The 142088-nt window shown below is 48.6% G+C and overlaps 4 protein-coding genes and 1 long non-coding RNA gene across 9 annotated transcripts; 2 read left to right on the top strand and 3 right to left on the bottom strand.

Annotated features, from left to right (window-relative positions):
* Positions 1 to 17734: 17734 nt before the first annotated feature.
* Positions 17735 to 50565, top strand: HIF3A (hypoxia inducible factor 3 subunit alpha). Of its 5 annotated transcripts, none has more exons than XM_033127547.1 (15): positions 17735 to 17817; positions 25807 to 25997; positions 27094 to 27239; positions 29030 to 29114; positions 29787 to 29899; positions 30397 to 30605; positions 32153 to 32259; positions 32445 to 32592; positions 35599 to 35717; positions 36748 to 36938; positions 37880 to 37984; positions 42064 to 42335; positions 43322 to 43439; positions 44982 to 45063; positions 47248 to 50565. In XM_033127547.1, the coding sequence occupies exons 2-15, from the start codon at positions 25949 to 25951 to the stop codon at positions 47343 to 47345; spliced, it is 1842 nt and encodes a 613-aa protein (XP_032983438.1). In that variant the 5' UTR covers positions 17735 to 17817; positions 25807 to 25948; the 3' UTR covers positions 47346 to 50565. The 5 variants fall into 5 exon arrangements, with proteins under 5 accessions (XP_032983438.1, XP_032983436.1, XP_032983437.1 ...); XM_033127545.1 differs by lacking the exon at positions 17735 to 17817 and adding an exon at positions 20310 to 20370 and having other exon boundaries at positions 47248 to 47629; XM_033127546.1 differs by lacking the exon at positions 17735 to 17817 and adding an exon at positions 21660 to 21774.
* LOC117034524 (uncharacterized) lies at positions 40783 to 52029 on the bottom strand. Its single transcript, XR_004425103.1, has 3 exons — positions 51825 to 52029; positions 45729 to 45823; positions 40783 to 41721 (listed from the first exon to the last, which is right to left on the bottom strand). It is a non-coding gene; the product is annotated as an uncharacterized LOC117034524 (long non-coding RNA).
* An 89-nt stretch (positions 52030 to 52118) lies between these two features.
* Positions 52119 to 74816, top strand: PPP5C (protein phosphatase 5 catalytic subunit). The gene is made up of 13 exons (XM_033127549.1): positions 52119 to 52320; positions 58225 to 58466; positions 65755 to 65902; positions 66639 to 66760; positions 68820 to 68885; positions 69206 to 69304; positions 70161 to 70266; positions 71543 to 71685; positions 71822 to 71909; positions 72816 to 72856; positions 72940 to 73118; positions 74059 to 74140; positions 74312 to 74816. The coding sequence occupies exons 1-13, from the start codon at positions 52200 to 52202 to the stop codon at positions 74372 to 74374; spliced, it is 1500 nt and encodes a 499-aa protein (XP_032983440.1). The 5' UTR covers positions 52119 to 52199; the 3' UTR covers positions 74375 to 74816.
* A 17559-nt stretch (positions 74817 to 92375) lies between these two features.
* CCDC8 (coiled-coil domain containing 8) lies at positions 92376 to 94882 on the bottom strand. Its single transcript, XM_033127108.1, has one exon. It carries the CDS (start codon positions 94064 to 94066, stop codon positions 92825 to 92827), a length of 1242 nt encoding a protein of 413 aa, XP_032982999.1. The 5' UTR covers positions 94067 to 94882; the 3' UTR covers positions 92376 to 92824.
* A 26285-nt stretch (positions 94883 to 121167) lies between these two features.
* On the bottom strand, positions 121168 to 128732 carry PNMA8A (PNMA family member 8A). The gene is made up of 3 exons (XM_033129090.1): positions 128458 to 128732; positions 126967 to 128333; positions 121168 to 126440 (listed from the first exon to the last, which is right to left on the bottom strand). The coding sequence occupies exons 2-3, from the start codon at positions 128243 to 128245 to the stop codon at positions 126424 to 126426; spliced, it is 1296 nt and encodes a 431-aa protein (XP_032984981.1). The 5' UTR covers positions 128246 to 128333; positions 128458 to 128732; the 3' UTR covers positions 121168 to 126423.
* Positions 128733 to 142088: the final 13356 nt, after the last annotated feature.

Genomic DNA, 142088 nt, shown 5'->3' on the forward strand with positions numbered 1-142088 from the left:
CGGCCGTGTTTCCACAACCGAAGGTGCGGACTGCGTCCCTGCAGCCGCAGATGCGGGCAGAGTCTCCCCGCGTCTCCCCTCCGCTCCCTTCCCTCTTCCCCTGCTCGCCCAATTTGCCCGCCTGCAAGTAAACCTTGTACGAGTCACTTAGCTGTTCTGAGTGATGAGCCCAAAGTCCTTTGATGGGTTATATGTCCCCTTTGTGATAAGATCTGGAGGAGAACTCAAAAAGTGCGCCCTGCTGCCGCCATTCCTATGACATCACTTACCTGGACATTTTTGATCTCTATAGTTCCAAGTATTTCCTGAACGCACACTTAGAACCCTACATATAATCTGAATTAAAAATTAAAACACAAAACCTCAGTCCGATGATCCCTAAATGCTACTCAAAACCTGCCTCATCCCAAGTCCAGGCCCGCCCTCTGCGTCAGCCAATCCGTGTCCACCCCCCGTCCCACTAAGGCCTTGTCACCCGCCTACATGTCGCCTAATTTAGGACGTTTCCACTGTCCACTTTCACCCCAAACCAGTGGAAATTTCTTTCTGAGGTCCTGGAGTCTCCCAACTACAACACACTGGAAGAGAACCACGGTCATAGGTGGCAACTTGGAAGTTGGCTCTGTGACAACTTCCGAAAGAGGGACCCGGGTTCGGAGAAGACAGTCTAGAGGTCCAGGACACGCCGCGTGGATTACACGGGCCTGGAGGGTAAGACGCCCCAGAGGCCACGACGAACCAGAGCCCCCCAGCCAGGATGGAGGATTGGGCTGTGGGCGGGACGAGGGGACGTCCAGGACCCTGGACAGAGGCCCTCAGTGACCCAAAGTCTTCCGGTCGCAAAGTCCCGCCAACTTTTGGCTTCGCTGAAGAAGCCTGAACGCGCCTCCCAGAATTCGCGCATGCGCGCAGCAAGGTGGGGGGGGGCCTTCCCCTCTACCCACTCCATTCTCAGACCAGAATAGGGTCCTCCAGGAGGAGGCGGGAAGAGTCCCCACGTCTCCGCCCTGTCCCCAACCTCGTGCATGCGCCCAGTACTTCCAGACAAGTCCCTGCCCGTCTAAAACCAACAATCTGCAGCAGCACTTCGTCCTGAAAGGATCTGGAGTCCTTGGACCATGGGCTCATTTTGCCTCCATCTCCCACGCATAGAGTTGTGAGAACGATTTCCTCTGGGACAAGCATCCGGAAGACACACAGAGCCTGTACCAACATGGGGCCACCTCACACCTCAATCTGGAACACACCCCAGCTTCTTACCTCTGGCTTCCAGACCAAACATGAGCGCAGGCTCTCACACAAGGCCCCGGGGGCATCCAGGCAGAGGAAGGAACCCCGCCCTTTATGGAATCACTGGTTCTGCTTGATTTACTATGAAACCAATCTGGAAAGGCAGACAGAACTTTGAGAGTCTGCCAAATTGAATAAAATGTTCAACCTTGTTATTGTCTGGTGGAGGCCAGCAGGAGTCTGTCTGAACCCCTGTAAGGATGAGGGACACTTGCTGAGGTGACCCTGCCCCAGTAGGGCCCGAATCCTTACCTGACTCAGCTCTGAGTGAAGAGGTGGAAGCTGAAGCACAGGCCCTTCATGCATTTACTGTCACCACTAACTCCCGGTTCCCAGACCCAGACCCCAGCCAGGCCCGTGGGTCTCCTGGGAATTCTCCCTGGGAATATCCCTGTCTCCTCCACAAAGCTGTCCTGAGGAAGAAGAGGCTCCTAGTTTGGCTTTACAAAATGGGGCCCCACCTGGTCACACAAACATGATGGATTTAGGATGACCCTAATATTTTATGATCAAGCACATATTTCTAAACAATAAAATGACAATGACCAGAACAATAGAATTAATTCTAACATTTGTAGCATTGTTTGGTTTGCTGGTTTCTTAACAGATCATAAAATTCCTAGTAAACAAAATGTCTTTCAGAATTTTACATTTTTCAGTTCTTTGATTTCCACTTGGGCCCTGGGTTATAAGAAAATATCTGATTTGGGCATTTTCAGAAAATGAAGGCAGATCCAGAGAAAACAAGGAAGTCACAATGTCCTTTGTCCTCGCCAATCAACCTTCAGAAGAACGGACGTCACGAGAGCACTGTCACTGTTGGCACATACTTTCTATACTAATTCCTGTCTTCAGGCTACAGGATTATTATACAAGCAACCTACTGCAATTATTGCTAGTGATGTAACTACTTCAGTAGCTAAAAGGAAGACTATTTTAAACTTGCTCAAATCTTGAATCTTGGGTAAAGTTCCATCTTGAGGATATGTTCCGGAAAAGGGTGCCCAGGGTTTCACTGCCCTGGACCCAAAGAGTCAATATAGGACATTGAGTCTTCGGGACCCCTTCCCTTTGTCTGTTGAGAGGGGCTATCTCTTTCATGTCTCCCCAGGCAGTGTGGTGACCTAAGGGAAGGGGTCCCGAAGTAGTTGACAGCATAGGAAGGATTACTGATGTGCCCAATGAACTCAAACTTTAAAATTGAAGAGTAATTATAGCAAGAATACAATGGACTAATAATTTTAAACCGTCAAACAGAATTTTACCTTCCCCCTCCTCTTCTATAGTCATTCCATGAATATGGTGATAACTTGCTTCAGTCAGTACCCAGACAATAGAGATTTTAACCCTCAAGAATTTTATCTCTGAGCCACAATTTTCATATGGGGTGAGATGAGGAGAGGGAGAGACAGAAGGGAAGACAGCTAATGCTGAAAAGGTAGGGAGCATAGAACAGAAAGGTGGGTGAGGAGTCAACGCTCTGGGGGAGACAGAGGCAATCTGGGCTGGAGCTCAGCACAGCAGGTAGGAATGGTGCTCAGATAGAGTGGACAAGCTAAAGGTTGGTAGTGAGTGTGGACAAAAACCAGGGACAGAAACCAAAGGGCTGGTAGCAGAAGATGTGGAGTTAGTAAGGGGTCTGAGTAGGCAGGGCTGGGAGCAATAGCACAAAGGGAAAAGACCCTGTTGGGTTTAAATAGATGGGACAATTGTCTCACAAGGGGGACAAAGCCAATAGAAATGGAAGCTGGCTGCAGAGATGAAAAGTCAAGGTAGGATGGGATAAAAGCAAAGACAGGTGGATGGAGGACCAGGGTGAATACGTATTAGAAAGAAAAAGGACATAAAGATCCTTACCGGTTGGGGAAGAATCAGGGTCATGGGGTCACGGGGTGGAAGAAGGGAACAAGACAGTGAGTCTAATGGAAGCAGTAAGGGGTGGGACTCAGAGAATAGGGCTACAGAAGAATTGGGAAGCTAAAAGACATGGGGTGTGGAGAGGGTGAGTGATAAATGGGGAAAAGGATTAAAGATGGAGGGGGGACAAAAGGGGACCTTGAAAGGTTGACGAGGGAGACGGTGGGAAGAGAGCATAGAGACGATGAAAAAGAAAAAGACGGTAGAAAGTGAGAAAAGAGAAGACAAGGATATAAAAGTAAAACTGAAAAAAAGGGAATCAGAGAGAGATTCACAGAGACCATATGTTCACTGAGAGAGTGGAATCAACGGGAGAATGGGGGAGGAGATGCAGACACAGGGAAAGAGGGAGAAACAGGAAGGACAGAGAGAGATGCACGGAGGACTCAGGCCTTCCCCTAACCTGGAATAGAGAGAAAAAGCCCGGCCTCAGGCAAAGCCAGAGGCAATGATGGATGACATCAGAGAGAGAGGCAAGGCAGGGGAGGGCGGAGCACAGAAGGGGCATTGCCCAGAGAGCAGGAAACCAAAGGAGGAGAGCAACGGTTTGAAATGGTGAGACACAGGCAGGCTGAGAGGAGGGACCAGGGTGATGCAAATAATCACCTTGCTTTCTCTCAGAAGGTCATATATAAGCTAGGTGATCCCTCCAGCAGTTGTGAAGATACACTGGGGAGACATGGGGTCACGGTCGTCTGCAGTGTCCCCCACAAGGACACTGGCATGGTCATTGGCAACAGGGTCGTCGGCAGCCAGGAGGGTCATGCTGCAGAGCTGAGGGGTGACAATGTCCAAGGTGGTGAAGTCGGCCAGTAGAAGTGTCTCTTCTACGAGCAAGTGTGTGACAATAGCAAGTAGGAGGGCAAGGATGTGCATGAGGACGGGATACAGGAGGGTCTCCTTTGCAGGTGGATGTGTGACCATGACCAGAGAGGTGGAGAAATGAACAAGACGCTGGTTTATGTTGGTCCCTACCTTGGCCCATACATGTTGCAGTAAAAGGACGATAATAGAGAGTGGCTGTAAGGCCCTGGGTGTATCCAAGTGTAAAACAAGATGTGTATGGGAACACTGGAGGATGTCCGGGAGGCACTGCAGTGTGGTGTAAACAGGAGAATAAACCCCTGAGGTGTGAGAACTGATGAGCGTTTCCTGTAGGTGATGGTCTGACTCACACAGAAATCTGGCGATGGAGGAGAGTAGCTGAGTGGTATGGGAGATTCTCTAACGCCTGGGGGTGAAGTTCCAGACGATGACAGTACAAACGTACGGTATATTGTTTCTCAGCAGGGTGAATCTGAAGAATGCCAGGGAGATGTGGGGGTAGAGCTATGTGACTCTGATGACAGTCTGGTCTGAAATGGAGAGAGAAATGGGAAGCTGTGCTGGAGGTGACAATGGAGATGAAGCTGGGGTCACCCTGGGAGAGGATGGAAAATATCCTGGGGTCCGTGGTGAGATGCTGCTTGGGTCTGAGTTCGTTGGAGAGGAGAGTGAGAAGCTGGTTGAGGTTGGCCTGGAGTTTGGGGAGTCAGGGCTGGGGCCCCTTCATGGGAGGAGCCAGACAGGACCTCACTCTCCTCAAGTGCAGACATGGTTGAGAAACCTGCCGCTCCCAGGACACCCTGCCTCATCTTCTGACTACAGCAATGGAACATAGTCGTGTGTGTGTGTGTGTGTGTGTGTGTGTGTGTGTGTGTGTGTGTGTGTAGTGGGAGTTTGTCTTCCAAACAAACGTGGAAATCAACAAAGCAGAGAGACAGACAGACGTTCACTTACCAAGTGTTCTTTCTGTCCTCGGAATTCGCTTCCAGGTCACGGGAAGTTGTAAGCAATAGGCGCAGGTGGCTCAGAGGGAGACTTCAGGACGCTGTCCTCTTCTGAGAGAAAATGAGCCCACACAGACTGGAGTTTGCTTAAAAACCAGTGGGCGGGGCCTGAGAGGCGAAGGGGTGGATCATGGGAGGGAAGAGGTAAGAAATGTGAGCGAAAGGGGGAGACATGCGAGTGAAGGGGCAGAGTTTTACACCTCCCTACCCCCACATTATTCCAGCTTTGTCAGGTCGACTCCTTTCAACATAAAATTGCCCTCTTGACTTGATGCATATTAAAAATATATTAAAAATGTCAAATAATGTAAATCAAGAACTTAGACTTTTGGAACATTACAATCGAAATAGTCATTAATTTCCCATTTCAAAAGCTAAAATGGAATTATTGACTCAGTCTTGGTGGTTGGCAAGATAATTTTCTGTGTTTTTTTTAATTGAATATTTTGACTTATAACATTGTGTAAATTTAAGATGTACACGTGTTACTTTGATACAATTATATCTTGTAATATGATTGCTTTTGTATCACTTTATATAATCAAAATTTTCTTTTTGTGATACAATTATATCTTGTAATATGATTGCTGTTGTATCACATTATATAATCAAAATTTTCTTTTTGTTTTTAATTTGCACTTGTACAATTTACATTCCTTTTCCTAGACAAAATGTCCCTTTCCCCTCTTCCCTTTTTATTATCAAAATTGATGGAAAGTCTTTTTCCATACAGTGTGTTATAATGCAGCACTGTACATTTTTGGGGGTCCTCCAGTTCTTCCAAATTGGTATACAAGGATACTATTTGTGCTGGCCTTTTTGTCTTCTCAAAATGTCATTTCTTTTTGAGAACATCTTCACTTTCTGTATCAATAATATATGCCAGACTCATTTGGTCCTTTTACTTACCTAGACCTGGAGTTAGCGATTTCTCCAAGGTGCCTGGGACCTTCGGGTGGGAAATGGTCTTTAAAAACCAGTAGAGCTGACATGCTGACATCTGCAGTTCCCATCCACTGCCCCAGAGTTCTTTCCTCAAAGATCCATATTTCTGACTTCATTCTCCCACAAAGAAAACCATGGTACATCGCAACACGTCAATATACATTATTCATTTGCTTGCTCCTACACCCAAAATATGAAGATTTTAGTTTGAATAGAATCTGAGTCATAAACTTTTCTCACATATGCCTTTATAAGGCTTTTTTTAAAAAAAAAAAACCAACCTGCTTAAGATTATTTCCCTGTATTTTCTTCTAATAATTTTGTTGCTTTTTTGGTTTGTTTAATATTTATCATTCTACCCCAAATTACTGTATGATTTTTTTTATGAATGCTGTGAAGTGACATCTACCTATTTTTCTTCAAATTGATAGCCATGTTTCAGATGCTATTTTAAAATATTCCATATATTCCCATTGATTTGAAATTTTATCTTCACCACACAATAAATGCTCAAATACAAATTGACCAGCTTTTCATTTCGCTTTGGCTCAGGTGCTAGGCATCTGTGTACCTGTCAGATCACCACACTGCTTTTAATTAACATAGGTGTACACTGTGCTTTGATTTACTACTAGCATTGTGAGTAATTCTTGTCTGTTTCCCCAATCTTACATTTTCTGCCTGTCTTTGAGAATTTTTTTTTTCCAGGAAATTCACAATCTGATTTTCAAATTCTATGAACTGGTTGGAATGACACTATATTTGTTTTTATATATTGCAGTGTTTTTAAAAATAAGTTCTTCAAGTCCAGGAATATGACATATTTTACAATATTTGGTAAGACGTTCCTCAGGGGAGTATTATGTGGTATTTTACAAGAAATGTTAGGTAACAATTGTCTCTGCTTACTTTTGGGTTTACATAGAGGACTTTTTAATAAAAAACTTAATTTGCATACACATTCCACACCAACATAGGAAAGTGAGGAATGAGTGCAGAAAACAAGGTGAGGCCAGTATAACTAAGCTGATTTCAAATGGAGTCAGGTAAGCTGACAAAACTGGTTCAAACCAAATGGGCTGAAGCATGAGGAATAGATTTTATTTTACTTTAAACTTCTCAGTTGTGCATGCCTGGAGGTGTATAAATTCCTATAACTAACCATCTGGAGAACTTAGGAAAGAATGAAGAACTGAGGAAAGAATGTTCACATATCCAGACCACCTGATATCGTTACTCAGATCACTGGAAATCTGGAAAATTACCATCTCAGACCAATCCAGAGGATAAGAATGCAGGACTGATTGATTCTTCTCAAGAATGTACATTTAAATACAAGAACTCTCAACTGTTTTCTTTGGAACACTCTGGCTGTTACCTGCTAGTGTTTAAGATTTGCAAATCCTAGGACCCTTGAGTAAAATTTTGCCATTTTTTATTTCAGCAAAGCCTCCTGATTCATTTATGGTCAGTCAACAAAAGTAGTAATTTTATTATGAAGTCAAGCAAGATGTATCAAGAGGCTCAAAACTGGGCCGGCCGGGTGGCTCAGGCGGTTAGAGCTCCATGCTCCTAACTCCGAAGGTTGCAGGTTCGATTCCCACGTGGGCCAGTGGGCTCAACCACAAGGTTGCCAGATCAACTCCTCGAGTCCTGCAAGGGATGGTGGGCAGCGCCCCCTACAACTAAGATTGAACACGGCACCGACTCCCCAAGGGATGGTGGGCTGCACCCCCTGCAACTAGAAATGGCAACTGGACCTGGAGCTGAGCTGCGCTCTCCACAACTAAGACTGAAAGGACAACTACTTAAGGCTGAATGGCACCCTCCACAACTAAGATGAAAGGACAACAACTTGACTTGGAAAAAAGTCCTGGAAGTACACACTGTACCCCAATAAAGTCCTGTTCCCCTTCCCCAATAAAATCTTAAAAAAAAAAAAATTATATAACACAGTAAATGAAACAAAAGAGATCCAATGAAATAGAAAACTCTATTTAAAAAAAAAAAAGGGCTGGCCCGGTGGCTCAGGCGGTTGGAGCTCCATGCTCCTAACTCCGAAGGCTGCCAGTTCGATTCCCACATGGGCCAGTGGGCTCTCAACCACAAGTTGCTGGTCTACTCCCGCAAGGAATGGTGGGCTGCGTCCCCCAGCAACTAACAACAGCAACTGGACCTGGAGCTGAGCTGCGCCCTCCACAACTAAGATTGAAATGACAGCAAATTGACTTGGAAAAAAATCCTGGAAGTACACACTGTTCCCCAATAAAGTCCTGTTCCCCTTCCCCAATAAAAAAAAAAAAAAGGCTCAAAACTATTTGAATCGTGGGGATTGGGATTGAGAATTGAGAACCAGTATAGATATAGTCTCTCCTTTGTCATCTCCACCATGATCACCTCCCTCCCTGGTAAATGGACTCATCTCCCCAGCCCAGGAGCTTATCATTGTACAACTTCCCTGAGACTGTCTCTGCTGTGTCTTGTACAAGGCTTTTGGAACCCAGAAAAGCGCTAGCCAAAGATACTTCAAACCTCTGCACAGAGTCTATAACTAACGGACACAAGAAGACCTGGGACAGTTGCATCTAAGACGCCCTGGTGGGGGCTGTGGGAAGAAAGGTCCCACTCCATCTTGCAAATGAAAGGGGTCGGCTCTACTCACCAGAGCCCATGTTCATAGGGCCTCCTCCACCAAAACTCTCCAGGACCGTGCACCATCCCTACCCCCAAATCAGGGCTCCTGCCCAGCGTCTGCATTAGCTAATGGAAATGAGGCCATAGATGCCCCCTGATGATGTGACTTTGTAGTTGATGGAGACTCTGAATTTCTCTTGTCAGTTCAACAGTGAACCCAGATGAATGAAGTTGTTCTATTAAAGCTTAATGAACATCACTGTCTCCCTCGTCATGTCCATTCCCACGTTCCAGTAGGAAAATCCAGTAGGCAGATAGGAGACAGGACAGACCTGCCATTTTTACTGCTTCCAGTATCCACTTGTTGCTCACAGTTCCTATGGGGTTTATTAGAATGTGTCTGGAGGATTTACAGAAACTTTATCTGCAGGATTTCAAGGCTTAAATGACCATGTAGATGAGGGGATATAAGTCCATTTTAAGAAAACACAGATGATCTGGGCTAAGGGAAAGTGTGATGTTTATTTTTATATGTCAACTTGACTGGTATGACGGGTACCCGTATACCTGGCGAACACTTCTGGGTGTGGCTATGAGGGTGTTTCCGGAAGAGGTTTATTAGCATTTGAATCAATACGCTAAGTAAAGAGAGCTGCCCTCGGCTACGTAGGTGGACATTCTGCAATCTGGTGAGTGCTGGAGTAGAACAAAAACGAAGAAGAAGGATGAATTCCCTTTTTCTCTTCTTGAGCTGGGATGTCCATCTTCTCCTGTGCTGGGACATCGAAGCTCTTGATCCTCAGACTTTCAAACTTAAACTGAATTATACCACTGGCTTTCCTGGTTCTCCAGCTTTCAGAGGGGAGATTAAGGACTATTATCCAAAAATATATGAAGCACTCAAAACTGATCAATAATGAAACCGACAGTCAACAGTAAACTTGTTTAGGTATTAAGTCCTAGAGTCTAGAGATACAAGCATAGGATTTAACTAAATGTTTCAATTGCTTTGGTTGTCAGGTAGTTTATAGTTAAATATCAAGAAACTATGTTAGTCGCTTGTAGTCAAAGGTTATTAAATATGGTAGTCATGTCCTGAAGGCCTGCCTATAAAGCACGTTCCAGAAAAAATGTTTAAAAGTACATTTTGCTGGAGATAATAGAAACATGTAGCTGGTTAAGCATAAAAACAGTAATAGCTTAAACAATAACAAAGGTCACAAGATGTTTAATTTCTTTTTTGTTTGTTTGTTTTAAAGACGACATCACTGACACACCATTGTGAGATATTTTGCAGAATCTGGGTTCTTCGGTCCAATTATATCACCTGACCACAGTGACGAAGGCGCCAGACAAGATGACGTCAGGAATTGAATTCATCAGACTAAGGGAAACCACTGAGGCTTACACAAGAACTAACAAATCAACTTTGCCCGTGACCCCTAACCCTCAACATTTGCCTTTAAAAACCCTTGATCAAAAACCATCAGGGAGTTTGGTTTTTGAGCACTACCTCACCATTCTCCTGGCTTGGCACCCGCCAATAAATGGCTTTAATTTCTCCACTGCAAAACTCAGTGTTCAGTGTTTAGCATTGTTGTGCATGGAGTGGGCAGACCCTCTGGGGTTCCCTAACAATAAGAAAACAAACAACCTAGGAGGTTGAAAGTGGGGGCGGTTGTACATGTGTGGGGGCAAGAGATCTACATGAACTCTGTACTTCCTGCCTAATTCTGCTGTGAACATAAAAGTCTATTTAAAAAAGGACACAGGAACCAGCTGTAGGGGCTCCCACTCACCCACTCTTGGACAATTAGAGGATCAACAAAATGATATTAATAGATTATACCCAATGAATAAAATAGAAAACTGGAAGTCCATAATGATGTATGTGCAAACAGAGCCAGGAGTGCAGTTTCCAGGCTCTTGCCCTCATGTGGAAAGGTGCTCACTAGGGTAGTAAATGGCCATCAACTGTGATTAGATGGCCATCAGCTGTGGCTAGTTGGCCATCACCTGTAACCAGTGAGTCATTGGCCACTAATATAACTGCCGTGGCTACACTAGCAGTGAAAATGGGGGGCCTAGCAAGAAGATGGTGGCTGAGCTAGCAAGAGCGATTGCAGTTAGCAAGAGAGGTTGGTTGGCAGAGTGAAGTGGAGGGCAGGTTGCGGATCGTGTGGCTCCTGCTTCCTGTGTCTTCAACCCAGCCTCCAGCGAGGATATAGTGGTATGACTCCCTGTCATGCAGGAGACCCTGCTCGCTGCGCCATGTGTCATGCGAGATGGCCTGCGGGGTCTCAGCTCCCGCTCCCCACATAAAAACGCAGGACATGGTGAGGCCAAAAAGGAACACCCACGGAGCCATAGGTAGGGGAGCCATACTACTACACTCTCGCTGGCAGCTGGGTTGGAGACACAGGAAGCAGGAGCCACACTATCTGCAACCTGCTGTCCACTTCTCTCAGCCAACCAACCTCACTTGCTAGCTGCAATCCGCTCTTGCTAGCTCAGCCACCATCTTCTTGCTAGCCCCCATTCTCTGCTAGTGTAGCCACGGCAGTTATATTAGTGGCCATTGGCTCACTGGTTACAGCTGACGGCCAACTAGCCACAGCTGACGGCCATCCAATCACAGCCGATGGCTGTTTACTACCTGAGCCAGAACCTTTCCACGAGAGGCCGAGAGCCTGGAAACTGCACTCCTGGCTCTGTCCCCACACTCCCCCTATCTATGGCTCCGTGGGTGTTCCTTTTTGGCCTCACCATGTCCTGTGTTCTTATGTGGGGAGCGGGACCAGAGACCCCGCATGACACCCTGCATGACAATGTACATAATGAATTAAAACATAAATGAAAAGAGGAATATTTTTCTCACAGTGGAATGACAACTAAGAAATGTAGAAGAAAAGACAGATTTAGAAAATTGTCATTTGTCAACTTTCATAGTAATAATTAATTCAGCCAAGAAACATCAATGGACACTATTAATAGGGGTGAAATTTTGATGAGGAGAGATATTTACATACTGTCAAAGTTTCTCCCCACTAGATACTTATTAATTACAAAGGGAAAAGGTGTCTCTTTACAGAAGAGAAACCTGGTTGGCACCACCTTAACCAAATGATCAAAGTGAATTTCATGGTTAATGAGACAAATCCTAATCAGTATCACCTGAAAGGATTCAATGAGAACACTGAATCTTTCTGTGATATTCCTACCAGAGATGCACATCCTGAAGCTAATCATGAGAAAACATCAGACAAACCTAAATTGAGAGATGTTCTAGAAAACAACTGGCTGGTAATCTTTAAAAGTGTGAAGACCATGAAAGTTAAAGTAAAACATGACAATTAAATGTAATGGTGGTTCTGATTTGAGCCCTTTTTTTTATAAATGAAGCTTTGGGGACAATTGGTGAAACCTGACTGCGGTCTGAGGATTAGATGGTAGTGATGTATCGTGTTATTAATAATTTCCTGATCTTGGATTTGGTCATGTAGGGGAGCTGCCCTTATTGCAGCAATTACACACCAAAATATTCAAAGATGAAGTGATGAGCCATTATGCTGCCCACTTAACCTCAAGTGGTTCAGGAAACAAAAGTGAGATAATAATATTTATCTCATAGGATGTGAGGATTAAGTTATATGATGGGACATAATCTTTCAATGAACTGAAGATGTTCTTATTATGTACAATCAAGACATTAAAATATTTATCCAATGTGACCTTTATCTGTATGTTGCTGTTTCTTCACAAGGAAATACACACACACACTTCTGGTGAGTATGGCTGTATATCATCACATCCATTCTAATTTCTACCACGAGAGGGCGCCTCAGGCTTAGGTTAGGGTTGACTGGTTTTTAGTTTAGACAGACCAGTGGTTCTCACATGTTTTGGTATCAGAACTCCTTCCTACTCTTAAAAATTATTGAGGATCCCCAAAGAGTTTTTGTTTATGTGAGTTATATGGTATACTGGTAAACCAGCTCTCTGAAGGAAAAATAACCCCATACTATAGTGTTTCTGTGCTGTAAATATTCCCACCATGGCCCATTTCAGAAAGCTACCAAAGGTTTAACAACTGGCTCACATATCTGAAAATGTAATAACTGGGTCTCTGTGGCCAGTAGGGTCTGGCACCAGCGCACCCCTGGATAGCTATTCATATTCACCTTATATAAATTCAAACTGAGAAAAAATTTAAAGATTTATCTATTCATATAAAAATATCAATAATAAAACTATTACATGTTAATATCAGAACAATGACATCATCGCATATCACGTGGCCTCTGGAAAACTTCACCTTACACTGAAAAGGAGAGTAAGGCACATAACTTCTTAGCACTATTATGAGAATAGTTTTGACCCGTGGACCTCATGAAAGGATCTCAGAGACCCCCTAGGGGTCCACAGACCATACATTGGGAACCCCTGGCTTAGACTTTCTGTTCTCAGCGCTATTCAATCCAGTACTCCACATTTTACAAAATAATAAATGTTTCACAATATCCCTTTTATTATCATGAAATAAAATTCATACATAGCATGACTTACCTGTATATAATCTCTAAAAGTCATCGCAATACATTATCTGTAATATAGAGAAGGAACAAAAGAAAAATCCAGTCTACCGTCCTTTACCAGACATATCTGCAAGCATCAAGGAGGTGTTTGGATTATGGGAAGGTAGCACGTGTACATGGCATATATGATATAACAGGCCAGCTGGATTCAGGGGGGCTCCTGGAATCAAACACATTAATATTTCTGCAGTGAAAAGCTGGCTATTCACACCAAAGTGGGATAAATACTGATTACCAAAATAGCCTATGTCAGGTCAGGTTTTGCCATCAAGTAAGTTAGACCACAATCTCTCCTTTGCAGTGATTTGGATCTTGGACTTGAGGATGAATGATGGCGAGCCTGCTTGCTACAATAAACAAGTGATGTCCCATTAGGTCGATGCTCACAGACATAACAGAGCCAGGTGTTCCTGCTTTTCACAAATTATAAGTTTAGATTTAAGGTGAAGAAGACAATATTCAGTCAAATGTCTGTTTTTCTTTGTAGTTGACAATTTGAAATGAGGGCTAGATGGTGACACGATTCTCTGAACTCATGAACACCCTCAATACCAACTTCTGCCCAAAGCAGGGTGTGATCTCTTGATTTACACACAGTTGCTTTCCTGGAAAATCCAGAGTGTATTAAGATAGTGCAAAACTCTTGCTGTTTTTATGTAAAATGGGAGCAGCTCTAGCCTCCGATGAATTTTTTCCTGCACAGTGCCGACTGGGGCAGGACCCAGAAAACCCCTCCTTGTCAGGATTGAGCAGGTTCATCTCAAGAAGCCACCAAATGCTGGAAGCCCACAGATTTACCTACATCTCTCAGAGACAGCCTCAGCTACTGAGCTCTGTGGGACGTAAGCGCAGGAAGGTGCGGGGCTCAGGGCCCTGGGAGATTCTCCTGCAGGGGGCGCCAGGGCGCTGAGGACGCGAGCAGGGGACAGGCCATCACACCGCTCGCTGTCTGGGGCGGTTTTCTACACCGACACTAACATACATCAGCAACCACACAGAGAACCGTGACATGCAGGAGAATTTTACATGCGTGTGACCATAGACATGACAGGTTTCCCATGTTTTATTGATGAGAGGTGCCCCTATTTACAGAATGCAGATAGGCACCTGTGTCACTTCGGTATGTGCACTAACATGCATCCGCGTGCCTACGTCAACAGCATGATATCAAGGCGGCGTGCCCAGGCTAAGACATAGATCTTGACACCACGGTCTGCACTGACACGTGTACCGTCAAAATCCACATGGGTTGGTACTGACTTGTATGCTAGTGACAGCCTGTTACATGACACCTATGTGTGGGTCATTGATACACACGTGGACATGTATGCATGTGGACATATAGGTAGTGAAAGTGCCTGTCGGAGCCATGTCTGTCCGCTCTCTAAGCTGGAGCTCCTTGGCCCTCAGAGGCAGTTCTTCTGATGAAGTTCTGTGTCCCTACCATCCGGCAGAGAACAGATGCATCATAAATGCTTCAATGAATGAGCAAATGAATGAATGACTGAATGATAATCAACATTTTGAAATCACCAGGTGCTATGTGCTGTGCTAAGCACTCCCATACCTGATCTAATTAAATCCATACCGTGGTCTCTATGATGTAGGGACTATTATGATACCCATTGTACAGATGAGGAAAACTGAGTAATCAAGATACTATGTAACTTTCCCGAAGTCATACTACATGTAAATGGCAGAGTCTGGATTTGACTCAGGTCTCCCAAACTCCGAAAAGAGTGTCCTTAACCACTGGCCTGTCCTAATTGTGATGGAACAATCCCCATTCGCAGATTCCTGCGACACACCACCATTCTTCCAGGGCAGGCACTCAGCAAGCTAGAAGAACGGAAGGCAGTGTCTTATCATTAATTTAAAGAGGAGAAAAGAAATAGAGACTCTTTAATCCCAATGAGGCTGAGAAGTTCTGTGTGAGATGGTAACTCCTGGCCCTGTGAAGTGAGGTGGGGGAGGGAGGAGGTGGTCGTGTGGACACTTAACTCTACGGAAGAAGCGTGTGGGAGGAGTCCTTCTCCAGCCCCCATCATCATGGATCCATAGCCCTCCGGTTAGTGAGGATGTGGAAATATCGGAACCATCGTTCATTGCTGGTGGGAATATAAAATGGCACAGCCTCTGTGGAAGCAGTTTGGCAGTTCCTCCAAAATTAAACAGATTACCATACAATCCGGCAATTCCACTCCTAGGCATATATACACCAAAGAATTGAAAACAGGTACACACGCACGAATGTTCGCAGCAGCATCATTCACAATCACCAAAAGGTGGAAACAATCCAAATGTCCATCAACTAATGAATGGATCAACAAAATGCACTCGATTCATACAATGAAATAATATTCAGGCACACAAAGAAATGGAGTTCTGATCCCTGCTACAAAGTGGGTTATTACCTGAATGTTACAAACATTATGCTGAGTGTAAGCCAAACTCAAAAGGCCACATATCGTGATACCATTTATATGAAATGTCTAAAAGAGGTAAATCCATAGAGTCAAAAAGTAGATTGGTGGTCGCCAAGGGCTGGAGGGGATGGGAATGGGGAGTGACTGGGGTTTTCTTTTGGGGTGATGAAAATGTTTTGGAACTAGATACAGGCGGTGGTTACACAACGCCATGAATGTACTAAGTGCCACTGGGTTACACACTTTAAAATGGTTAATTTTAAGTTATGTGAGTTTCACCTCAACAAAGAAAGAAAAAGAGCCAGCTAACTCCCCCGCCAAAAAATTAAAAATTCAGGTTTTTCATCACGCTCAGCACATTTCAAGTGCTCAAAAGCCACAGGTGGCCAGTGGCTACCATACTGAACAGGACAGATATAGAACATTTCAACCATCACAGAATGTTCTATTGGACAACGCTGGTCTAGAGTTTCCCACAATCTGTGTCTGGCTGATTGTTTCTTCATAGTGTTATTTAACCTGTTCCTCTGTTCACTATCTTTCTTGTAAACTACCATGTTTCCCCGAAAATAAGACCTAGCCAGATCACCAGCTCTAATGTGTCTTTTGGAGCAAAAATTAATATAAGACCCGGTCTTATTTTAATATAAGACGGGGTATAGTATAATATAATATAATACCGGGTCTTATATTTTTTCTTTCAAAAGACACATTAGAGTTCATGGTCCAGCTAGGTCTTATTTTTGGGGAAACATGGTAGTAGTTACATCTGGAAGCTTAATCAGATTCAGGTTCAGTCATTTTGGTGAAAGTAGTTCATAGGTGCTGTGTCCTTTTCTCAGGGGGTACATCAAGTTTGGTTGTCTTTTTTGTGAGTATGAGATAACAACAGCATCTTTTCCATCTCATTGGCCAAATTAAGTCACATGACCAAACCTAAGCTCAGTAGGGTGGGGAATGTATTTGACTTACTCAGGGGGGCCTCTAAAGTCACATGGGCAATTCGTGGATGTATGGTTCTATACCACAGAGGGAGGGGAGATCTGGAAACAACAATTCAACATCCCACAGGGGATATTATTTTTTATCAAGTGCATTTTTCAGAAATGATTCTTTGAGTCACAGAGAGGTTAAGTAACTCGCCCAAGGTCACACACTGGCAAGTGATGAAGCCAAGATTTGAACCCAGGCAGGCTGGCTCCAGAGCCTTGGGTCAAAACTGCTACACTACAGGAAAATAATGGAGTTCACCCAATGGGGCTGTCATGATGTTCCAATAAGAGCAGGAATGCAAAGAGCTTAGTACAGCACTTGGCACAGGCCCCGTTCGTACTGCTTAGGACTCTCGCTGTTTATTTCCATCACCTGATGCCAGGTTGACCTTGGCTTGAGTTTGGAGGGATTTTCTGCTCCTGGCAGTGTTCCAGGAATGCCAGCTAGCCTTTATAAACCCATATTATGTGGAGTCAGCATCAGGGGAAGGGAGAGTGGAGATAAAATCAGATCACAAGAGGTAGGTAGCTATAGAGAGGTTTAGAGCGACTCCCCCCAGCCTTGGTCAATAGAGAGGGTGAATCATACAGAGGTGAACATCAGCAAGTAAAACATCTGAGCAGATGTATTAGGAGACAGTAACCAGAGACAATGAGTTATCAGAATTGGGTATAAGGGCAGTTCTGGGTTTTTGTTGCTGAACCCTATTTCCTTGTTGACAAGACAAGCATTTCTTTTCCAGTATCCCAAGGCCTAAGACTCCATCTCCACAGTGCTGCTCACAGGCTGAGCTCCAAGACACTGTCCTATTAAGAGTATGGTAGATATTTCTCCAAAATTGCCACAGTACTATTTCCGGTCTTACATGCTTTTCCTGGGGAAGCTTGCCTCTCTCCATCAAGAAATGGAATCTGTTACCTACCCCCACCCCCCTTGAAGTGGGGCAGGACTTTGTGATTCCCTTTATGAAAAGAATGAGCTGGAAGTGATACTGCATAATTTCCAAGGCTACGTCACAAAGGAGACACAGCTTCTGTCTGTATCCTTCTTCCCTCTCCCTCTCCCTTGGGACCCAGCTGCCATGATGTGAGGAAGTGCAAACAGCCACATGGAAAGGACACATGTAGAGCTCCAGCCACAGTCTCCAGGTGAGGTCCCAGCTGACAGGCAGGATTAACTGCGAGGCAGGTAAGTGAGGAAGCTTGAGACGGTTCCAGCCCACAGCCTTTAAGCTGCTCCAGGTGACGCCAACCGGAATAGAGATGTACTGTCCTCACTGAGCCCTGCCTAGATTGCAGGTTCATGAACAAGATAAATCTTCTCATTGGGGTGGTTTGTTTTGTAAACTAGAGAGGTTCCTGTTCGTTCCCACCTGAGAGAACAAAGGACCTCATTCAAAGCTAACTCAAATGTCACTTCCCTGCTCAGAAGACTCCCCTGTACCCATCTCAGAGTGAAGTTTAAAGCTAACCCCGATCATAGATGTCTGGTGCATTCGTATATATGTTTTTTGTTGTTTTTTTTTTAATTTTTATTGGGGAAGAGTGTGTTTTTACAGGATCCATCAGTTCCATGCAAGTCGTTGTTTTCAATCTAGTTGTGGAGGGCGCAGCTCACTGGCCCATGTGGGAATCGAACCAGTGACCCTGGTGTTATGAGCACTGCACTCTAACCAGAGAGCCAACCGGCTGCCCCTATATATATGTTTTAATTCTGTTTGTTGTTTCTTTAAATTCTGTTTTAATGCTTGTTTAAGTACCAATTTTCCTTAGGCACTGTAAAGCCTTCAGACTGGCTACCTGCCACGGCTCAAATAGCCCCTGCTTCCCTGAATAGCACACTGCTTCCCCTGCAGCCCTTTCTAATTTGGGCCTTTCATTTTCTCACACTCCACATGCCTCCACACTGAGCCTTGGGAGACATTTTCTATTTATCAAGATTCTTTCGGGTGCAAGCAGCTGAAATCAACTCAAACTAATCTAAGCACAAAGTAAATAAATGAAGCACTATTTAAAAGCAGCAGCAACCAAAAAAACTATAAAGGTTCCAAGAATTAAATTGAATTTCAGGTATGACTAGATCCAGGCACCCAAGTGCTGGTGTCAAGACTGTCCTTCACAAACTTTCATTTCTGCTTTCCTCTGTATTGACTTTCATCTCAGAAGGCCTCCTCTCCTTTCTTGGTGGCAGGGTGAGACCTAGCAACTCTGGCTCACTTCCCACCAGCTTGGCAACTCCCGCAGAAATAGAAAACCTCTTTTTTGATACCCCATTTCCCCAAAAACAAGACCTAGCCAGACAATCAGCTCTAATGCATCTTTTGGAGAAAAATTAATATAACACCCAGTCTTATTTTACTATAAGACCAGGTATAATGTAATATAATATAATATAATATATTATAATATAATATAAATAATATAATATAGTACCGGGTCTTATATTAATTTTTGCTCCAAAAGACCCATTAGAACTGATTGTCTGGCTAGGTCTTATTTTCGGGGAAGCACGGTAGTTGCAGCCAGTGTCTCAGGGTTGGTTCTCATTGAGCTAGGTTAGGTCACTTGCCTTCCCTGAACCAATCACTGTGCCCAGGAAAACAGAATAAACTGATTGGCTGGGTCTGGATCCTATGTTCCTGGAGCTGGTGGGAATTATGGCCAGCCCTATACAAATTAAATAGACTGAGAGAGGAGACAAGTGATTCGTTCCCCAGAAGAAAACTGAGTGGGATACTGGGTGGGCAAAACCCACAAACTTATGCTCTAGTGTCCTCTTCCCTGCCCAAAGCTGCATCCAAAATATTGGTGGGTTGTGGATTAGCCCCCTGGCCACCAAAACACACACACATACCCTGTTCCTTATCTAATTATAATGCTTTCACCACTCGTTGGTGACCTTGTACCGCTCCCTCTTTAGGTCACTTGTAGAAAGATACCATTTCTCTGCTCTTTTTAAAAGTGGGTGTGATTGAGTTTTACATATTTACTTGACATAAACTTAATTATTCAACAGTGGGAACCTGAAGAGGGAATCAGAGAGCAAGGAGGTAGGGCTGGAGCTACAGAGGGTGCCAGACTGGAGGAGTGGGGACGGGAAGGAGGGATGAGGACAAAAGGGGGCTGCTGGGCACTGAGAGGAAGTGGTGGGTACAGTGGGGGAGGGATTGTAAAACTGGGGTGGGGTTGGGAGTTGGGGGTGGCGGGGAGAAGGGGGGGACTCGGTAGGTAAGGAAGAGGAGATAGAGGAGGCAGAGCTAGGCGACTGGACAGGGTGGGACTGGAGGTCGGAGGGGTCCAAGCAGGGGCAGGAAAAGGAGGGGTGAGCCGGGGTAGGGGTTAGAGGGTCGGGGCTCAGGTGTAAAGAACAGAGCTAACTGGGTGGGTCAGAAGAGTATTGGTGTCGGAATGACTCGAGAGAGAGGCTGGGCCAGAAGGCGCGGCCCGAGGTGCCTGCTGGCAACACCGCTGAGAAAATAGGCGGCAAGAGGCGTGGCTGGGAGGGCGTGCGTGTGCCGCAGTCCTCCTGGCCTTCCAAATCTTCCTCTCTAGTACCGCCTCTTTCTAGGAAGTGACAGGCTGTTCCGCCAATCAGTGTCGAGGGCTGGGCGCATACTAGCCAATAATGAGGCGGGGGAGGAGTTGGGGAGGGGGCTCGTCGGGTAGGGGAGGGGGCTGGGGGCCTGCTAGGGCTCCCGAGCCGCGACGCGCGAGCCATGGCGCTGGGGCTGCAGCGCGCAAGGTACTGGGGTTCGGGGGCAGGAATTATGAGAATTGGGGGGCTCTCCTTCCGGGGACCCCCAGCCGGGTGGGGGATGCGTGGGTGCAAGCCAAAGACTCCCTGGGACTGGCGGTTGGAGGCACGTCCCTGTCGCAACCTCCATCCTAGGGGGTGGAAGGGGTGAGCGGTTTCCCCAAGTCCCCAGCTGCCCCGCCCCTCTAGCCAGGAGCCACTTCAGAGTCGTGATCCCCGATTTCTTGCTGCTCCGAGTTCGCCTCCCTGCCTGGTTGGGGGTGAAACAGGGACCCCACGGAATTGGGGGTGTTGCATTTGAGCAGTGCCTGGGCTTCTGGGGAGGCATTCTCCCTCCACATATTGACCCTTCAGGCCTCTGAACCTCCAGAATTGAGGTTGTTCTTTGCCACCAGACCCCTGAAATCCTCAGGGATATGGGATACCCCTAAATTGAGCCTTCCCAGATATAGGAAATCCCTTGGAATAGGGAGTCAGCTCCTGAGTTCAAGAGAAGAGCGATTCCCTTTCATTAGACTCTCCCTGAAACAGTCTCCCAAACTTGGGTTCCCTAGAAATAGGCAGAGGGAGTCCTCTTTCAGAAGCTACCTGGGGCCTTCTCAGGGGCCTTTTTGCATCCTTTTGAAATATAGGGTCACCCCCTTTAATAAAAGGGAACCTGCCTCACTTGCCAAAGTCTAGTGCCTATGTCACTCTTCCACCCCACGCAGTCCCTGTGACCATGGGGACAGAGGCTCCCAAGCCTTATTTTAGGGAGACCCCATGGAGAGTGCTGTGCTTGATTCAGTGCAAGCCATGATGGTAGCACCCCTGCTGCAGTGTCCAGCTGGGTCATCCTGGGCAGAGGGTGCGTTTCTGTGTTCAGCTCCCAGCAGGTGCAGATCTGCTGGGTGCAGTGAGGAACCTGTACTCTGGGTCCACTGCCAAGGGTACTATCTGGCCATGTTTTCATAGGGACCCCGGAAAATGTCCCAGTCTCCTGGTTTTCCTTGTCCAATCTGAGGCGTCCAGGAAGCCTCACCCCCTTCCCTCCTCCCTGACTTTGCAGGTCTGATTGGATCCGTCACACCCCCATGTTTTTCACTCCCCCCAAGGCATGCCCCCCCCCAATTCTATTCTAGTCTCTGGCTCTGAGCCGGCCAGGGAACTCCATCCCATCCCTTCTGGGCCAGCCCCAGTCCACCCCTCCCAGCGCCCCCTCCTGGCTGGGTGGGGGCCCTTCTCCGCTGAGCTGGAGTGCTCCCCACTCCCCACCCAAGGCCAGCCCTTTCTTGTGGTGTCATCCTAGCACTGCACACCACCCACTCATAACTCGCACCCGGATCCCGGCCATGCTCCATCCCCTTCTGCACCCCTAGGATGTCACATGGGCCAAAGGGGGCCTGGGCGATGGTGAGTGAGCCCCCCATACTCCCTCACTCCCTTCCTTTCTTCCGGCTTGGGCTTTCTCCTATCCTACACCAGTCAGGGATATTCTTAGGAAGTTCCTGATGGGCACACTGCCCCAAGTGACCCCCAGGTTAGAGGATTCCAGAAGAATGTAGGACTTTTGGTATGGGCACCCCACTGGATTACCATGTCCTTTGGAATGAACGAGTCGGGGAGCAGAGAGACAGCCCCCAACCCCCACTTCCAAATCCCTTCTCAAATCCAAACCCTGCCTCTGGCTTCTCAGGCCACCTTGGGCACTGCCCAGATACTGTATCTAAACCCCCCCAAAATCTTCTACACTTTTTGCAAGACCCTCAATACCCAGCTGAGTGTCAGAAGAGAGGCCCAGAGTAGCCCTGAACGTGGGCTAGGGTCTCCCCACTCTCTCCAGGCCTTCGCTCACGGGTAGCCAATTGTTCAGGACAGGGAAGAAGTGGGCTTCTCCCTCTCCTGGTTGGGGGTGCACTAGACTCCAGTTCCCATTTTCAGGCCTCACCCTGGGGCCTCCAGGCCCTGGCCCCACCCCCTGTTCTCTGCTGGAACACAGAGGAAGGGTGGCAGGGTTCCAGCTGCACGTCCCGAGCTGGGCAGAGTGCCAGGGGGCTGGACCAGGGTTGGGCATGGGGCCAGCTGGGGAGACTGTCCAGCTGGGGAAATCCGGAGGCAGTAGGGCTGGGACAAGGGGAAGGGACTGAGGCCACCGGGCAAAGGAGGGGCAGGGTAGGGGCTCCTTGGGTAGGTACATCAGCCAAGGCATGGCATTCAAGAACGCAGGCCCCTAAAGTCAGGGTTCAAATCCTAGCTCACCCGCTTCCTGCCTGAGTGGCCAGATGCCAGTGACTGCCTCTCTGAGCCTCGGTTTCATATCCTGGAAAAATAGGGGTCATGCCTCCCCTCCCCCACACCACTTCAAGATGAGCAGTGAGGGAACAAATCTTTGGGCAGGACACCCCACTGGTATGTAATAAACTGTGTTCAAGTCAGACAGAGTTCTGGGCAGAAGTAGAGAGACCTGGTTTTTAACTTGAGCTGTTGCTAAAAGCTGTGTGGCCTCAGGCAAGTTCCATCACCTCCCTGGGCCTGCTTCCTTGTCAGGAAAACGGGGAAAACACTGGTAGGTACTCGGTCAGACTAACAGACGTCGTCGTGAGCATAGTTGGGCTTTGGTGGAGGTCCTGGGATTAGCAGCTGGGTTCCGGCCCGCTGTGACGGGGTCACTTTGGCTGCTTCTCAGGGTTGTTGAAAGGATTTAATGGGGTCTGTATCTCCATGAATGTTCAGTACACCAAGGCTATTATTACTATCACTAGTATTTAGTCTTCTTCCCAAGGTGCTTGTGTAAAAGTCACAAATGTAATTGCATTCTCACCACACACGGGGTTACCACCAAAGCCCCCAGTTTCTTCAGTGCCCAAGAGGCTCCTAAGCCTTCCATCCCTAATGTAGACAAAGGGCGAATAGTAAAAAGAAAAAAAGAAGAAGAAAAGAAAAATGTAACCTTTATGCCAGGCCCTCTTCTAAGCCCTTGACATATATATTAACTCATTTAATCTTCAAAACAATTCTGTAAGGTTGGTGTTGCTATGCTCAGATAGGCTGTGCAACTTGTCCAAAGTCACACAGCTAATTAGTAATTGAGTTGAGATTGGAACCCTGAACCAGAAGAACTAGCCACCACTCTGTTTAATGGGAAAGGCCAGAGACCCAGGCATTTGTGAAGCCAGTGAGAGGCCCATACTTCCTGTCAGAGAACAGGCTGGGAGCTGGAAGGAGGGTCCGCTGCAGCCATGAGCTGGCTCCTTCTATGGACGGAGAAGTCTGCCACAGAGAAGATTACAGAGCTCAGCTGCCTGGGAGGTGGGGACCAGCCCCACCCCCGTTCCTGTTCCCACTCCCAGTTCCCTCTGCCTGGGCCCCTAGCTCAGTGAGGCCCACCCACCCCCACCCTCTGGGCAGGAAGACAAACAGGGCTGGAACAGAACCAGAACAGGACAGGACGGAATGTCCTCTGGGCAGAGCAGGACTGGAGGCCCCTGCCCCCCCATCAGCCACAAGGGAGGGGATGGGGTGATCACTGGCTCCCTCCACCCCTCCGCCCAGCCTGCCCCTTTCTGCGCCTCCCAGTTGCACTGAGTTTTTCCCTCCGCAGGCCAGACAGGGCAGTACCCTCCCCTCTCCTCATCGTGCCTGTGGGTGGGGCTACAGGTCTCCTGCTTGGGAGTTAGGCTGATGCCACCCCCAGAAGTGGCCTTTGATTTCTAGGAAGGGACAGCCTCCCTTCCAAGAGTCCTGCTTCCCTAGGGCTGGTCACAAGGAAGGAATTAGAGTTTACTGACTTTGTGACTTCTTGAGCAAAGGACTTCACTTTTTAGAGCCTCAGTTTCCCCTTTGTGAAATGGAGGTTTAAACTGCCTCCTACCTAGAGCTATCCTGGGATTGAATAAGTACACATAGGCAGACTACTTAGTACAGTGCTTAGCAAATTATCTACTTATTTTTTTTTTTTTTATTGGGGAAGGGGAACAGGACTTTATTGGGGAACAGTGTGTGCTTCCAGGGCTTTCTTCCAAGTTGTTGTCCTTTCAATCTTAGTTGTGGAGGGCGCAGCTCAGCTCCAGGTCCAGTTGCCGTTAGTAGTTGCAGGGGGCGCAGCCCACCATCCCTTGCCGGAGTCGAACCGGGAACTTTGTGGTTGAGAGGACGGGCTCCAACCAACTGAGCCATTCAACCAACTGAGCCATTCCAGAGCTCAGCGGCAGCTCAGCTCAAGGTGCCCTATTCAATCTTAGTTGCAGGGGGCACTGCCCACCATCCCTTGCAGAGACCCGAGGAATTGAACTGGCAACCTTGTGGTTGAGAGTCCACTGGCCCATGTAGGAATCGAACCGGCAGCCTTCGGAGTTAGGAGCATGGAGCTCTAACCGCCTGAGCCACCAGGCCGGCCCTATAGCTACTTATTTTTAATGGTTTTATCAATATTATAGATGAGATTATATATGCTATATGTTATATACTCTATAATTTTTAAAAAAAAGACTACAGAGTTTGGACTCAGACAGATCTGGATCTTGACTTTTAAGAAAATGGAAGAAACGGAGAGAAACACTAAAGCCTGGATATAAACCCAGAGCCAAAGAGACAGGGAAAATTGAAGTGTTCAAACTCTGGCTTCACTTCTTAGGGGCAAGCACTGCACCTCTCTGTGCCTCGGTTTCCTCATTTGTTCATTGGGATAATTACCTTCCTTCTAGGGTCATCTAAACTTTAAATGGGTTAATGTAAGTTACATACATGGCACAGGGACTTTCACATGTCACAGTAAAAACTGGATAAGTGGCAGATATTTCTGAAAAGACGATAGTCATCCTTCTACCCTCAACTCGACTTGTAGAATTTAGGCATTTGGAGTAGATTAAAGGACAGGGGTGAGTGGTTGGTTAGCTGTTGGCTGGACAGAACCCTGGGGTTGGTTTGCTGTGTCACCCTGGTGGGGCCCCTGTTGGTGGGTCGTTGGACTTTGAGATCTGTGCTCCAAGATTCTGAGGACTCAGCTGAGCTGAGGGGGAAGGTCAGGAAAGGGGGTTTGGGGGGGCTGTAGGGCAGGGGGCCTGGGAGGCTGCTGGCATCTTCTTCATGATCCTTCCCTTCCCTGGCTCCAGGCCAGCTCGGCCAGCCCCCTCCCAGCAGGAGGCCTCCCTGTCCCCCAGGCGTCCCAAGCCAGGGAATAAACAGCAGATAAGTCAGGGAGGGGACACAGCGGCCCTGCGAGGCACAGCAGGGCAGCATGGGCTGACTCGGGGACAGATAAAACCAGAGGCTAGGAGCGAGCGGCTCCAGAGTATAATCCTTCCAGGCCCAGAGTGCTCCGGGGACTCGCCTGGGCCACACAGCGAGCCCGGGCCCCATGTGGCAGCGCCCCACCTGCTTGTCCCGTCCACCTCTACCTCTTTCCCTTCCTGAGGCGCCACCAGTGAATGCTGCCCACGCCCGCAGGTCGAGCACCGAGCTGCGCAAGGAGAAGTCCCGGGATGCGGCCCGCAGCCGGCGCAGCCAAGAGACCGAGGTGCTGTATCAGTTGGCGCACACGCTGCCCTTCGCGCGCGGTGTCAGCGCCCACCTGGACAAAGCCTCCATCATGCGCCTGACCATCAGCTACCTGCGCATGCACCGCCTCTGTGCCGCAGGTGAGTCCGTCCCCGGGAATTCCCACTTTGGTGAGGGTCCGCCCTCGGAAAGCTACATCCTAGGGAGGCCCCTCCTCTGGGAATCCTGGTCCCGACAAGGCCCCGCCCTCTGATGTCTTGCCAGCCGAGCCCCGCACCCCTGGAATCCACTTTCCCGGTGAGGCCCCGCCCCCTCAAGGTCTGGGCTAGTCGGAGCCCAATGCCCTAAGAAGTCCCGCCCCGTAGACATCTATCACTTGTGAGGCCCCGCCCCTTAGAATGCACCCTTGGGAAGTTCCGCCTCCTTAGAACTCAGTGGAATTGGAGGCCCGCTAACTCCCTAAAGCACGTCAACCCTTAGGATTTGGAGACCTTCCCGGCTAGGCTTCGTGCCCTTATAATAAATATCCCAGCGAGGCTTCGCTGCCCAGTTTTTAATTACTTGAGAGAGTCCCCCTTCTCCTCCTCAAGTCCCTAGTTCTGTTTCTTGTCCCCTTAGTAGCCATGGCTTTGAATTCCCAGCCAATTAGAATTCCACTCTGAGGAGGCTTTCACACACACACACACATCCCTACCTTAAAATCCCAGGACCCTGAAAAGATTGGATTATGGGGCAAGTGGAGTCATCCTCCGTCGGCTCTGTCCACGAAACTTCCCTGCCCCATAGAATTTGACTTCTCTGGGAGGCACTGCCCCCTTAGAATTCTGTCGCCTGGGAATCCCTGTTTCTTTAGCGTTCTGCCCATCTGTCCGGCCCCAAGAATTTGGAACCTCTGCAAGGCTCGGTCCCCTTAGAATTCTGACTCTTGCTAATCCTTAACCCCTTAGAATTTTATGCTCTGAGAATTCCACCTCCTTAGAATTCTGTCCTAATAGTTCTAGTCCCTTGAGAGATCCCTACCTCCTTAGAATTCTGTCTCCCTGGGAGGCCCTGCTCCCTGAGAATTCCAATCCTTGGTGGCCCTGCCGTTTCTTGGGCCTCCAAGCCACTGGATGTGTCCCTCTCACCTGGGGGATACCTATGCGTTCCTCTGAGTGAGGGAAGGCAAAGGGAAGGCTATTTAGGGGGGCCCACAGCTGACCAGAGATGCCCCATCCACCCTGGCCCTGTCACCAGGGGACTGGAGCCAGGTGGGAGCCGGGGGTGAACCACTGGATGCCTGTTACCTGAAGGCCCTGGAGGGCTTCGTCATGGTGCTTACCGCCGAAGGAGATATGGCTTACCTGTCGGAGAATGTCAGCAAACACCTGGGGCTCAGTCAGGTGAGAGGAGCTGCCTGCTTTCTGCCTGGTCCACGCAGGTGATGTTGGCATACAGAGGTGACCATTACTGCCTTAGCCCTGCCTTTACAGGCCTTACAGTACAGAGGGAGGCAGATATGTCACCAGACAGGAAGACTCAGATGGTCAGGGCTGGTGTGGGGCAGTCTCGGGGGCTGTGCAAGCCAGAGGAGGGTGGGTACCTGACCCAGCCTGGGGGCAATGAGGGCTTCCAGGGGGTAAAAAAAATCTAAGCTAAAACAGAAGAATTTAGCTAGTCAAAGAGTATGGGAAATGGATGGGACCAGCGAAAACCAGGAATGTAGATGGCTGATGGAATAGAATATGCAAAGACCTAGAGGTGAGATAAAACAGCATTTTGGGGGAAATAAAGACATTTATCCTGTCTAGGTGCAGAGTACAATGGCAGAAGGGGAGACCAAAAAAGGCTCGAGAAGCCAACAGGGGCTAGATAATTTAGGGCCAAATTAGAAGGTTTTTTTCCAGGGCACTGGGGACCTATGAAAGGATTTTAAGCAGGAGAGAGGTTGTGTCAGAGAAGTAGAATCAAATTTACATTTTAGAAAGATCCCTCTCAGTGCTGAGCAGAGATAGAATTGAATGGACTTATACTAGAGGCTGGGAGATGCTCAAGGACCTTGGGTGAGAGAAGAAGAGTAGGAACATGGGCCTGAAGATGGGAAGACAAACAAGAGACACTTAGGAAGTAGAACGAATTTCAGCTAATCCTTACAGCAAGGCCCGTGAGAGTTACCTCCTTTATCCTAGGTCACATAAATGGGCTCCAAGTTGGCATCTGTTCCTTTTCCCTACCTTGTTACCCCACTCCGGGTACCAATTTCTCCTTCAGCTTGAGCTCTTGGGCTCAGAGAAATGAATGTCCCAAGGTCTCCAAGCTAGGAAGTGGCAGAGCTAGGATTCAAATCCAGCAACAGGAGGTACTGTTAGAGGAAGAAGGGAGCTCTTGCTCTTCCCCTTTTCACCGTCACCACTGGACTGTGAGCACTATGTGGGTCCCCTTTCATCTATGTCCCCTCCTGCCAGCACCAAACTCATTGCCTGAACTGAAACAAGGCATTGAGTCTTTAGCTTGCCAAACAGGCAGGATTTGAATGGGGTCTCACCTCGGGGCCTTTGCACTTGCTGTTCCCGCTTTCCAGAACTCTACTCCAGAGAACCACAGGACTACCTACCAGTTTCCTCAAAGAAATTGTTCCTAACTAGTGCCTCTAAAATAGCATCCCACCATTTCATCAGCTTACCCTGCTTTAGTTTTCTTCACATTATTTATTATATTGTTTTATATATAGGTGTGTGTTGTTTTGTTTTTGTTTGTTTATTGGCTGTCTCCCCCCTCCACTAGCCAGTAAGCTCTGAGAGGCAGGGGTTTTGTTTTTGTAGTCACTACGGTGTCTGTACCATCTACAAGATGGCCTGGCAAATAGTGTGGTGGAGAAGGGAAGGAAGGAAGGAAGGAAGGAAGGAAGGAAGGAAGGAAGGAAGGAAGGAAGGAAGGAAGGAAGGAAGGAAGAAAGGATGGAAGGAAGGAAGGAAGGAAGGAAAGAAGGGAGGGAGGGAGGGAGGAAGGAAGGAAGGAAAGAAGGAAGGAAGGAAAGAAGGAAGGAGTGAATGAATGAATAATAAGACTGGTGACAGAAACCAGGCTCACGAATCAGGGCTGTGATTGTGGGGCTGGAAAGGAGGAGATGAGTCAGAGACCCTGGTAAAATGCTTTTCCTCCAAGGCACCCATTCCATTTCCCTCCCTCGCAGCTTGAGCTCATTGGACACAGTATCTTTGATTTCATCCATCCCTCTGATCAAGAGGAGCTTCAGGATGCCCTGACCCCCCAGCAGAGTGAGTTCCCTGCAGGCCTCTCCCCAAATTACAGAAACTGAGGCTCCACCCTGCCCTCAGTATATCCTTTCTTCCTCTGGAATACTGGATTGAAAAAAACGGGAACAGCAGGATGTGGCACTGCCCTGGGAATCTGAGGGGACACGACCCTGCCTGGGGGTCTGTGGGGACAAGGACCCTGCCCTGGGAATCTGAGGGGACACGGCCCTGCCTGGGGGTCTGTGGGGACAAGGGCCCTGACCTGAGAATCTGAGGGGACACGGCCCTGCCTGGGGGTGTGTGGGGACAAGGACCCTGCCCTGGGAATCTGAGGGGACACGGCCCTGCCTGGGGGTCTGTGGGGACAAGGGCCCTGACCTGAGAATCTGAGGGGACACGGCCCTGCCCTGAGGGTCTGAGGGGACAAGGACCCTGCCCTGGGAATGTGAGGGGACACGGCCCTGCCTGGGGGTCTGTGGGGACAAGGGCCCTGCCCTGGGAATCTGAGGGGACACAACCCTGCCCTGAGCTTGTCTGAAGAAGCATACCCTACCCCTGGGGACCTCTGGTTCCAGGTCTCAATTTTGGGGCTGGGGCTGGGGGGACTTTAGCAATCAGGGTGCTGAGGAAACTGGGTCCTGTCCTAAGCTGCCGGGTGACCTGCCCCTCCCCTGCCCCCATGGTCCTCCCCAGGCCTGTCCAAAAGGAAGCCGGAGGCCGCCACTGAGCGGTGCTTCTCCTTGCGCATGAAGAGTACCCTCACCAGCCGCGGGCGCACCCTCAACCTCAAGGCGGCCACCTGGAAGGTGGGGAGGGCCTGGCCTGGAGGAGGGCCTGCTGGGGCTGGGCCTGAGCCCGAAAATTCTGGCAGTGGTTTGGAGTCCAGGGGGGTCCTGGGCCGGGGATCCTGTGGGGCTCTCTCAGGCTGGGTCTGGTGGCTCCTTCGGGTATCTTGGAGGTTGGGTGTCTGTGGAGTTGGGTGTCTGGGGTCCTCGTATCCTTTCTTAGGCTGGATCTCTATGGTTGGGGGGTCCCAGCCTCCTGGGCCTGGCGTCTTCATGGGGTTGGAATCCGGGATCCTCAGACCTCTCTGAGTCTTAGAATCTAGAGATCTTCAGAACTTCTTAGGTGGGTCTGTGGGGGGTGGGGGGCTAGGGGTCCTCAGAGCCATCGGAGCTGGGTGTCTACGGTCCTCAGGGATTTTTTTCTTCTCAGCTCCCCGCAGGGCCCACAGAGACATATTTCGCAGCCCCATGGTAGCCCCAGGCCCAAGTACATTACCACCTCGCCCCTCCCCCACCAGGTGCTACACTGCTCTGGACACATGAGGGCCTACAAGCCCCCCATACAGACTTCCCCAGCCGGGAGCCCCAACCTAGAGCCCCCTCTGCAATGCCTGGTGCTCATCTGTGAAGCCATCCCCCACCCGGGCAGCCTGGAGCCCCCACTGGGCCGGGGGGCCTTCCTCAGCCGCCACAGTCTGGACATGAAGTTCACCTACTGCGACGAGAGGTGGGCAGGAGCCCGGCTGCCTACCTGCCTGCCCTCTGGCCTAGTTCCCCTTCCTCTCTACCCAAGTTCACTCACTGAATTTTCTGTGGGTCTTTTTATTTTTGATTCTCTCTCTGCCTCCTTCTGTTTGAGTCTTTCTCTTAATTTCTCCCTCCCTGTCCTGTTACTTTCCTTAAATGTGTCAATTCATGTGAAACAGTACAGTGCTCAACACACAGTAAGCACACAATAAACTTGTGATTAATTCTCCCTCTATCCTTCCCTTTCTTTTTTTCCCTCCTTCTCTTCCCTCTGCTCTTCTTTCCCTTCCTTCCTTCCTTCATTTTTCTGCATCTTCCCTCTTTCCCTTTCCCTAGAGTTGTACTTAGGAATGGTGACTCTGGGTTCAAATGGCTTATGTTTAAATCCTGGCTGTGTGTCCTTGGCCAAATGACTTCACCTTTCTGTGCCACACTCCCCACATCTGTTCTACAGAATGATAACAGAACCTACTTTGAGTGGTTGTTTTGAGCACTCAGTGAGTTGCCTGGTACAAAGCACTATAGAAATGTATATTTTTAAAATCACTCTCATCATTATTATTACTTTTTATTTCTATTCTTTCTGATCTTTTTTGTTTGTTTGTTTAACTTTTATTTATTTTACGTGTGTTTTTCCAGGACCCATCAGCTCTAAGTCAAATAGTTGTTTCAATCTAGTTGTGGAGGGCGCAGCTCACAGTGGCCCATGTGGGGATCGAACCGGCAACCTTGTTAAGAGCACCACACTCGAAACAACTGAGCTAACTGGCCGCCCCTCTTTCTGATCTTTTTGTGACTTTCTTTGTTTTCCCCACTCCTATTTCTTTCACATTCTCTTTTTCTTCTTTTCTTTTTTTCACTCTAACCATTTCCACCCTCCCTCTCCCCTTGTATTACATTCCTGTTGCTGCTATAACATACTACAATAAGCGCAGTGACTCAAAACAATGCAAATGCACTATCTCATACTTCTGTAGGTGAGAAGTCTGAAATAAGTGTTATGGGACTAAAATCAAGAGCTGCGCTCCTTCTGGAGGCTGCAGTGAAGAATCTGCCTCTTAGCCTGTTCCAGCTTCTGAGGACATTCCTGTCCCGTGGCCCTTTCTGTCTTCAAGCACATCACGCCAACCTCCCCTCCATCGTGTCTCCCACTCCCACTCTGATCTGCCTCCCTCTTCTAAGTATCGCTGTGATGACAGTGGCCCACCCAGATAACCCAGGGTAACCTGCCCAACTCAAGATCCTTAACTTAATCACGCCTGCAAAGTCCCTTTTGCGTGTAAGGTCACATATTCACAGGTTCCAGGAAGTAACTAACACACGCAGGACTTAAGACAGGACATCTTTGGGGGTCCTTATTCAGTCTACCACATTCTTTTTCTACGTCTTAACTCTGTCCCTTTCTCTCTGTTACAATCCTGTCTGTCTGTCTTGCGGGCTTGGTCCCTGGGTCCCCCTGCCCCTTCCCTCCACCCACCCTGCACCTCAGCCGGTTGAACTGACCAGGCTCCACTGCACCCACCCCAGGATCGCTGAAATCGCCGGCTACAGCCCCGATGACTTAATTGGCTGTTCCGCCTATGAATACATCCACGCGCTGGACTCGGATGCAGTGGGCCAGAGCATCCACACCCGTATGTGTTAGGGTTCTGTTTCCCTGGGCCTGCGCCTGCGCTGTGTGGCCCCAAGCAATACCAGCTCCCTGACCCCCAAGGCACGCTATCTTCCCTGGCCCCTTCATACCTAACCCCCGCCCCAGAGCCTTCTCTCCCCGGTTGCCCCTTCTGTGGCTCTGACCCCGCCCCATTCCCTCCTCCAGTGCTGAGCAAGGGCCAGGCAGTAACGGGGCGGTATCGCTTCCTGGCTCGGAGTGGTGGCTACCTGTGGACACAGACCCAGGCCACAGTGGTGTCAGGGGGCCGGGGCTCCCAGTCTGAGAGTATCGTTTGCGTCCACTTCCTGATCAGGTAAGTGGGAGGGAGTTGGGGTGACTATACTGGGTCTAGTTTGCATATGTGCAGACAGGTGTGTGTGTGCGCGCGCGCGTGCACGTGTGAGCAAGCGTGCGTGTGCATTGTGCACACGTGTGAGGGAGTATGCACACATACATGTGTGTGAAACGTGACTGAACACACATGGGTCTGCGTGTGCATGCAAATGTCATGGGTGCGTGTACTGTTACTTTAAAGGACTCTATATTCAAGTTAAAATAAGAAATCTAACAGACTCATGAAGACTTTTCACTTTTTAAAAATTGAGGTATAATTTATATTTAGAAAATTCACTCTTTTTGGTATATGGTTCTGAGTTTCGATGAATGCATGGAATTGTGTAATCACAATCAAGCTATAGAATAGTTTTATCATCCCCTAAAAATTCTCCCATAGCGAACCCCACCCCACTCCCAATCCCTGGCAACCACCGACTCTAGAATCTTTCCTTTTCCAGAATGTCATGTACGTGGAACCCTACAGTATGTAGCCTTTGAGTCTGGCTTCTTTGACTTAACATAATGAATTTAAATTTTATGTTGTGGTGTGTATCACTAGTTTATTTTAAATGCTGAGTAGTATTCTGTAGTTTGAATACGAATGGATGCCAATTTGTTTATCCATTCATCAGATGGAGGACATTTGGGCTGTTTTCTATTTTGGGTGATTATGACAAAAGCGACTGTAAACATTCTCATCCAGGACTTTGTGAAGCCATATGTTTTCACTTCTCTTCGGTAAACACCCAGGAGTGGAATGGATGGGTCATACGGTCAGTGTATATTAAACTTCAGAAGAAACTACCCAGCTGTCTTCCAAAGTGGCTGTACCATTTTGCATTCCGCTCAGCAGTGGTGAGGGTTCCAGATGTATTCCAGACAGCATTTTGTGTTGTCTCATTTTGTCTTGTTTGGTTTGAATTCTAGCCATTCTCATGGAAGTGTAACGGCAAAGCATAGCTCTCCCTTCCCCTCCCCCAACCCCATCATGCATCTTAGAGGTTTTCTACCGTAACAACATGGTGACAAAGACAGCAGAATATCACATAAGACAGAGGGAATTATAACTTTTCTTTGAAGATTACTTTCTAGGACATGGCATTAATTTCTAAAGCCTTAGGAATTTTTCCAGGTCTTTTTGATCAAGGAGAGAGTCTATTAGAAGACAGAAGTTGGTAACAGAAATATTCATATAAGTCTGCATATTGCACAAGACACAAGACCGATTATCTTTTGAATGTTTTTACTTGAACACCTTTTCAAATCAGGATCTTTGAAAAACTTATAGGCAAGTTAGAAGTCTCTCCATTGTTACTGAAAAGGAGTGGGGACCTGCCCCCATCTCTTTTGGAAACTCCTTTTATTCATTATGAAGATTTGTCTTTTTATGGCCAGGCCCTGGGATTTCAACCTTTTGCTCTCTAAGTAAAGAGCAGGCCTGGAGAGTTCAGTTTTACTGGCAGAAAATGGGTGAAGAATAATAGAAGTTTAATTAGTAACAGAAAAATCAGGAGCATATGATATTAATCCTCCTTAGTGCTGTGTACATACTGTATAGTATGCGATTATGTGACTGTTGGTGTGTATTCGGGTACTTAGACTTTGTAGAGTTCCCCACCCCTTCCCTTCCACACTTGGGCCTGTGTGTGATTGTTTCATAAAAATAAAACTCACTTATCCGGGGCTGAATCTCCAGCACCTAGTAGAACAGTGCCTGGAAGACAGTAGCTGCTCAATAAACAATAATAGCAAATATTTGCATAGAGCACCCCACCTGTCAGACGCAATTCTACACATTGTACATATATTAACTCATTTAAGCTTCATAACAACCTAGGGGGGAGGTATTATTAGTCGCTCTTTATAGGAGAGGAAAATGAGGTCCAGAGAGGTTCAGGCACATGCTCAAGGTCACACAGCTCTTAAGTGGCAGACCTGGGATTTGAACGCAGGCTGCTGGCTGCAGAGCCCTTGCTCTTAACTATGAAGCAGTACTGGTTGTCTAGGAAATGTTTGTGGAATGAATGAATGAGTGCACTCCATGTGGCATGTATGCATATCTGCCAGCCCACGTATGTGGACTATGTGCACCTATCTGTCCATGTATACACTTGGGCGTGTATGACTGTTCCTGTTTGTGCCTGTGTGTACCGAGTGTGTGTACATGTGTGACTATGTATGCTTGTTTTGTTTCAAAGGGGATGGGGTGGCTTTGGTCCAGCCTAAATTTGGATGTTCCCAGCCCAGAAGGGGTTTGGTGAGGAGGGGCAGGATCGTAGCTTCTCCAAGAGCTGGTGGGAGGACCACCCACATTGGGTCCTGGATAGCATTATGCACGGAGGGCCTTGTCCTCCAAAGGCCAATTTGTTCAGCGAATGTTTGGATTGTCTCTGCAGCTAGAGACTGGGGAAAAGGGAGGCGCGGGGGACATAAGAAGGATATATTTATAAATCCATTCCTTTGCATCTGAAATGTCTATGAATAGAATCTCCATAAATAAAATCTTATTCGTTAAAATATATCCCTTTGAATTCTTCCTATTTGGTAACACAGGAATGTTACATACATAGTCTTCACTAATACATTTTTATGAATATGTTTATAAGTGAAGATCTGTAAAGAGAATACTTAGTTGTTATGCCTTTTACTGTCTCCCCTCTCTGCCCTTTAGTACCCCAGCTCCCAGGCTCCCCTCCCTCTACCCAAGCTGCACTAAATGCCAACTCTTTTTTCTGTCTTTCCTTCCATAGAGGGAGCTTGGGAACACTTAACTTTCTTCTAAATGCTATTATAATAAAAAGCATTCAACACAAATTAAATCCTTCAAAGAAACAAGTAAATGTGGCAAATTATTTTCTGCACAATGCCCTCCTGCCCCTGGGTGGGACTGCCTCCTATGACAGGACATCATCTGAGGGGACTGTCTGGGCTGGAGCCAAGGACGCTCCCTGACAACCACTCCTCTTTCTGCCCTGTACCCCAGCCGGGTGGAAGAGACTGGAATGGTGCTGTCCCTGGAGCAAACGGAGCGACACTCTCGCAGACCCGTTCAGCGGGGCACCCCCTCTCAGAAGGATACCCCTAATCCTGGGGACAGCCTTGGTATGGGGCAGGGCTGGGGCCGGGAGGGGTTGTGTCCCCAGGACACTTAGGAGAAAGCCCAAGTGCTGTAATGTGGCTCACCCTGTGTGACCTGACTCCTGCCTCCCTCCCCTTCTTACTCTCTGAACCACACCAGCTTTCTTAGTGCTCTTGGAACATGCCAGACTCTTGCATGCTTCAGAGCCTTTGCATGTGCACTTTCCTCTGCCCTGGATGCTCTCCACTCTCCCGTCCTCCCTCTCCTCCTGTGTCCCTGGGATGATGGCTTCAGTCTTGTCTTGCTCTGCTCTGAATCCTGCTGTGGCTCCCCATTTCCCCCACCCTCCGGCTTGTTCCCGGCTCCCGCCTCACTGCTCTTCGGTTTCCAGTAATCTTGACCATCTCAAGTCTGGTTCCTTTCTACCTCTCCCTTCTCGCCCCCAATCCTGGACAAGTTCTTTCCCTGTTTGTTCTTCAAGACCTCACGTCCTCCAAGCTGTGGCTGGCAGCCCGTGCTCCTGGGTGTAGTGTGAGGTCCCCAGTATCCTTTCGTTTTCTGGCTCAGAATTGGCTCAGGGCCACATCTGGACCTGCAGGGACCTTAGAACCTCCTTGAGGGCCTGGGGCCAGTCTTTTCTCCTAACATGCAAGCCCCCCAGAGCCCAATGGCCGAATGCTGCTCTGTGACGCTGGAGAATCGGGTCAGTCATGAGCCCTGGTCCAGCTGTGTTGATTTTAAACATTAAAATGTTTTTCCCCCACTGGGCAATTGCTATGATCCCAAGCCTACTGTACGCTTCCCCACCCACATTGTCCCCACCCCTAGGACCCTCCAGGGGCTTGCCGCAATCTAGTAACCAGAGGGATGGAAAGCACCGGGCCCAGCAGGAGTTTGGGTCTCCAGGACCCAGCTCCCCAGCACTGTAAGCGGTGTGCACCCTGATTGGTTGTTGAAGACGTCAACTATGCTCCCTGGGGCTGGTGTGGACGGCTCTGCCCCTCAGCCCTGGGGGACCATCCTGTGTCCTCCCCATCTTGATGTATCCCGCAGACGCCTCTGGTCCCCGGATCCTGGCCTTCCTGCACCCCCCTACCCTGAGTGAGGCCACCCTGGCTGCTGACCCCCGCCGTTTCTGTAGCCCTGACCTCCGCCGCCTCCTGGCACCTATCCTAGATGGGACTTCAGTAGCCACCACCCCCAGCGCACCCCCAGCTGCACGGCACCCCCAAAGTCCACCTCCGGTAAGCAGGCCCTCCCACTGGGGCCCTGAGGAGCCAGGCTGCTTTGGCCTTTGGCTTGAACCTTGCTATTCTCTGGGCTTCGGTTTCTCCATCTGTCTCGTGGGAAGGTTGGGATGAGAGAGGGTCTGGGGTTCCTTTAAGGTCTAGATTCCAGATTCTTCAACTGTTAAATCTGGACCAAATCCTGGGATGTTTGGGAATAGCATGGATGACTCCCTCCTGTCTTGTGACCAAGTATCCAGGATCTCTGAACTTTCACTTCAAAGAGTTAAGAATGTCTAATGTCTCAGATCATACAAACCTGCATTCAAATCCTGAATCTGCCACTTACCAGCTGTGTTAGCCTGGACAAGTGGGGCCTCAGTTTCTTCACCTGTAAATTTAGGATAATAGCAAGTAGCCACCTCGTTGATTATCGTGAGGGTTCAATGAGATAATTCATGGAAGCACTTAGTAGGACCCTGGCACCTAGTAGGTGCTCAATAGACCATAGCAGTTACTATTTTTACTTAAGAATCCAGATAGTCTGATCTTTGACTCAGGAGTCCATATTATCTGGTGTTGACTTTCCTCATCTCCCCTCCCCCCCAATATCTTCTCTCCACTAGAGAACTAGACTGTGACCTTTGACCTCACCCTTTAGCCCTGGGATAGCCGGACTCTGCATCAATTCCTCCAGGTTCCAGAGTCCCAAGACCTTTAACCTCAGGCTTTGGTTTTTCAAGCCTTTGATGTTTGCCCATCGATCTCTACCCAGGAACTCTGACTTTTGAATACTCAGGTTCAGAACTCATTTGCATTTGCTACTTGCCTGACTTGGTGTCCCAGCTGTCTGACATTGACCCTCACTTCTACCCCTGAGCTCAAATGTCTAAATTGTTTTACTGTTGACATCTCCCAGGCTCAAGATTTCCTTAAGTCTCTACTCTGTCTCCTCACAGGCTGATCTCCCAGATGAGCTACTTGTGGATGTGGAGAAGGCACACAAAGTCTTGGGCACTGGGAAAGACCTTGAGGCAGTGGAGACAGATCTAGATATAGCCCAGGTAAGGGCTGGCCGTGCTCTGTGCTCTGAGGGCTGACAGATCTGGGCGTTAGGAAAAGGCAGTGGAATGGTTAACAGAATGAGTGGGTGGATGGATGGACGAACCATTGGATCCATTAGGTGGACTACGGTGGATAGATGGATGGGTGATGTTTAGACAGACATTTGGGTGGATGGATGGATGGATGGATGGATGGATGAGGGATGTCTGGATGGGGAGTTGGGTAGATAGACCATTAGTTCATTGGATGGATGATGGATGGATGGATAATACTTGGATGATTGAGTGGCTAGATAAATAACAGTGGCATGATGTATTAATTATCTATTGCTGTGTAACGAATTAGCCCAAAACTCAGCGCCTTAAAACAGCTAACATCTATTATATCACACAGTTTCTGAGAATCAGGAATCTGGGAGCCACATAGCTTCTCAGAGTCTCTCATGAAGTTGAAGGCAAGCCCTCAGTCAAGGCAATAGGCATCTGGGGTAGAGGAGCCACTTCCAAAGTCACCCACCTGGTGGTTGGCAGGCCTCCATCCCTCGCAGGTTTTGGTTGGAGGCCCCATCTCCTCATCATGTGGGTTTCCCCATAGGCTGCCTACGTGTCCTCACAGCACAGCAGCTGGCCTCCCCCAAGGCAAGTAATCCAGGAGACAGAGAGAGTGGGCCCAACACAGAAGATGCAGTCTTTTATAACCTATTCCCAAAAGGGACAGGCTGTCACTTCTGCTGCACTGTGTTGGTCATACAGACCAACCCTAGTACAGGGTGGAAGGCAACCACATACACGTGTGAACACCAGACGGCGAGGATCCCTGGGGCTCCCCGTGATTCATGTCTCTCCCTCACGCCAAATACACTTACCTCTCCCGAGGTCTTCAAAAGACTCTTCCCATTACAGTGTCAGCAAGTCCAGATCTCCTCACCTAAAACAGGTTTGGGTGCAGTGAAGCTCCTTGAGTACAATTTGTTGGCCTGTGAACTGAAGAGACAAGTTATCTGCCACCCACATACCCAACATCCAGTGGTGGAAGAGGCATAGAATAATTGCTGTATCTACTCCTTCAAAAAGGGGGGAAGGAGAGGTCACAGGTGTCACTGGTCCACAGCAGTTTTGAAATCCAATTGGGCAAATATTGGAAGTTCCTTGATCAGAACTCATTCCTGCTGCTTCCCAGGAGTTTTTCTCCATGGTTCTTGGCTCTGCCCTCTAGGCTCTTAGCCGCTCTCTCTCAGTCATCCTTCCTTTTTCATAAAAGGTAACATGTATTTGCAGCTGAGTGGGTTTTATAACCATGCTTTCTGCTTATAGAATTTCCGTGATCCAAAGATGTCTTTTCATTTTGTACCACCTGTGTCCCTTTCAGTCCAAGCTGGCAATGTTTCTGTTCATTTAATTCTCTTGAAAACAATTTTGTGGGTCTTACGCAAATCTCTTTGGATTTCACACCATTAAACAAAAATCACACGTACAAATCTCATTGAGATAAACCCTTGTCTACCTTGGGCTTCTGCTGAGATAACTGAATGACAGTGCCCTGAAGTTTAATAAAGCCCTATTGTTTGAGAAGATCTAGGAGGCACATCCTTATACTCTAGAGCTTCTTTGTTTTCTTTTCTTTTTTTTTTTTTTGGTTTAAAAAAGTTATTTTATTTTATTTTTCCTTTGTTTTCTGACTGAAGTATATTCTTGGTACCACCTTTGATCTTTCTGAGGTCTTCACAAGGAATTTTATAGTCACACCCTGGGCTTCATCTTTCAACCACTCTTTCCTGATAGTGCCCTTCTTTGCTCAGAAACCATTTCTTAGTTTTAGCATCATTTGCCATGTGGGGAGTTCCCAGAGTCAGCCAAACCCAACCCTCCAGACTACTAAATTGCCCAAGTTCAGGGCTCCTCAGGGCCATCCTGATTTCAGACGAGCTGAATATAAACTCAGAGATTCCCACAGGTTTGGTATTTTGCTAGAACTAGTCACAGAAATTAGGAAAGGACTATACTTATGATTACAGTTATATTATAGCAAAAGAATATTGTAGCCAAAGGAAGAGACGCATATGAGGGAATCTGGGACTGGAGGTCCCAAATACATAGCTTCCATGTCCCCAGGGACATGTTACTCTCCTGACATTGATGTGTGGCAACTTGTGTATGGAGTATTGCCACTCCAGGAAGCTCACCCACGCTTTTATTGAGTTTTTTATTGAGTCCAGAGTTTTTATTGAGGTTTCATTATGTAGACATGATGGATTGAGTTATGGATTGCCCATGTAGTTGAATTCAATCACCATCTTTTCCTCCCCCCAACACACACACACTTTCCTTGGATGACAGGCTGATTGCTCCTGGCCCAAAGCTTCAACCCTTTCATCACACGGTTGGCCTGTGTCCGGCATGGCCAGCCGCCATCCTGAGTCATCTTGTTCGCATAAACTATCAGGCATGGTCCAAGGGGCCCACCATGAGCAGCGAAGACATACCTATTACTCCAAGCGTTTTTTTGTGTTTTTTTTAAGATTTATTTTTTTTTTTATTGGGGAATGGGAACAGGACTTTATTGGGGAACAGTGTGTACTTTCAGGACTTTTCCAAGTCAAGTTGTTGTCCTTTCAATCTTAGTTGTAGAGGGCGCAGCTCAGCTCCGGATCCATTTGCCATTAGTTGCAGGGGGCGCACCCACCATCCCTTGCCGGAGTCGAACTGGCAACCTTGTGGTTGAGAGCCTCGCGCTCCAACCATCTGTCCACCCGGGAGCTGAGCGGCAGCTCATTGACTTCATTCTAGTTGCAGAGGGCGCAGCTCGCTGGCCCATGTGGGAATGAAACCGGCAGCCCCGTTGCCCAGAGCTTGCGCTCTAACCAACAGAGCCACCCAACCACCTCTACTCCAAGCGTTTTGATGTTACCTCCCAGGAGCCAGGACAAAGGCCGAAGCTTTGGGGGTGAAGTTAACTCTTCAGTATACAGACAGGTTGAGAATTTTCAAGACCTTCAAGTCCTAGTTCCTCATGTTTAATATTTCTTCATTTAGCTTCTCTCTCCTCTTGCCTTTTACTCCAAGAAATCACGCAACTTCTTCAACACTCTAGCTGGAAGTCTTAGCTAGATCACCCAGTTCACTAGCTACATTTTATCCTTTCCACACAACTGCAGGTGGCAGTGTTGCTAAACTTTCAGCCACTACACATCTCAAGTCCCTTTTCCTACAGTTTCCAATAACCTGTTCCTTACTTCCCCTGAAGCCCGCACTGGCAGGCTCTTCTCGGTTTCGATTTTGACTCATAGTTTGTTCAAGGCAATTGAGGCTTTCTCCACCAGGCTCTTCAAAGTCCTTCTAGCCCCTGGCCACTTCCCAGCGCCAAAGTCACTCCCACATTTTAGGCTTTTGTTACAGCACCCCATTCTTGATATCAGAATCTTATTTGTTATTCATTTCTAGATAACAAAGTATCTGAACACGTAGAGGGTTGAAACAACAATCATGCATTTACCTCACATCATTTCTGAGCGACAGGGTCTGGGAGCCACTTAACTGGGTGGCTTTTTCTCTGGGTCTCTCATGAAGTTGCAGTCAAGACATCATCCGGGGTTGCAGTCACCTGAAGGCTTGACTGGGACTAGCGGATTCACGTCCAAGACCACTCACTTGGCTGTTGGCAAAAGGTCTCTGTTTCTTGCTCTGTGGGCCTCTCCATAAGGCTGCTCCATGACATGGCTTTCCCCAGAGCAAGTGATCTGAGAGAGAGAGAGCGCAACAAAAACAAAAGCCACAGTGTCTTTACAACCTGATGTTGGAAGACACATGTTATCATCTTCTCGGTATCCTATTGCTACCAGGTCAGCCCTAGTCCCTGTAGCAGGGGACTGTGCTGGGGCGTGGCTACCAAGAGGTGAGGATGCTTGGAGGCCATCCTGGCAACTGGCTACCGGAGTCCTTAGACTCACCTTACAGATGAAACAACTGAAGCTCAGACTCTCGACCTCAGGCACACAACCCGACCGTGGTGGAGCTGGGACGCTTGCCCAGGCCCACCGTAGGCCAAGGCTCATGCTCTTACCTCCCTCCTGCCTCCGCAGGACGTCGATGCCCTGGATTTGGAGATGCTGGCCCCTTACATCTCCATGGATGATGACTTCCAGCTCAACTCCAGCGAGCACCTACCCAGGGCCTACCACAGACCTCCAGGGGCTGTCCCCCGGCCCCGCGCTCGGAGCTTCCACGGCCTGTCGCCCCCAACCCCTGAGCCCTCCCTGCTGCCCCGCTGGGGGAGTGACCCCCGGCTGAGCTGCTCCAGTCCTTCCCGAGGGGACCCCTCAGCATCCTCCCACATGGCTGGGGCTCGGAAAAGGTGAGCCACAGTAGCAGGGGGACATCAAGGGAGTGTTAAGAGGGCCCCTGACCCCGTCTTGCTCCTGCCTCCTACTCCAGCCTCATCCTTCATCATTTCTCCTACCCTGACCTCTGCCCCAGCTGGGCCCTCAGTGTCGCCTACACATGCCATGCTCATTCCAATCTCTGTGCCTTTGCCTAGACTGTGCCCTCCGCTGTTCTCATTATTTATCCAAATCCCACCAGTCAAACAGGGCCGTCTCCTTTGGAACATATTTATAGCTGGCCTAGTGACAATTTTTGTCATAGTCAAGAGGACATTGCCACAATGTCATAGAAACTGTCTAGAGCTAAGTTTCTTTATACCTTTGAAAATCTGTTGCAAGCTATGGACCCTTTCCCAAGAAATTTTACACACACATAGAGACACACATTTTGCACATAATTTCAGAGGGTTCATGTCCCCCTTCCAAAGATGTTAGATTGTTAATTCTTAAGCTTTTGCTTTCCAAGTTGCGAGCATGTGTCCATTTAGTCTCCAGAGTGGTCTCTTTACTATCTTTATGAGGCTATTATGGATACATTTCAGTATTCCCCAAGGCTCCCAGCTTGGCACTGGATATACAACAGGTGCCTACTAAAGACTTATTAAATAAGGGAGGGAAGCAATTAGCGAATATTGTAGGTAGATCAAGAGATGATAGATAGAAAGCAAGTTGGTGGGTGAGTGGACGGATGGATAGATGGATGAATGCAAAGATGAATGGATAGGTTAATGGATGGATGGAAGGGAAGATGGATGAATGGATGGGAAGATGCATTGGTGAGTGGGTGGGTGGGTGGGTGGGTGGGTGGGTGGGTGGATGGATGGATGGATGGATGGATTAGTGAGTGTATGAGTAGATAAATAGGGAAAGTGAATGAACGCTTATTAACCTGCACACACTGGTGCCCACACCTACCCACATTTGCTGTGTTCTGAGATTCTTGCCTGTTTTCCTCCAGGACCCTGGCCCAGAGCTCAGAGGACGAGGACGAGGGGGTGGAGCTGCTGGGAGTGAGACCCCCCAAACGGTCCCCAAGCCCAGAACCCAAAAACTTCGTACTGACTCCCCTCAGCCTGGTACGTGTGGGGATTCATGGGGTTGTCTGGCCCTCAGAACCCAGTAGGCTTAAGACTACTGTTTTATGGATGGGAAAACCTGAGAGGACAGGGTATGGGTGAAGGTCAAATGGAAGGTCAGGAATCCAGCGGAGGCTAGGACCTTCATCTGCTTGCTTAGGTAATGGGTATGAAAGGGATCTGCACATGTATGTAAGTTGATAGGAAGTGCTAAGTAGAAAATTAAGCAGGGGAAGGGGAGAAATGATAAGGGGTAGTACCTGCAGGACTCTTCTGCTCCTGTGGGCCCCCCTCCCAAACCTAGAACAGGTCTCAGCCTTGGATGATTGATGCAGCATTGAGTACAGACACAAGAGTCAGATAAACTTGGGCTCAAGTCCCAGGTCTGTCACCTTGTCACCCTGAGACGTTGGGCAGGTGATGTCATCACTCTGAGCCTCAGTTTGCTCATCTGGAAAGTGGGACGGTTACATCTCGCAGGACTGCCATGAGAAGCAGATGAAGTCAGGCCCTTAGCGGATCCTCGGCAGGTTGTTGATAAATGGTGGCATAAAAACTAAAGGAGCGTCCCTTCTGCCCCAGACTCCCTGCCTCCAGTCTCACCCCTGCTGTCAGTTCTGCACAACAGCAACCAGAATGGCCTTTCTAAAAGCCAGCTTAGGCCATGTGACTTCCACAAGGTCCCTCCAGGGCCTCCCATGGTTCCCCATCGCTCACAGAAGAGCTCTCTGGCTCCTCACCCAACAGGGCTGTTTGAACATGAGGGGTGTGATTTCTCATATTGGCAGCTTAAATTTATGAGTGCCTACTATGTGCTAGACACTGACTGCACCAAATACCTCGCCTCATTAAAGTATTCAATTCCCACCACCATTCTTGAAATATCATCATCATCCTCACTCACATTTCCACGAGAGGTTAGGCGGCTGTCTCAGTTGGACTCTGGGCAGGAAACAGCACGTTCACATGTGGTGTTGAGGAGAATTTAATAACAGGACCGTTGGCAAAAGTGTGGGCAGCATATAAGGCATCAACAAGGGCTGTTACAGCACCCTGGGGCTCACAATGTGGGGAGCTGGCACCATCCGTAGCCTGAAGGTACAGGGCAGGGATGGTCACTGGACCTTGGAGAGAGGAGGGTCCAGCTTATAAGAGCCGGAACCTTCTGTGGAGGGACACGGCCATCAGGAAGCTGACCCATCAGGAAGCAGCTAGAGGATCAAACACCCCTCTACGTCCTCCTCCTGCCCTCTGGCATCTGTCATTACATGAACCCAACAGGAACACACAGAGCAAGTGGGCACATTAATGGAGCCACACGCACAGGTCAGCCTGCTGGGGCACAGAAGGAGGGGAGAACAAAGCTCCGGAGGCACATGCGTGGGCTGTGTGGGACAGTGCCTTACCCAAAGTCTCACAGCCCATAAGCAGCATTGAACCCCACGGTGCCCTTAACCGCACCACCCTGCCTCAGATATTGAGGACGAGGATGATGGTGGTGGTGGTGGTGGTGGTGGTGGCAGCTTTGTCTCTGTCCTGCAGAGTTTCCTTCTGACAGGAGGACCAGCCCCAGGGAGCCAGCAGGATCCCAGCACCCACCTCCTGGCACTGAATGAGCCCCTGGGTGAGTAGCAACCTGGGTATACAGAGGCCCTGGGTCCCCCTCTCCCCTAGGAGGTGCGCCGGGTGGTTGAGAGAGGGGTGGGGCAATCCTGAGGTGGTGGAAGGCTGTCAGAGCCCGGATATGACGTTGGAGGAAATGAGCAGCCCCTCCCACCTCTCAGGGGTACTGCGGTGTGGGCAAGGGAGACCCTGGGGGAGGCAGGGGCTTGCCAAAGCTGCCCATTGGGATGGAGCCTAAGTCTCCTGGAGCCGTCTGGTGACACTTTGGGGCTGAGTCCCGCCTTGGTCATTCCCAGCTGTGTGGCTTTGGGAAATAGTTTCTGCTTCTGGAGCCTCAGTATCCCCTTCTGTGCACTAGAGCCTATTATAATAGTTCTTACCTAGAGGACAGGAAGAGCTTAGCAAGCAAGACCTGTTTGGTCATAAATGTTCCAGAAACGCCTGCCCCGGTGCAGTGCTGCTTCCACAGCCCCTCCACAGAGTGTGACAAGCTGCCTCTTCTTTATGTTCTTGTGTTATCATCGTCTTGCAGCACAACTCTCAGCAGCTCCCCTTGAAACCTCCCGGCATCAGCCAGAGGGGTCTTTCCAATGCATGGATCCGCCCTCTGCTCAGAGCCCTTCCGTGGCTCCCTAGTACCCATCAGGGAAAGATCAAATTCCTCACCTGGGACTCGAGCCTCTGGGTCTGGCCGCTGCCTCATCTCAGAGTCTGCTCCACGTCCTGTTTCAGCCAGTCACTGCCTTTTGATTCCTTCTGTCCTGCAAACATGTAACCAATATTGATGGAACACACAATAAATGCCAGACATTGTCCTAGGAGCTGGAGGCACAACTGTGAATAAAACACATAGAAATCCCTGCCCTTGTAGAGCTGACATTCTAGTGAGGGAGGCCGTTGAGAACAAAGAAACAAATACAACGACGAGTGTAAGAGATGAAGAGAAGTGCTACTGGGGGAAATAATACGTGCAAAGGAAAAGGGAATTCTGGGGTGGGGAGATTTTAAGTATGATGCGGTGTGGTATCATTGAGATGGTGACATTTGAGCAAAGACCTCAAGGAGGTGAGGGAGTGAGTCATGACAATTTCTGGGGGGGAAGAGCAGTTCAGGCAGAGGGAACAGTGAATGCAAAGGTTCTGGAGTGGGAGTGTGTGTCTTATTTGGGGAGAAACAAGGCCTGTGTAGGTGAAGCAGAGAGAAGAGGGGAGAGGGATGAAGGGCAGATTGCATAGGGCCTCTGTAGGGCATTGCAATGACTTCAAGTCATCTTGCTTGAAGAGACTGCCTCAGGGCCCTTGCACATGCTGATCCCTCTGCCTGGAATGCTTTTCCCTCTGTTCTTTGCCTAACTACTCTATCCTCTAGATCTCTGCTCAGATATTACTCCTTCCTATTTACATAGGTGTTTGTGTCATTATTTGATTATTGGCTGTCTTCTCCCCGCGGGCATGAGCCCTGTGAAGCAGGGGCCAGGCCTGTCTTGGTCACTGCTGTACTGTACTGGTGTGGAGGATGGGCAATAACTGGGCCCAGAGCAGGTCCTCAGTGCATATTTGTAAATGAAGAGCTAACGTGTATCTAGCAATCACTCTGCCAAGCTTTGTGCTAAATTTATGTACATGACCTAATTGACGCCCGTCATTGGAAGGTCAGCCCCACAAGGGCAGGGAGTTTCATCCCTCCTGTTCACTGCTGTATCCCCAGTGCCTGGCATGCAGTAGGTGCTCAATAAATATGTTTTGAATGAGTAAACTCTCACAAAAGCGGTAGGTATAAATCTCTCTGTTTTCCAGGTAACAACAGCACTACTTATTGTTCAAAGCACTTTACATGGATTCACTCATTTACTCCTCACAACAGTCCTGGGAGGGAGGCAGTTATTAGCCCATTTTACAAATGAGGTAACCGAAGCACAGAGAGGTGAAGTCACCTGCCCCAGATCACACAGCAAGTAAATAGCAGAGCCTGGTTTCAAACTCAGGTAGAGTCTGGCTCCACGCTTCTTAATTACTGACCTAAACATCGTGGACACCTGAGGTTCACAGAGCAAAACTTGCCCAAGATTTCACTGCTGTTTGTATCCAAATGTGCCTGCCTCACCACCCATAGTTTTAACTGTCAGGAGGGCCGACGGGTTAGGGGGATAATTCCCCACTGGTTTACCTTCTATCTTCTCCCACAGGCATGGGCCCCTCACTGCTCTGTCTCTACCCGGATGAAGACACCACCCAACCCAAGAGCCACTTCCAGCCAGCGACAGGCTTGGCCCAGGCCAACTGAGCCAAACCCCTTTGCCCATCTCTCTTCTCCTCCCCAGAAAGGACCTCAACCACACTCCAAGCTGGCAGCCAACGCACAGGATGGGGGAGCGGGAGGGGTTCCCGCTCTCCTCTCAGTGGCCCCTGCCCGACTCGGGCCTACCTCAGCCCCCACCCCTCTGCCCATCCCTATCTGGGGCTCTTTGGGGTGGTCTCAGCTCAGTGACCTCTGGGAGGGTGTCCCTGGCCCCCTCCTCCTCCTTCTCTCAGGACTTCCCTTGGGGTTCTTCATGCTGGTTACCTCATCCCTTTTTCCAACTCTCTTGACTTTATTTTGGGTAATTAGGGGTGGGGGAGGTTGGGGTTCAGATCTGTGTTTCTGGGCTCTGAGGAGTATTGATAACCATAATCGCACTTCTTTCCATCCATCTTTCTTTTATTATTTTTATTGCTGTTGTTTTCATGATATGGTTTTAATCGCTATGAATTGCCTGGTGTCCATAAGAATGTGGGACTCCGATCTTCCCCCGCCTCCCCGTCACTCAGGTGTCAATGGGGAGGGGAGCCTCTGGGACAGACCTCCCCCCACAGCGACTTCTGATTGAGCCCTTAGCCTCCCAAGCGGCCACCCAGCTCTGCCTACCCCCTCCACTCCGGAATTCTGCTGCCTCCAGCGTCGCCTGGACTCTGACTTCACTTGTGCATTTCCTGTTTCAGGTGGAGGCTCTAACTTCCTCCGCTTCCAGACAATACAACTTCCAACCTTCTCCAGTTCGAGACCACACAACTTCTCTGGCTCTAGACTGTACAACTTTTGACCTTCCTGGTTCTGGACTGCGCACCCTCCAATGTTCTCTGGTTCTAGACTGCACAACCTGCTACGCGGTCCGGGGTAGACCTCACATCCTCCAAACCCCTCTGATTCCAGATCCCACAATCTTCAGTTCTTTCTCGTTCTGAATCTCACAACTTCCGACTCTATTGTCATACTTCATGGTCTCCAAAATTGTCTGCTTCTAGGCCTCACAATCTCCAACTTCCTCTAGCTCTAGGGCCTCTGACCACCAGAGTCCTCTGGTTCTAGTTCTGACTTCCTCTGGTTCTAGACCTCTCCCTGTAAATCTCTCTGGTTCTAGATGCTACATTCTCCGATTCCTGCTGGTTCCAGATCATACAGCTGATGATTTCCTCTGATTTGGGGCCCCATGACCCCAAGCTTCCTGTTGGTTCTAGTCTTCCCAACCTATAGCACATTTGGTACTGAAGCCAGACTTCCTTCTTTCTAAATCTCATGATTCCCAGCTCGTTCCTTTTTACTTTCTAGATGCAAGACTTGCTTTTCCCATCAAAAAGAAATTGTAAAATGAGTTTTCTGTCTGGATTTTATAACCAGTCCTTCCAGAACCAGACACCGTGCTCCAGTTCTCTTTTGTTCTAGACCTCGTGACCTCTACCACCCACTGGGTCTAGACTACACAAACTCTAGAGTTTGCATCTTCCAGGGCCCTGTGATTCCAGATCAAATGATCTCCCTTTTCTCTGGTTCTAGAACTTGGCCTCAAATGTCTTCCGATCCCAGACCTTATCCTATAAATTCCCTTGGTCCTCGACCTCACAGCCTCCAATTCCCTCTCACTCCAGATACTATGACTCCAAATTACCCAGGGTTTAGAACTCAGCCTTCAAACATCTTCTGAGTATAGACCTGGCCTTACAGATTTCTCTGGTTCTAGACCTTACAACTCCTGACTCAAGGTCTTATGACTGTAAAATCCCTCTGGTTCTAAAACTCAGCCAGGCTTTTTCTAATTCTAGTGCTTACGCTACAGTTTTCTCTGGTGCTAGGCCTCACAGCTGCCACCTGCCTCTGATTTCAGATCCAAATTCTTCTGGTTCTGGAACTCAGCCTCCAAATGCTTCTGATCCTGGAATCTGGACCTCATTCTGTAGATTGCTTTGGTTTTGAACCTTACAGTCTCTGGCTCCGATTCTGGACTCCAACCTTCCAACTCTACTCTGGGCTTCCCACCCCACTCAACTTGCCCCCTTCTTGTCTTAAGTCTTCCCATTCCAGATCCCTACCATCCAGGTTTCTCTGCTCAAGCCTCTCCATTCTCAGTCTCATATCCCTAAAATTTCTCTGTCCTAGAACCCTTTCCAGTCCCCACCTCAGCCCTCCAGATATGCACTTGCCTTTACTTTACCCCAGGTATCTGGGGGACCTGGGGCTCCCTCACTCCTCTGGGGGGTTCACAATCCAGGAGACGTCCCCAGCCGCATAGGCACACGCACAGCCCTACCTGCATATCGCAGAGTGGGAAGAGAGGCTAAGCTTCCTCAGTTCTCTGCCACCATCCATGTGTCCCCAGCCCCCTTTCTTTCTACGATGGTGCTACTCTTGGTTACCCACAGGAAATGGCCTTCCTCTCTCAGCCGAATGCACCCCCTTTTTGGAAGGCACTTCTTACTGTTTTGTCAGGGGAGTTGCCTGTCCAGATTGGTGCTATGGGGGGAGAAGGGTCTCACCCCTCGCTCCCTCAGGGGGTGATCTGGGACCTCAATAAAGAGAACTGTGCTGGGCTCGGAGACAGGAAGGGACTGAGTAGCCACCCTGGCTCTGAAACCTACTAATCTCTATACCACCAACCATAAAGACCTCGCCTTGGTAGGCACCAGAACTCTGTATGTTGACTCATCTGTGGGGATGCTTCAGGAGGTGACGGGCATCCACGTCACTTTGTGATTCTGTGTGTATGTGTGTGACTCTGTGTTCCTATGTGGGTCTATGTAACGTGTCTGGTGATGTCATTCTGTGTATATGTGTGTGTGTGTCTTTATGGCATAATTCTGTGAACCTGTGCTGGGGGCGGGGAGGTTTTAATTCCTTCTACATCAGTGTTAATATCTGGGTGAAATGCCTCTGCCCTGTGTGTTTCTGGTTACTTCGGGTTTCTGTGTTCCTGAATGTGGGAGGTATTATGAATTTTTTTTTGGGGGGTTACCTGTGTGTATCTGTGTGATTTTATGATTTTGCATACATGTATAGGACTGTTTGACACTATAATTCTGTGCACTGATGTCTAAGTGACATGATTCCCTGTACTTCAGTGTGTGTGAGTGGGGGAAGACTAGATGTCCACACATTCATGTGCAGACGGCTGCACCTGTTCTGTCATGTCTCTGTGTATCACCCTCACAACCCCTCTCCTGGGTTCCATGAGACAATCTGTTCAAAGGACAAAAACCACTTTCAAGCCTTGGCATTTGCAGCTCCTCTGCCTTAAAATGCCTTTCTCCCTTCCCTTCTCCTCCCTTGTTTATCTCCTACTCATACTTTAGATTTTAGTTCAAACATCCCCTCCTCCAGGAAGCCTTCCCTGCTTGCTCCAGCTGGTTGAGGTCCTCCCACAGCGTCCTGAGAGTATCCCCTCTCCATCCCCATCACATCTCTAGGTACTCTGTCCCACTCTGAGTATTTATAATGGAGTGGATATAAAAAGTACTTACGCTGTGTCAGGCCCTCTGCTAAACACTTTATTCACGTGATCTTATCAAACTCTCCTCTAATCCTATAAAATAGGCATGATTATTATCTCCATTTTAGGAGGATGAAAGTGAGGTTCAGAGAGGATCATCACTTGCTCAAGGTCACGCAGCAGGGAAGGGCTGAGCTGGACTTGAATGCGGAATTCAGATCCATATGGCAGCTTTCCCACTCACATACCAAAAAAAAAAAAAAAAAAAACTATCCCACAAGGTGGTCTCTGGAGCGTAGACACTAGACCAGGAATTAGGTGGGGCAGGTTCAAGTACTGGCTCTGCCACTTTCTTGTTGTATGACCTTGGGCAAGTAAGTGCATTGACCTCTGCAAATCTGTGTCCTCGTCATCTGTAAAATGCAGACAGTATTAGTACCTTTTGGATAATTGTTAGCTGGGGGGGGGGGGCGGGTGTCAGTCAGACTGCCACAAGGTTTGGGGGATGGACAGCTTGTGTTTCCAGGAGGGGGAGCCAGAGCAGAACCTTAAAGGATTTAGTGCTCCAGTTCGGCATGAGTAGCTGTTGAGGGCTTGGGAAGGGTGGTCTGTTAGGTTGTAGAGTGTGGGGATTGGCGGTAGGGGTGGAATCTGGATATGTTGATGTGAGGCTGGACTATTCCGGGTCTCCCAGGTCATCAGAAAGAGTCTGAATTTTCTCCTAAGGGCATTGAGGAGCTGCCGAGTGAAGGATGAGGGAGAAAGGAGATGGTAGGAGCTTCTGAGCCTTGCTCAGGGCTAGGGGAGCTCGGGCGTCTTCAGTTTATAACTTAGCAACACTGACCATCAAGGTTGGAACTTTATTCTGTTGGTTTGAGAAACCACCCGGTTTTCAGAGAGGGGTAACAGGCCCCAGAAAGGGAAAGATGCGTTCAAGGTCATACAAGTAATTGACAGTAGGGCTAGACGCCCAGCTTTGGTTCCACGTTGGGCTTGGTGCTGCCTCGCAACACAGCCACACTCACCAGCGGCATTTGCAACCGATCCACCAACCCCGAAGACCGCGGGGGAAATCCCACTTTAAGCCCCGAGAAACTTCGGCCTCGGAACGTGGCAACTTGGGGAGCAGGGACCACACCGGGCCATTTTTCCCCACGCGCCCCTCTTCACCTTTCCCATTGGCTCATTCTAAGAAGGGCGACGTCTGGGGGCCCTCTGGTCACCTTGTCCTCCGCGCGCTCAATGGCGAAAGGGTCCTGCGCAGGCGCGCGAAGGGCGCCTTCGGGGCCCGCGCTTTACGACACTTGTGCGGCAGCGGCCGCGGCCACTCGGCACTCCTTCGCGACGATTCAGCCGGGTGCCGCGGGCCGCCGTTGCCAGGGTGGGGGTCGCTTTGCGGCATGGCGATGGCGGAGGGTGAGAGGGCTGAGTGTGCTGAGCCCCCCCAAGACGAACCCCCGGCTGATGGCGCTCTGAAGCGGGCAGAGGAGCTCAAGACGCAGGCCAACGACTACTTCAAAGGTGCGCCCGCTCGGGAGAGGGTGAGGGGGGGATGGAGAGCGACCCAGGTCGAGGGGTGCCGGGCCCGCGCGGAACCATGGCAACGCGGAGCGGCAGCCTGGGCGCGGGCCAGGCATTACCAAGTGACCAGGCGTGGGGAGGCCCAGGATGGCTGTACCCAGGGGTGACAGAGGGGGCTTCTGAGAGAAAGGATGATACCTAGAAGTGGCGGACGGAGCGGGTGCTAAGTGGGGAGACGGAGGAGGGCGCTAACAAGTGTGGGTGGGAGGGGGTCGGGAATGAGGGCTCTACCGAATATGAGAGACCCCGTGAGGTACTTAGCTTATGGTGAGAACTGAAGAGGGCGCTACCAAGTTGTGACATGGGGCGGGTGAGTGATGGCGCTACCAAGTGGGGAGACGGGTGAGTGACACCAAGTGGGGGTGAGGGGAGTCGGCCCCAATAGAGTAAGGAATCGTGGGGATGGGGAACAATCATTAGAATGGAAGGCAATTAAATAGGAGATTTGGGGTTACACGGGGAACAGGGATGTGTGGGAGGCCCTGGGAGCAGAGGTGGGGGAATCCCAAGAATAGTAGGACTTAGGATCTTAAGAAAGAGAAGGATGTGTGGGGGCACGCATTCATTCATTCATTCAACTTGTTTATTGAGCACCTGCTATGTTCTAAGGCCTGTGCTAGACGCTGGGGAATATAACAGCTAATGAGACAGATGCAGCCCGGCCCGAAAACAGCTTGTGATTTAGCAAGAGAATCAGACATTGAGAAACTACCCAAATAAATAATAAAATACTTAGAGATTGTGATGAGTGCTTTGGAAAAAACCTCAACAAGAATGTGAAGTAGAGAATAAGGGTTGGAAGCTACTTTAGATAGGTGGTCAGGGCAGGCTTTACTGAGGGGAAGGCATTTAATTGGAGGAGCATGGAAGAGTGTTCCAGGTGGGTGGAGCCGCACATGCAGAGACCCAGAGGTAGGAAATGAAAGGAGACTGGAGTGGCTGGAATTTTAGCGAGGGGGTGAGGAGACTGATACAAGATGAATTTAGGACGGGGCCCAGGTCATGTAGGGTTTCATAAGTCATTGCGAAAACTAGCTTGGATTTTACTCAGCTATCCACGCAGAGACATCAGGTAGCTAGAGGGGCCAGTCAGACTCCGAGAAGAAATTGGGCGTGATCAGCCTATAGATGGTACAGAACATGCTGGGAATGGCTGAGGTCACCTCGGAAGAGAAGAGGCTCAAAACAGAACCTTGAGGAATTCTAATATTTGGAACAGAAGAGGAAGAGGCTGAGGAGGAGTGGTCGAAGTGGAAGGAAAATCAGGAAAAGTGTCAGGAAAGACGAGAGAAGCCAATGCTTTTAGAAGGTGGGGCCTGTTCCCTGGGTCAGGTATTGCTGAGAGGAGCACCAAGCGCTGACCGTTGGATTGGGCTCCACGACTGGTGGTGGTATCCTTGACAAGAGCAGTCTCTGAGGAATGATGGAAGGCACCCAAGAGTGAATGGAAAGCATGGAAATAGAGACGACAAATGTTGGCAAGCATTTCGAGTATTTCGGTTCTGAAGGGGAGTGGAGAAAGGGGAAGGGAAATGCTTTGTTTTTAAAGGATGGAAGAGGCTAAGACTGGTTCAATGGAGAGGGAGAATTGACCCTACCAGGGAGAGGAGAGACTTGCAGCGACAAAGCCCTAGAGAGGGGAGAGGGGTGAAATGGATCCAGAGCCCTCAAGGAGAGTGGGTCTTCATTGAGAGCACAGATGGATCCAAAGAGTGGGAAAGTTTTGTCAGATTGGGGAACAAGGAGGAGGTAGGGCCAGCGAGTCATGGGGCTGGAGGTAACGTCCTGAAGGCCACGTCAGGGAGTGTGGACATACATTCTGGGGGTGGTAGGAAGCCATGGAAGGTATTAAGAGAGGAGCAACATGGTCTGATTAGTATTTGAAAAAGATCCTCCAGCTGCCTTGTGGAGATGGGACGCAAGGGCCAGACAGGAGACCAGGAAGGAGACGAGAATGGTGGACGGGTGAGAGGTGGTGGTGCTGCCAACTAGACTGGGGAGACAGAAACTGACTCAAGGAGTGTTTCAGAGGGGAAACGAAGAGGCGGCCTGGAGAGAGGGAAGAGGGAACGCCAAGCAAAAAGAACAGATGGCAATGGCCCAGAGGTGCACCCAGGAGGGGGGTGGGGCTGGGTGTAACAGGAAGGGGAGGGAGTGTATGGCGAGGTTGCAGGCAGGAGCCTGAGCTTGCTGCTCCGCATCTTCTGAGTAGGGAAAGGACAAGGTTAGGTTAGGGCGTTAGAAAGACGCCCTGGAGGGGCAGGAGTGGAGGCTGGGAGACCAGGGAGGAGGCTGGGGCAGGAACCTGAGCTGGAGAAGGTGGAGGTCAGACCAGGGTGGGGCTGAAGGGAGGGGAGCGAAAGAGTAGATTTAAGAGATGTTCAGGAGGCTGATTTGACAGAACCTGGTGACTACCTGATTTGGGGTGCTGAGGGGTCGAGGGGTGTCCAGGACAAGGCCCAGTCTCTACCTGAGGGATGGCCCAGGAGGTGGAGTTGTCCCTGGAATGGGGCTTGGGAAGAGCAACAAGTACGGGGTTGGTGCCGAGGCGAGGGAAGAATTCTGGGAAACTGTAAACCATTGGGAGGAGTCCGTTGCTCCCCAGGACCTGGGATCAGAGCTCTCAGGAGCCCTGGGGCCGGGCAGGCAGCCAGAGGTCCTGGCATTGAGCTGGCACAGAGGAGAATTCCCCTCCTGGTCCAGGCCCCTCTCTGTAAGGCAGGCACAGAGCCTAGCCTCAGGTCAATGGGAGTAACAATAAAAAGGATAATTACAGCTCCCCTTAATTGAGCCCCTGTGGTGGCCAGGTACAGCGCTTTGTCTAATCCTCCCCTGGGGCACTGGGAGGCAAGGAAGGAGGGACAGCCCTGTTTGTTTTATAGAGGAAGCTGAGGCTCAGAGAAGTGAAACCACTTGCCCAAGGTCAGAATGTGTGAGCAACAGAGCCCGGATATCCCCCTTCCTCACCACGTGCTTGGCTCCCACGTGCAGAGTCCTTACCCAGAGCCGGCCTGGCCCCCTGCACGCGAAGGGGGACCCCAGGGACTCAGAAGATCCCCTGCCCACCTTTCCCCCATAAGGCTGGATCACTTCTGGAGCAGAGCTTGGATCATCTCTGAGTACCCCTTTCTGTAAAATGGGAGGGGCTGTATTTAACCCACAAGGAAGCCTCCAGGTCTAAGAGTTTGTAGACATGGGTAAGTGCTCAGGCTGCCTGGGTTCAAATCTTATTGCTTCCTCTTCCCTGCTGTGTGACCCTTGGGCAAATGACGTAACCTCTCTGTGCCTCAGTTTCCTCATCTCTAAACTGGGAACTGTTGAGTAGTAAATGCACTCATATTTATAAAGGAAAAAGGCTGGGATATGGTGTCTTTGGGCAAATGTGTGAAGCGCAGGCCCCTCCCATTTCCTCTGCTCCATTCATTTCTTCCTTTGGCTTAGCCGTTCATTCGCTTCTTTTACAAAGATCTGTTGTAGCCACATTTCATACTTGAGTTCATTAGCCCTCACAACCACCCAGTGAGGTAGGGCTGATCGTGATTCCGCATTTCAGATGAGCAAATTGAGGCTCAGGGAGGGGAGGCTGTTTCCTGGGGGGTCTCAGGGGTCTGGACCTGCAGAGCAGGTTGTCAGGCTCTCAGATACCAGGCTCCCCGCCGCATATCAGAGGGCCACTCAAGTAATACCTCACCTGTCAGTGGGCTGGCCAGCTGGCCTTTGGAACCCCGCCAGGAGGCTGGAAGGAGTTCTCCAACCCAACGCACTAGCATTCCAGGGAGGGTCGGTCAGACTTGGGCTGCCTGGTTCTGCCCATGCTTGTTTCTGGGAAGTCCTGGGTCTGCCCTCCGGGGCTCACAGTCCCTGGGACACACCTGTCACCTAAGGGTAACAACCCAGAGTGGGCAGGGCTGGGATAGAAGAGACCAGGGTCTGGAACAGCCCTGAGGGGTACCCGCCCCAGCCTGGGGGTCAAGCAGGGCTTCCTGAAGGAGAGGACCTCAGGCCCTTTGAAAGATTGCCAGATGTTAGCCTGCAGAAGGAATCATTCCATCGTCCCTGGCCATCTCCCCAGGAACTGGCTTCTCCTTTCTCTAGGGTTGGCTTTGTTAGTCTTTCTGTCTTCCTGTTTCTGTCTTCATTTCTTCCTTCCTTCGTTCCTTCATTCAGGAACTATTCATGGAGTTTGGAACCCTCTCCCATTCCACTTCTTCACCTGACTCACTCTCATCCTCTGGGTCTCAGCTCCCACATTCCCTCTGGCTGCCTCAGCCCTAAACACTCTGGTTTATCACTTTCTGGGGATGGATCTGCGTGTTGCCCCCCACCAGACTGTGAGCCCCAGGAGGATAAGGCTGAGGGGTGCTGTGTCCTCAGAGAAGCGAGAAACAGGGCCCCTGCCCTCATGGGGCTTAGTTTGAAATTGGGGCGATGGATTATAAGCAAGCAAAACAAAAAATCTGATGGTTTAGCAGATGGCTCTGGAGAAAAGTGAAGTGGGAGTTAGGGCGCGAATTCCCGTTGTAGGCAGAATGTTAGTAGGACTCTTTGAAATTCGTCCTGAGAGGGAATGTAAGTTGCCCAAGGACACCCAGCTAGTAAGAGGCAGTCAGGGATGGGGCTCCGGCCACCTGCCCCTGAGCCAGGCTTCCACCCAGAGGCCACCTCACATGGAAGGTGAGAGTGGGGGCATTTGGGTCTCTGCCTGCCACTTACTGTGTGACCTCAAGCATAGGCTTTCCATCTCTGAGCCTGTCCCTTCATCTGGAAAACGGGACTAATGCAACCACTGTTGGAGTTGTTGGTGAGGGTTCAGTGAAGTGATTCGTACACCACGAGCCCCATGTGGCACCTGGCACATCACGGTCCCCCAGTTCTGGTCAGCCCTGGTCTCCTGCCCGTCAGATGGCCACATGGGAGAGGCCCAAGGCTGGCTGCACATATAGACTGGGTGTTTGACCTTGAACAAGACCTCATGACCCATCTGTAACGTGAGTGGCAGGTGATGCTTATGCCATAGAGATGGGAGGATTCTGCGGGTCGAGACGGAAAATGCAGGGCACAGCATAGCTCGTTTCAAATAAAATCTCCCTTTTCCCCCTGGCCAGATGCCACATCCTGTCGCTCCACACTTAGAACATTCATGGCCAGACCCTGCCGTGGCTGTGGCCTTCAGGATCTGTTCTCCAGTCTCCCTGCCCTCATCTCCCACCCTCCCCTAACTCGCTTTGCCCCAGCCTCTTACTCCCCTCACCCCGCCCTGCCCTTGGGCCTTTGCACCTGCTGTTCCTTCTGACTGGAACACTTCTCCATTCTGGTTTGTCACGTTCTTTGGGTCTTGGCTGATATGTCCCCTTCTCCTTGAGGCTGAAGTAGGTTCCTTCTCCTTGCCCACTTCCTGTTCTCCTACTAGGCCCCCTCTTTGGGCTTGTTTACTCACTTTGGAGGCTTGTTTACTCACGTGGGGCTCCGGGCAGACTCACACGTGCTGGTTCACAGCTCTAGCGTGCAGTAAGATCCCTCTTCAGGCCGTGGGGAGGATTCAGTAAGACCCTCCTGAGTCCTGGAAGAAGTATTGCCCAGTCTGCGGCCTGCAGGGGTCATGGTTGGGTGGCAGGTGTGTGGAAGTGACATTGGGGTCCTGGGGATTTGGACCTGAGGAGATAAACCTGTGCTGGCGTGGGACAGTCAGGACAGGGAAGAGGGGCAGGCTGAAGAGACATTTCTGAGCTCGGCTGTGGCCTCAGTTTCCCCATCTGTGAACGGGGAGGCGGGGCCAACACGCAGCCTAGGGCCTGTCCTTGCTGGTAGCCCTGCCTCATGCCGCCTCCTGCCCTCTCCCTACAGCCAAGGACTACGAGAACGCAATCAAATTCTACAGCCAGGCCATCGAGCTGAACCCCAGCAATGCCATCTACTATGGCAACCGCAGCCTGGCCTACCTGCGCACTGAGTGCTATGGCTACGCCCTGGCCGACGCCACGCGGGCCATTGAGATCGACAAGAAGTACATCAAGGGCTACTACCGCCGGGCCGCCAGCAACATGGCACTGGGCAAGTTCCGTGCCGCCCTGCGCGACTACGAGACGGTGAGCCGGGCCTCGGGGTGGGCCAGCCCCAGCACCTGAGCCAGGTGGCTGCCGCGGGTGGTGAGGCCGGCCGGGGAGGGCCGGGCTCCATGCAGGCCTGGAGCGGGGGGTGGGAGGAGGCCAGTCAGCCGTTTTCTCGGCTCCCCCTCACCCGGCAAATGCCCGTGGGGCCCCTGGGCCTGCCGCGCACTGCTGGGTTCACATCTTGGCTCTGCCATCACGCACTTGGTTACCTGGACAAGCCCTAGCCTCTCCGTGCCTTCTTCTCCCTGTCTGTGAAATGGGGAGAACGGTGAGACCTGCCTTTAGGGGTTGCCGTGAAGAATAAATAAGTTTCTGCTTAGGACGTGTTTAGAACAGCTCCTGGCGCAAAGCCCGTGTTACCGCAAAGCCGGTAACCATTCACTTGAGGACAATTGTGGTTCTTACTGTTGGTGAAGAGCCACACTGCCCTTCTGCCAGTGGAGCTTCTCATTCAGAGGAGGGCGAAAACCAGACCGGGACATTGGATCTGGGTGAACACAGTCGCTGCAGAGGAGGACGTGTGCTGGCGGAAGATGGGAGGGGTGGTCAGCTGAGGGGACAGCGACGGGAGGTGGTGTAAGGCGGGGGACCTAGAGCACAGCGGGAATCCTCTAGCTCTCTCCTCCGCCGGTCCTCCCATCGCTGGGATCTCGCTGATGGTGACGAGGGCGGTCAGGACGCACAGAGCACGCTCCCGCCCTCACACGACTCTAAGTGAGTCGTTGCGGCCGCGCTGTGAGGTGGGAACGGTGGTTACCCCCAGTGGACAGATGAGGAGACTGAGGCCCGGTGGTCAGGTCACCTGCCCACCAGCAAGCAGCCGGCAGGTTGGGAGGATGGCAGGGCTGGAATTTAAACCCAGGCAGCCGGGCCCTCCAGCCCGTGTCTCCCCCGCTTCTGAGAGTCAGCCCCCTGGGAGTCGGGGTTTCATGTGTTCTGTTTACTGGGATGGTGCACCCAGCAGGGGCCCAGTCGGTGTTTGTGGAATAAGTTCTTATTCTGCCCCCGATACACACACACCGTCTCTTCCTCCTTTTACTTCATTCACCGCACACACCGAGCAGCTTCTGTGGTGTAGGGAGGGGTGGCCGGGCATGCTGGGAGCCAACGGCTGCCATTGGAGGGAGCCAGGGCAGACTGCCGGGCTGGCTGCTGGCCACTGGCCCAGGGTGCAGGGTGGATTTTGGGCCAAGTTCAGGCATGAGCCGAGCCCTGGGCCAAGGGCCACCTGTGTCAGAGTGGGGGCAGGGGCATGAAGGGGGCGTCATTTAGAGACTGGGGGGGCCGGGATGACACCGGGAGGACGAGGGAGGGAGCAGCAGAACCGTTCTTACAAGCTTGGGCTCCCAAGCCATTCCCTGGCCAACCGTCCATGTTGTCCCTCGTGTCCTCATTTGGAGAATGGTGACAGGAGGAGTCGCCACCCCGGGTGGCTGTGGGGCCCTGGGGAGGTGGTGTGAGTAAAGGTCAGTGGGGCCGGAGGGCTCAGTAATGAGTAACCCAGAAGGACAGTGGAGGTTGGACAGGGACAGCTTTTCTAGGGCTCCAGGAGGGAGCAGCAGGGGGGAGAAGAGCCCTGAGCACGGGGCTGTCGCAGGGGTTTTTGTCACAGCTCTGGCCCAGAGTGGGCCAGCCCCACTACTCCGTGAGGCTGAGGTGGTCGGTCCCAGCCATCTTGTGGATATGCAACATCTGCGCTTTGTCCCAGGCCTTGTGATGTCGTGGAGGGCTGGTGGCGGGATCCACAGCTTGTTTGGACTGACCTGAGGTGGGGCCACACCCAGCATTTAAATTGTCGCGGCCCTTTCCCTGTGCGGGCTCTGCCGACTGCACTGGGGAGTCCCCACATGAGCCTGAGAGCCTTGCCTGCCTGACCCAGCCACCACCGGCAGGCCAGCCTCAGGCCTGCAGGCCGTCCACCATTCTTTATTTTGACTTGTTTCATCAGGCTTTGTGGGCGCAGGGCAGAGGGGCCAGGCTCTGGAGTGGCTGCCCATGCAGAATCTACCTCCTACCCTCCATAGCCATCCTGTGACGTGCTCCGGTTTCACGGAGGATGTGCCCAGGCCCCCGCTTAGATCATGGCATCCTTGGAGGTGGTGCCAAGACGTGACCTTGGTTGAACAGACGAGCCCTCCAAAGGCTCTGCCTTTCAGCAGCTGGGGCTCTCAGGTGAAGGGCCTTTCCTTTCTCAGCCTCAGTTTCCTCATCTGCATGCTCACTTAGGGCCTAGCTCTGCTGTGAGCTTTTTACATGCATGAATTTAACCCATTTTACAGGAAGGAAACTGAGGTCTAGAGAGGGGGAGCCCCTCCTCCACGGTCGCCTAGCAGAGGAGTGGCGGAGCTGGGACTGGAACCCAGAGGCCGGGCTTGAAACTGTTCGTGCGCCGTGCGGTCAGTTTAATGGTTTGAGCCTAGCACTTCTGTCTTCATCAGACAGAATAGAGAAGAGAAAACCCTTCATTGTTTGGAGGAAGTGTATATATTGTTTTTTCATTTAGGTGACTGCAGATGTGTTGTGATGGTTGTGATGTGAGATGTGTGTCTCTTACTGTGAGTCAGACCGTCTGCCCGTCACTGGTGCAGTGGGGGGCACTGGCTCCAACGTCAGGACGCCCAGCTGCGGGCTGTGTAGCTCAGAGGGCCTGGGCTCTCCGGCCTCAGTGTCGTGGTCTGTGAAAGGGGGAGAATAGTAGACCGGCCTCAGCGTGCTTGTGAGGATGAAATGAGATCAGCACGTTTAGAGAGGGGCCTGCCTGCACCCACTTAGCACTTGGTGCGCTTTCTTCTGGGGGTGCCAGGGGAAGAGCCCTTTGCTCACAGGAAGCGCTGTGTACACGGCAGGACCTTGTTAAGGTGTCTCCATTCTGCTCTCCGTCCAGGGCCAAGCCTTGGACCCTCAGCAGGAGCTGAGCTCCCCTTTCCATAGGTCCATGTTGACTCCCCCCACCACCCCCCCTTACCTTCAAGCTAATCCTTTCAGAGGGACTCTTGCTTCAGGATTCCCCACCCTTTTATTGGGTCCTCTTGTCCGAAGACCCCACCTGTGTTCCTTCCTATGTGTGGTTGGAACTCAGGTGGTCACATGGCCCAGGCCCGATCTGGGGGGCTCCTTCTGCATTTCCCACCCCTGTCTGGGATGTGGGGTTTAGTTTGTAATAGGTTTGCGTTTCTTCTTGCACCCTCTTCCAGCGCAGTCAGGTAGAAATGCGTTTCACCTTGCAAGACCATACAAGCTCCAGTGCACCGAAGGTACCACTATACCAGTAATAGGAAGTCGCCCTGACGCCTAGTACAGCACTCACCGTGGGCCTGGCGCGGTGGCGACCTTCGTGCCATAGTAACTCCTGTGATCTTCACAACCCTGCGCCGTGGGGAATGTCCCTGATTTACAGACGAGGAAAGTGAGGCCCAGAGAGTAGGTCCCTACCCCGAGGCCCCGCAGCCAGAAGTGACAGCCTGGTACCAGACTCAGGCTTCTGACCGCTGGATGTGTGCCGCGGGCAAAAGTTTCCTGGCACAGCCCCTGGCCCTTAGCTCAGGCAGTGTACTCCAATGGTCTCTCTTCTGTTTTATTATAAAAAGAACATTGGGTGTGGCTAAGTTAATTCTCTAGAGGGTCTCGACCTGTTGGGGGGAAACCCTAGCGTTGTGCCAAAGACTCACGGTGCAGGCAGTGCCTGCTCTAGAGACCTGGCTTTGTGCCAGCTGCCTGTGCCTCGAGCCGGCACACCCCTCTCCAGCGTATCCAGCTCCGGAGGTTGTCCTGACACTCGGACTGCCACCCACCGTTGTCACGGGGGGTCCCTAAGGCTAGGAGCACTCGGCCTGGGGCATGGCTCCTGCGCTCGGCTCCAGTGTCTCACCCTCGCTTTCACGCCCAAGCCGTCCTGAAAACCTCAGTTGTTCTGGGAAGTTCAGGCAACTCATTTGGTGGCAAAATCTGACCTGAACTAATAAGAGGCCACTGATGGTCTTGATTGCTCCCACGTGGTGGGCGTGGAAGTTCTGCTGCGGAAACGGGAGTGTGTGCGATGACCAGGTGTCACTCGGACCTACTGGGGTGTCATGTAACATAGAGCGTGTATACTGTGTCACCTTTCTAAAATCCAGAACATTCCCAAACACATGCAGCCCCCATGGCTTCACATAGGGATTGCAAACCTGTGTTGTCATTTCATCGATTTGAGCACTGCAGTTACTGCCTGATAGCACTCCCAGCTGAAGATACCTTTTAAAAACAGATTGTTTATTTCCAGACCATTATAACTTCACCTGCAGTTGCAGGAAGTAAGTAGTACAGAGATCCCATTCTCCCGGTTTCCCCAGTGACGTAGCTGGCATAACTACATAAATATCACAGTCAGGAGACTGACGTTGATCTAAACCTGATACTACTTGTTAAAAGTCCAGTGTTAAGTTCTGACCCAGTGGGCTTCGGCTCCTGAAGACCCGCCAGGGTCTGGAGCAAACGACCGTCCCCAGGCGTGGTAGCCTGGCAGGGCCACTTCCCCTTTCCAGGCCCTGGCACAAGCACTGGCTTGCTGCTAGGCCCTGCGACGGGCCTGCTGTGAAACTCTCACACCACCCTCCAACACTCGCTGGCACCTTCCTCATTTTCTGGAAGTTGAGGGAGGCTCGAGAGGTGGGGCTGCCTGCCCGGGAAGGCCTGGATTCAGACCCAGAGGCCTGACCCCAGAGCAGGGGCGCGTGATCACCATTCCACGATGCCTTCCTGGAGGGGGTACCGGGTGCTGTGGGGACGGGTGGCAGCTGGCAGTGGGGGAACAACGTCTGGATGCGAGGTGGAAGTCAGGAGCTCAGACAGGGAGAGAATGGAATCCTGGCTTCTTGGGTCTGTGACTTCACCTCTTGGGCTCAGTTTCCTCATCCATCAAATGGGAATTGTGATAACACCCCATAGAGCTGCTTTGAGGGTAAAATGAGCAAGTCAACTGCTTACAGCAGTGCTAGGCAGGTATTAAGTGCTCAGAAAATCCGCCGTGTATTACAGTTGCTTGTCTCCTGTTACCATTCGCGCTCCTCTCTTCCCGGTGTTGTCAGGGTTTGTGCCCATCTTCCACTCCAGCTGTGAGCTCTCTGAGAATCAGGACTGGCTGGGTTGAAAAGCTGAGTGGTTTGTCCATCCACTCGGGGCGTTCCTTCACTGCTGGGACACAGCCTCAGCCCCGCCCTTGCGGGCCACCTTCCAGTGGGGGGAAGCAGTGCTCACGGCTGGCCAGGTGATCCACGGGCCTGGGGGCGCCCAGAAGGGGTGCCTGACCCTGCCTGGGGGAAGAGGAAGGACCTGGAGGAGGAGATGGAGCTAGAAAGGACTTGAAGGTGGGAATGATGTGTTCTGAGCCAGGGGCCGCCTCTGCTGGGGCTGGAAGTGAGAGGAGTGGTGCATGTGGGGACTTGGGAGCTCGGCCTGGCTGGGCAGCGCTGGGCAAACGGAAAGCAGGCCCTTGGGAGCCAGGCCAAGTGGTGGTTTGGACTTGAGCACGGGGTGGGGACTCGTAACCTCTCCCAGTTTGGAAGGACTCCAGAGGATGTCTGGCGCTGCCTCCTCCTGAGCCGCGCACCGTCCACATCCCAGGCAGAGCCAGTCTCCAGCCGGAGCCTGCCCGGACAGGGAGGAAGCCATCACGGGCTGGCGGAGTCCCAGCTTTCTGCCACCCTCCTGGCCTGCATAGCCGTTCTTAGGGTGGATGAGCCGCACCACCCCTCGGAGCCTTTGAACAGGCTTGTGACTCACTCCGCCAGGCCTTCCCCCAGGGGCATCCCCAGCCCTGAGGCCCAGGCCTCGCGCCACCCCTCTGCGTCCCTGTACAGGAGCTGTGGGGGCCGCTCATCACCATGACAGTCACACGTAAAGACAACTGTCTGGGGCTCGGAGAGGTGAAGTCACTTGGCCAAGGCCACATAGCAAGTAAGTGGCAGAGCAGGGGTCTGAATCCAGCTCTGTCCGCTTCAGAGTGTGCAGGATCAGAGGTTTAGGGGGCAGGACAGGAGGTGCAGAGAGTGGGGGCGATGGGCTCCTCTAGTTGGAACGTCCTGGCTCCCAAAGCAAAGCCGTGTGCTTTCTGCGTAGGAGCGGCTTTAATCAGCACAGCCACCCGTGAAAGGGGCCACGAGGAGCTGCCGACGCGTCCGTGGGGTTGACTCTTGCTGGCGCCACTGCACGCTCTTCCCCAGTTTTCACTCCTTTAGTCCTCACAGCAGCCGTCGGATGTCGTGCTCTTTCCACTTCGTCTCACCAGGAGGAACCTGAGCCACCGACAGGCAGGCTCACCTGCCTGGGTCACACCACTGACGACCGACGGGGGGGGGTGAACCCAGGCGGCCTGGATCTGTGGCCCCGTCTCCACCTCCCTTCAGTGGAGGAAACAGAGGGAGCTCATTTGTCCTGGGTCTCCCCGAAAACCCAAGGTCGAGCACAGGACGTGCCACCACTCAGCGCTGGCGGTGTCTTCAGAGCCCTGTGCTCATTACTTCTTCCCAGCAGCCCTGGCAAATGAAGAAACTGAGGTTCCGGTGTCTGAGTCATCCAAAGGCAGAGTATGCCCTTCGGAGGGGTCTGGGCTGGTAATTAATCATGACTTTAGACCCAGCACACGCTTTCCTCCAACCCCACCCACCGTGGAATTGACTGCACGAATGTCAGTAAAGTGCCTCAGCCTGCTCTGGTTCCAGCAGGAAACCCGACGCTGAGCGTGTGCTCCGCGGGCGGGGCGGTTGTGTTTTAATGATGGGCAGAGCTAAGGGTCACCGTGTTTGCCTGAAAACGAGACCCGGCCGGACCACCAGCTCTAATGCGTCTTTTGGAGCAAAAATTAGTATAAGAGCCGGTCTTATATTATGTTAAAGTAAGACCGTGTCTTATATATTAATTTTTGCTCCAAAAGACGCATTAGAGCTGATGGTCCAGGTAGGTCTTATTTTTGGGAAAACACGGTATTAAGAGCTCGTGCGTGGGTTCCCTCATTTACCCCTCACGGTAGCCCTGTGTGGGCCACAATGTTAGGTCTGGTTTCGGGGTGCAGGAACCGAGTTCTGGAGGTGACACGTGTCCAGGGCTGCACCCCTAGTGCGCGACGGCCCCAGGAGGTCTGGCTTCCGCATTCACGGAGCCCAGCGCCAGGCTGACTGTGGCAGTGGCAACTTCCCTGCCTCCGGACTGCTCTCTGCCCCTCCTTGGTTGGAGCATTAATGCCCCTTTCCTTCTTCTGTTCCTTCCCTTTGTCCACCTGCCTGCCCAGGTGGTGAAGGTTAAGCCCCACGACAAGGATGCCAAAATGAAATACCAGGAATGCAACAAGATCGTGAAGCAGAAGGCCTTCGAGCGGGCCATCGCGGGCGACGAGCACAAGCGCTCGGTCGTGGACTCACTGGACATCGAGAGCATGAGTGAGTCAGGCCGGGGTGCCCTGCCATGCCCAGCCCAGAATGTTCCACAGCCTTGCATGGGCCGCTCCATTCTTTGTGCACACTGTGGGGTGGTTAGGTGGGGCTCAGGAGCAGCCTCTGGTCCCCAAGCCCAGGCCGCTGTCTGTTGCTCCCGTCCTGCATTCTTGGGAAGTCCAGAATCCAGAACTGGAGCTTGAGTTCGCCAGTTGTGGAGATGTGGGGTCCCCTGCTCCCACCCAAGCCTAGCTCCCTCCCAGCTTCTGTACCAGCTGCTCCACCCCTGGCAGTAGCACACACCCCTCAAGGGCCTCCCGTGTCCTATTTGTCTCTGGGTCCTCTAGGCATTCAGATGATTCAGTCATTCATTCCACAGACAATTATAGAGAACCTACTATGTGTCAAATACTGTTCGAGGCACTGGGGACACAGCTATAAACAGAACAGTCCCTGCCCTCATTGAACTGATATTCTAGTGGGGAGAGGTGATTAGTTATCCAACGAATTAATAGTGTTAAGTGTTGTAAAACCAGATAGGCGGGAGGGGAAGGGACACACTAGACGAGGAGGTTGGAAAGGGCCTCTGAGCTGGCCGGGCTGGCTGGGGACTGCGATCCTTTTTCACTCCATCCCCACCTCAACCTGAGCGTCTGCCCAAAGCCTGGGAGGGGAGCCAGGGCCCCCTTCCCACTCACACAGTGTCTGTGGCCACGGACTCATTTCCCCATTCACGCACCAGCCATCGAGGATGAGTACAGCGGACCCAAGCTTGAGGACGGCAAAGTGACAATCACCTTCATGAAAGAGCTCATGCAGTGGTACAAGGACCAGAAAAAACTGCACAGGAAATGCGCCTACCAGGTAACGCATTGTCAGGGGCTACACACACCTGTGACCCCAGGATAATAGCATCACGGCTGGCGGTGCCGAAACAAAGCCACACAGGGCAAGTCGAGGAGAGAGGGAGTAACGGTAGCTCATACTCACCGCTGAGCCGGCGCTATGCCGGGCACCGCGAGCTCTTTATTGCTGACATTATGTATATATTTTTATTTTTAGTATTTCCATTTGGTTCTTTTTTAATACTTTTCATCTGTCTGCTCCGTGTGTTCATGCATGTTGTCTCCCTTTCCACGAGATCCTTGAACACGTTTGTAAGAGTTACTTTAAAGTCTCTGTCCGGTAATTCTACCATCTGGGTCATCGCTGTGTCTGCTTCTCTTGTCTTTTCTTCATGTGTTGTATCATTTTTTAGTGTACGCCAGACATTTTGTGTAAAAGAACAGTGGAGACTGAGATAAATGAAAATTTCTGCGGGACCTGGCAGGGTTTTCTTCCGTCAGGCTGCGAGTGTGAGGGCCTCTGTCAGTCTGACTTGCAGTGCGGTGCAGCTCTGCTTGGCGGCAGGTCACCACTGGCTCTCAGTGTTTTCAGAGTGGAATTGGTGTCCCTGCAGCAGGGCTTGGCATGCCAGTGACATCTTTATGTTGTGAGGTCTCCAGCTTTAGGAATTGTGGGAGAGCTCTCATTTCCAGGCCCATTGCCAGATTTGTGGGTAGCTGGGGAATTCTCTGCTCTCCAGTCTCGCCCCCCACTTTGTGCATCAGGAGATCTCCCCCATCCTGCCCTGCACCTGGACTCCGTGATGGCTGGGTGAGCGAGTTGGCGGTGAGGGCAGAGGCCTTCTGTGGCTGGGGCTCCTTGGGGCGCTTGTCTGTCCCGCCAGCCCACACCCCCCATGAACTTTCTGCTGGTTTCTCCTCCCTCGCTCAGCCTTGGTGGATCTTACCCTTCGACCACTCTGCCAAGATGACCAGGGAGAAAGCAGTCTCCTCCCCCAGGAAAGGGCCTCTCGCTGTCTAAAGTTGGATTACTTTAGGTTTCTTGGCAGCCTCAGCTCTCAGATGGGTTGTTTTTTTGTTTGATTTTGTTGGGTTTCTCATTATTAGGGCGAGAGTGGCAGTCTTATAACTTTCTACATTCTTACCAGAAGTGGACGTCTACTTTTTAGCGCTTTATTTTTTCCCCAACTTTTTATTTTGAAAATTGTCAAAGCTACAGAGAAGTCAAAAGAACAGTATAATTAGTATCCATACCCTTCACCTAGATGCACCAAGTATTGACATCCTGACGCATTTCCTTTGTTTTTGTACATACATACATGTGCATGTGGATAGATACACGTACTTTTGTCTTTTTTTCTGAACCGTTTGAGAATAAGTTGCATCATAACCTGTATCTCCTAAAAACAGGACATTCTCCTGTTTTCTCATGACTACAGTTCAGTTGTCACACCTGAGAAATTTAGCACCGATATGATAATATTGACTAATGCAGATAGTCCGCTGGTCATCTGTAAAATCCGGAAACATTGTCAAATACACATGACGTTGTCAAGGTCATCTCCAATTAGTCAAAACTAATGTTATCTGCATGTTTGAATCCCCCCCCAGTTTTCCCAAAACGTCCTTTTTAGCTATTTGTTTAAAATCCAGAATCCACTGGAGAATCAACTATTGCACATGACCTGCCTTCTACCTCTTTTCATCTAAAACATTCTTATGCTTTTTGGGGGAAGCTCTTCTTTGACACTGATATTTAGACATGTCCAGGCCAGTTGTTGTATAAAATGTTCCACATTTAGATTCATCCACATGTTTCTTCATGATACTGATTATTTTGAGAGAAACTAAGAATCTCAGTTTTCACACGAAATAACCCCAGTGTTTAAATGCCACAGAGGCCACTTGGATCACAGTTTGGGGGACACCTCTGGCCTAGCACCCACTTTTCTGGGCCTCCCCTGCCCATTCCTCTCCTCTCCACCTCTCCCTCACCCTCAGCCCAGCAGGTCTCCAGGGGCTAGAGTAGCGGGTGGGCCCTCCAGCTCGTCCTGCTTACAGCCTGCTCTGCCTTCCAGATTCTGGTACAGGTCAAAGAGGTCCTGTCCAAGCTGAGTACGCTCGTGGAGACCACACTCAAAGAGGTGCGCGCCGTGGGGCAGTATGTGGGTGGGCCAGGGGTGGGGGCTCCCTGGCTGGGGAGGGGCCACGGAGCTCAGAAACTCACAGACCCACCTGGCTTGGTCTGCCTTCTTTCTCCCCCCACCCCGTGTCTGTCCCCTTGGATGTCCCTCCTCTCCTGGCCTCTCGGTCTCTGTCCCACCCTCTTCATGTCTGTCCCCTGCCTGTGTCTTTGCATGCTTCTTCTCGGTCTACTGTGACCTCTTGCCCCTCCTCTCCTCCCTGCCCCCTCCCCACGTCTCTCTCTGGGCCCCTCCCTCTCCGGTGGCCTCTTTTCTTCCAGACAGAGAAGATTACAGTGTGTGGGGACACCCATGGCCAGTTCTATGACCTCCTCAACATATTTGAACTCAACGGTTTACCCTCGGAGACCAACCCCTATGTATCCTTCCTCAGAAGAGCAAACCCCTCCCCCAAAACTGGATTTTGGAGAGGAGCCCCCGGCAGAGAAAAAGGCCTGAACCTGGGAAAGGAGACGCTTGAGCAGTTGCTCAGGCGCCAGGATGTGGGTGCTCCAGGCTCTGGGAGCAGACAGGCCAGGGCCAGTCGCCACGTGCTCTATGACCAGGGCAGGGGCGCAGTCTCTGGGCCCCAGCTTCTCTTCATCTGGAAATGGGGCTGCTGCAAGACCCTACACAACAGCACCTGGCACTGCCCGCACCTGGGTTTCCTCTTGGCTTTGCCACTTCCCAGCTGTGTAACTGTGGCAGTTTACTTCCCCTCTCAGTGCCTCAGTGTCCTCATTTGCAAAATGGGGATAATAACAGGGCGTACCTCATCAGGTTATTGAGAGGAGTAAATGCCGTAATACATGCAGTGTTCAGTGGCCCACAGTCAGTGCTTTGTAAGTATTTGCTGATGTTACAATTGCTTGATAAATGGCCACTGTTAGGTCTGCCAGGCCTGTGCAGTAGTGGGTGGGAGGGGCCGTGTCCCATTTCTCCTGTGGCTTTGGGCCTGTATGTGGGGGAGAGCTGAAACAGGCTGAGCACCTGGTATCCGCACTCCACCATCAGTTTCCCTGAGAAACAGGTGAGTTTGGGGACATCAGTACATCCTACTGAGGCTCAGAGAGGCCAAGCTGCTGGGCCAGAGCCACACAGCAAGGAAAGAAACAAAAGCCCTGATGCCCTGAGCCCTGCCGACATCCTCGCTCCTAGGGAGGTACTGAGCGGAGCCCTGGGTGTGGAGAGACTGGGGAAGGAGTAGCCCCGTTTTTGTTTTCCTTAGCAGGCCAGATATTTAATGGCGACTTTGTGGACCGTGGCTCCTTCTCTGTAGAAGTGATCCTCACCCTTTTCGGCTTTAAGCTCCTGTATCCAGATCACTTTCACCTACTGCGAGGTGAGCCGGGAGGCAGCGGGCTCTGGGCGGGCACTTGTTTCTCCTGAGCCTCCGCTTTCTCATCTGTGCTGCGGGGACACAGCTGTGTTTCCTTCGTCCTTCCCTGGGATCGTGCGCAGGGCCCCTGGAAGGCCGGCGGGCTGCTCCGCACAGGGCGTCGCACAAATGGCGAAGAGGACTTCGGGGCTGGGAGTGCTCTGGGCAGAGGGGCGAGGCTGGCTGGGCTGTCAGCAGGGTCCCTCAGGCCTCCTGGTGGTGAGCAGACCAAGGGCTGAGGGTGGGAGCAGGGAGACTGGCGGTAACGCTGGAGCCGCATGGCAGCAGGGGTTGGGTTGGGGCCCTGTAAGGTGGAGCCCCGAGTGTTTGCTGATGGGCTGGATGCAGAAAGAACAGGCTAGAGGGGGTACTCCGGGGTTTTAGCTGGAGCAACTGGAGGGCTGTGGCTGCCGCTGGCAGACAGGGAGACCAGAAGAGGAGGGTGAGGGCCAGGAGGGGAGCTCAGCCCTGCACACGGCTGTGAGACTGAGAAGAGATGTCTGGAGGACTCCCAGGGGGCTGTCAAGTTTGCATTCTTCGGTGACCATGTGGTACTGGGCAAGATGGGCTCACCTGGGAGTGAAGGCCACCATGGGAGGACCTGCCTGTTGAGAGGTGGGGAGATGAGCAGGAGGTGCAGCCGGGAGAGGGAGGAGGGCAGTGGGCTGGGTTGGGGGCTCCTGGGCCCGAGCTGCCACTGGCCGGCCTCAGGGCATTCACGTAGCAACACCTGGCCCATGGTAAATGCTGGCCAAGCCCCTGCTGTGGGCCTCGTAGGAGGCACCGAAGACTTAGCTTCGGCCCAGGAGCTGAACAATCCAGACTCAGCAGACAGGGGGTCCCGGGAGGGGGGCAGGAGGTTGTGTGTGGGGAGATGGAAGCACAGCGTGGGGCTGGCCCACAGCAGGTGCTCTGCAGTGAGCCCATTTTTTATATCAAGGTCTTCCCCCTTGGTATTTCCAGCCTGGAAGGCACAACAGGTCCTCCAAGAGGGAGCCCAAGGCACACGGGCAAGGGGCACCCCCATCCCATGGTGACTTGGGGCAAGGGCCACCCCTGAGCCTGGTGGCCACGTGCCATGTGTGCTTCTCAGCCTGAGTGCTCCTCCAGAAGGTGGACTGAAAACTGTATCTCATCGGGTGTCTGTGAGGGGCCACGGAGCTGGTGGCGTGAATGTTACTGGCTTGGGGCCGCCAGGCAGTGGGGGGCTGAGGCTTCTCTTCGTGCTCTTATTGGCCAGGCAACCATGAGACGGACAACATGAACCAGATCTACGGCTTCGAGGGCGAGGTGAAGGCCAAGTACACTGCCCAGATGTATGAGCTCTTCAGCGAGGTGTTCGAGTGGCTCCCGCTGGCCCAGTGCATCAATGGCAAAGTGCTGGTGAGGACAGCAGCCGAGCCCCACGGGCTCCCACCCCCAGGGGCCACGTGTGGGCGGCATGCTGGTGAAGCGAGTCGGAGGGTGGGGGTATGGCGGGCGCCTCCCCTCACACAACTGTCCCTACCCTGAACCCCAGATTATGCACGGGGGCTTGTTCAGTGAAGACGGCGTCACCCTGGACGATATCAGGAAGATCGAGCGGAATCGGCAGCCCCCAGATTCAGGTGACGGGCGGGCCGGGTGACAGCTCCTTCCCTCCCGGGGCCTGGTGTCCTCCAGGCGAGACGAACAGCCTGGGCTCAGATCTGAACTGCTGTGACCTCGGCCCTGCCCTGGATGTGCTCTGTGCCCTTGGCAAGGACAGCCAGGCTGAGCCTGTTCCTTCGCTGTAACTTGGGGCATGCGCCTCCTGTGGGGCCACGCTGGCAAGAGAACAGTAGTGTCCAGGGCCCAGAGCACACAGGCGTCTGTTTATTTGAGAGTTCAGCTCCTGACCCCTGGAGGACGTATTAGGGCTCCTGTTCCAGTGCGGGACAGACAGCAGAGTATTCACACCCCCACGTGTGCTCACACAACTGTGTGGAGGGTGTGGCTAGAGGGGCATGACAGGCCGCCTGGGGACGCCATGTTCCAGCTGCTTGGGCAGGAGGAGAAGGCCGCTGCTGTGCAGAAAAGCGTCCTGGGCAGCACACGGGGCCCAAGGCAGGGGAGCTTGGCGGGTGGGAGGAACAGTGGGCCGCCCGTGATTTGGGGTGAGCAAGGAAGTGCTTTAAAAGGGTTGACAAGGCCAGACCCTGTAGCCTCAGGCCTGCGTGAGGAGCTTGGGCTTTGTTCCCTGGGCAGTGGGAGCCACAGAAGGCTGAGCAGGAGAGGGACCTGATCTGAATGTCGATTAAAGCTCCTGGCTGTGAGGCCGGAATGGATTGAACAGGGTGTGGAGGGGAAGTCGTCGGGGAGGCCAGCGCGCTGCCCAGACGAGAGGCCTGTGGCCAGCTCAGAATCCCATTTACGTGGCCCGTGGCCCCTCGGCAGTGGGTAACTCCTGCCCAGCCCCCACGCGGTCTGGGCGGCCTGAGCACACACCCCAAGCAGGCGGGCCCGTCCCTTACGTCCCCTCTACTCCTTTCCAGGTCCCATGTGCGACCTACTCTGGTCAGACCCCCAGCCACAGGTCAGTTGCCCTGGGAGCCGTGGCGAGTGGATGTGGACAGGGGGTTGGGTGGGACAGGCACCCTGAGCTCGCTGTCTCCCCAGAACGGGCGCTCGGTCAGTAAGCGGGGCGTGAGCTGCCAGTTTGGGCCCGACGTCACCAAGGCCTTCCTGGAGGAGAACCAGCTGGACTACATCATCCGCAGCCACGAGGTCAAGGCCGAGGGCTATGAGGTGGCGCATGGCGGCCGCTGCGTCACCGTCTTCTCCGCCCCCAACTACTGGTGAGTCCCCGTTGCTTTCGCACAGCCAGGCCTCTCCCCCCAGCCCACTGGTTTTTACTTTTTATAGAAAATTCCAAAGACAAAGAAGAGCAGATAAAATAGTATAATGAATGCCCACATACTCATCAGCCAGGTTCAACAGGTACCATCTCAGGCCAGTCTCTGTCGCTCTTGGCTCCCCCCCCACCCCCACGGCACCCGCACCGCAGGCAGTTTTCATACAGACCCCAGGCCTCATCTCTTCCGTCCGTTGATGCCCCAGCGTGTTTGAAAGAACTCTTTTCTATACATAACCATAGTAGCACTGTCACACCTTCAGAAAACGTCACCTGACCCAGCCGGAGTTCTGTTTCTCATGACTCATAAATGTCTCTTTTCAGTTGATTTGCAAGCAGGACCCAAACAAGGGCCACATTTTCAGTCACCTTATCTTCGCATCCCCTGTCCCTTGCCATCTTTTGGTTGAAGAAACCAGACAGGCCCCTTGTCTTGCCAAGTTGCCTGTAGAATCTGGACCAGGCCGCTTCTGTCCTGGGGGCGGGGGGCGGCGGTCACCGTGTTCCTCTGTCCCCCGTTTCCTGGGGGTGAGAGGCAGGGCATGGTCAGACTGGAGCCCAGGTCTTGGCAAGAGGCCTGCTTCCATGCGGCTGTGTGTGCCCTGCCCACCCCGTCCCCCCTCCCTGCTGCTGTGCCCTCATTCCCCTTACCCCCTCCTGCCTGGGCCCCTCTTTCATCTGGATTCCTCTCCCACTCCTGTTTCTGTCCTGCCCTGTTCTCAACTCTCCGTCAGTGTCTGTCGTGGCCGCTGTCCCTGTGTCTCCCTCTTCTCAGCCTTTGCCATCCAGCCTCGGCGGTCTCCCTCATCCCCCCACTCGCTCCCTCTTTGCCCCGCCCTTCTCTGTCCCCTGCCCTCATGGCCACTCTGCCCCTGCCCCTGCAGTGACCAGATGGGGAACAAAGCCTCCTACATCCACCTCCGGGGCTCTGACCTGCGGCCTCAGTTCCACCAGTTCACAGCAGTGGTGAGTCACCCCTGGGATCCCCAGTCTCCCCAGCCTGGGCCTGGTCAGGAGGGCGGGGGGCACAGTGCTTGACAGCAGGGGGTGAAGGTTCTGCCACCTGCGTCCTGGGGCTCACAGACTCCCCTGAAGCTGCCTTATCTCTGTCTCTGCCCCATGTGCGTCTGTTCACAGCCTCATCCCGACGTCAAGCCCATGGCCTACGCCAGCACGCTACTGCAGCTAGGGATGATGTGAGGCCGGCGCGCCAGGGTCCCCGCTCCCCGACTCCAGGCCTGGCCCAGGGCAACGTTGGACCCCCTTTTACTTTGTAAAATTTGTATTTATTCCCCTTTAGGTTTGCAGAGGGGGTGGGGGGCTGGCCAGAGAATCTGCTCCCTGGACAAAGAAGAAGGAGGTGGAGAGGCTGGGGTCGGGGCACTATCCGGGCATTTAGGAGGGAGGCCAGTGGGTGGGGGGGGCAGAGGCTTCCCCGCCCTCCTCGTTTGCATGGCCCTTCCCCCACTAAAGCAATAGGGCCCCACCATAGGAAGACCCCAAAGGAGGGTCATCAGGGAGGCCTCGCCTTTTCCCCCCTCCTGGCAGCCCCGGGGTGGGGCTAGGCTGGGGCTCACCCCCTTCCCCAGCTATTTTATGTCTGTAATTAAATATGTTAAAATAAAGTCATTATTGTAAGTCAGCTTGTCTCAGATGGTGAAGCTACTGGGGTTGGAGTGACCACTTCATTAGATCCAGAGGGGCGGGGGAACCGCGAAGTCGCACCCACCTCCTCTCCCATCTCTGGGGCGCCCTGGAGCTGGCCAGCCAGGCTGGGGCAGACCAGCCAGCCAGCTCCTATGTCTGCCGGGCTCCCGAGGGAGAGTTCTGCCTGGGGTGGAGGAGCCCATGAGCAGCACGGCGTGCACACGGAGGGACCAAGTGGGCCAGGGAGGCCGGGTCCATGGAAACAGGAAGAAACTCTGCCCAGCCGTCAGCAAGTGTTTACAGAGCCTGCTGGGCGCCCACCTGCCCTCGTGCTCACAGTGCACGGGGCAGACCCTGCAGCAGGCCCAGCCTTAGGTTTTACCTCACCACGAAACAGACATTTCTACCCGCTAAGGAAGACCAAGGATGCTCCCTCCGTTCCCCATCTTCCTCTCCACCAGAGGTTAATACTGAATCCCGTTCAGGCTGCTCTGCCTGGCCCGGGCCCTCCGGAGACATTTCTGTTTCAGGTCGGAGCTCTCCTGGATTCACCTTTTTGCACAGAGATGGAGACCTGGAGGGTTCTCTCCAGGCAAATGACACCGGACAGAGGGTGTAATCTAGTGAGCACTTTGCACCTGGTTGCCTCCCCCGGGGCAGGAATGAGGCGACCACAGTCCTAATTCTGTGCCGGCATTGCAGGAAGTGTGGACACCTTCCTGGGGACTGTACCGGGGTATAGTGTCCTAAGGGAAGGAGACGTGGGTCCGTGTTGTGAGGAGACCTTCAGAGCAGACGGAGTTCAGCCACATGAGAAGCCGCAATATCCCCAGGTACCCCGCAAATGTGGTTATCGCTGCTGCACTTCAGGAGCCCCCGAACCTACCTCACGATCAGTGAATTGCAGTGGTGTGAGTTCAGGTCGGCTCCGTTCCTTCATCAGGGTTTCCTCGTGGTCTGGACGCTGCCCGCCTGCATCTGTAGCCACAGTGATACCTGTGTCTTTGCATTACACCCGTGTCTACACGGATAGCTACAGCTACAGCTCTGTCCTTATGTGCATCTATGTCCACATCTGTGTTAGTCTCCTGGGGCTGGCGGAACAAGTCCCCACAAACTGAGTGGCTTAAAACTGCACATTTATTCTCTCAGTTGTGGAGCCCAGAAGTCCACAATTAAGACGTCAGCTCCCTCTGAGGGCTCTGGGGGAGAATTCTTCCTTCCTTCTCGTTTCTCATGGCTCTTGGCATTTCTTGGCTCCAACCTCTGCCTCCGTCTTCACATGGCCTTCCCCTTTTCTCTGTGTCTTCTCTTCTGTCTCATAATGACACTTGTCACTGGATTTAGGGCCCAGTTGAATTATCAAGGATGACCTCATCTGAGATCCTAAATTACATTTGCAAAGATCTTTTTTCCAAATGAGGTCGCAATTGCAGGTTCCAAGGGTTGAGTTAGGATGTGAACATTCTCATTTGGGGGCGGGGATGTCCAGCAGTCAGCCTACTGTAACCTATACGCCTATGTCTATGTCTACGTCTGTGTCCTTCTCTATATCCCTGTCCTTACCTGCATTTGTATCTATGTCCTTATCTGCAGCTACGTTTATATCATTATATCTATGAAACAGGTTATAAGTATACAATCAAACGACAATGGGAGTTATCTTCTGGTTGAAGAATCCTAGCTGATTTTAATTTTTTATGATTTTGATATTTATCCAAATTTTTTCAATGAACATATATTACTTTTGTAACAAAAACCAAGAAATCCTATTATATTGAGGAATATAGGAAAGCCTTCCCTGTGTAAAACTGACCTCCTTTTCCTCTCATTTCAAGCCACCGCCTCCTCTCCGACCCCATCTCGGGTGGGTGCACCGTCCTCTCTGTCACACAGGGCATAGTGGCAGCCTTGTCCTGGCCCCTTCTTTCCCCTCATTTCCTCCCATACAGCGCTGTAGGCAGTGGCCCTCCCATCTAACCCACGTTTGCCCAGGTGGGGCTCAGGCTGTCACCCTCGCCGAGGTTTCCAGGTTGAGGGTTGGTGGTGCCCTTCCCCTGTTCTGAGCAATTCCATGGCCCGTGCTGTTCTCAGGATAAACCCTTAGCACAGCCCACCGGCACAGTCTGGCCCCACCTTGCCACAAACCCTTCACCCCAATTAAAGCTAAATTCAAGAATTGGGGTTTTATATATCTCTATAGATCACTTTATTTTTAGGTTTAAAAAATGGTCTGTACTGAATGCTCTGTGTATAATCATGCATTTGGATATAAATATTACGTTTGGGGGGGAGATACGCGGAATCCATAAAATTAAAAATGCAACCAAACTGAATATTAAATAGTACATAGTAACTGGAGAAATGAATGAGGGCAAACGCTAAATTTGAGGTAGCAACAGTGGCCCAACACCACTGATCTGAAGTCCCTGTAAAAATTCAAATAAGTGTTTGGAGATTCAAGTAAACCGTCTGCCCTGTCTTGGTCAGACTTCCCAGGGTCCCTGCCTGGTGTCAGCCCTGAGCCAGCACTCACATAGCTCCTTGTAAATCCTCTTCCTCCCTCAGGCTCGGGCCCGTCTTCTGGTGAAAATGGAAAGGCTGCTGTCAGTACTTAGAGCACAGACTCCACGGTCATTGTCAGTTTTCTGCTGTGGAACGCGCTTTGTGATAGCCGTCTACCAGCCCTGAAGAAATTCAGGCCTGATTCTCCCTCTGGCTTCAGGCAGCAAGTATTCCTTATATGCTCTACACAAAACTTAAAATGAATGCCTTGGGAATCAAAATAATTCGATTAGTGTCACAGTCATGAGAGACCGTGGACTTCCAGGTGAATGGAATCAACAGAAGACTTTCTAAACAAATACACCCTTTTAGTTCATCTTGTTACTGCATTATATCCTTTGATTACCAGCTGTCTGAAAAAAGTTGTTCACAGAAGATTCACAAATTTGCATTAGAATGACCTCACATCAGAACTCCTTTATCTCCATACATCTTTATTCAAGCCAACATCTTCCCACAATTTATTACACTATTTAAAAAGTATCTTTCCCATCACAAAATATACTAGTACTTGCTCAGTACAGACGCCCTAGAAAACAGACAGTGCTCAGTTGTCTCTGAAGATGGCTGCTAGCAAGTCCTGTGCCTGTAATGCATGTCACTCCTCCCACCACTGGGAGAAACAGCAGTCTGTTTCTCCTTCGGGACTCTGGCCACGTCTTGTGACTTGTTTTGACCAATAGAATGCAATGGAAGCGATGCTGTGTCAATTTCAGGCCTAGGACTTACCAGGCCTGGCAGCTCCCACTTCTCTCTTGGAAACCAGCTACCATGTTGCAAGGAAGCTCAAGCTTCACTTACCGAATAATGAAGGTTACTTGGAGGAGAGAGACCACAGGGAGGAGAACCAACCCAGTGTCCTGGCCACCAGCCCTAGCCCACCACCAGCTGACTGCAGCCACAGGTGAGACCAACAGAAGAACCACCCAGTGACCCCACTGTATGGTACTAATCATTGCTGTTTGAAGCCTCGAACATCCGGCTGGTGGTTATATGGCAATATGGTCAGATGCTACAATGTCAATAGGTTCTGCAACTTTAAGAGAAACAACGTAAAATAAAACCAATGTTACCACAGGTTAATTGATATAAACAACAGTTAAGTTCCCAGGGCATCTCATCAACAACGTAACAAAACGACAGTGAACAAAACGATCATCCGAGGACCTGCTATACTAGCAAAAGCCAACAACCCCACAAACTCCCAGCCCGGAGAGGAACCCAGTTAAGATTTTGGTATAGATTCTGCCACATTTCTTTTCCCTGTGCCCATACATAAAACTTAAAAATTAACAACAGGAGGGGCCGGCCCGGTGGCTCAGGCGGTTGGAGCTCCGTGCTCCTAACTCCGAAGGCTGCTGGTTAAATTCCCACATGGGCCAGTGGGCTCTCAACCACAAGGTTGCCAGTTAGACTCCCGCAAGGGATGATGGGCTGTGCCCCCTGCAACTAGCAACGGCAACTGGACCTGGAACTGAGCTGGGCCCTCCACAACTAAGACTGAAAGGACAACAACTTAAAGCTGAACTGCGCCCTCCACAACTAAGATTGAAAGGACAACAACTTGACTTGGAAAAAAGTCCTAGAAGTACACGCAGTTCCCCAATAAAGTCTGTTCACCTTCCCCAATAAAATCTTTAAAAAAAAAATTAACAACAGGAATATGTGGAATCTATAACAGAAACACTGTGGTGTTATTTTTACCTTTCGGGAAAGCTATCCAAAATGACTATTAATATAATAGTTCAGCTGCAGCAGGGAGAGGAACTGGCTAAGTTTACCTTTTAACCACCAGGAGTTGCACTGAGCTTTTCGTAGCTAAGAAAATCAAGACCCAAATCCAAAAACTTAACACGTTTGTGCTGAGTTACTTTAATACTTTGTCTACAAGACTCCACACGCCCAGTGGGCAGGAGCAATTATTTTTTGAGCACCTCCCACCTCCCAAAAATGCTTGAACCAAGAAAAAAAGTATTTGGTTCAAAATACAGGAAGAAATTGGCAAAATCAAAGTTTGCTAACACTTCATTAAACATCTAACAGCAAGTCAAGTCCAGTAATTGTGACATATGCCTACATGTCTTTACATTTGAAAACTATTTGGAGGTTAGCTTTGTCTTGATTTGCAAGAATTCTTGATGAGTGCAGAGAAAACAGCCAAGCTTAAATTAAAGAGCTACTGTGGAAAACAGTCTGTCTTGCAATTCCTCAAGAGGTTAAAGAGAGTTACCATATGTTATGGGCTGAATTGTGTCCCCACCTCCAATTCATAGGTTGAACTCCTAAGCCCCCAGTACCTGAGGACGTGGCTGTGGAGAGTAAGACGTAGCTCAGGTAAAGTGGGGTCCTATGGGTGAGTCCTAATCCAATATGACTGGTGTCCTTAGAAGAGGGGATTAAGACACAGACCCACACATAAGACCATTTGAGGACACAGGGAAGACAGCCACCTACCAGCCAAGGAGAGAGACCTTAGAAGAAACCAACGCTGCTGACACCTTGATCTTGGACTTCCATTCTCCAAAACTGTGAGAAAATTAATTTTGGTTGTTAAAGCTACCCAGCCTATGGGATTTGTTAAGGCAGCCCTAACCCACGAATACGCTACATGACCCAGCAATGCTGCTGCTAGGTACCTACCTAAGAGAAATGAAAACATCTGTCCACACAAATACTTATGCATGAATGTTCACAGCAGTATTGTTCATTATAGCCACAAAGCAGAAACAATCCATGTGTCCATCAACTGATGCATGGATAGCCAAAGGTGGGAGATCCAGACAATGGAATATTACTCAGCCACAAAAAGGAATGAAGCACTGATACACGCTACTGATACCTGCTTGAAAACATCATGCTAAGTAAAAGAAGCCACTCAGATACAACATTTTGTAAAACGACTCGACAAGTCATTGACTAAGATGGTTGAGTGTGTAGTTGACTGATATGAATGATTGCAGTAGACATGTTACCTCCACAACGCGTTTTTCCCCATTTGCCAGGTCAACGCTTTTGGGACCCAACAAAAGACCATGTGTTGTATGATTCCATTTATACGAAATGTCCAGAACGGGTAAATCCATAGAGAGAGAAAGCAGATTCGTAGTTGCCAGGGGCTGGATGGAGGAAGGAAGAGGAAAATGGGAAATGACTGCTAAGGGGTATAAGGTTTCTTTGGTGGGGGGTCATGAACATGATGAAAAAATTGATTGTGGTAATGTTGTACAACTATGGATATACGCAAAGCCACGGAACTGTACGCTTCAAATGGATGCATTGTATGGTATGTGAATTATCTCAGTAAAGCTGTTACACACACACACCCCCGAACAAAAAAAGGAAGAAAGGAATGGGGGGTGGGAGAGAGAAAAGAAAAAGAAAAGTTACCTGTGGTCAAGACACAGCTCTACCTGTCTTGATAAGAAATCAACTCTAAGACGTGTTGTTGAGTGGAAAACGGGAGGAGCGGAGAGGTGTGTAGAATGTGATGCCATTTGTATGGTAGAAAGAATACGGCTCATTGTACACACGTGTACGCCTCTGGAAAGGACTTGCAATAGACAGTTGGGAGCGTCTTTTGCTGCCCCAGCCCATACCCACCCCTGTTCTTCACCGGGGCCTAATCATTGCAGGTCTGTCCTCAGAGCGAGCTTTTCCTGCTTGGTCCAGCCGAGGCTTCCTTCCTGGGGTTGTGTCCTGTGTTCTGTCCCACTTTAAATTCAATAAGAACATTGATAGAAAATTGTAAGTCCCCTAGGGTTGGTGGACATCAAACTTTTTGTTTTCATACCCCCTTAAAGACAGTTCGTTTTAAAAAAATTATCTCCCCCACCATCTCCAAACATTTTCATCATATATGTGAACAAAAATTGTTTTTTAAAAATAGGAGAGAGAAATTAGACATAACATTTTCTAAAAACAACTTGACAAGTCATTGACTAAGATGGTTGATTGTAGTTCATTGATATGAATGATCGCACTAGACACGTTCCCCCTGTAACTCGTTCTTTCCCATTTGCCAGGTCAATGCTTTGGGAACTAACCGTCCGTAGAATTGACAGGTAGTCATTAAACAGCTGTTTGTGTGATTAACATTGTCAGCTGACACCGGACCTATTTGATCACAACTGTATCCATCCAGGGTGGGTGCTCAGTTTGATGGATTGATGGAAGGATAAATGAATGAATGAATTTGTGAATGAAGGGGAGGGGTGGCGCTGCCAAGGCTACCTGACAGCAGTTGAGAGTCTGGGCTTTGAGATCTGAGAGAACGTGTGTTCACTTCCTGTCCTGCCACTTCCCAGCTGTGTGGGCTTGGCAAGCACCCCTTGCACTTTCTCCCCACCAAGCCTCAAGTTTCTCGTCTGGAAAATGGACATATTAATAGCATTATCCAAGTTTCTCCTTTCTCCAGTTTCATAAGTATAAAGCAGTAACTCATTGTTACTTTATTTTGTATATTTATAATTTTTAATCATTTTGAGCATCTGACCATGTGTGGATGAGCTGTTGACGTGACCCCTCTTCTAAATTGCCTGTTCCTATTTTCACCTGTTTTTCTATTGTGCATGCCTTCTTTTCCTCCTTGATTTGCATAAGTATCGTGTACATTTCTCATCGTGTATTCCCAACACCTAGAAATTTGTAGCAATCTTGTTCCATTCTTTTGTGTCTTTGTCTATGGTGACGTGTTAACAGAAACTCTTCATTTTGATATAATCAACTTCGTGGTTTGCCTACTGGTTTGTATTTTTGGAGTTGTGTTCAAGATGTACTTCTTCCTGACCCTCTATCTCCATCGAGATGGTGCCCTGCCTCCCAGTCTTGTGAATTGTATGTTTTTTCTTTGGCATAGCGGTCTCTTAGAGTCCATCTTTGTATGCAGTGTGAATTAGGGATTCCATTTTCGTTTTCTACATATATGTAGTCAGCTCTTCGTGAACCATCTACGCTTTTCAGACACACCTCTAGGTCATTGTCTCCTCCTCCCTGACAGTTCTCTGTATATATGTTTAAAAAAGCACCTGCACCGTGGTTCCCAAATTGTAAGCCAAGAGAGATTTAACATTTTTCAGGAAAACACAGCGACATCTGTCGGACACTGCGGGAACTACCAGCTCAGGTAGTTCGCAGCTTCCACCTTAGCCCCGCCGCAGTCCTTTCGATGACGTCATGTCTTCTTGAAGCTGCGTTTCGTTGGCTGCGGGGATAAACAGCAAATCGCACGCCAAAATCAGTGCGGGACGGGAAATGAGGGTGGCGGTGTTCAATCTGATCCCAAGGTTTGAGAAGTTGTGCAGCGCCACACACACACACACACACACACACACACCCCATTAATAAATAATTATGCTTATTTAAGAATGAAATCAAAGTTTTTCTTTCAGTATATTTTCCAAATAGCTACTAAGTTGTTATCCGGTTGTTTGGGCCTAACTAGAAAATAAACGGGTATTTCTTTTGAGGCGCCATGGAAAAATGACCAAAACACAGCACTGGGGCACAGGGTCACAATACCTGGGTTTATAACCTCTCTTTGCCACACTTGGACATCATGGAACTTCTTTGCCTGTAAAATGGGAATCATGAGTTACAGAGATTAATGACGAAAGCTCATGTAAAATTCTTAGACAATTCCTGACATGTCATTAGCAGGCAGTAAGTGCTAGTTTTATGAAATTATTTCTTTAATTAACCAAAATGCAATACATTTCTACCAGTGCCTTTTTGCTGCACTTAATAATGTTACCAGGACAGTTTTTCCAGGTTCCATAAGGAACTGATAGCTTCACAATTTGACTGTTACTTCCTTTTTCCTTAGTCTGTATCCTTCAGGTTCTTTATAAAATAAGAATTCCCAAGATCTCGAGGTTCCCTGGGCTCCCTGAACCTTTGGTGCAGACCTACAAAGGACGACCCTTTCCTCTCAAGACCCCCACCCTTTAGTTATTTCCTCCTCCTCCCAGAAGGCGGTCCATCTCCTCATCCTGGCATTCCAGGCCTCTGTGTCCTTCCCTGGCTACAGGCTCCTGCCGGGTAAATCATGACTCTGCCACCTCCAGGCCTGTGACCCTGGAGAAGGTCTCTCAACTTTCCTAGCCCAGTTTCCTCATCTGTATAATGGGGATGATAACAGAACCTGCATCATTGGGCTGCTGTAAGAATTACCCAGGTCAGCCTTTGAAGAATCTGCCCTACAAAAGGTGGAAGTGGGGAAGTGCCTGGCTGGAGGCCCCCTTTCCAAACATTCCCCATCCTCATCAAGGGGACCAGCACCTGGTCACCACCATCTCTTTTGGGACCTTGGCAAAGAACAAAGAGCTGGGAAGTCACAGGCTGGGACTGGGAGCTTATCTGCAGCTTAGATGTTGTGTGATTTGGGGAAATTAAACAACCTCTCTGAGCCTCGCTTTCCTCATCCATCTTGGTTAGGTCTCATCTAGTTGATGTGGAGATGGGGTGCGTGGAGCGCCATGGGCCTGGCTGGCAGTAGGGCTGAATTAGCTGCTGTTGGTGTCAGTTACTCCTTTCCCAATGCCCAAAATGGCAAATGTGCTGAATTAAATAGTTGTTGGATTAAAGCACCCTCTGGTGGGCACAAGAAGCCACAGCCCAGGGAAAAGGAATATGGAGCCACCGTTGAAACCGAATTATTTCATTCCTGTTTTCAACAAACTTCCTTGAGTCCCTTCTCCGTGCTGGGTGGTGCTGGGGACCCATCAATGACAAGACAGCCATGCACCTACCTTCCCAGGGCTCACAGTTCAGTGGGGGAGACAGAGTGACAACCCAGAGGAGGCACCTGACCCGGTCCAGGCACTTTAGGCTGGAATGAGATCCCGAGGAGGACAGGCCAGGCCTTTTCGGACCTCATGGGCCATGGTGAGGAGCGGGGCTTTGTCCTGAGGTCAGTGGGGAGCCATGATACGCTCTGAGCAAGTGGGGACAGGGTCAGATCTGTTGAAGGTTGTTGGGGAGGTTTGGGAGTGGAGAGGAAGGACCAGTGTCATGCATGGCGGCCTGCTGGGTCTCTGCTCCCGCTCCCCACACAAGAACGCAGGATATGGTGAGGCCAAAAAGGAACACCCACGGAGCCATAGGTAGGGGAGTCATACCACTATACTCTCGCTGGCAGCTGGGTTGGAGACACAGGAAGCAGGAGCCACACTATCCACAACCTGCCGTCCACTTCTCTCTGTCAACCAACCCCTTGCTAACTGCAATCTGCGCTTGCCAGCCACCATCTTCTTGCTAGCCTCCATCTGCTGCTAGCCTAGCCACGGCAGTTATATTAGTGGCCAATGGCTCACTGGTTACAGCTGACGGCCAACTAGCCACAGCTGATGGCCATTTGATCACAGTCGATGGCCATTTACTACCTGAGCCAGCACCTTTCCACGTGAGGCCGAGAGCCTGGAAACTGCTTTTTGGGGCTCTGTCCCCACAACCAGGAAGGAGACGGGCTGAGTAAGGAGGCACCTGGATGGCGGTGCGACCTGGGGATGGGGGTGGTATCAGGGTGAAGCCCAAGGCTCCCTAGGGAGGGAAGGCCCCAGCTCACTCCCAGTCTAAGGGAGGATGGCATGGTCTTCAGTCTGATGCCACACCCACTCCTGCCCAGGGCTTGGCCCAAGCCTCAAACTGCACATTCCCTCCTGGAGTTCCCATCTGCACCCCTTCAGCCCAGGGCAAGTCCCCTAATGCCCACTGCAAGTCTTGCCCCTTGGGACAGGCCCAGATATGCCAAGAGCGTCCAGAAAAGACCTTTTGGCACCAAGCTGGGAAGGGAGAATGGGCAAGGATGAGGGGAAGGGAGCTGGGTGTGTGTGTGATGGGGTGTGTGGACCTGTGAAAGGATACTAGTCAGTGTGGTGTGTGTGTACCTGGGTGGGTAGGTGTGTGATTGCGTGGGTGGGGGATTGTGTGGGTGTGTCTGGGTGTCTGTGAGTTAGGGTGGGTTAGTGTGATTATGGGCTGACTCGAGCCTACTCCACAACTTGAAACTACCAAACCTCCCTGTGTCTCAGAGAAGCCACCACCACCAGCTGGAGTTTGCACGTCCAGAGCAGAGAACGGACATCCCAAAGTTTGGGTGTCACTCTCCATATAATCCTTGCATATTGGATGATCCTGTCCCAGTCCCTGGCCGGCTCAGGCAAGGAGAGGGGCGCTCCTAGACTCCCTCGTGTGTGAACAGGTCTTACAACAGCCGGAGAGAGGGTTCCCGGGACAGGAAGCGACCTCCTCCCCGCCACCCCCAGCAGGCAAGACCAGGTTGGTGGCCTCAGCCCACGCAAGTCGCAGAGCCCGTGGTTCCCACCAGGGGGCGCTCCAAGACCGCTAGTTGGAGATGTGCCCACGGAAGTGCTTCCCCAGCGCTCAGGTGCGCGCGGCAGAATAACGTGCCCAGATTGATTGTTTCTGAACTGGGGAGGTGGGATTCAACACTGATTACAAAAATAACAATAACATTTTTTCTATAGCTCTTACTATATTCCAAGAACAGTTTGAAGCACTCAGGTTATTTTTTTAATTTTATTTTTTAAATTAAAATACATATAAATATAAAATTAACCATCCTCGCCATTTTTAAGTGTACAGTTCAGTGGTGTTACAAACATCCTCATTGTTGTACAGCCATCACCACTATCATCCCCATAACTTTTTTCACCTGGAAATCTGAAGCTCTATACCTATTAAACAATAATACTCTATTCCGCCCTCTCTTCAGCCTCTGGCAACCACCATTATACTTAATGTCATTATGATTTTGATTATTGTCACTACCTCATATAAGTGGAATCACACAGTATTTGTCTTTGTGACTGACTTATTTCACTTAAGGTTCATCCATGCTGTAACATATTACCAAATTAACTTCCTTTTTATGGCTGAATAATATTCCATTGTATGTATATACCACATTTTGCTTATCCATTCATCAGTAGATGGACCCTGGGGTTGCTTCCATGTTTTAGCTATTACGGTCATATTGTTTTAAGGCAAGTTTACGCACGCTTATTGTTTACATTTTACAGATAAAAAACAGAGAGATGATTTCCCCAGGGTCGCACAGCGCTGGAATCTGAACCCAGGCAGTCTGGATTGATTCAAACCCATGGCCACGTGACTCCAGAGTCTGTGACTGAACACCCCTTCCCTGCCCCCCAAACCCTGGGGCAGGTGGAACGCTGGGTATAGGGGATGAGCGGCAGGGATGAGCTGGAGCAAATCAGGTGGGGCCTGAGTCACCGGGAGGCAATCGCAATCCATGCGCTATCTTGGAGCTCACAGTGGTCTCCCCCCTCCACACACACACACACACACACACACACACACACACACACACATCCCTTCTCGGTCACGGTCAGAGGGGAGATGGTCTGGAAGTGACCTATCCATGATTAATAACCTCAGTAGGACTTGCTGAGCGTTGTGGGGCGTGGGAGGGGGGTTGGCTGGGCACTGGGCTCTGCTCTAAGCATTGGAGTCACAGCCTCTCCCATCTTCCCGAGGACGCTGAGAACGTGATCCCCATTTTCAGGTGCCTAAATGGAGACACCGAGAGATAAGTAACCAAGGTCATTAGGAGGATAAGGGGAGAGTGGAAGTGAGTCCAGGCAGCCCCACTCCAAATACCCTACCCCCACTGCTCCGTTTCCACATCTCTCCCTGCTCCCCCAAGAAGGATGGAGGACAGAAAAACGTCTCCATCTCTCGCCTTCCCAGACGCCCAAGCAGACTCTCCCCACTCCATGTCTGTGTTCTGTCGTTCTCTTAGGGGACAGAGAGGGGCGGCTGGGCCGATCCAGGTAAACGCTGGTTTGGAGTGAAAACTACAATCCCAGAGTCATCCACGGGCTGAATTTGGGGACTGGGCCCTGCAGGCAGCAGTTAGACCCTCCTGCCTTAAAAATACTGAATATTCTTGCTGGCATCACCGGGTCACCAAAATACCCACCCCACATCTGCGCCCTGAGTGGATGCTCACGCTGGGTTTGGGAAGGCGAAGATGGATGCGTCCACTCCGGAGCGGGGCAAACTGACTCCCGGGCTTCTGTGCCAGCCGCCGCCAGAGGGCGCACGTGGGGAATTGTCTCCAAAATGGCCGCTATTCATTTTTCTCCTTGTGTGCGCTTGGGACTGCTCTAAACGAGAGGTCGAGTCTGTCTCCTCTCTGCTAGAATCTGGGCTGGCCTTTTGACTTGGTTTTACCAAGAAGTCAAGTCCCAGCCAATTACTCCCTTCCCCAAACCCTCTAATGGCTTCCTATGTCACTAAAGGTCAAAGCTATAGTCCTTATAATGGTTAGAACTTATCGGTCCAATACCACTGGTCATTTGGGGTCATTTAAAATTAAGTACAATTAAAATTCAATAAAATTGAATATGCGATTTTTTTTCCAGTTGTACCAGGCATATTACAGGTGGTCAAGAGCCACATGTGGCCAGTGCAAGTAGAGGACATTTCCATGATAGCAGAATGTTCTCTGGGGCAGCACGGATCTACTCACTCAGTCCCCATTTTAGCTCTCTGCCTTACTGCCCACCGTTCTCACATGGCTTCAGTCATTCAAAAATCCTTGCTGTTCAGGGAACACGTGGAACCTATGTCTGCCTCAGGGCCTTTGCACTTGCTGTTGCTGCTCCCTGGAGAGCCTTTACCAGGATATTTACATGGGTCTGTCCTTCACTTCAAACGGGACTTTCTTCACAGGTCACATTCCTCAGGAGGGCTTCCCTGACCACCTTTGTGAAAATGTCACCCTTCCTGCCCATCCCCATCTCATTTTGCAGAGCTCTGATTGCCACCTGCCACACTTATTTGTTTCTAAGCAGCGCACTGACTGTGTTTGTCAGGGGGTTAATTAAGAGGGAATTGGCGACACGCGTTTTGCAGTCAAGGTGCAGAAAGGGGGAGATCAGGGGCCCCACAGATTGGGAACGCAGCGAGCTGCTCCCGGCCAGGGGACTGCTGCTGCCCAGAGCCCAGGTCGCTGGGCGCGGAGGCTCCGCGAACAGCCCGTGGCCTGAGGAGGGATCCAGGAGCCCCGGCTTAAGTCGCTGCTGTGGCTGCCACCGTAGCCCCGGCAGCCTCCGGATAGCGTCCCCGCCTCCCACTTCCAACTGCCACCAGTGCCCCTGGGCGACCAGCAGTAGCGCAGCTGGCAGAGGAATCGGGACGTGATTGAGGCCGAGGGTCCCACCGATGATGGGGAGCTGGGGTGGATGAGCGAGGGGTGAGGGGCAGCAGAGTGGGAGCAGGACCGCTGTGGGGAGAGGGCAGGCGAGAGTGTGGTCCGTCCTGTCCCGGGCCGCCTACCCAGCGCCAGCCCAGTGCCCGCACACGGGGGCTGCTGTTTCCAGTTGTCGAATGACTGACTGAATGAACCACGCGGGCTTGGAGAACCGGACCCAGATGCGCCGGGCGAGGAAGGTGCTGCAACGCTCCGCCCTGGCGGGAGGGAGCCCAGGGGCGCGCGGAGCAGCGTCTCGAGTCCAAGTGGCAGGGTCTTAAAGGCCTTAAGATCCCGCCGGAAAGGGCGGCGCGCGGGGCCCACACAGGCCGGTTAGCAGCGGGTTTGTCCCCATGGGGAGCCCGGAGGTGCTGCGGCCCCGAGGACCCCGCGGAACGCTGCCGCCTCGGGTGGGAGAAGACAGCTCCTGGGACCAGGCCGAGAGACCCGCGCGAAACTTAAAGGACGTGTATCCGAGCCCGGAGCTGTGGCTGCTGCAGGAAGCAGGACAGACAAATGCAGAGCCTCGGGGAGCGTTACCCACGGGGCATAGATAAGCCTCCTAGAGAAGCGCGGGGTCCTGCATTAGACAGTGATGGCTGCGGGGGAGAAAAACCCGGGGGGCGGGGCCTGAGGAGGTGGGGCCGGAGAGGATTTGCAATCATCACCTGTTTAAGGTTGTGCGGGGAAGCCCTCACCGAGGTGACATTTGAGCAAAGACCCGAAATAAGTGAGGGGTGAGGCAGGTGAAGACCCCAGGGAAGCGCATCCAGAGGGCAGGAACACAGGTGCCAAAGCTCTGAGCCGAGGCTGTGATACTAGGGGGTTATTCAGGTTTCATCACCGACCCCTTCCGGGCCAGGCTTCGGTGTTGTTTGTCTCTGTGAGGTTTTACGAGGTGAATAGATTGGGGCGGGGCGGGAGGGGTTGTGTGCGCGTGCGCGCGTGTTTATTCTGTGGACAGACCAGGTTTTGGGGAAAAGGTTTGGATGAAGGCAGGTTTTCACTCCCCATTTCCCAGATGAGGAAACTAAGGTTCAGAGAGTCGGAGAAGGGAGCTAAATCCCGGCTTTGTCCTACTCCAGAGCTTCCTCTCATAACCACATAACGGGTCCAGGGCATGAAGTCCAGGTGCCCGGACTCCCAACCCCATACCATACCCAACCTCGTTTCCCACCCCCAGGCTGACCCTTCCTGGTCCCTAGGCCCGCTCAAGTCCTGAGACTCCTGGGAGTGTGGTCGGGTCCTAAAACTACTGCGAGAAAAGACTGGGGACTCCCGGGGCAGTAGACGACGCTACCACCCCTTACTGGGGAGCGGGGAGAAAGCCCACACGAGCTGCGGCGCCTGCCGTGCCCACCAGAGGGCGCTCCAGCACCGCTAGTTAAAGATGTTGCAGGCTCTGGCCCAGCGCCAGAGGCTCCACCTAGCCTTTGAACGCCAGGCTGCGGAAAATGGATATTCCTGGAGGGCAGCCGTTTTTCACGTGAGGTCCTGGGATCAACAGCATTAGCATCACCTGAGAACTTCATAAAAATGGACATTCTTGGGTCCACTCCGGACCTACGGAATCACTTAGGGTTGGGACCCAGTATTCTGTGTTTTAAAAGGCCCTCCAAGGGATTTTGAGAACCTTTACTATGGGGTCTGATTATCTCCAGGAAGCCTAGGGTAGCGGTTCTCAACCCCTGTGCACATTGGAATCACCCCGTAAGCTTTAGAGCTCCGCATGCCCCCACCTTACCCTGGACCAGTTCCGTGAAAACCTCTGATAGTTAAGGCTGGGCACGGGCATTTGAAAGGTCTCATGTCATTCCACACAGCAGCCAGGATTGGGAACCGCTGCTGTAGTAGGGTCTTGTAAAGAATTGGTCTCCTCTGACATATGACAGGATTAAGAAGAGATAATGTCCGTTGGGGCTGATTTGAGCTCTAACACATCAGGTCTTCAATCCTTGCAGCAATCCTGGGAAGAAAGCTCTATGATGATCTCTCAGATGAGTAATTGGAGGTACAGAGAGGTTAAGTAACCATCCCAAGGTTACACAGCTTGTAAGGGGCAATGCTGGAGGTGAGCTGGGCAACCTGACTCCAAATCCCTCCTCACTCTGTCCGCCTAATGGTTTCATCTTTTCTTATCACATCACCATGGGGCCTGGGAAGGGGGACCCAGAAAGGCCCCATCTGTTGCAGGGTAGCATCTCTACATCTGTGTTTCATTTTCTCTTTGGTGATAGTTAGGAGTGGCTGGGCCTGCCCAAATAAAGGCTGCTTTGGAGCCAAAACTCCAGTTTTCTGGGGACTTTCTCCCTGAAAATCCCAGCATGTTTGAAACCACTACCCCAGAAGCAGGAATGGGCTGTATTTTGGGCTGGGCCCTGCTGGCACCATTTGAAACCCCCTTGGATTAAAAAATATAGAAAGCCCTGGTATTGTCTCAGGTTACCAATGGGACCTTTCACCGCTAGTGTCCTGCTGGATGCACATGCCTGGGATGCGAGGGACAGGAACAAACCGAGAATCAGCAGGGAGATAGATTTGCCTAAAGTCTCTGAGTGTATCCAGGTCTCTCACCATCTCTGCTCCGCTCTCCTTTTACCTTCCAGCAACACAAACAGGCCGGGCCCCCAGGTCAGGAGGCCACGATTCTCCAGATGGGCAGCAGACATGACAGCCCCCACCAGCCTAGCATCCAGAGTGCTCACTGGCCACTCCAGAGATGGCCCCACCCACTTGGTTATCTCTCCCCACGTCAGGCCCCAAAGTCCATCTCTCCAGGTGGGGTCCACAACTTGTCTTTTTTCCAAATTTCACTGGGGACTCTTTCTTGCCCAGATATGAGCTGTGAACTACTGTGTTTCCCCAAAAATAAGACCAAGCCAGACAATCAGCTCTAATGAGTCTTTTGAAGCAAAAATTAACATAAGACCAGTCTTATATAAGACCCGGTCTCATATGATATATAATACCGGGTCTTATGTGTTAATTTTTGCTCCAAAAGATTCATTAGAGCTGATTGTCTGGCTATGTCTTACTTTTGGGGAAACACGGTACACCTAGTTCAAAGGGGCTATTAGCATCACAGCAAGCCTCACCAGCAGTGACCACTTCAGGAGACGGAGGGTGGAGAGGGCTGATCGTTCTTAAGTTCCAAGGGAAAAAAAAACTAAGAAACTCAGGCCAGGTTGCAGCCAATCAGGACAGAGCTGACCTTCAGAGCCCCTCCTCCACAATTCCCTTTTCTCCGGCCTCCAGTGAGGTTGGGGTGTGGTCGTTTGCTATCTGTTTTGTCACTGGTGGGGGTGGGGTGGGGACACAAACAATGCGGAGATGTTCTCCAGCTCCCACAGGGCCTTAGCAACCCGATTTCTCCCCGATTGTAAGAACCAGTCACAACCCACTCCACATTACTACACCACAATCCCCCTTTTGGCCTGTTCCTATTGCAATGATTTTTCACTGTGTCCAGTGGCCAAGCTGCCCCTGATGGTGGGGCACAGCCAGTGCTACTCACAGCTCTGGCATGAAGGGTCCCAGACTCTGCATTTAGACACATTTTCCAGATGATTCTTTTGTCCCTTGTAAAACGTATGAAGTGTATAAACTGCAGGCCCTGGACCCTCGGACCTGGCAGAACCCAAGGGTGTGGGGATGGCAAGCAAACTGACATAAACACAGGTCATGGAGGGGACACAAGGACGTGACAGAATCACCCTGGAGCATTCTTCCGCTGCCAAGTCCAAAGCCAAGAAATAAGTTTGTAAACATTTTTATTTGCATGTTGGCTTGTGCCCTCTTTGTAAATTCAAGGAGGCAGTCAATGTGAAGTGTGCAGGAGAAAGGGAGATGAGAAAGGGGAAGAGAGGCATTTCTCCCTGCCCTCGCTCCCTTTTTCAAGCTGAGCACCTGGAGTTGCTTTTGAGGAAATTAACACAACCCCATTGTACAGATTTCCTTCTTTACATTCCTTGGGTTACTAGAAAGACTTTTAAAAATCAATGCATGACAGATAAAATTTTAACATGAAAAGGGGTGCTAGGTAGACAGGTGAGGGGCACTGCCTGGCCTTCACTCGACCTCCCATTTCAGGTGTGGAGGCAGAAAGATCATCTCCGTCCAAGGGCAGGAGAGGGAGGGATGCGTCCTGAGTGGCCAATAAGTTAGTGGGTGGCGGCGGGTGCTCTGGCTTCCCTGCCAGCACCTCACAGCAGGTCCTCTTGTTCGCCCTGCTCTGCTTCTGCTCTGGCCTCGGCCCTCAGCACCCTGAGGCTCCTGGCTTCGGCTGCCCTGGGGACTCTCTTGGGCAGGGTTGGCACCCGGGGAGTGTGCCAAAAGGCTCTCCGGCGCTTGCGAAACCACGAGAAGCGCCCAGGGGTCTGGAACCTCACTGTCTTCACCTGTTTTCGGGCCCTAACTCCTGGGGTGGCTCCTGTGGCCCCCGAGGCAGCTAAGGCTTCAGCTTCCTGGACAGCCGGGGCCTCTGCCCTCTCATTATGTGCAGCCTCTGCCCCCGGGTCAGCTATGGCCTCTGCCCTCTGGTCATCTGCAGCCTCTTCTCTCTGATTACCTGCAGCCTCTGTCCCCTGAACTGCAGATGCTGCTTCCACCGTCCTGTGCCTCCTAAATGAGGCCCAGTTGATCTTGGGCCTCCATCGTCTTGGAGGGGCCTCAGGCTCTGGCCCATCTCCTGCATTCCCCATATTATCCCCCCAGCTGGCACTTCCTGGCACCCCATCTCTCTCCACCCTGGTAGAGGCCTGCTGGGCCTCGCCTACTCCTGGGCTGGACCTCGGGGTCCAACCCTTCACCCTCTGCTTCAGCTTCCCCCAGGAAACCTGGCTAACATACTCTCGCCACCTGTCCGCCTTAGATGGCTGGGGCCCCGGGTTGTCCTCAAACATGGGGACCGGCAGGTTCACGCGGCGGCGGGCCGGCGGCGCACTGGGTTTCTTCTCCCCACGGCGAAGAAAGGCCTCCACCAGTTCCTCGTCATCCTCGCTCTCCAGGTCGCTCCCCAGGAATTTGCTGCCCAGGTAACTTACGGGCATTTTGCGTACCTTCCTGCCACGCCCTGAGCCTTTGTGGCCCTTGTTACTCTTCTCTCTGGAGGTCTCGAAGTCGCTGAACTCGCTATCGCTGGCGTTGCTGCTGTCATAAGTGCCCACAACCAGCCGGGGAGGAGGGGTCACCATCTGCTGGACTCTCCTCCTCACTCGGGGCTCCTTGGGTTTTTTGGGGGGCTGGGGCGGGTGAGGGGTGCTCTTCTCAATGATGCGGGCCACGTCCTCCAGGGTGCGGCCTTCTTCCTCCAAAAATTGGGTCAGCCGCTCCCGAAATTCCGCCTCCTTGGTGGCAGGCTTGGAGATGACCCTCCAGACGCCCCCAGCCAGCCTGACCTCCCGGGGGATGAGCAAATAGTCTACGTCCTCCCCAATCTGCAGCATCCCCACCGTGGAGTCCTCCTCCCTGCGGAACACCTTGCCGATCTTCTTAAAGGTTCCCACAGGCTTCAAGGCTTCCACGAGGACGTCCAAATCCACATCTTTGCAGACGTCGGGGACGCTCCAGAGGATCAGGCAGTCGGGCGACGGGAGGAAGCCCCAGGGGAACCAGCCCCCCACGTGGCTTTTCTCGAGGGTCTTTAAGATCTCCAGGGTGAAATCTGGGGTGGGAGCAACAAGCCCAAACTACACGAAGCCCCTAGTCTTGGGGGTCGAAGTGGAGGTGGGAGGTCCCAGCAGCACTGCCCGGAGAGTCTCACCTCCCCAGCCGAAGATGAGCCAACACCTCCCAATTTCTCTGCTTGCAACAAGTCCTCTCTGGATCAAGGCAGAGTCCCCTCTTAAGGACTGGTGGAAATCAATTGCCAGGATGCTTACGTGAGCCGGGGTGAGGTCAGTCCTGAGGCTCAAAGCCCACAGCAAGCTCCAAAAGTGGTGTCCCAGCTCCAAGTTGGGGCGCACGGGCTGACCCGGGCTCTTCCTGCCCCAGGCACGAGGGACGCGCCTGGAACTTGGGAGAGGACTTCGCAGACAAAGACAGCTCAGCCGCGGCTATTCAATATGGCCGAGGCGCTAGGAGGAGCAGCCCAGCCCCTCCGGAGGGTCTCCCGCCCCTCGGCAGGCTGCCACCCCCGTCCAGGCTGACCTTGACGCGCCTCCCGCCTCCCTGCCCGCGCGCGCGCTGCTGTGGAGCTCCAGGGAGGGAAGTTCCTTCTCGTCCTCCCCCAGGGTGAGGCCCACCTTTCCCCTTCTCATTTTACACTCCCAGACTCGAGAAGACTGACAGCGGGGCTGTCCACTCCTTTTGGGTCGCCCTCACTCCCCTCCCTCACGGGGGTGTGGCCGCGCCCCGGGCCTGGCTGGGGCCACCGCCTCCAAGCTGAAAGCGCGCCGAGGCCCACGTCAGCACCTTCTCCGAATAAGGCAGCAATTCCCAAACCTACCATCCTAAATGTGCGGGTTCCAGCCACGCCCAGAGGTGGGTGTGCTAATGGGGCCGTCCTTTGGAAAGCCACTGACACCGTATAGTACCATTCTAAATTTATGTGACTTCTGGTACCAGCAATTCCTCCCTATATACCCATAAATAGGGGTGGGAAAAGTGGTACCAGGATCTTAATTCACCAGCTGTACCAGTGGGGCTTGGCACACAGTAGGTGCTCAACAAATATTTTTGAGTGAAGTGAATGAATGAACCTAATTGTTCGGCAGGGACTGACTTAATTTTATGGTCTATTCTTACAGTGAAACACTGAGCAGCTATGAAAAAAGGATAGTTAACTTTTATAGAGCACTTCCTATGTGCGTAGGCACCACTGTAAGTGCTTTCTATGAATCAACTCATGAAATCTTCACCATAACATTATGAGACAGGTAATACAATCATTCCCATTTTGTAGCTGAGAAAATAAAAGTCACACAGCAAGGAAATGATTGAATCTGGATTTGAATCTGAAACAGCCTGACCTGGTGTGTGTGTGTGTGTGTGTGTGTGTGTGTGTGTGTGTGTGTGTATACATGTACTCAGCACATGTACAAGCTCTGCCAACCGTAGCTGTTTCTGAGGAGGGGGACTGGGGACTCCAACATGTGGCAGAGATGTGTCCTTTTCACTGTATATCCTTTTGGATTGCATGGCTTTTTGGCAATCCAAAATGTTAATTAAAACAAATGAAATTAAACCAAAGGGCCTCAAACTCGGCCACAGACATAGTGGTTTCCTGGGATTCAGGGGCCAGGATTTGCAAAGCTCCCCAGGTACTACTGAGGCAGCCATGTCAGCACCAATATGCACAATAATAACAATGGCATTAGTAATAATAATTGTTAACTTGCACAAAAGGTTTCCTTGGAACCAGGTACCCTGAATAGCCTGTTGTTATGAATGCTCAAAAGCTATAGGGTAAGGTGCATGCCTTCACTATCATCTTCTTACAAATGGGGACACTGAGTCTGGTCTGAAGTTGCACAGCTGTAAGTAGAGGGGCTGATATTTGAACTTAGGCACTGGAGTAACCATCCAGGCAGGCTCGGAAGACACAGCTGATCTTTATCGCTTGCCTGGATCCACAAAAAACACCTCTTCACTGGGCGGCCTGCTTTCCCTTTGCAGCCTGCAATCCATCCCCAACTGGCAGCTGGAGGGATCTTTTAAAAACGTAAGTCAGATCTATCTGTACTCTTTCTAAAATCCTTACCTAGGAGTAAAATCTAAGTCCTCACCTCAGCCCACGAAGCCCTATCAGTTCTCCCCACGTCCCTCTCTCTATTCCACTCCAACCACACCTGCTGCTTTTTCACTGTTCCTCCAACAATGTTTGCCCCCAACCTCAGGGCCTTTGCACTTGCTGTTCCCTCCACCCAGAATGCTCTGCTCCCACCTTCTCTGGCAATCTCCCTCTGCTCAAATGGCACGTTTTTTAGAGAAGTGATTCTGTCTCCCCCCTCCCCAACCCTCTCCAGGGCCCTATAGCTTAGGAATCCTTAACCATGCCATGGTCCCTTTCCAGCATAAAGTGTTTCAAAGCATAGATTTGCATCCATTGGATTACAAAGGAAACCAATTATAATGAAATACAGCTGTCAAAAGAAAAATTCCAACAGTCAAAAAAAAAAAGTAAAGAAGCCTGTAAAATAATGACTTTAATACAAAGTATAAAAATTGTTAAGACAGGGGACACTAAATCTTCTATTTTTGAGATTTGGACCTCCGGTGTAATTCAAATTAATAAGGGCAATTTAGCTTGAGAAGTTTTGAAAGCTTTCTTTTCTTTGCCTCTTAACGATTCTCTTTTGTTTCTATTTACTTCGGCCCAGTGCAGGCCCTGTGACTTGGGAAGTTTTTCATCTGTATGGGATCCACTCTTCTGGCTCCAACTTAAATCTACATAACGTATGGAAAGGTTGCCATAACCAACTTTACAGCACCTTCCCCCACCCCCAATTACAGACCGAAACAATTTACAGCCTGGTTAGTAAATACAAAACTTGAGACCAAACAAGGACTCAATGCAGTAGTTTGCAGTAGTTTCCAGCTGACGCGACCCTCCTCTTACTTTAATAAATCTATATTTCTATCTGACTTGTGAATTCTTTCACCGCCCGCGAGCGAGGAGATACAACAAAAATGAATACGTGTAATTTTATTTAACTCAAGATATGTGGTTTTATTTAACTCCTGAAGGAACCAGGCAGATGTTTAGAAAAAGAGGAAAGGGGGCGATTAAAGGAAGGGAAGGGAAAGAGGAAGGAAGACGCTTGGGGAATGGAGGGAGGTCAGGGTCTTAGCGAGGCCTTTGCACAATTGTTGGCTCACTCGGTTGGCTTTGCTTTGCTGGATTTTCTGCTCCTCCTCGCCAGCCCCATCCGAGGCCTCTGCCCAAGCCGGGCCTCGCGCCACCCAGCTCCTCCCTTTTGCTCCGTTTCTCGCCCAGCCTCCCAGCGGTCTCCATGGCAACGAGGAGACGCGTTCCAAAGCGCGGGTTGGCTCTGAGAGGGTAGAGTGGGGCGGGCCGGGGAGGGGGGGAAGGGGTGGGGGCAGGGCAGCGCCTCTTTCCCGCTTCTTATCCCTTCCTTAAGTCTGATGCCCCAAGTCACCTTCTCTTAGAATGTGCTTCGTAGAGGCCCAAAGCTGAAAATCCCAAATCTGAGAAGTCAAAATAATGACCTCGAAGTTGAGACATTTGGGCTGTTTCTGTCTTTGGTTGGAAGGAAGGGAGGGTTATCCTAGAAATGAAAACCTCATATGTTCAACATTCTTACAGAAATTGCCAACCTCTGAGCAATTCACTGTGGGTGTTTTAACTTGCCCAGGTCTCTGGCAGGCAAGATCCTTCTCCAGCCACCCCCCTCCCCCCCCACACACACAAAAGGATAATTATAGCTTCCACTTTTATATTTATTTAAAAGAAATGAAAAATCAGAAAATAGGGGGAGAAAACAAAATATGGCCCAAATCTCTCTACCCAGTTTCACTTGGTTGCCGTTAAAAATAACAATAGTAATATTAAAAGTGACACACACACACATGCTAAGAAAATGCTGGAGTTACAGAGAGGTGTAAAATGAAAAGCAACCCAGCCCCAGCCCCAAGCCTCCAGCCTCTCCCCCAAAGTGATCGCAGTTAAATATCTCTGTACTTTTCCAGGGGGAAAAAAATGCTTACTTTAGCGTATGTGTAATTTTAGAATTTACCCCATGGGGGGTTTTTCACATCATCCTAAATTGTTTTCATCACAGCGCGTACCACTGCCTGGTATTTTCTTATTTATTTATTGTCTCACCCTATTAGAACATTAGTCCCATAAAGGCAGAGATAGTTACCTGGTTTGTTCACTACTGAATTCTCAGTATCTAGAACAGTCCTAACAGGTGCTCAAAATATTTGATGAATGAATGAATGATGCTAGATCTATTACTATAAAACTTGCTTTTTTTGCACTTAATAGCATGTCTTGAAGTCTTTCATATCAGTATATGCATATCCATCTCAGTTTTCCATCACATATGCCCACAAGGTGGGAAAGTGATAATACTGATTATTATTCTGTTTTATTGAGCACCCACTTTGTCCCTGGCCCTGTGTGTTTTCTCTTTTAATCCTCAGAACCTCTCCTATGCAAGTGTTATTCCCATTTTCCAGATGAGAAAAACTGAAGCCAAAGAAGGCCATACAGCTAGGAAGTGGCAGAGCTGAGCTCTGACTCACTCAGGTTCCTTAGATTCCAACCGCCACACTCTTTTTTTTTTTAATTTGTCGGGGTGATATTGGTCAACCCCGACGCTCTTAAGCCTCCATTATTTGCCCAGTTGCCTGGCAGATTTGAGGTGGGGAATAAGATTGGTGAGAAATCCCGAAAGACTTCTCTCCCAGATGACACTTGTAACCTTGGCACAGTCACCAGATTTGTCCTCCATCTTGAACGTCCGGAAATCAGGTCCCTGTCTACGATAAACAGGATATAATTTATCCACACCTGTGAACCAGATACCAAAGGGTTAAATGATAGCACATAGTAGGTCCTCAACAAATACAGCAGGAAGCAGCAATGACACCCTCTTTATCCTGTGCCCTGATGCCAGGGCTCAAGTTAGGTAATATCCCCTGAGGGGCATTACTTTAATGTGTTCACTGGTTTGTCATCTGGCATCCCAGGTTCCAAAACAGCCTTTTGTCAGCACGTGGAGAATGTCTGCACATGGAGGGAGCTAGACACACATTTATCAAGTTCAGGAATCTGAGAGAGAAAACCAGGCTACTGTGTTTTTTTTGTCAATACAAAACACAACTGTCACTGGACCCAGGATCTCAGTGGCCAACGCTTAACAGCAGTCAATGAGACCATGTATCTTAAGCGTTGGCACAGGATCTGGGAATGTAAATACTCGAAAAATGTAAGCCTTGGTTTTTAGAAGGGCAGTGTTGCCTAATGGTTATTCACGTAGAATTGAGCCTCGTTCAAATCCCGGCTCTGTAAACCATGCTGTGACTCCAAGGTCAGCTGGGGCCACCCCAGCCCCAAAGAGATCCAGCCTTGTGTCAGGAGCACAGGCTGTGGGCAGAAAGGCATGGGTTACAATCCTTCTTGAGCCTTCCTGTGTGGCCTTAGGCAAGTCACTTAACCTCTCTGAGTGTCACTTTCCTTATTCATAGAATGAGATGATGGTCATGATCATATAATATTAATAATACAGGTTCATATTCATATATCTCCTCTTCTGAAATCTAAAAAGCTGAAAACTTTGCAACAAACACCCCCAAACAAATAAACAAACATCTGGAGGCAAGATCTAGACGGATGTGAAGCTATGTATAGTCTTAATTTATTTCACTTTACATTTCCCTACAGAATACTAATGAGTTTGATTATTGGAGCTGCCCCAACCCCCTTTGGGGTGAATTACACAGTATAAGATATAATCACTGTATCAATTTCTAAGATCCGGAATTCTGAATCACACCTGGCCCAAGGATTTTGGATCAGGAGTTGTAGATCTACACTGCCATATCTCGAGGGTTGGGAAGATATAATGAATTGATGAATATGAAGGAGTTTGCACAGTGCCTGGAACACAGGGTAGATGTTATTGTCTTTATCCCAGATAAATTGTTTCACCTTTCCCATTGGAAGCCCATAGGATAGAAGAAAGCTATGTGTTCTCTTGACCACAAGATCTGATAAATCACTTTTTAAAATAATCCAACCCTGGAAAACTTCAGGCAACCCATGGGAGTGGTTTTCAGAACATTTTTTTAGCAGCCAGATTGTTTTTCTGAATTTAAATCTTAACACTGCTTCCCCAACACATCAAAGAGCAGACTGATTGCATTAGCATATGTTTATTTTTTTAAGTTTGTACAATAAGACATCAACCACAAAAAACAATGAAGAGTTTTAACTGAATCCACTTTTGAAATCGGGGTTTTACAAAGGTCAGCTGCAGCCTTCCACCAGCAGAACATCTAATTTATTTGGGAATTTTCTTTTAGGATCTGCTATACCAGCGATGTCTTGACTCAGACATAAAAGCAACTTCAAATGGTATCAGTTTTGCACAACTTGCATTGCAGTGTCAGGAAACTCTTCATCTGGTCCAGAAAAACTCAAAGAAGTGGTAGGAGATTTGGAGTTTACTGGCAACATTAAACAACCTCCCGTGCTGTGTATCACAAATATGAACTCTGTATGGGAAACACCCGAAACCCACAATAAGCACAAATACAGTCTTAATACTGCAATATGATGATAAGAAATGTCACACTGTCCCTTGTGCCTTAATAGGAGAACTGCATGCAACCAACACATGTGCCTGAGGTTTGAGTAGCAGTTATTCAAGTCCAGATTCTGACGCAACAATGAGCCCAGTAGTCCAATATTCTGGGAGTGGGTGTGGCCAGGCTGGAAATTTACAAGGAATAAAAAGATCAATAGAGACCTACGAACTTCTAGACCAGGGATGCACTTGCAAGAAATTCAAATATACGTGTGGGGATGGCAGGAAAAGCCCTGTCTCAACCATTGCACAAAAGAAAAGGATATTGAGGGTGATGATAGAGAGTCCGCTTGGGGATGGACAGAAATCAGTCTTTGGGTTTTCAGGTTATGTCAACACAAGTGAACTCTAAAACTCTTTTGTGTCTTAACACCTGCTGGGAGTGCACGGACCTAACAGGAGTTTCTGACTTGTCTGGGGGTGGGTCACTTGTCTGCACTCTGGCTCTGCTAGTGGGGGGCAAAATGGGGTAGACTCTCAGAAATAAGAAAGGGGATTTGATGCTGGAATTCACAGACATGATTGCCCACACAATAATACCTTGGGAGTCTCCAGTGTTATAATTTGATACCTAAGAATCTAAGCACACACTCACCCATGTGTGTGCGCACCTGTAAATTACATTTTTGAAAAGAAATTCAGCTCAAATATTTGCAGATCTCTGAACTAATCAAAGTTTGGAAATTCACAGGTCAGATGGCCCTGGACAAGAGCTCTGTATACCACGGACATTTGGATTTTACCTGATTGGGTTTTTTCTTTTCTTTCTTTCTTTTTATCTTTTTCTTTTCTTCTTTTTTTTTTTTTTTTTTTTTTTTTTTTTTTTTGGATCTTCACCATCACAGGGACTTGGGGACTCAACGCTGTTAATGGATAACTCTTGAAAGTGACCTTTTAATTATTGACCTCCTTTTGGACCATTCCTTGGAAGTCTTGCTTTTTGTTCTTTAGAGAGTGGAGCGCACCCCTCCCCGCCCAAGTCAGAGCTTCAAGTGTTTAATTTAGGGAGACCCGTACCCTCACCCCAGGCGCCAATCAGAGCAGAAGTGTCCCCGTTCTGACCATCCCTGTAAAGGAGACCCAGCGTGTAGAGAACAGCGACAGCTTTTTATAGAGTCACACACAGAGCAGTGAGTTCCTCAGAGATGGCGATCAGGCAGCTCACTTTGTCAGGCGTGGTTTCTGCTTGTCATGTGCAAAATAGGTTGCCCATCCCGGACAAGTTTGTACCAGAGGTACCTTCAAGGTACATCCTTTTATGAAACAAAGAAAGGCTCTAGACTTTGCAACGGCAGGATTTCCAGCAGGGCCCAAAGCTAAGGGGGTTCGTGCTTCCTTCCTCCCAACACACACCCAGCAAAAGGGGCTGTCCCCAGCATCTCGCCGCGGGGGGTGTCGAAGCGGTCTTTCTCCCCCGGGATCACCCTGCCACGTTCTTCCTGCTTGGCTTCTCCTGAACTCTAGTAAGAGACTTTTAGCAACACCTTAGAATCCCGGACCGGATTTCTCCCTTCCTTTTCCTACAAACACCTGCTTGTGCAGGCGCTGAGGCGGGGGATGGGGGGTAGCCTTGAGAGCCCGCGGTCTCCATGGCAACAGTCTGACGCGCTGGTCGGCTCCGACTGCGACTGCGCAGCGGGTCCCGCGGGGTCACCGGGTTGTCAGACGTTGTTTGCGGGTCTTTGAGACCCTTCCTCATTCAGAAGTCACCCTCACCCTCTGAAATAATACCCACTCACATACTCAGCTGTTACTCTCATAACTACTCAAATATTACCCACTTGAACTCATATTACACATACTCAGATGCTACCCACACCACTCATATACTGTATTCAAATAACTCAGATGCTGCCCGCACCTACTCAAATATTTAACATGAGTGCCGCGGGGGCAAGGTGTGGGTCTGTTTTGTTCCCTGCTGTATCCCAGTGCCTGGAACAGTGCCTGGTACACTGTAGGTGCTCAGGAAATATTTGTTGAATGAATAATCCATACTTAAACAGATATTACCCACATCTATTCAAATGGTACCCACACCCACTCAGATGTAGCCAAGTAACTCACACGTCACTCACTTACTATGAGTGCCGTGAAGGCAAGATTGCCTTCCTTCTGTATCCCCAGCTCCTAGAACAGTGCCTGGGACGTAGTAGGTGTGCAGTACATGTCTAAAGAACGAATGACCCACACGCAACCAGGTGTTCACCACACCCACTCAGATGTAACGCACAAGTTAACTCAGACAAAAGTGCCCACCCTCACTCACTTGTCAGGTGTTCCCCAGGTCCTCAGGTGATACCCGTTCTTACTCAGTTACCCACTCAATTGAGTAATACCCGTTACACACGATCTACACTCACTTGCCTTCCCTAAAACTTCCTCAGACGGTACCCACCCTCCCACAGTCGTTACCCACCCCCACTCAGCTGACACCCACCTTTCCTCACCTTCCCCCACGCCCACCCCACGTCACCTCACAGCTTCTTGTCAGATGCATGGTGCCGTCGGCGGTTTTTCTTGTGCTTCCGTTTGCCCCTCTTGCCCTCTCCAGCCTTGCTCTCCTTCTCCACCGAGTCCACAGGTGACACCCGGTCCACCCCCACAGTGGCCCCAGCCCCCAGCTTCTCCTCCCTCCTGGGCACACAGAACTTTCTGGCAGGCAGCTCTCTGGGGCCTGTCACTGTCGGGCACAGTTCCTGCCTCAGGACCCGGGCTACATCCTCTACCGTCCTGCCCTCACTCTGTAGGAAGAGGTTCAGCTTGGTCAGGAATTCAATGTCCTGCTTCCGGGGCATGTAGACCACCCTCCACATGCCGCCCTTGCCCTTGATCTCCCTGGGGATCACAGCATAATTGATATCTTCCACCAGCCTAATGATAGCTGCCTTGGATCTCTCTTCTTCCAGAAAGGCTTTCCCAGCCACTTCGAACTTGCCCAGAGGTTTCAGAGGGACCCGGATGATCTCTTCGAATTCCTCATGGTTGCAATCCTCTGGGATACCCAGGATCATCAGGGACTTGTAACTGTCCACCTCGAGAGCCTTGCACCCGTGCTCCAAGAGCGCAATGTCCTTTACGCCAAACAGCATCTTGCCCAGCTCTCTGAGGCAGCAGTATGTCCGCTGGTGCACACCTGTGCTGCCTCGAGAATCCAAAATATTATCCAGGATGCCACGATCCCTTCCCGAAGGCTATGTGAAAGAGAGGCCTCACGGACCCAATTTGTCCACCTTAGTCAAGGATACCTGGGGCTCTGCCTGCAGGGGCTGCACAGTAACCTCCCTCCGGAAAGGCTTCTTGGGAATTCCTAGGGATTCACGCAAAGGGAAGCAGAGGTGGATGTCTGCCAGCTGGCTCGTGGCTCCTGGGCAAGGCCTTACCAGGGAAAGTCTGAAGATGCTGCTTTCCCTTTCTTGGCGGTGGCCTCCAGAGGTTTTGCAAGCCCTGGCAGTCTCAGCAGATCTGGGACTGTTGATCTCCCGGGAGCCGCAGCCACCGAGGTGCTGTGGGTGGTGGCCTGGCAGGCAGAGCCGTTAGTCCCTTGCCACTGGCCCAGAGGCTGCCCCAGTACCCTGTGGCCTGGCTAAGACGAAGATGTGGCCTCTGCACTTGCTCCCGCAGTGACGTCACTGCCTCTGCGGCCGGGCGGTCTCCATGGCAACCGCTAGAGCATCTCCTCTGCCATTGGCGGGGCCCAGCCGCATTGAAATCAGAGTCCAAGGGGGTCTTTCAGAGGTGAGAGGTAAGTCAACCGCTTTCAGAAGTACCCCCGACACACACACACACACACCCTCCCTTATCCTTTGGGAAAACGGCTGATTCCACAGAAGTGGAGACAGGGAAGATACAAAACGAGACTGGAACATCTTTTGGGGTCAGAAAGAAAGGAAATGCTGAAAGAATGATGAAAACAGGCGGAAACACACAGGAGCCAGCTTGAAGAGCTCCCGCTGATCAAATCTGGAAAAATTTGAGCATCAAAGTTAAAAATGGGAGTAATAGATATGAGAATCCACGAGTCCCTGTAGACATACGTGGGTTTTTACCGTTGTCTCACATAAAACTTATGAATCAAAGGGAACAAAAGTAATTTTACATGGAATGTCTTTGTTTGTAGGACACACTCACTATAATATTCAGAAATAATATTCAGAATGATGCACCAAATTGGCAATTTGCTCTCAAAATGGATTCAGAGGGAAAAAAGTATTTTGCACCATACGTGCAATTTTCCTGTAAGTTTGTGATTGTTTCCAAAAAATTTTAAAGAAGAAATGTCCTGCTTATGTGATTGCCTTCACAACGTCCGTTCCTCCCCTCCCTACCCCAATAATAAAAGCTATAAAATTTAGGTTGGATTAACACCCTTCAAACTCCTAGCTCCAGGGGTGGGCACTGAAGGGCTTGAACTAATCAACATAACCTGATCACTTTGCCACCGTGATTGGTTTAGAAATGGTCACCCTGGTAACAGGGGTCTAAGCCAATCAGTGCGTTCTATCTTCCTAGTCAAAAGATTGGTTAAGGGCTGGACACATGAACTCAGTCCAATTAAAATAAAGCTCAGGACTTCTGTGACTAGTTAATGAGGAGGAACATTCTCTCCATCCCCCTAGATGTGAAAGAATGAACGTGAGAGCTGCAAGAGGCCATCTTGGAACCATGAGAGAAGCCATTTTGAGGATGCATTCTGCATCCCGAGTAAGGCTGAGCTCAGAGAATGACCGGAAAATCATGCCATTGTCCTGATGACATCATGTACCTGTAGATCAAACCATGCCTGAAACTTACTCCCTATGAAACTTTTTTTTAAGTTTTTAATTGAAATACCACATATGTAATGAATAGTGCATAAATTATAAAAGTGAATGGCAAAGCCAGACTTCCTTCCTCAGCATCTTGACTCCTGGGCCCAAACATTTAAACTCATACAATACCATGTCATTCCCTGAGAAGAAGGTGCCTTATTGCTTTACCTGGCTTGGTTCCTGTTCTGTCACTCAGTTGCTGTGTGACCTTGGGCAGGCTAATTTCCCTCTCTGGACTGTGTGGTGATTTTGTCTTGTCCAACATAAACTGGGCTTATGCATTCTAAAACACCTTTCCCCAGATGGCGCTGGATTTGGGTTGTCTAAAACAGAAATTTGCATGAGATGTAGACGGCTGAAGTGAAGCAAGAGATATTACTGTGGGAAGGTCAGTGCAGAGCCCAGGAGCCACAATGACTCATGTATGTTGTCATTGAACTGCTGGCTCACCTTGTTTTTCTGGAGGAGGATCAGGCCTCAGCTCCATCTGCTCCGAGATGGGCTCTCCTATCTGTGAATTTGGGGCTAGGCACCTGGGAAGCTCCATGAGGGAAGGGCACAGCTTCTCCTGCAAGTCACACATGAAATTGAGGTTAGAGGTGGCAAAAGACACATGGGGCTTCCAGTTTGTTCTCACATGTTCCAAGTCATTCTTGTAGATTCCAGTTTCCCAAATACCCAGCCAACTAACCTACAGAGACTTAAAACCCAATACTAGTTACAGAGGCACCAACCTTCATATACTTTTCCTCCAGCGACACTCCTACTCCCTTATTGTCACACAGCAGCCTAGCCAACTGTCCCCCCCGTGTCTTTCCTTAAAGAAAGAAGAGTCTGTGAGACTGTGCCTTTTTGGGACTTTGTTTTATCATGATGTTTACATCTCATGTCTCTCTGTCTGGTCCCCAAAAGATGGTTTGCAGCCAAGGACGGGTAAGATTTCTTACGTGAGGAACCACCTAAGACAGGCGGAACCGTGTGGGGACCCCCAATGAGCTGCCTTGGAAGATCTGGGAAGGAACCTTGCCTCCCCTTCCCCCTGCTTGGAAAAGCCACTGCTGACTCTGGCTTTCCTCTCTCACCTGATTGTGAGAGAAGTCATGAGAGCAATAAAGATCAGCTCTCTCTGCTTAGCTCAACAAAACAGTTTCAACATGAGAGATTTGTCCCCAGGAAGGTACATACCTTAATTAAGTCAACACAGGGCTTTCTGCTCTGGCTGCCAGTGGACAGGGATAATTGGTTTGATTCACTTTTGTGATATGATGGATGAGTCTCACAGACCGTGTAAAAAACAATGCTACTTCCTTGTATGTTTATCAATAAAAGCCACCAGTAGGTCCGATTCGGGGCTCCAGTCTCTTGTCAGGCTGTGAGACCCCTTGGCCCTCTGAGATCTAACTGCATAAAGTCTCTCTTTCTTTCTTAAAACTTAACCTAACGCCGCCCCTTTTCGCTCCCTCACTGCCCATGTTGCGCTGGACGTAACACTCCTTGGTTAGTAACTTTTTTTTATGTCTCCACCACCCATTTTGGGGTCTGCATTTTGCCCAGCTTTGCCCACGATTGCCTAGTATTCGATCCCCATAAAGGAGTTCCTTACCCCTTGTTACTCACAGTGGACCTACTTCTCTACTGAGCACCAAATGATCATAAATAGCCAGAGCTCTTATAAAACAGCAGGCTTGGACTGATGCATTGCTTTTCAAGTTTTCCAGGAGAGAGAAGAGAGGGAAAATGTCTCCTCCCATCTAAGAGTTTTGGAACCAGCTCTTTGATGAAGATTTCTCTGAAGTCTTAGTATGGCATTACAAATTCACATTCAACTCCATAACATAACATTGTCCATTTTCACACAAATATGATTTTCCCCTCAAAAGATGAAGTTAAGTTTGGCAATCAAAAATATTTGCCATGGGGAATGTAAATTGGTGCAGCCACTGTGGAAAACAATATAGAGTTTCCTCAAAAAATTAAAAGTAGAACTATCATATGATCCAGCAATTCCACTTCTGGGTATTTATCTGAAGGAAATGAAACACTAATTTGAAAGAGATATCTGCACCCCCATGTTCATTGCAGCATTGTTTGCAGTAGACAAGACATGAAAGCAACCTCAGTGTCCTTTGATGGATCAGTGGACAAACAAGATGTGTATATATACAATGTAATATTATTCAGCCATAACAAAGAAGGAAATCCTGCCATTTGAAACAACATGGATGGATCTCGAGGGCATTATGCTAAGTGAAATAAGCCTGTCAGAGAAAGACAAATACCATATGATCTCACTTATATGTGTAATCTTTAAAAAAAGAAAAACCCAAACTCACAGCTACAGAGAACAGATTGGTGGTTTCCAGAGGTGGGGTTGGGAGTCGGCAAAATGGGTGAAGGTGGTTAAAAGGTACAAACTTCCAGTTATAAAATAAATAAGTCCTGAGGATGTGGTACAGCACAGTGACTAGTTAATAATACGGCATTATATACTTGAAAGTTGCAAAGAGGATAAATCCCAAAAGTTCTCATCACAAGAAAAAAGAATTGTAGCTAAGTGTGATGGTGGATGTTAAAAAAATTTGCCATAGATTCATGAATCCTTAGAGCTCCACTGCAATCCCTAGGCTTATGCACATTATAAATTGAGAAGCAGGAGACAGAATGGTTCATTTATGCGATCCACCAATATTGACTGAGACGTTTCCTTGTTCCAGGCTCTGGGTGACGTGCTGGGCATACTTAAGTGAGTATAACAAGCTCTGCTTTTAGGAGCTCTCTCCAGTGGTTGTGACAGGCTAGGCCAGCCTGTTTACAGTCAGGGAGAGAAGCCCCGTAATTATCATGAAGATGTGTTCTGACCTCTGGTGTGGGGCATGGAATAAAGAATATGCTAATTGGGACATTTTTGCAAAAGTTAAAAGAGATAACTTTGTGTTGGTGCCCCTAAACAACTAATCTTGTCTGGCCTCATCCAGGAAGGCTTCCTGGAGGAGGTGACACTGAAAGGGGCCTTGAATGATGCACATAATAACCACAACAATAGTACTATTTTTTAAAGCAGGCATTGCTATCACTTACATAGAGCATGCTATATGCAAGACAATATTCTAAACCCTATATCTGTACTAAATCATTCAATTTTTGTAACAGCTATAAGTTAGATATTGTTTTATTGATTCAGTTAGTCACTCATTCTATAAATATTTATTGAGCAGCTCCTGTATTTTATAGTCAGGAATCTGAGGTACAGAGAGGTTAAATTACTTACCTAGGGCCACACAGCTAGTGAATTTTAAATTTTTTTTCATTTAATTTTTTTCTGTGAATTTTTTGTTCATATGTTTTACCCATTTTTTTTTTTTAATTTGGGGTTTTCTTTTTTGCTGAGGAGTAAGAAAGCTTTACAAATCAAGGAAACTAGCATATTATCTGCACCATGTGTCACGAATAAGTTACTTGTTAGTTGGATTCTAGGCACTGTGAATACAACAATGAGCAAGACACAAAATTCAGTGTCCTCGAGAGTTGACACTCCTTGGGCAGAGACAAATGAATAAGAGAGATATACGAGGTCGGACAATTAAGTTCGCGAACTCATCCTAGAAAAAGTGCTACATACCTCATTGCTGAATATCACTATGGTCACCTTCGAAGTACTCCCCTTGGGAAGCTATGCACTGATACCAGTGCCTGGTCCACATTTCAATGCAATTTTGGAACTCTTTTTCTGGAATGACTGTCAGAGCTGTCATTGTACTACCCTTGATGTTCTGAATGTCATCAAAATGTCTTCCTTTCAATATTTCCTTTATCTTCAGGTAAAGAAAGAAGTCATTGGGGGCCAGATCAGGTGAGTAGGGAGGGTGTTCCAATACAGTTATTTGTTTACTGGCTAAAAACTCCCTCACAGACAGTGCCGTGTGAGCTGGTGCATTGTCGTGATGCAAGAGCCATGAATTGTTGGCGAAAATTTCAGGTCATTTTCATCTAACTTTTTCACGCAGCCTTTTCAGCACTTCCAAATAGTAAACTTGGTTAACTGTTTGTCCAATTAGTACAAATTCATAATGAATAATCCCTCTGATATCAAAAAAGGTTAGCAACATTGTTGTAACAAATTCACAAACTTAATTGTCTGACCTCGTATAATACCATGTTTCCCTGAAAATAAGACCTAGCCGGATAATCAGCTCTAATGCGTCTTTTGGAGCAAAAATTAATATTAATATAAGACCCAGTATTATATTACATTATATTATATTATATTATACCCAGTCTTATATAATATATTATAGTAAAATAAGACCGGGTCTTATATTAATTTTTGCTCCGAAAGATTCATTAGAGCTGATCGTCCAGCTAGGTTTTATTTTCGGGGAAACACGGTAGTTATGTGGTAATAGTGAATGGTCATGGGGAAAAATAAAGCAGGAAAGGAGAACAGAGAGAAAAAGTGTGCCTGTGTGTGTGGGGGAGGGGGAAGTGTTGTCGTGTTTTACAGTGTGCTGGAGAAAGCCTCCATGGAGGTGATGTTTGAGTCAAGACTTGAAGGAGATGAGGGAGCAACCATGTGAATATTCAAAACCGTATTCCAAGCAGAAGGAACAGCCACTGCAAGGCCCTGAGGCTGGAACCTGCCTGGTGAGTTTGAGGAACAGCAAAGTCGCTGGTGTGACTGGGGCCGAGGGGAAAAGGGAGAGTTAAGAAGAAAGTTGGAAAAAGAGCAGGAGGTGGGAGAGGGAAGGTGATGACCAGGTCTTGCAGCACCTTGTAGCCCCTGCCAGGGACTTGGGGCTTTTCTCTGCGTGAGATGGAACCCCCAGGGTGAGGAGGTTTAATGAGGTAACTGAAGGCCAGCTTTTATATAAGTTTGACAGTCAGGTAGTAGTGGTGGAGTTGGAGAACACAGATCTCTGAATATATACATTTCTGAGCCCTGAGCATCTACTCCTACCTAAATATGTATTTATATCAGTGTTCGAAGCTCTGTTCCAAGCCCTATGCTGACACTGGGGGCACATCTGAGAGTCCAACAGACGTCAATGCCTTTGTTTAGGGTAGTACTGGGAGCTCTAGGAGTGGATAAGGGGGGCCTTAAACCATGCTGGGGGTTCTGTTCTGTTTGAGGGTTCTAGAACAAGGTCCTGCTTAGAGCGGGCATTCAGTAAACATTTGGCTAAATACACAACTGAATTCATTCCCTCTCCATTACTACAGCCCCTGTTCCATTCAGGGTCCCAGGCTCCTTATACTATTATCTAATTTAATCCTCACAACAAGCCTTTAGGAAGGTGTTCTTATTATCCTCATTTTGCAGGTGAGGAAACTGAGGCACATAAAGAACAATTCATTTGCTCAAGGCCAGGTAGCTGATAAATGGCAAATCTGTAACTCAAATCCAGGCAGCCATCTCCAGAACTCCCACACAGAAACACTCTCGCTGAACTGTCCTCCTGAAAGATCACATCATACATGCTTTTGCCAGGAATAAGATGTCTGTTTTTCCCACTCTCAACAGCATTGCATTATTCATTTTTTAATCTTTGCAATCTGACAGGCTAAAATTGTACCTTGTAACTTGCATTTCTTTAATCATGAGATCGAACATTGTTTCCAATGTATATTGGACATTTTTTTTCCTGCGAACTTCCTGTTTGTATCTTTTAACCATTTTTTAAAAAATTAGGGTTTCTTTTTCTAGCTGAGAAGTAAGATAGCTTTACAGTAAACGAAATTAACATGTCATCTGCACCATATGTAACGAGTATTTTTCCAAGTCTGTTGTTTGTCTTTGGGCTTTGTTTAGGGTACATTATGTCTTGCAGGTAATTTAAATTTTTTATGTGACTAAATGTAGTAATCTTTTCTTTCATGACCTCTGGAGTTTGTGTCACACGTAGCAAGGCTTCTGCTGCTCTAAGATTACAAACAAATTCACCATTGTTTTTCTTCTGTTAAAGTGTCATTCTTTTAATCTTTAAATCTTCAGTCTACCTGGACCATATCTCGACATTCCACATCTGCTTTTCAGGCAGGGTGTCTTGGAGTGGACTCTATCCCTCCTGTGACTGGCACCTTTCTGAAGGCCATGAGACATGATGGCATTTTTCTACCACACTCCCTAAATCTCTGGTCACCATCAAGGCAGTTAGACAATTAGGCAAATTGTCTGAGTCCTGAAACAGCCAAAAGTTGTATAGCCAGAACTTTTGTTCTGATTACTATTGCTCTGTAACAAACTTCCCCCAAACTGAACAGCTTAAAACAATCATTTTATTTGGTTTGTGATTTTGAGAGTCAACAGTTAGAGCTGGGCTTGGTTGGGAAGTGCTTTCGTGGGATTCCCCAGCATTTGCAATAAGAGCTGGGCAAGACCTGAAGGCTCAACTGAGCTGCTGTCCAAGAAGGTAAACCTTGAAAACATGATGCTGAGTGAGAGAAGTCAAATGACAAATAATCACAATATTTATGATTTCATTTCTATGAAATGTCCCAAGTAGGTAAATCCATAGAGACACTAGTGGTTTCCAGGGGCTAAGGGAGGGGGGTGGGGAGTGACAGCCTAATGAGGACAGGGTTTCCTTTGGGGGAGACAAAAATTCTTGGAACTAAATAGAGGCGATGGTTACACAACATTGTGAATGTATTAAATCCCACATATGTAAACTTTGAAATGGCTAATTTTATATTATGTGAATTTCACCTGAATAAAAAAATTTTTAATGACTGTTTTTGGCTCAAATGATTAAAATGACGGTGGGTCCATTCACTGTGATGGGGACGCATTAGGGAGAAGCAAGCTGGGAGGAGGGGAATGCCGTTTTGGGAGGTCTGCCATTTGATATGCCCATCAGATATATCCAAACAGAGTTAGACACAGGAGCCTGGAGTTTGGGGGAGTGAGGGGTGGAGATATAAATTTAGAAGTCATTGGCACATGGGAGGTATTTTAAGCCAAGGGGCTGGATGAGATCATCTAGTGACAGGGCGTGGAGATAGGAGAGGAAAGGCCCAGAACCAAGTCCCCAGGCCTCATGGAGGGTCAATGTCAGGCAGGAGAGGAGAAATCCAGGAAAGGGATTCACAGGAGGGGACCGGTTAGCAACCGCCAAGCGCGCGAGTTTGAAAAGCAAAGAGAGAAATAGCAAAATATTGGAATTAGACCAAATATCTGTTTAGAGAGGACTTTTTGGCAAATCGTAGTGCATCCATACAATGGAACACACGCACGTGTAGAAGAAAATTGGAAGGGAGTTCTCTGTGCTGACATGGAAAGATTTCCTTTGTATGAAATGTTATGCTGAAATCCTCAAGACAGAATAAAGTATGTGATACTGTTTAAAAGAAAGAAAGGAAAGGAAAAGTGGTGGTTCACAGAGGAGAAGCCTGGCACATGCCACTTTAGTCAAGTGACAAAGTGACCATCCCTGGTGACAGGACATGTTGAGGGGGATGGTACCAAGGGGGACACAGCATCACTTCTGGGAAATTCCTGCCCAAAGCACAACCCCTGAATCTAATTGTGAGGAGACACCAGACAAACCCACATTGAGGGTCATTCTACAAAATCACTGGTCTGGACGCCTCAAACTATCAGGGTCACAAAAGTCAAAGAAAGATGGAGAACAACTTCCGAGTGAAGGCGATGAGACAGATGTGACGACTAAATGCAACTTAGGATCCTGTATTATGTCCTGGGCTGGAAAAATACAGTTGCTGTGAAGGACAGGACTGGGACTATTGACAATATGTAATATGGACTGCGGATTAGATAACCGTATGGTGTCAGGGTTGAATTTCCTGATTTTGATAACTACCTTCGTTGTATAAGAGAATGTCCTTCTTATATATAGGAAGTAAACACCAACATATTTAGGGGAAAAGGAGCATGATGTATGCAACTAACTCTCAAATGGTTCAGAATGGCATATATATATATGCCATATATATATATATACACACACACACATATAGATAGATATAGATATAGATGATATAGATATAGATATATATATATAGAGAGAATGGGTTTCCAAGTATTGCCATCTCAAAGTATCACAACTGGGTGGCTTAAAATGGCAGAAATGTACTTTCTCACAGTTCTAGAGGCCAGAAGTCTGAAATCAAGGTGTCAATAAGGCTGTTCCCCTTCAGAAACCTTTAGGGGAATCCCTCCTGGTCCCTTCCAGCTTCTAGTGCTTAGCTGACAATCCTTGATGTCCCTTGGCTTGTGGCCACATCACTCCAATCTCTGTCTTTGTCTTCACATGTCTATCTTCCCTCTGTGTCTCTCTCCTCTTCTTACAAAGACACCAGTCCTGTTGGATCAAGAGCCCACCGACTCCAGTATGACTTCATTTTAACTGATGACATCTACGACGACCAGCACAGAGAAGGGAAGAGAGGGTTTGGGGGAAGGGAGAGCAGTCAGATGAGAGCAGAGAAGGGGTCGTTATGTTGGGTTTACAAGTTGGACGCTCTGGCACCGTGACAAGGGTCACCATTTGAGAGGTGGGGACAGAAATCAGACTATAAGGGACTGGAAGAGTGAGCAGAAGGTAGATTAGCAGAAGTTTGAGGATGGAAGGAAGTTCTTTAAAGGTGTTTTGCTGTAAAGAGGAAGAGGAAAATGGGGAGTTAGCTAGAGGTGGGGCCAGGATGCAAAAGAGATGGTGAACTGAACCAGGTTAGGGATAGACAGAGCCCCGCCCTGCCCCTGGAATGAAGGTGGGACCCCAATGTAGAGAAGGGACCTCGCTTTTGGTGGAAGCATGGACACCTCCTCCAAAGACGAGACAGAAGAGCAAGTGCACACTGGCAAATGTGGATTTCATGGTAGGAAGATAAAGGAGCAAATAAGTTTTATTTTATTTTTTTAACAAAAACTTATGTAGTGCTTACAGCCACACTCTGTTCTAATCACTTTGCAAATATACTTGTTTTATTTACATGGCAGTCCTCTGAGGTAGGTACTGTTATTATTATCATTCCCATCTTACAGATGAGAAAACTGAGGTACAGAGAGGGGAAGTGCCTTCCCCAAGGTCACACAGCTGATAAAAAACAAGGCCTCTTGAAGTCGGCAATCAGTTGCAGAATCCACACTCAAACTCTCCCCCATAATACTTGTCTGTGCTCACTGTTGGTTGTGCCTCTGTTCTTAATAAAGGAAGATTCCAGATCAGCAGTTGAGAATTCGGGCTGGGCAGGGTCACTTGGAGGTTTGAGGGGAAAACAGTCACTAGCAGCTCGCTGCCTTGGAGAGGAAAAATTACTAGAAAAACAGGAGGCTTGCGCATTTGAGGTTTGCGGTACTGGGTTTTCTGTGAAATCCCAGAGGCTGGCTGAGTTTTTGCATCATGGCAGGGAATGGCTTTTGCATGGGGAGGAGGGGATTCTGGCCCTTCCTGAGTCCACAGGCCCTCTGCAAATCCTCCGTGTCCTCTGAGCCCTGGAATTTGGCCCTGGCTGTCCCTTCTGTCCTTCCAACCATCCAGCTGGATCCGAGGGAGCCAAGCCCTGGGAACAAATCATGTCCCCAGGCTGAGGGGGAGGGAAGGGTCTGTAAGGGGAGAGTGTTCACAGGCCGAGGTCCAAAGGAAAGGAGTTCCATTCCAATAACGGGAACCCAGTGAAAGGAGATGGGTGGCTGTGGAGCTGGAAGGAATGTGGCCCCCACAATTTGGGGGGCCTCCAGGGCGGCACAGAAAGTTTCTACAAGGAACACAGAAAGCAGGACCTATGACGGGTGCCCTCCCACCGTCATGGCGAGTAAGAGATAGACCCGGAGTCACCGGGACCTGAGTTTGAATCTTAGCACTGTGGTTTCTTGGCTGGGTGTGACCTTAACAACTGTGAACGGCTGAATAATAACCTCCAAAGACAACTATGCATTAATCCTCAGAACTGGTGACAGATGACCTCCCACGGCATAAAGGACTTTGTAGATGTGATCAAGTTCAAGACCTTAAGATGGGGAGAGTATCTCCTGGATTATCCAAGTAGGTTCAATGTCATCTCAAGGGTCCTTACAAAAAAAAAAAGAGGGAGGCCCGAGCATCTGAGTCAGAGAAGGATATATAACAATGGCAGAGGTTGGAGTGATGCAAGAAAGGGCCAGAGGCCAAGGAATTGCAGCTGGGCTCTAGAAACCGAAAAAGGCCAGGAAATGATTCTTGCCTGCCTGCTGCCTCCGTAAGGAAGGTAGCCCTGCTGAAGCCATTTTAGATGTAACTTCTAGAACTGGAAGACAATACATGTGTGGTGTTTTAAGCCATTAAGTTTGTGGTAATTTGTCACAGTAGCAGAAACTGGGTAAAGCAGATTTCACCATCTCCCTGGGCCTCAATTTCTCAATCTGTCAACTGGGGATAACTGAATCCTCACAGCATTTTTTCCTTTTTGTTTCTTTTATTTTTTTAAGGAGGGCACAGCTCACAGTGAATCGAACCAGCAACCTTGGTGTTATTAGCACCATGCTCTAACCAACTGAGCTAATCGGCCGCCCTTCACAGCGTTTTAATGAGGATTTGGTGCCTGGATACTTTCAAAGTGTTTAGAATGCGGCTGGCACAGAGTAAGTGCTCGATAAACATCAGCTTTCATTATCTTCAAAATGGAGACAAGCCATTTCGTTAGCCAACGAATATTTATTGAGCATCTACTATGTTCCAGGCACTGTTCTAAGTGCTGGAGATGCAGCATGAACAAGACAGGCAAACACCCGGCCTTCAGGGGACCTCCATTCTAGAGAGGGAGCAAAACAAAATAAGAGAGTAAACTCTATGGGATGTCAGATGGCGGTAAGTGCTGTGAGCAAACAAATCAAGAAAGGAGAATGGAAAGAGCTGGTGGACTGGGTCAGGGAGAACTTGTGGGGAAGGGGACATTTCAGCAGAGACCTGAAGGAGGCAAGGCAGCAAGCCATGTGGAGGTCAGGGAAGAGACTTCCAGCCAGAAAGTTGAGCAAGTGCACTAATTCCATCTCTGGTCCCCGGGTCAGCACACAACCCATTCATAGTCAAGCAGAGTTCAACCTGGCATTTTTCCTGGAGTGACTGGAGGTGGGGGAGAAGGTTCTCTTTCTTCTTTCCGCTGGATGAATGGTATCTGCTGGGAGAACAGGAACCCTGAGCTGCAAAACACTATTAAGAGCTTATACACATTTAAAGAGAGAAGTAGATGAAAATATTAGAGAATTGATATTAAGAAGGACATTATACACTTTTGAGCCAACCAAAGCTGAAATTAAATTTAAAATAATAAAAGAACAAATAATAGAGACTGGATTCTATTGTGATTTATTATGATTCTAATTTTTTGGAATTATCGATATTACTAACATTCGTAACATTATATAAAATAACTATTAAGAACTGTATTTAATATTTACTTATGCCATTGCATTTAAGCCACAGATTATTACAAAATTATTAGAAATTAAAAGCAGAATGTCAAGTTTGCTACTTCAAAATTTGGAGGAAATACTCCACATCAACCCTATCTCCATGATAAATCATCTTTGATCCAGATACATGAAGAATAAAAGAAATAGAGAATTTTGTTTTGAATTTTGGCACTGACAGGGCCTTACAGTAATTAATTGCGGCAGATTGTTAAAATAAAGGCCCTCAATTAATCATCCACGCCCTTTACCATGTGACCTTGCCATTAAGAGGAGAGTCTGTTTCCAGCCTCCTGAATCAGGACGAGTCAAATGACTGCTTTGACCAATAGCAGGCGGCAAAGGTGACCCAGTGTAACTGCCAAGGTTAGGTCTTAAGGGACCTTGCTGCTTCTGCTCTCGTCACACACACATATATACATACACACACATATACACATACACACAATCATATAAACACATATACACACAAAAATATATATACATTCATGCACACACGCGTACATATGCATATGTACATATCCACCCATGTCTATACATATAAATGCAATATAAATACACACATATACATATGTACATATACACACATACACATAAATACACACATACATTTCCACACATATATACTCAAACATACACACACATAGACATATATACATACACAAAAACACATGCACACATATACATATAGGGAGACATATGCTGGTACATACATAGCATTTTTTCTCTTTTGGAAGGAAAAATGAGAACCTGTTATGGTCTATGGCTTTGGAGGGAGGTAGAGAAGTGGGGTGGGGTGGCATTTTCTATTTTCAATTCAGCACTGTTTGAGTGTCTAACACTGTGCATACCTTATTTTAAAATGTCCACAGGGGCTATTTTGGCCGTGGGGTTATGGGTCATTTCTTGTTTTCTTCTTTATATGGATCCTTATTAAATAAAACCAACCACCACAACCTAAAAATAAAACGTGTTAGAAGCCAAGACCACATTATTGGCTGCAGCCAGTGATCCTTTTTTTTTTCTTTTCTTTCTTTCTTTGCCTTTCTTTACTTCTTTCTTTTTCTTTTTTTCTTTCATTCTTTCTCTTTCTTTTTTTCTTTCTTTCTCTTTCTTTCTTTCTCTGTCTCTCTGTCTCTCTCTCTCTCTCTCTCTCTTTCTTTCTTTCCTTTCTTTTGTTCTCTCTCTCTCTCCCTTTCCTTCTTTTTTTCCCTCTTTCTTCTTTCCCTTTCCCTCTCTTTCCCTTTCCTTTTTTTTTCTTTTTCTTTCTTTCTTCCTTCCTTCCTTCCTTGCTTCCTTCCTTCCTTCCTTCCCTTTCTTTCTTTCCCTTTCTTCCTTTCCTTTCCTTTCCTTTCCTTTCCTTTCCTTTCCTTTCCTTTCCTTTCCTTTCCTTTCCTTTCCTTTCCTTTCCTTTCCTTTCCTTTCCTTTCCTTTCCTTTCCTTTCCTTTCCTTTCCTTTCCTTTCCTTTCCTTTCCTTTCCTTTCCTTTCCTTTCCTTTCTTTCCTTCTTTTACTTTGTCCTGCAGGTCTGATTGTTCTTACACACCAGTCACTTAATAAGAAGACACTCACAGCCTTGACTATCCAGGCCCAAGCACATCCTCACATGTGAGATTGTTCAACCCAGCAGCTGCCACTGCTCACATTCCTCAGGCTCCAAGAAATGACAGGAGCATCTGTCAAGGATTTAGTCAGCCTTGGTGACATAAGAGATTTATAACAACAAATGATTTGGTAAGAAGTTTGAGCACAGGGGTTTGCTATTCTAGATGGCTTCATGCTCCCCACCTCAGGGTATTTCCCTTGTGCTTTGTCATTTGTGGTAAGAAATGACAAGAGTTTCATAATTCCATTCAGAATTTTTTTAAAAAATTGCCCCACTGCACCACTCTGAATTATTCTGGACCTGTGTGACCAAGATTAGAACAGGTAGCTGTTTAAAAACTGTTACCTGGTTGCCAGATGGGTATGGTCTTATCAGGGGGATCACTTCATAGACTGTCCAATGTGCAATATGCTGAAGCTGAAGTAGAATAATATTGAATGTCAACTATAACTAAATATATCGGTATATATAGTCACGGATGTGGAGTACAGGGAAGATAGTTAAAGGCATTATCTTTATATATATATAAACCTATATATATGTCAGAGGGGTAGCAGCTTGGGGGGTGGGCTATCACTTTATGAGGGGTTTAAATGTCTATTACATTGCTTTGTATACCTGAAACTAATACAAAATAAATTTAAAAGAAAGAAAGAAAAAGAGAGACAAGTGGAGAAGAGACAGAGGGAGAGGAGAGGCAGGCTATATGAACACGGAGGCAGAGACTGGAATTCTGCAGCCACAAGCAAAGGGATGCTGACAGCCATCAGAAGAAGTGAGAAAGGACGCTCCCTGAGAGCTTTCAGAGGGCACATGACCCTGCCAACACCTTGATTTCAGACTTCTGGCCCCCAGAACTGTGGGGGCTGTTGTTTTAAGCCACCAAATTTGTGGTCATTTGTTATGGCAGCCAAAGGAAAATTAAGGCTAATTACAACAATTACTAATAATGTTAAGCATTTATTAAACTTGATTGTATGCCAGGCCAAAAAAAAAAAGAAAGAAAGAAAGAAACTGTTACCTGGTCACATAAGCCAGGACATTATTGAAAAGAAAGCAAGATCAGCACATTACATTTAAGAAACATTAAAATATTCGAGAAAAATACACCAAGTAAAAGGTTTTGGCAATAGAGAAAAAAAAAAAACTCATCAATGGAATAATTTCAAATATATGCATTTAAAGTTTGGCAGTTTTTTTCTTAACTTTTTAGTGATTCTTCGTCACATACAAGCTTTAAAATTCAAACAGATAAAGCTCATAGCTTCTGAGTTTTGTTTTTCCGCTTAGAAAAATATTTCCTCCACCTCTAAAAGCATATATTCGTTCACCATTTTTTTTAGTGCTTGAAGACTGCATGGTTTGCATTTAAATTTTTGATCCCTCTGGAATTTATTTCAGTGAAGGCAGAACAGGAATCCATCCAGCTTTTATCCCCTCGGTCTCCAAAGAAAGGTTTGACTACTTGGTCCTTGTCTTGCCTGCTGACTCACAACACTGCCTTCATCAAGAGCGAAAATCTCAGGACAGTCAGGGGTACAAAACTGTGAAGAATGTTATACATTTATAATGCATTTTATGGTCTGATGGGGCTTACCCTTGCCCCTACCATACATTACACTTCTTTTTCAGTTTCTTGGTTGCTCTCACATGGTAACAACTGTTCAACAGCTTCTCTTGTACTTATAGGTTAATCTCCAAGAGCTTGACAAAGAGGTAGTGGGGGGTTTTCATTTTTCAGTTAAGTTACTAACGACTATTGACAGCTGCTCACATTGCTTAGCCTGAGTGTCAAAGGCACAGGGAGGCGCCCGGCGCATGTTCCCCACAGCACATGATCACACGCTCAGTTGATCCACATCCACTTGCTTTCATGGAACTATTACACAGGATTGGAGCTTTTCCATAGAAGCCATGCCTGAGCATTACTTGTCTTTGAGTTGCACGTGACAAGGCATGTACTTTGCAGAAATAGTTTGTAGAGTTTTTTAGGCATGGACATGCCATACCAAAAGTTTTTAAAAACTAACCAGCATCCACAGGGATACACCTTCCAAAACAAAGACGCTTTATAAGAAGTGCAAATATTTGTTCAGAAATGGCAGGAAATGCTTCCAAGAAATGCAGAAAAATCTGGTTAATTTAGCAATGCCCGTGAATGTGGTTGGGGGTAATTTGACATTTTTTAGGTACAGTGTTGTTTTTTAACACAAAGAAGTACAGCTAAAATGAAAAAAAGTCCTACTATCTCACCACATCAGCATTCTAAAAAAGAATGTGTAATCAAAGATGAGCGTTACAGAGATGGAAAGTAATAAAGTCCCCCACGCCCCCACTTCTGCTCAGTTCCCCACCTCAGAGCAATCAGTTATCACAGTTTCTTATTGTTCCTTCCAGGGGGAAAAAAAATGTATATACTACCATTTGTAACCACATATGCTTTTTATTTATACAAAGCTGATCCCACGTGCCCTACTCTACCTTGGTTATTTTTCACTTAAAATATTTTCCAAGTTTTTCTACATCAGCAATAGGTATTTGAACCTTCCTTTTTAATGTGTATAGAGTGTCCCATACTCCCACAGTTGTACCACAGTTCATTTGACCAGTTCCAGACTGATGGAGGTGACTTACTTTCATTTTTCACTCTTACACTCTTCTGTAATCTCTCTCAAATGTGCAGCATGGCTTATATTTGAGAGTATATCGTTAGAAAAAATTGTTAGTAGCATGTTCCCTGGGACCCAACACAAAACTCATTTTGAAAACTTGACAGCTATTGCCAGACTGTGTCCAGACAAGTTCACACTCCCAACAATAGTGAGACTGTTTCATCACAGCTTTGCCAGCACTGAGTAATACACTTTTACAACTTTTGCCAATCAGATACATGGAAAATGGGGTCTTGTAGTTGTTTTCTGGAATCTCTGCTCTATTCCATTCATTTATATGTTCATCCTTATCTCATGACTGTATTTGCTGTGCATTTCTTTATTAAGTGTGAGGTTGAGCATCGTTTTCTGTGTTTACTGGCCATTGATATTTATTTTCCTGTAAACTTGTCATTCATGCCCCTTAACATTTTTCTCAGTTCCTCTTTTTTCTTGATCACTTATATGAGCTTTCTGTAAAGGAAGGTATGAAACCTTTGTCTGTTTCCCCCCCCATTTGTCACTATTTTTGCACTTTTTTTCTCATGTAAAAAATTAATTTTTCTGTGGTCATAGTGGCTAAGTAACCAGTTTTCTTTGATGGTTTCAGGTTACATGAAACTGGACCCTTGCCCTGGGTCCCAGCTTTGGCCTGCATTTATGTGCAGGTGACCTTTGCACTCCGAAAGTCCACTCGACTTTCAAAAGCTTCCTCCCCACGAAGATGATCAATTAACCACCCATCTTTCCCTCTGAAACTCTTACAATTTCATTATGTAAATTTTTTTATCTTTCTGGAATTAATTTTGACATAGGAGTGGCTTATTTCCCCAAATAGTTAGCTTGTCCCGACACGATTTTCTGAATTCGTGTTTCCCTCACCAGTTTGAAACTCCACCTATGTTGTAAACTGTAATTCTATATTTATGTAGCTGTGTTTCCAGACTCAATATTCCCCCATTCTTCAGTCTGTACCAAACTGTTTTAATTATTATAACTTCATAGGAATACATTTTAGTGTTTATCAGAGCCAATCCCCTCTCATTATTGACCTATCTCTCCGTTTTCTGGTTATTTCAGATGTTGACAGTTTTTAAAACAGCTCACCTTGCACTCATAGGAAATGCTTCAGTGAAGCACATACAGAACCTTGACAAAGCAGTGGTAGAAAATTCTTGCTCGGGAATTTTGACCTTGAATATTCTGTAAGTGCTCACTTTTCTTCCCTAAGTGTGAAAGTCACAAGAGAAACACTCAGAACTCGCCTCGAGCATGAAAGTGGACTAAAACTGTTGACATTAGCTACACATTCACTGTTGTTCCAGAACATTCCTGCTGAGGCTGAGCCCCAGGGTTGTGCTTTACTTGAGCGTGACCAGACTGGTACACTCTGCAAGTCCTCTTGCTTTACCAGTTTTACAAGGATGGATGAATCCAGGCTGGAATTTTAAAAATTGACCTTTGGGAAACTAAAGTCTTCTAACCCAAAATATGTTGATTAAAAAATTCAAATACACATCTCAAGATGACAGGAAAAGCTTTCTTTCAAGATTTGCAGCAGAGCTAATTTACATGGCAGAGAGAGGTAACATGATTTCCACATCTAACACGTGTGTTTGGCGTGGTGACTTTTTAATGCGGGGAAAGCATAAAGAACACCCACTTCACTCCCCTCAGAAATGATCCATGATCCTGCTGCCAGATTTTTTCACTACTTTCAAAAAAATATTGAGTTGAAATTCACATAACATAGAATTAACTATTTTAAAGTTCAGTGGCATTTAGTACATTCACAGTGTTGTGCAACCATCACTTCCATCTAGTTCCAGAACATTTTCATCACCCCCAAAGGAAATCCCGTCCCCATTAGCAGTCATTCCACATTCACCCCGCTAGCCGCTGGCAACCACTAGTCTACTTTCTACTTCTATAGATTTCCCGATTCTGGACATTTTGTGTAGGTAGAATCATATAATACGTGAAATTTTGTGTCTGGTTTCTTTCATTTAGTTTAATGTTTTGCAGGGTCAGCCATGTTGTAGCAGGTAACACTACTTCATTGATTTTCATGGCTGAATACTTACTACTTAAGGAAAAAAACAATTTGAGTAGATAGAAATTGACAAAGTACAGGAAACCAGAATAAATCCTGAAAGGCCCCCCTTGCACCCTCTCCACCGGCCCTCTACCCGTTCCTCACTCTAAGGGCAACCCCTGTTAAAAACAAAACCAAACCCTGTATCTTTTGAAACAAATGTATCTGTATGCATTTATTAACGGATATCAATGTTTTTATTCCTTTTAAAAATATTCAACAAAAGGGATCATTACAGTCTTTTTTTGCAGTACGGTTGGTTCACTAAAAAGTATGGCGTGGACAGAACTGTACCGGACCTGGTCCCATCCCTGGCTTTCACCCCACTTGGGGCCGTGGGATGGGAGCCTTTCATACTTTACTGATGGAGTGGGTGTAACTAGAGGGAGTGACGGTATTGTGGGAGGTACTTAAACATCTTGGTCAAATATAGCATTTCCCACAGAGCGCGTGGGGTTGGGGGGAAGGCCCCAATCAACAAGCCTTCCACCGGGTCTTTCCAAGCGTAGGCTCCACTGCCCAATTAGCTCTGAGTCCTCAAAGTTCAGCTTCCCTTTCGGTCTCTTGAGCATCTTCCTGCCCTGACAACTACCATTCACCTTTTACAAAACCCCAACCTTGCTCCCAAAGGATCTGTCCCCTTCCTCAGGAATGAATTATTCCATCTGGAATAATGTCTCAGGAGAAATTGTTTAAGATACAGATTTCTGGTAGATACAACCCCCAAAGGATCCTGACTCAGCAGGCGGGACCAAGAAGTAGCATTTTTAACAAAGACCCCAGGTGACTGATGAAGTGGCCACCCTAATGTAGGAATCCCTAGCAGGAGTGGGGGTTGGGCAGGAGAAAACTAAGTTTTTAGCTGAAAGATCTCAACTTCTGTCTGAGGGGAAGGGAGGCAAGGGTTTTCACCATCCAGCTACTTTTAAAAATAAACTTACATTTCCAGATAATTCACATCACCAGTTACCTGGTCTAGAAACTTCTAGAAACCCCAACATCTGTGGGAGATCGTTTCACATTCGTGGAAGGCCATATAGCAAAGAGGACAGACATCTCAATGGTTTTTTTTCTCTCATGGAAAATTGACAATCCTCGAAGCTTAAGCGCAGGTCTCACAATAGCTCACACTGGCCCGGGAGTCTAGGACACTGTACTTACTGTTCAGCAGTAGGAACCCTTTTCTCAAATTAAATAGCCCATTTTACCTCCACCTATGAGACTCAATGGATATTTAATTTGCTAAACTTTATTTCATGACATATACATTGACAATTACTAATCATTATGTCAATTGGTTAACACAATGAAGCCTATTATAATGGACCTGGTTTTGAAATCAGGTACTGGAGAGTTGCAGGCTTTCATCTCCTGGAGAGTCCAGTTCACTTCTGTGTCCTATTTTGCTCACATCCAGAAAAACCACGGTGCACACAGATGAAAAGCTGCAGATGGAAAACATTTTCTTTTTTTCTGAGTCTTCGGTTAAAACTCACCCAGGATTTGGAAAGGAATGGTCACAAGAACTTTGTTCTTAAAGTTGAATCACTAACAACATCTAACAATTGTTCACATTCTTCATCACAAAAACGGAAGTCAGAAGAGAGACTGAAAACGTAAGGAGCTAAACCTCTTTCTGACAGAATATTATTACTGTGCGCCATGTTGATACAGTTACTTGCTATCACAACTGAAAATCACAGCCAGACAGGAGCATGTGAATTACAAAGTGTTCTATTACAGCGCATGCACCAAACTGGAATTTCTCCCACTTCTAGCCTTTCTCATCAGTCACTTTTACAAGAAATTCATTTATATGCAAATAAGTGGGAGAAGCAATTCATCTGAGACCTGTACAGAATCAAGTTAACTTATGAACACAAAGTAATATTTTGATAGTCTCCAATGTTATTGGTTTGGATTACGACATATTCAAGTAATCATTTTTCAGTGTTGTCTTTCTTCTAATACATGAGAAAAATAGATTTGGATTCCGTCTTTGAGCATGCATTGGGCTTCCCTGGGATAATTTGGAACCAATGACTTCAGATAGCCTGTGCCGCTGCCTACACATGCGCACACTGGAGACATGGTATTCTGGTCTATTCAAAGGGCAGAAATTGACAGCCAGTTTTTTAGAACGTTTTCCCTTTTACTATAATGTGAGAAGTGTCTGCAATCTCAAAGATGTTGAGAGTTTGGTGGCATTGGGTGGAATCAGAGCAGGGAAGCCGGGACAACCCGAATCCTTCTCTACCAACCATCCCTCTTCCCTGCAAGTTCCTGAAAGTGTTTTGCCTCAACGGGAATCCAAGGACCATTTTTATTAACACAACGTAAAACTCAAATACTTCAAGGATATTCTCCTTTCACAAAACTAACTCTCAGGACCGTACCACCTTCTGTTTAGATAACTGGAGGATGTTAGTTGAAGACTAACAGGAGGAACAAGGAAGCCAGGTCTGCGTCAAAGATCTTGGCTTAACTTACCTGCGGCCAAAGCACAGAGAAGGTGGAAGGGAGAAAATGCTGCCTTGCTCTTTAAAATGCCAGACCCTGCAGAGGTCAGACCACCATCCAGAAGAGCAAGCAGGAAATGGGGGAGAAAGGCCAAACATGGATAAGCATAACTGCGACCATGCCCCTGTGTCAAGATCAATGTTCTAGAATCTTCCCAATCTGCTTATCAACTTTCCATCCTTGAAGGTGAGTCTGGGAGGAGGGGAGAAAGCAGGCCTGGCAAAGAGAAAAGCTTCAGGGTCCATACGCCTCCCTCCCGTAATTCCTCTACCTGAGATCTCACGCAGCATTTACTTCTGAGAACCAGATCTCTACAATGTGGGTCCCTAAAAGAGTCAAAAGTCTTGGTTCATTCAATGACAAGACAAAACTTTGTTCCCAACTTGGAACTTCTTCCTTGGTCTTCTTTCAACTCCTTAGGTTCAGGTGGCCCCCCAACTCAAAGCTTCCTGGGTTCTGTGGATAAATCATAACAGCTCAAGGGAGGCAGGGGGAGGTATCATTAGAAATTTGTTTTACTTCCTGGAACTTTCTAAGTCTTTGAACATTTCCATCCCCCAACCAGGCCTCCAGAACACTCCACCCTCAAGGTCACCTATTCCAACAAACATTATAACCCCCCCAAACCATTCAATTCTTCTCGAGGGAGACGGTCACGAAGAGCGAGCGGCAGGACGACCTAAGAATATCACAGCAATACTCATCAACAAGAGGTAGACTGGCGGGTTTGCTTTGCCGCCTCCTGTCCCCACAGGTGTCCCCAGTGTTGGCCTTCAGGGACTTCTAGGAGGGAGGTCAGGGCTCTCACCCTCTAAAACCTCAACTGGTGTGTCACCTACCTCCTCCACTGCACTGGTGTCCTTCTCACTGACCATGTGACACGCCACCCCCTTGGACGCATCAGCCCCCACCTGCCGCCCCTGCTCCTCCCCCCTCATCCACTTGTTGCCACAACCCAAATGACTTCTGTTGTCATTCTCACCGTGAGGAGAGCCTTCTGGCTTGGCCTCTGCACCCTGTGAGGTTGAAGCTGGTGACTCAGTAGGCTGTGGGCCTCGGGGGGGCTTCTGACCGGACGCACCCCTTCTCGAGCCTGGTCCTTTCTTTGGAATCCATGGTTTCTTCTTGGCGTCTTCCACATCAACAAGGACATAAGAGACAGGGCCCAAGCTCACCTTCTTTTTCTTCCTCATGGGGGTGGGGCTCTTTGCCGAGGCCCAGCCCACGGTCTTCTTCTTTGGTGGGCCCTGCTGGCCACCATCTTGGTCTGACTCACAGGCAACTCCAGTGCCTACAGCTTCTGAGCCGGCATCCTGAGGTGCATTTCTGGGAGACTTCCAGGCACATTTCTCCACGGGCTTCTTCAAAGCCGATTTCTCCTGCTTCACACAGGGCTTTCTGTGGCTCCTGATATATTCTGAGATCTCCGTATTTTTACCAACATCAGCCTTGGGATCCTCTAAGGAGCCCAAGCTGCTGGAATGATGCCCTTTGGATTTCTTCCAGGACACTGGTTCCTGCTTGGGGTTTCTGTTCTGCTTCTTTCTCCTGGAGCGAGTCTTAGCTCCAGCCTTACAAACCAAAGGTTTGGGAGGGTCACTTTCATCTTCCATGTCATTCCAGCTGTCCGGGTTCTCCATCTTCAAGGCAGAGACCACCTGGGCAGCCCGCCCTGGTTCCTTTTTGATCTTCCTCCCTGCTGCTGAAGCAGAGGCTGCCACTGCCTGGGCCTCAGCGGCCTCCTGAGCCCTAGCTTCCTCCCGACTGCGGATCTCAGCATCCATGTAGAATACGATTTGTACCACTGCCCCCAGGAGGACCCCCAAAGCTTCTGCCCAGTTCTCTGGGGGCAGATTCTGGTTCTGGGACTGTGGGGGGTGGCTGAGCTGTAGAAGGCGGACCACATCCTCCCAGGTGCGCCCTTCCGCATCCAGGAATTCATTCAGGTTTTTCAAAAACTCTGCATCCTGGGTGGGGTCTCTACAGACCACTCTCCAGACACCGCCCCTTCCCGGAAATTCCCGTGGTATGGCCCTCAGATTCACGCCCTCACCGACCTCAATTAGGGCGGCTTTGGCATTCTCTTCCCTCAAAAAAATCTTGTTGAGTACGAGGTACGGGCCCAGCGGGGAGAGGACTCCATTCAAGGTCTCCTCAATTTCCGCCTGGCCACAGTCCTCCGGGATGCCCGTGACCAAGAGGGACCTGTGGATGTCCACTTCCATCCCCCGGCACCAGTCCTCCAGGAGGTTCATCGCCATGGTCGCGATCACCTGGTAGCACTAATCCCACGTGTAGTGAAGAGTCTACCCGGTGAACTGGGGCTGCAGCGGTGCCCAAATATTAATCCTGTATGGTGACAAGAGAGGGAAATCAGATTCCCGGGAAGACCCCTCGGCCCTCCGCTGCCGGCCCACACGAGGCCTCGCGCTTTCCCAGGAACCTCCTCCCAAACCCCGCCCCGGGTGCTCACACGTGTCCTGGAAGCCGCCGCACACCGCCCTCGGCCCCTCCTCCGGGCCTGGCTCTCCGCCCGCCCCGCAGGGATCCGGCAGCCCCGCCGCCGACCGGCCACCCGGGCTCAGCAGAGGCCTCCAGGATGCAGCTGCTCTCCAGGCGGCGGCTCGGGGCCGAACCGGCGCTGGGAAGCCGGCGTCCGCTCCGCCCGGACCCGGACAGATCCCGCGGTACCGCTAGATCTCCGCTGCGGAGCCGAGCGAAGGCCGGCGTTGCAGTGTGCGCTTGCGCACTTGCTGCCGCGCCACGCAGTGTCCTAGGTCTCTATGGCAACCGTTGCTTGCAAGTGATCTTTGCTATTCTGCTTGGGGAGCCGGGTGGGAGTGTTCAGCTGTTCCCCGAGCTAGGAGTCTACATATTCTCTGATTGCCCCTCCATCTTCCCACCCTTCTCTATTCATTGTGGACCTGGAGATGGACGTGGGGGGCACCGGCTTCTATTGCTGCACCAACTAGCTCTCCTATCCTCTGCCTTTCTGTTGGGTTCTGCCAACAGGACTCCTGGGAGACCTGATCGAAGAGAGGAAAGCGGCTTTAATATCCCCTGGGTTCCTCTAACAAAAGTCACAGCTCCTGGCCGGAGCCCTCTGCAGCTACAGTTCCTGGATTCCAGAAGTTTCCAGAAACTTATTGCTTCTACCTCCCCCCACCTCACCGCCTCCAAGCCTGGGGGTAATGCCTCACTTTTCCTTGCTGGTAGCCTCAGCTTGCTACCCGCAGGCAACAGCTTTGTTAATAATTAAACTCAGTGACTGAGTTTGAGTTGCACTCACTGATACACTTAGCCATGCCACAGTCTTAGATAAGTAGGCTGAGCTATTTGAGCTCCTTCCTCTTCTCCACAATAGAAATGCCAATAAAAACCTTCCTGATCTGGAAGTTTTGAAGTTCAGGGAGATCACATACGAAAGATACACTGAATTACAGTTTTGGCCTGAGTCAACCAAAATCTGTTATTTGGATTTCGTTTTGGAATTGGCCTTTGCAAGGTCAAATAGCTGAATACCTATTCTAGTTATCTGTCATCCCCGAACTTGGGCTTGATCAATATTTGTGTGGATGCCGAAGTTTCCATCATATTTCATGCAAAAAAAAAAAAAGTTATACAAATTGTTAAAGCTAAATAGTCATGTTCCAATAAAGAAACACTCTAGTTATAACGAGAGTTTTAAAACCCCATGTTCTTTACATGTTGAAATTCTATGAAGTAGCTGAAGAATGAACGTGTATCATTACACAGTGGTTTTTAAAACACGGCCATAAATTTTTTGACACTCCTCCTTTTGAGAGGTGGGAATCTATGTCCCCTTCTCTTGAATCTGAGCAGACTTGTAACTGCTTTAACCAATAGAAAGTGTGTAGAAGGGAAATGATTGAATCAATAGAGTATTGTGGAAGGGAAGGTATGACGTCTCAGTCTAGGTTAAAAAAGCCAAGAAACGTCTTCCTTGTTCATTAAGACACACTCATTCTTGGATCCTTAAGCTTCCAAGTGAATAGTTCAACTATCCTCTGGCTGCCATGCTGTGAGGAAGCCCAAGCCACATGTGTGTGTGCTCTAGTCGACTGTTCCCAGCTAAGCCCAGCCTTCAAATGATCTCAGCCCAGGTAGGTGACTAAAGAAACTTCTAGATGTTTCTAGCCCCCAAACATTTGAGTCACTCCCCAACCATTTACATTTTCCCAGTTGAGCCCAGACATCATCTAGCTGAAATCAACCATCATTATTTCACCCCATATGAATTCTCAACCCATAGAATCAATGGGTAACAACAAAGCAGTTGTTCTACACCACTAAGTTTTGGGATGGTTATTATGCAGCAAGAGATAACTGGAAGATATTGCAAAGGTAGAATGCAGCAAGAGTCAATGACGATTGACAAAGCATTACTACAAAAGATAACTGGAAACAACCATCTTAATTCAGCTCCTGTAAAGATTCCCTAAAGCAACTTTTTTCCTAACGGTGCACAAAGTTTCACTTCATGGGATTTTTTTTCAGTGAAGTAGCATTATCACCATCAAGTAGCTCTTCCAGCTTGTGACTTGAAGAGGAGATAAATCTTCTATTGTAGTTAGTTAGCAAGGAAGGAAAGCTTGATAGTTGGGTGACATGCCATCATCAGCAGTGCGGGTCAAAAGGTCTTGTTCTTTCATTATCCATTTCGTATCATATATGGGCAGTAGAGTGGCCAGAGGAGCAAGCTAGTAACTGACTGTGCTGTAAAATTACACTGACTACTAAATTTTTTAAAAATAAAATTGTGATAAAATTTAAAGGTATTGATAGAATGTCAGATTTATTCTTAAATTCCCTAAAGTTCATTCTATGATGGTGATATTTGTGACCAAATACTCAGCCATTCAATATTTTGTCAAAATGTGTGTTTGGTCCTGATACATAGCAAGCTGTTATTAATATTGTAAAGGCAAGAGTTCCAAGGGGCCTTCCCACTTCTGAGCAGCACTCTTCTTACACTGTCTTTCTAATGACCTGGAGTTTGTTCTGGGTTGGTTGAACCACTGGGTCCAGGAAAGTAACAAAAGGGTATGGCAGAAATGCTACCGTGTTTTCCTGAAAATAAGATCCAACTGGAAAATAAGCCCTAGCATGATTTTTCAGGATGACATCTCCTGAACACAAGCCCTAATGCGTCTTTTGGAGCAAAAATTAATATAAGACCCGGTCTTATTTTGGGGAAACACGGTACCAAATAGGTTAAAAGAGTGTGGCAATTTGTGCTAAAATCTAGTGCTAGCACAGAGAGTTGTAAATTTGCTGACTGAGAATGGATAAAATGAAAAAAAGTCATAAAATATCAAGTGTTGGTGAGATCAACTAGATCTCTCATATATGTACATGGCTGGTGGCAGTATAAATTAGCACAGTCATTTTGGAAAACTCTAGCTATATCAACTAAAACAAAACATATGCAAACCCTGCAAGTTAGGAACTCTACTCCTGGAGAGAGAGAGAGAGAGAGGATAGATAGATAGATAGATAGATAGATAGATAGATAGATAGATAGATAGATAGATAGATAGATAAACCAACAGAAATGTATTCACTAAAAGCCAAGGGCAAGGATATTCACTGCAGCACTATTCATGATAGCCAAAATCTAGAAGCCACCCAAATGCAAATCAAGAAGAATGGATAAATTGTGGCATGTTTACAAAATAAAATCTAAACAATTAAGATGGATGACCTACAATTACACACAACAATATAAATAAATCTTGCAAAATGTTCAGCAAAAAAACCCAAATACCCAAGAGCACATACAGTATGATTCCATTTATATGAAATACAAAAACAAGCAAAATTAGTCTGGGCTGTTAGAAGATGGGATCGTGGTTTTTTATGGAATGTCTAACGACTTGAAATGTGTGACTCCCAGGGGAGAGAGAGCTGGCAATGTTCTTTCTTGTTCTGGGTGTTGGTTACAGGTGTGTTCAGGTGGTGAAAATTCAGCACACTCTATTCCTATGTTATGTGCACTTTTCTGTAATCATTTTTACTCGATAATAACCTTTACTGTTTTGCTGATGGATTCGATGTGAGATTCAAGGGGAATTAAGCAAGTGTCACCCCTAGGATTTTGGAATGAGCAACTAGGAGGAGAATGATGCCAGTTATTTTTATGTAGGGAAGGTTTGGTGGAGAACAGATTTCGGGATGAGAGAAGGGGGCAAATCAGAAATTTAGTTGGGGCCATGTGGAGTTTGACATGCGCTGTCAAGGGTCCCCAAAACCACCTTCAAGTTCAGTGATTTGCTAGGAGGATCCATGAGACTCGGAAAAATTGTTGTACTCACAATTATAGTTTATTAGAGCAAAAGGATACAGTTTAAAATCAGCAAAGGAAAAAGGTGAACGGGACAGGGTCCAGGAGAGACCAGGCGAGAGCTGCCAGTTGTCGTCTCCCAGTGGAGTCAGAATGGACAGCGCTTCATCCGCCCAGCAACAATATGTGACAACACCCGTGGAGTATTGCCAACCAGGGAAGCGCACCTGAGCCTTAGTGGGCAGGGTTTTTATGCCAGGTCAATCACATAGGCATGGAGCACCTGTGTTGCTGGCCTTAGTTACTCAGCCTCCAGCCCCTCCAGAGGTCACACTGGTACTGTGTGGCCCAAGGTCCCCACTATAAATCACAGTACTGGTACAGGATTATCCAAGGGTTTAGAGGTTACCTAGGAGCCAGTCAAGGGCCAGTCCTTTCTTTGGAAAGTGCAGGATTTGGACAACCCAGGCCTGTTGAGTTAACCCTTTGCTGCCCAGATGCCTATGAGTGTATCAATCAGGGTTCAATCAGAGCAGCAGATTACTATGAGTTAATTAAGCATGCCACAATACTTAAGATATTAAATAAATATTTAACAGAGATAAAAAATTGTATTTGCGAGAACTGATTCTGGGTGGTGAACACACAATGGGATTTATAGATGATGTAATACAGAATTGTACACCTGAAATCTATGTAATTTTACTAACAATTGTCGCCCCAATAAATTTTTTAAAAATTGTATTTGTTTATATATATAAAAAGGAATGTATAAATATATATTTATAAATGTACAATTATATGTGTATATGCACGTAAATATGTATGTGTGTGTGTTAGGTGGACGAAGCTGCTTGCCTCTCCTCCCATCGAGGAACAACCCTGATTACCATCAGATGTAAAAATAGTTTTGAAGCATCCTTGATAGGAGTTGTAGCTGTGGTTTCCATAACAACGCATGGTGCTGTGGTTTCCATGACAACACATCCCTGCAGTCCCAACACTTCCACTCATCTCTGCACTTTGGGTTTGGGTTACCTTTCCATCCTCTTTTTCTCTGTTTTACCTTTGGGTTTTTATTTTGTCTTCCTGTGTATTTCTTCAGTCTGTATTTGCAAAAGGTCCCCTCTCCCTCCTCCTCACCCCCCAATTACACCACTTCCCCCCACCTCTAACTCCCAGGTTGCCAACCTCAACCTCTGGTGTGAGTCTGCACATACATTTCTCCATCTCATATAATCATTTTAAAATGCATAGACTATTTTAAATAGCCACAATTTATCTCTTTTTTAAAACTTACTGTTAAAATACTCCAGAAAATAAAAGAGGGTAAGGGGGGTAGATGAAACAAGATTGGCCATGACTTGATAATTGTTATAGCTAGAGGTCATTAAATATTTCTCTCTACTTTTGTCTATATTTTAAATTTCTGTAATGAAATTTTTTAAAAGAAGAGTAAGAAAATGCCTTCTGTCTTTGATATTCTGTTTTATTTTGCTGGTGTGGTTTATGGAAAAAATAAAATGCATCCCACAGGATTTTTAAGTAAACAATAAAATTGTACTAATTGTCTCATAAAATACACCATCCTATAACTTTTTAAAAGATTAAAGTTCATATTGTTTAACTGGAAGAAAGAGGCACCCTACCCCTCCTTATTTTATTGACATATTTAACCAAATGAATATGTACTTTGTTCTCTATTTAAATACTTATTCTCATACTTTTAGAAATTTGTCATTATTAAATACTTAGATATATTTTTAAAAGGTACAGGCATACTGTCTTATTCTGTTTTGCAGATATTGCATTTTTTTTACAAATGAAGGTAAGACCCTCCACCAGCACAACAGTTACAACTTACTAAAGGCTTAGATGATGGTTAGCATTTGTTAGCAGTAAAATCTTTTAATTAAGGTATGTACACTGTTTTTTTAGACATAATGCTATTGCCACACTTAATAGACTACAGTATCAACATAACTTTTTATGCACTGGGAAACCAAAAAATCATGTGTCTTGTTTTATTGGGATATTCGCTTTATTGCAGTGGTCTGGAACAGAAGCTGCAACGTCTCCAAGGTGTGCCTATATAAAGAATAATAGAATAAACATCTGAGTGCCGGCTTACCCACCCTCCCCACCCCTAGTTTAAAAATTGAAGCATTTCCAGGGTGGCCAGTTAGCTCAGTAAGTTAGAATGTGGTGCTGATAACACCAAGGTTACCGGTTCAATCCCCGCATGGGCCACTGTGAGCTGCTTTCAAAAAAAAAAAAAAAAAAAAAATGAAGCATGTCCTTTTTCAGCCATTATCCCCCATGATTCTCACCTTAGGATGTTTGCACTTGCTGTTCCCTGTGCCCTTCATGAAGTTTCCTCCTTGTCATTAGGACAAGGTCCAAATGTTACCTCATCTAAGAAGCCTTACCACGCTCCACTTATCCAAAGTAGTTTCTCCCTTATACACAGTCACGAAAATTACTGTCACATCACATTGGTGTATCAGTTAACATTTGCTGCATAACAAACAGCCCCAGAAAAAAAGGTTTAAAGATAGTATCTAAATTGTATTCCACATGACTATGTAAGCCCCCCAAGGGTAGGCACCTTCTTTGTCTTGCTCACCATCATATCCCCAGAACCTAGACAGTGTTTGCCTCAAAGAGACATTGAATAATTATTTGTTGAATGAATAAATAAATGTCTATTGATATTTCTCCTGGGCTGGAAATTAAGAGGGTCACTTACACAACCACTGTAACTCTAACTAATGCCAGAGAATGAGACACTCTCTTAAAAGAAGGAGGAGGAGGAGGAAGAAGAGGAGGAGGAAGAGAGGAAAGTAAGAAGGTTGTTTCAGTCTGTAGCACTGGGAAGAAAGCTAGAACAAAGGAGCCCTTATTCATCAGTGTAGACAGGTAAATAGTAAACTCTACATGAGAAATTGCCACCCTCCCCCTGCCTTGGATGGAGATTTTTCCCCATGAAGATCAATGAGGCCAGTCACTCCAGGTGGCCATAAATCCTGTGGGTGGTCATTCTAGGGAAACTTTCCAATCTGAACTCCCTGCCTCGTCTCTCTAAGCTCAGATCCCCCTGGTCAAATAGGGTTGGAATATTCACAGCTCTAGCCCCCACCTTCACCCCACACATATATTTTCAAAAAACCCTATTGCTTGTATCAGGTCTTACCACAAAATTTATTTTTTAGCCTAGCAAGCTTTCCTGCTGGATTTCTTGAATTCCCTCTCCCTGATGGTCCAGCTAAAAGAATCACCAGATGGTAAGAGCCAGTGAGAGCCATCTTCTAGAATAACCCATGTTGGTCTGGCTGCAGTGCATGCTGTGATCCAGAGAAAGGCAGAGCCAGGGATAAGAAGGGTGAAGTCAGGGATGAGTCTGACTGCTTGAATATGCTTCGGGGCTTGTCATAATCATTATAGTCATCACCATCATATTATTATATTTAACATATTAATAAATATAGAATTACTGTTGTTGTTATTATTGTTATTGTTATATTAAGCATAGTGGATACAGTAAGTGAAGAAAACAGACAAAATCCATGGCCTCTAGCAGAGGAGATAACTATGAACAAATAAATGGAACATAACATTGGGAAGAGAGCTGCTATGAAGAAAAATAAGGCAGGGGAGTGACAAGAGAATGTGTTTTGGATAGGGTAGACATTTAAACGGAGACCAGAATGAAGCAAAGGGTTGAGCCTTGCAGATATATGGAGTAAAGGCTTTGCAGACCGGGGAAACAGCTAGTGCAAAGGCCAAGGGGCTGGAGATTGTGAGATGTTTGAGGAGCAGCAAGGAGGCCAGTGTGGCTGGTGCAGAGTGAGGGAGGGGAGGAGCGGGGAACGGAGACAGGGCCAGAGAGAAAATGGGGCTGGACTGTGCAGGGCCTGGGGAGGACTCGGCTTTTTTCTCAGAGGAACATGGGAGACACTGTGGGGTTGTGAGCAGAGGGATCTGACTGTATTTAACCCACACAACAGGACGTGGAACAGAGATGATCAACCTGTCATATAGATGAGAACACTGGGGCTTAGAAACCACACATCCCGTTTGTAGGGGAGCCAGGATTCGAGCCTGCATCTATCTGGCTTCCTGTGCCCCTGACTGGAGACTTGGACCCCAAGCAAAGAGGATAAAGCTGGCTGGCAACGCTGGCTCTGGAACTGAGCAGAGTATAGCCGGGAGGATGAAGATCCATGGAGCTCCCAGAGCAGGGCTGGGCCTGGTAGAGACTGACAGCTGCTCCCATCAGAGACCCTCCTCTGTTCCATCACCCACCAGCTGGAGACCAAACCTCGTGGCCAGTCCTGAAATATGTGATTATCTGAGAGTGCTCTGGTGAAGATCTGGAATTTACTTGTATTGTTTGGCTTGTACTCCTCCATTTGCTGTAAGTTTTTCTGGACTCTCTCAGCCCCCTGGGCTTCTCTCTGCAAAACCTTGATCACTCTCGACCTGGATCACACCTTCTTGTCCTTCAGGTCTCAGCTCATTCACCTCTTCCTCCGTGAAGCCCTCCCTGACTGCCCAAGCTGGGTCCAGCGCCCCTTGTAGGCTCCTTCCTTCCACCTCTGCACACTCTGGATTCTAAGTGTCTGGAGATGGGTCTGTCTCCCCCACTGGACTGTGAGTCATGGGAGGGCAGGACTGGGGCTGTTGTTGGTCACGCATGTCCCCAGGATAGGCCAGACACAGAGGAAGGGCTCAGGAAATATTTGTATTGTATGGATTTGCCATAGATTCTTCAAAGACATTAATGTAAAAGGGGAGGAGGTTTAAGGTGATGGTTAAAACAACTTGAATCAGGCTTGGGTTCATATCCAGAACCAAGACCTCAAAGCTGTGAAACCTTAAGCATGTCACTCCATCTCCCTGAGCCTCAGTTTCTCTGTCTGCAAATAGGGTGTTAGGAGGATTCTGGGGGTGATTGCATGTGAATCATGGGCCTGGCACGTAGAACACACTCAGCATGTGTCTGTTTTCATCACTGTTATTATCCAAGACAGGGAAATGATTTTCTGACAAGCGCTTATTTTTGTCTGTCCCTGTTTTGTTTTGTTTTTTTTTGGGGGGGCAGTGTATAAATAAGCACTTTTATCTGATTATAGAATACCAAAAATGAGCGATATATATTGTTAGAAGGGTGGCAAATACTGAAAAGAGAAAAATAAAATCTCCCACACAATTTACGTTGCATGGAGAAACATCATTTTTTAAAGGTAAAATCAGGACTCTCATATAACTATAACAAGGACACGTGTCAAACATTTTATTTAATTCATCAAATAACTCACTAAGATACTACAACCAGTTGAGAGGAAAAATCCACAGGGCAGACAGACATGTAGGCCATTACGGATGCTAACATGAATTTCCTTAGTATATAGTAGAAGACCGACTTCCCCCCCAGTGGGGAGGGAAGTCAACTGTCCACCAGACGAAATTCACTTGCATGCCTATGGACAAGGATCATTTGCACTGGTTTGTTATCTATAATTTACAGAGGTGTAAAGAGCTCAAAGACGCAGAGACCCCACAGGATCAGAAAACCTGGAAAGGGGTGCTAGACAATGCCTAACTTTCCAGGAAAGACCTCGGTCAGCTTTTTGGCACATTTCAAGTTCTTTCAAAATTTTTCCCTATAGACACAACAGAATACAAAATATCTGATTCATCTCAAGTAGTAATATGTTTTATGAGCTTTATTTTCTATGATATGTGTGTGTGTGTGTGGTGTCTCCTAGGTCATAGTAAAACGTGTTTTTACCATGTCCACACTGTGTGACAGCCACTGCCATAGGTTAATTAGCTATTCCCCTCTGGCTGGATATGTGGGTTTTTTTCCAATTTTTTGCTATTTCAAATGAAGAGCTGAGAATAGTTGGTGGGTGATGCCCTACAGATTTCTCTGTACTTGGATTCAGATGTGACTTCTTAACTTGCTTGAAATGATGATGCTTTTTAAGACATGATGTCTGGTTTGTACATTTGCATTGCACAGAACAAGAATCTAACATACAGCCTCAGGCTTCAATACCGCTGGCCTGGCAACTCTATCCCTCCCACGGCCATGCTGAGCTCTTTCTCTTTCTTTCTGGAAATAACTGACAAGACCTTGGGATTATGTGTAGAGAGAAGAGATGTGTTCTCATCTGAGCTAGGGATCAGGTTACAGCCGCCAGCTGCTGGCCCTGAATTTCCTCCGGACAAAAATCAGCAGCTGTCTCCAAGCTTTGCAGCAAGGGAGCAAGGTTCCAAGTGAGGAGACGTTGCCAGGAAACTGAGAGGCCCCACGTTCTTTTTGCTTCATTTATTTTTCCTAAAAAACAGGCACACAGCAAAATAATCCAGATAGTAAGATTCGTTAATATAAGGTTCAAAAATAGTCAAATCTACGGTGTTGAGAGATAATGTTTATTTCCGAACTATTACACATTTGGTAATAAAAATGGGTATCTATAGGAAAACAAGGAAGTGTTTATCACAAAACAGGGTATTATTTGGACTGGGGAAGGGAGGAGTTGGTGATGAGCAGGACACATAAGGGCTTCTGGGCTGCCTATTTCTTGATGAGTCGTAGTAGTAGTGCCATAGAGTTTTGCTATATAATTATTTGTTAAACCGTATGTTGTGTTTGAGACACACTTCTGTATGTGTGTTACATACTTTCCAATTCTAAAAACTGTTTTTTAAAAAACAGTCACACAGTCAGGGTACAGCACTGAAATCAATGTTATACCCAATTTTCTAGAATGTTCTGTGGCTAGAACTCTGAACCCAGCAGTACAAGTGTGCATTTTCAAAAGACTCGTAAACTAAATACACAAAATAGTCAGGTGAAGCTTCTCTCATGTATGTTATGGAAGCTGATTGTTTGTCTTCCTAGTGTCTGGAAAATGTCACATAGTCAGAATAGTCTTGGCTGGTGACTTTTTGTCACTACGTTTTGCTTTTTGTCTGAAGCTCTTAAGCAAAAGGGAAAAAAAGAGAATGAACTATTTTACATTTTTTTAAAGAAGATGTGTATTATAGTCTTTGAATTCTAAATGTATATTTATGTTTGACAAAAGTTATAAACATCTACTTGAAAATGGCAACATGGCAGAAAAACAACTGGTAAACCAAATTTAATAAGCATAGTGAAGAGAGGGTCTCTCCAGCATTTCTCATGGAGGGAGATCATATTCCCTGATGGGCCTGGAAAATGTCATGTAGAGGGGAAAAAAATCACATATTTTTAAGTCCTTAATGTAAGGAAATGGGATATGTTAGACATTAGGACAGAGGGGTCATCCTAATAAGGCACACTCGTATGACTCAGGAATAGAGATGTTTTATTCCAACTGAAACAAGGTTTATACAGGAATAAGGCTGCCTTGGGGCCACCCCCTCGCACACCAACAAGGTTTTTAGCTTAAAGGCTGAAGGGAAAAATGAGTCATTTGTACATCTTTTTTTTTCTTTTTGGCCTGGCTACAGCTAGCATTCTCATTAAAATGCTCCTTGTCCCTTCCACCCTGCTTAGTCCACTTACTTTTGTTTTGTTTTTCCCCCAGTGCCATTTATATAGACATTTTTTATCAGACTATAAAAGTAATGTGTGATTACTACAGAAAAACCTCATTAAACATGGAAAAGACACCCATTATTTTGTCACATATACAATTAACATTTTAACGTACAACATTTTGCTTCTTAAAGTTAGAATATTGGTTTTAATTCAAAGAATATGGAAGCCTTTAAAGTAAGTCATATCAGTCCTTCCAGGGCAATTACTACTATTACTACTACTACTACTACTACTACTATTATTATTATTATTATTTTGCTACTGCTACTACTTTACTACTACAACAATCGGTCCCAGGGCCATCATATATAATGAAGCTTTGAGTGGGATTCAGGACTCCTGGGTTCTACTCCTGCTCTATCACCAACTTGCCCTGTGATCTCAGCAGGTTCCTCCCCCATTCTGACCATCGGCTTCTTGCCTATTTCGGGAGGAGTGGGAAGAAATGGTTCACAACCCTGGCTGCATGTTAGAGTCACCTGGAGAGCTTTTAAAATGATTGATGCCTATGTCCCACCCAGACCAACAGCTTCAAACTCTCTACAGGTGTGGCCAGGACATCACAGTTTTTTAAACACTCGCTGGGGATTCAAATGGGGAGCCAAGGTTCAGAACCTCCGTCCTTCTCTGGGGTTCTGAGTCAGTAGTTTCTAGGGAGCCCCAGTCTGATGCTGTCGCTCAGGAGGACACACTTTGAGAACCACTGCCTTTGATGTTAGTAAACTCCCTTCTGTGACAGCCTCTGAGTTTACGGTCTCTGGTTAGTACAAACAGGACCAGATTCCTGGATGAGCACCCATTTTTAATAGAGAGGTCTTTTTGTAGTTGGGTGGATCCACCGCCCACCCAGAATCGGTTAGGATGTCAAGACTGATGACGCCACATGCACGAAGAGGGAATCAAAATGTTTATTCCTCTCATGCTGGGATTTTTCTGGGGAGACCAGAACAGGCACAAGCCAGTCCCCGTGGCTTGAACAAAAGCAGAGTGAAGGGGTTGGGCCGTGATAATGACTGAGGGCTGGGTCTAGGGGTTTGCAAGTCTTGACCTTCACATCCACGCCAAGGGTGGGACACAACCAACTTTTATATCAGCTTTCCCAGACGTGGAGAGGGCAAGTGAAAGACTGTCAATGGTCAAACCTCAAAAAAGAGAGTCGGCATCTTTATTATAGAAGTTTCGCTTTGGGGAATATTATTTATACATGATTACAAAATGTAAGGGGCACAAGGAATGAGCAGCTTCACCTACGCAGACTCCACTCAGTGCTGGGCCGGGTATTGTTCTAAGTCCTTTGTGCCTAATACTTCATTGAAACCTCACAGCAGCTCTGCGAGGAAGGGGCTACTTCAGCATCGCCCCATTTTCAGATGTGGAAGTCAAGGCCTACAGAAGTGAGGTCACACAGCCAATGAATGGGGTGGTTAGGAATTAAACCCAGGTCCTACCTTCAGAGATTAGACTCTTGGCCACTGTGCTGTTCTCTTTCTTTACAGGAACACAATGCAAGGTATTAATAGATCTTTTGTTCATCCACATAAATATTTCCTATTTTTTGATAAGTCACATGGTAATACATAAATGGGAATGTGTACCCAGATCACCCAGGTACCTTGTTAAAATACAGATCCAGGTGCAGTAGGTCTGCGGTGGCATCTAAGAAATTCCCAGGACATGTTGCTGCAGCTGTTCTCACTTTGCGATACCGCTGCCCTATAGGAAAGTCCACTTCCTGCAGCCTAGCGTTCAAAGGACAAGCGGAGCTTTGGCGCTTCAAAGCAATGCACCAGCGTTCGGTATAGAGCACGTAAGGGGGCGCCGCCTCCACGGGACTTTAATCACCAGTCCCCGAGCGCCTCCTGGTGGGAACCGTGGGTACACCCTTGAGCGCCATGGAGGGTGGGGGGAGCGGGCGCGATTTTAAGCAGCAGTCTTGGAGCGCTATTTGGTGGGAAAACAACGCGCGGCAACTCTCGTGAGTTGGCATTTCTTCCGCAGGCTTAGAAGTAGGGGGCAGAGCGTCCTATGAGATGGTGCTAAGTCTGTTCTGACAAAGGCGGGCCTTGAGGGCACCAGGCCTTGGAGAAACCTGCTGGAAAGGAAGGAGTCTACTTCTCTCTGTTCCTGCAAAACTGACTTCTCCCTCCCGGCGGTTCTTGGACCTGCTCACATTCCCCGCGATCTCAGGGCGCCCCGTCTCCAT

This window comes from Rhinolophus ferrumequinum, chromosome 15 (assembly GCF_004115265.2).
Source record: "Rhinolophus ferrumequinum isolate MPI-CBG mRhiFer1 chromosome 15, mRhiFer1_v1.p, whole genome shotgun sequence".
NCBI lineage: Eukaryota > Metazoa > Chordata > Mammalia > Chiroptera > Rhinolophidae > Rhinolophus > Rhinolophus ferrumequinum.

Excerpts from the sequence above, each read along its gene's own strand:
- HIF3A (XM_033127544.1), top strand. The coding sequence starts at position 25,718 with ATGTGGCAGCGCCCCACCTGCTTGTCCCGTCCACCTCTACCTCTTTCC. Across the intron at positions 25,998-27,093 it reads GCACCGCCTCTGTGCCGCAG|GGGACTGGAGCCAGGTGGGA; the intron begins GTGAGTCCGTCC and ends CCCTGTCACCAG. Across the intron at positions 45,064-47,247 it reads GGCACTGAATGAGCCCCTGG|GCATGGGCCCCTCACTGCTC; the intron begins GTGAGTAGCAAC and ends CTTCTCCCACAG.
- PPP5C (XM_033127549.1), top strand. The coding sequence starts at position 52,200 with ATGGCGATGGCGGAGGGTGAGAGGGCTGAGTGTGCTGAGCCCCCCCAA. Across the intron at positions 58,467-65,754 it reads CCCTGCGCGACTACGAGACG|GTGGTGAAGGTTAAGCCCCA; the intron begins GTGAGCCGGGCC and ends CTGCCTGCCCAG. Across the intron at positions 71,686-71,821 it reads GCATCAATGGCAAAGTGCTG|ATTATGCACGGGGGCTTGTT; the intron begins GTGAGGACAGCA and ends CCTGAACCCCAG.
- CCDC8 (XM_033127108.1), bottom strand. The coding sequence starts at position 94,066 with ATGCTGCAGATTGGGGAGGACGTAGACTATTTGCTCATCCCCCGGGAG.
- PNMA8A (XM_033129090.1), bottom strand. The coding sequence starts at position 128,245 with ATGGCGATGAACCTCCTGGAGGACTGGTGCCGGGGGATGGAAGTGGAC.